Consider the following 125,002-nt stretch of genomic DNA (forward strand, 5'->3'; position numbering starts at 1 on the left):
AAAAATAGCTATAATTTCTAATTCAGAATTTTTTAAAGTAATAATTATATTAGAAAGATAATATTTGATTCTTTAATTAAAATATCAAAATAATATAATATAATCGATTTTTTTATATATTATTATAAAGATTTTATAATTCTTATTTTTTTTATAAATGAATTAGAATTATATTAGTTTAAATATATAAATATCAAATGTATTGAAAATACAGAAAGATAAAGATTTATATATAATTTAAATAAGAATTTTAGAGAAAATAGATTTTTTTTTTAGATTTATTAGAATTTGAGTTTTAATAGAAACTGGAGGTATCTTTTTAGTATTTTGAAAAAAGATAAGAAATATTTTTAGTAGAATTATTATTATAATTTATTAATTATTATTTAGTTTGTAATATATTTTGTTTAATTGGGTATTCTAATTATTAGTATTTTGTTATTTCAAATAACTAATTTTAAAAGCTTGTAGACTATTTCTAATTAAAAATATATTTTTTGATAAGAAAATAATAGGAGGATGTTCTATGGGTTAATTGAGATATTGATTAAAGTAAACTAGTTTAATTCAAGTCTTTACTATTTATATATAGTCTAAGATTATATTATATAAATCTAAATCGATAATAAGGAATGATATGTATAATTATTATTAAATATTAATTATAAAATTAAGGAATATATAATAAGTAATAGCTTTGCCTCTCATATTATTATAGCTTTTGATTTTAATAATAATATTAAATGATAAAATATAAGATTTAAATATAGGAAATAATAATGAAAAGAGTATCTTATTAATAAAAGCATAATTATTTGCTTTAGAATTTATAAAAGATTAAATATTATAGGAATATTTGTTCTTTAAGAATATATAAGGTAGATTTATAAAATCATTTTTTATTAGATTTATTAAATCAAGGAATCTTATATTCCAAATTATATTTAAACAGGAACTTCAATCTAAGCACTTTGATTTAAATATTGATTCTCTATATTTATAGCGAAATCAATAGTTTTTACTTAGACCTCTAGGTTTAGATTCTTTTTAGTATCTTTTTTAGTATTATAAAAATCTTCAATTTCTTTAATCTCCTGGATTTCTATTATAGCGTTAAAATTGCCTATATAAGGAGTAGTATTGTGATTAACTTCTATAATAAAGGATATAGAATTATAGGTAAAGCTATTTCCTGGAGCTAAGGTATTATTTAGCTTAAAGATTCCTGTATAACCAATAGGAGTATGGGGAGTAAATTAAGAATAAATCTGAGTAGATGGAATTGTGTTAATATATATTTAAATTGTATTTTTAAATATATTTTATGTAAAGATAATAGTATTAGCTTTTTTAATTAATATTTTCTTATTTAGCTAATAGTAATTACATTCTCAAATAGTAACCTTAAGCTTATCGATTTCTATAAATTTATTGATTAGTTTTTTGATAGTATTATAGTTTTTAATATATAAATCAATTGTTTATTAAAGAAAATCGAATATCTTTTTTTTCAAATTATAGAAAAAAGTCTTATTATCTGTAATTTCTATTTAAATAACAAACAATTGGAATTTTCAATATTATATTACAAAATTGTCTCTCTAAGTACTATTAAATATAACCTAATATTTATACTCAATTTATATATAATCAATCTTTATAAGATTTTTATATATTACTATAAATTTATTAATCAATTAGAGTTCTATTAAGCGGGGGACCTAAATATATAAGGAGTATAGATATTCTTAAACTTCCTTTTTTATCTAATCTACTATATAAAATCAATATTACAATTCCATAGCAAGTGATATTACATATAGCTTTAATTACTCTGTAATTAATAATTACTATAAGCTTATTTTTGGTTTTATATTATCTTTAAATTTAAATAAAAAGTTAATAAGCTTCAGAATATATAATCTTTTTATAAAAATAGTATTAAAACAAAAATGAGATATTCAATAAGATAGCAAATTGTAATTAAATACAATTATTAGTAAATAGAAATTACCCTCAAAAAAAAAAAAAGATTATTACGAAAACTAACTTTATAAATAAATCTTTTTCTTATTTTTCTTTTTTTCGAAAATAAGAGATATTCTTTTAATAAAAGTAATAGGAATATTAGAAATCCGAATTTTGCGATTTTTGAGGGAATCTATATAATATTATTATTACTATATAAATAGATAAAATAAATAAATAATATTAAAATTATATTATAGTAATATTAATTAAAACCTTGTAATTTCATTTTATAATATTTTTATTATTAGTATTTACTCTTTATAATTTTGAAAAACTAATTCTAAATTGTTATTTTTAAGAATTAATATTTTAATCAAAAAATCAGTTTTATATTCTTTGTTTTTTCTATATCTATTTATATTTATATCAGAATTGTAAGAAATATTATTATTATTCTTTTGAGATTAATTATTATTGGATATAGAAGTTTGATTAATAGATAAATAATATAAGTCTTTTGAAATAAATAGATTATAATTCGAGTCGAATAATATAAAAGATATAATAGTAATATTTATAACTTTATATATTTAAAGGAATATCTTTATTAAATCTTAATTGAAATAAATCTTTTTTTTATAAATAATATTAATATATAATTTATTCAAAAAGATATTATAATTATAAAGTATTATTTGAATAGTTATTAAATAATTATGCGATTATATAGTGAATTGTAGATAATGTAATATTTTGTTTTAAAAGAATTGTAAAAGCAGGATATAATTTATCCTTAGAATCTATAATTACAGAATCGAAAGCAAAGTGCTCATAGAGCGCTCCTATATACTAGTTATATACACGTGATTAGACACGTGCGCAAGTGCGCATGTGAGCGATCGTAATTGCGATTGGGTGCGATCCGTGACAATATTGAATTTGAATATTAATCTTTTGTTAAAATAATATATTAAAAGTTTTTTATTTAATAAATATTCCCTCTTAATACAATTAAGTTTTTTTTGTATATCAATACTTACTTAATACCTTATCTGCTATCCGAAATATATAAATCTCTGTATTTAAAAATGTATTTTTATAAGCTAATCTCTTTATACCTTTAACTAAAGCTAATATAATCTCAAATATAAATATAGGGAAATTTGATTGATAATAAGTTATTCGAGATTTAACTAATATTGATTGAAAAAGAACTTCAATTAAATTATAAGAGATTTGAGAGATTTATTAATTTAGATTAAAAAAGAGGGAAATAAATATACAAATTCGAATATCTAATTTCGAAAATATAATTTCAGAATTAAATGAGATTAAATCTATTCTTTGAAATTTTGATTTTATATTCTAAAAAATAATTGATTTTTTATATATAATTTTAAAAACTATAAAGAATTCAATTTTCAAAATATGATTAATATATACCTTAATAAATCCATTAATTTGATTATTATATAAACATTTCAGATTATTAAAACAGTCTATATCAAATAATTAAATTAAATGGTTTAAATGTAGTAGTAGATTTAAGTATATAATATTATTCTCTTTGTAATATACTTAAAAAGCTTTTGATTTATAACTTTCATACCCATCTAATACTAATATTCGATATCTGTTCTGTTTTCAATTCTTAATATGCTTATCAAAGTATTTCAATTATTCTAAATCTGTTTTATTATTTGTTTATCTATTAAATATAAGTTTAATAGTTCAATCTATAAGAAAATCAATTTCAATATATCAATTAAAAAAATGAATTTATCCTTGAATTATTAGAAATAGGGGTATAATTTTATTTTTCCTATTACTATATATAATTATTATAGCCCATTTTTTATTACTTAATTATATTACCTTGCTTCTATTATTTCATTTAGTATTAATTATAATCATTCCAGAATATATTATACCTATTATAAAACTTATTTCATCGAAATTATAAAAATCGTTATTCAAAATACTATATTTTATTTATATATTTATAATCAATTAAAATTATTTTTTAATAAATTTAAAATCTTTACAAAAAACCCTTTGAAAATTATAAATATAATTAAAATATATTTTTAATTTAATTCGATATTTTACAAATCGATATATTTAGAGTTTCCTAATATATTTTATACTTTTCAATTCAAAAATATAATTTGCTATATCTTTTATATTTCCTAATTTAAATAAAAAATCTTTCAAATTTATATTAAAAATATATTAAATAATTATTTTCTTTTTTAATTCTATAATGTTATAATAATTCACCTGAATTTCTATATAAAATGATAAATTATTTATTTTGTATTAAAGAATTATATAAAGAATATTATAAAGTTTAAAAACTTTTCGAATATTTAGTTTTTTATTTTTATAAATAACTTTGATAATAAAAAAGATTCAGGTTTCTTAATTAGTTAATTTCATAATAATTAATTGATAAATTGTATATAGAAGTTGAAAATATGAATTAAGGGAAAAGTGGCCTACTCGATGATATAGCCCACTCGATAATAAACCACATTATAACAAGACAACCCTCAATGATTTGATATTCATATTGATATTCATCCTCATCCTCATCCTCATCCTCATCCTCATCCTCATCCTCATCCTCAAATACCCATCTATCTACTCATCCTTCTACCCACCTAGATATCTATACACTCATTCATCTCCCTATCTTCTCTTTACTCAAAGTAATATGTTTAAGCAGCTTTATTCCCTCCCCTCTCCATTGATCCATCTCATCTCACCTTGCAATTTCCTTTTCTTCTCCCCTTTCTGTTTTTCCTCTCTCTCCTCTCTTTCCTCTCTTTCCTCTCTTTCCTCTCTTTCCTCTCTTTCCTCTCTTTCCTCTCTTTCCTCTCTTTCCTCTCTTCCCTCTCTTCCCTCTTCTTTTTTTCTCCTCTTCCCAAATCCCCAAATCCCCGAATCCCTAAAATTTTTCAATATTCTGCTGAACTCTAGAAACCTATATTTGTTATCCAAATATCCAAATATCCAAATATCCAAATACAATACCTGAACACTCCAACACTTCAACTTCTACACTCACTCACTCATCCACTACTCGAGTACATCAGCATCAATATTATATACATATACATATACATATGCCTCTATCTCTCCCTCTCCCCCCCTCCCATATTCCCATCACATATCCCCATTACAAATTCACAAAATCCCAGATCTCCATCACAAGCCTACAAGCCCACAAGCCCACAAGCCCACAAGCACAAACCTTACTTTTCCATCTATCTTCAACATAATCAATATCACCATCATCTTCATCATCTTCATGTTTCTCGAGACGTGATAGATAGATGGGGATGGAAGTAGACTTTGATTGGTTTTTGAGAAGGTGAAAGTGCATCTGAATTTAGATGTAAACATGAACATGAGCGTGGGCGTGAACCGAGTAGCTAGCTACCCTAGGTAGGTATACATTGGGCTTGAAGTGAATGGTGATGGGTGATGGTACACATGACATCATCCCAAGAAATATTCACCATGTACGTAGAGGATTCTTGTGTTCTCGTGGTCTTGCGTTCATGTGTCCATATATTCATAGATGTTGAGTTGGATTAAGAAAAAGTTGAATATCAATCAAGAACAAAAAGACCATCTAGGAGTATTCAAGGTAGATTGGCAATAACATGGACGATAAACCAAAGACAAATTTCACAATGCAATTAGACAAGATATTTATGTTCATGTAATATTTTTATTTCCCAAAGCAATGAAATGCAATGTTACTAAGTACAGCGCCCGTTTGCGATACCCACTTCCCCTAACCATCATCATTACGATCATCAGTTAAACCATTGAACCCATCACCCCAATAGTATTTCCATCAATGTATTAGAAATCCCATATCAATAAGCTAGCTCCTTGCATGTTGTAAAGTGAAGTGAAGAAAGAAATTAATCCATTCATTCCTTCATTTACAAAGCAGCAGCAAAGATGGCGGCACCACCGAAGAGAGCAGCAGCTCCCATAGCACCAGTTTGAATAGCAGCTCCACCAGTAGAAGTAGAGGTGACAGTTGCACCAGCAGAGTTGGTGGTGGTAACAACTGAACCAGCAGAGGTAGCACGGCTACTGGCAGAAGAGGACAAAGAGGAAGTCTTGGAGCTCAAGCTGGATGCAAGAGAGCTGGAGACAGATGCGAGAGAAGAGGAAGCAGAGGAGGCGGCCGAGCCAGTGAGAGTTGCTGCGGAAGATTGAGCAGCCGAGAGAGAAGATTCAGCTGAAGCTTGAGCAGAGTTGATGGAAGATTCGGCAGAGGATACGACGGAGGAGAGAGAAGAGGAAACGGAAGAGAGAGTAGATGAGAGACCAGATGCGAGGGAAGCGGAGGACTCAGAAACGGAAGAGGCGGAAGAGGCAGATGTCACGGCTGCACTCGATGCGGAATCAGTGGCGGAGCTGAGAAGAGTTCCAGCACTGGCGGTAGCCTCGGAGAGAATAGATTCAACAGAGGATTGACCCTGCGATGTTATGTTAGTATCTCTGTACATGTGTATATTGTCGATTTGATCTATAGATCCATCGATCTATATCCAAAGATGAAAGTCAAAACATACCATAACGGCACCGGCCAAAGCCAAAACGACAATGTTCTTGAATTGCATATTTGCGGTTGATTGAATTAAACTTGTTTGTTTTTGAAGAGGTATTGGGTATGTAATGAAGAAAGTAATAAAAGACTTTTTGGGTATCGAGTTGAAGTGAAGAGTGGTGAGAGTGTGTGTAAGAAAGAGATTTAGATGTAAAGAAGAAGAAGAAGAAAAGTTCCATCAACAAACAGGAAGCCGAATTCTTATATAGCCCGTCCGCCAACAGCACAAACGACCTTTCCATGTATGTATACCAAGGTCTTCTACCTAGGTAGGTAGGCACCTCCACTAGGTCATACTAGCCTCATCATTACTTCCAACCTTGGAAGTTAATAATAAGTGGCTTAGGCGCTCCACTTTTCCAGCTTTCTGGTCGTTTTGTATTATTTTTGATTGGTTCGTGGAATTCCATGGAGGAGGAATTAGGAATTAGGTACGTGCTAGGTATGATTTAACATTCTTAACATTCACGTCATTGCCGTGCCAGACTAACTTTTGTGGGTATTGACTAATCTCCTAGTTTCATGGCAAAGGCAAAGGCAGAGCAGAGGCGAAAGAGAGTACAAGTAATAGAGCTACCTGTAGGGTCAAGGTAAAGAATTCTATCGAACCAACATGAAAGAATTGAGTGAAAGGATGAAAAGGTTTCGTTGAACGCTTTCCGTTTGTTTGGTTTGTTCTACTTCGTAGTACCTAGGTTGGTTGTACTTGAGATGTGAAGCTAGTATGATTGGAGTATAATTGAAGTATAATTTGTATAAAATTTGCATAGCCCATAGTTTATATAATCAAAGCACGCTGTTCCATTTCTTTGTCTTCTACCTACCTAGGTAGACACTAATTAGTATTTACCTGAACAGAGAGCGCGTAAAGATACGTCCCCTTCGTTATACTTTACCACGCCATCCTCCCAGACCCATAGCGTGATTTGGTCGAAAAGCTATTTTGGTTTTTGTAGAGACGGAGAGAGTAGTGTGCAGCAGTAGTATCTGAGTACGTACTATAATAGTGAAAGGAAAGATGCACTGAGCACGAGCATGTGTACCTGCTCTACTACACACAATAGGAAATTGAGTGTTGACAATTGGTTGCATACATACCTAGGTATACAAAATCATCACATCACATACATACCTACAGTGAAAACAAAACAAATCAAATCATAGCATAACATCGATACGAAGGAACACCGACCTACCCATCATCCATCCACTATTCACGTGTTATGACAACATAGATGTTTCCAATAGACAGTCGAGACAGTCGAGACAGTCCAAACGGACAAATATGATGAAATAAATCACTGAGACAACCCGCTTGGTCCAATTCCTCTGACATCCATCGTCATATCATATCATATCATCACATCACATCACATCACAACATACGGTGATGACATAAACATAAACATCATAACCCAGCGCACATATAGGTAGGGAGCCCGTCCCAGCCCATTCACCTCCCAACCCCCAAAATGCGATGTTCACGTGAATCGAGAAAAGTAATTTGCCATCTTTTATGCTGGAATCCGGATGGAGTGTCTCGCTTTGGAATGTCCTAGTCACCATGTACCTACTCTGTAAGAAGTAGTCAATACCCTAGTAAACATGTTGTGAACTTGTGATTGTACACGGTGCTAGAGAAAAAGAGTCCGGGGAGTCCGACGGTACGAGGTTAGTAGATGCATATATATACGGAGTATATGGTTCTAGACAATTGACAATTAAGTGGTGTTTATAACTGGCTCTTCTATTCTAAATCTGGAGCATCTAGACATCTGAGCATAAATTAGTTTTTTTTTCTTCCTTTCATTGCCTTGTCTTGCCTTTCATAAATATTATAAACTTCCAGTAAAGAGTCCGAGAAATAGTTAACTAGTAGCTATACCCATCATCTAAATACACATATATACATACATATTATGCAAACCCTCCACAACAAAACAGCACAACAACACCAAATCCAAATCCAAATCCAAATCCTCAAGAAGTAAGCAACGCAACGCAACGCAACACAGCAAAGCTCGGCAAGCTGCCGTTATACCGAAAAGCACGCTTTCCACACTCCCTTCCCGGCGAAATCAACAAATCAAACCCCAGTATTCCCTCTCGTTTTATGTAACGAGATGGCATCCCTACTGCACATCATTTCTTGGCGCAGTTTGAAGGTTGTTGTTGAGCCTGCATTTGCATGGATGTTCAGTTGTGAGTTGTAACCTTGCTTGTGCTATCGCCTATTAGGTATGTATGGATTATTTATGGATTATATTATATCAAATCATATCAAATCATGTCATATCACATCTGCTATTTCCATCTTCCCTTTGCTAGTAAAGCAGAAGAAGAAAGATCAATCTCAAAATCCTCGATACATATCTCCTAAAATCCCCCCTCCTTCAAAAATCAAATCAAATATCAACATTACAGTGTACATTACCCCAAACAAAACCACCAACCAAACCAAACACCCAAAGTCAACTTAAACTTAAACTTTTGAGTACCCTCCCTCCCGAAGCTCCCCTCCCTCCCGAGCTCCCCTCCCCTCCCCTCCCCCCAGTCCATCCAACCGCGATCCCCGATCCCCGATCCCCGCACTTGGCATCTACCCTAGCTTCCCTTTTCTTTCCTTTCCTTTGCTTCCCAGCCACAGACAGCCCAGACTCCAAGGATTTTAATTCCCTCTCACCTCTCCTCTCATTCGCCCAAATCAAAAATCATAAATCATAAATCAAAAACCTAAATCATCCATCCATCCACTCATTCTCCACCATAGCGTCATCATAGTTCTTGGTACCTTTTTTTCATTATTCATTATTCATTATTCATTATTCATTATTCATTATTCATTATTCATTATTCATTATTCATTATTCATTATTCATTATTCATTATTCATTATTCATTATTCATTAGGTAGGTACGGTATCCATTCATTTCACAACTACCTACCTACCTACCTACCTACCTCGGTATGTATTATTACTATTACTATTTTTTTTACTACCCACCCAGGTAAATATTCTTACAAAAACCACAACCACAGTTATAAAAATCATCATTACCATAATCTCACCTGACCTGATCTGATCCGATATGATCCATACGAAAACAAGAACAAGAACCTTGAAATCCATCCTCAAAATTCACTCCCAACTTGATTCTCCCGACTCGAGAAAACAAAAGCATCAGCATCAGCATCAGCATCAGCATCAATCAACATTGGCATGCCATGGATTGGCACCGGCACTTAAATATCCGTTTAGCCGTCTTTTCCATCCTCATCCCCAAGCCCCAGCCACAGTCTCAGCCACAGCCGCGAATCTCAAACGCCACCCACCTGCCCAGACGGGTGCCCACCACCCACTTGAATAGGTAGGAACAGGAGGGACATTCAAGAACACCCAAATCACTCGAGCAAACCCTTGAAGAAGAGAGAAACATACAACCAAGTAGGTACTTTGAAAACATTCATGTTCAAATATTCAAGTATTAGATCATAAGCTCAGTATATCGTAGAATTAAATCCATAAAAATGGTAAATCTTGATGAATTCAAAAGCTTTTCAATAGCTTTACTTATTTATATGTGAATGTAAATTCAAAGGTATGGATAATCTATCTAATTTGATATCGAATAGTGAAAAGAGTCTTCATATTTGATGTCCCGCTCTTTTCGTCCTGCTGTGCTGGAGTAATCTTAGGGTCGAGTGTATTCCTGATCTGTCAGATCCTCGGCAACTAGATGGTTGCTAGAGGTAGGTACATTCTATTGCCACCTGCGTCTTGGTAATGATCTAAGTAGCCGATGCCTGATGCGAATCCTTTCTTCCAAGATCAAATCGGGGAAAGTAATCCAAGAAAAGTTACATGAACATGTAACCAATTACTTAAGAGTTCATCGCCACCAAACGCTTGGTGGTTTCAACCCGTTTCAATCAAGTCCTCGAGAATCGAGAATATTCCATCATTGAATGTCTGTGAGACCATTGCAAATGACGCTCCGCTGGCCCTCCGGGAGCCACTGCCGTGGAGGCAGACTATTGAGGTACAATGTAAATAATGTTCATTCAGTTATTGGTTTGATATGGAGCAATTCCCTTCTTAATCTCATATACTATCTCTGCCGCTTCATCTGCACTTTTGGCTTCAAAATCATATCGTTTTTCTTCTCGTGATTTGTATACCACAAGCTGTATTAATATTGTTCATTAGTTTCAGATTTGAGGGTAGAGACGCTAGATTCTGTATAACATACCTTGAAATTGGTCGGGTGTCTTCGTGTTACTTTACAACCAACCACATTACTAAAATGCACCGTGGTTGTTTTACCTTGTCCTTCAAACATCGTCTTTCCTGTGGATGCTGGAAGAATATGTAGATATTCTCCATCAATCGCAATCACTCTTTCATTCATTCCTACAAATCTCATTGGTTGTTTTCGCCATACTATATACCTTCGATAGTTGGCACTTCCAAGTTCATCTTGCTTGACACTCTCCATGAGAGGATGTGGTACTAACATTTGAGTTCCCTTGCGAGCTTTGCGAGGATCGGGTCGATCTACCATTAATGAATTGGGTGTACTACTTGATGGTGAACCAGTCATCGTTAATGGTCCATCCGTAGCAAAACGTCGCCGATACAAATCTAGTTCTGATGAATTACCAATTGATCCTACTGTGCGATCAAGATAAACAACAGTCCCAGATCCGGTAAGTTTTAGAACGTGTCCTGCTTTGTCCAGTTGTCTCTTCTTACAAACCGTATCGAGGACATCAGCCAAGTAAGTATCGGTTGTGACTTCCAGAGCGACCATTTGCCCAGGTGTAGCATTTATCGAATGAATGTGAATGCTCAAGATCTTTTTTGTACCACCACCTCGAGAAGTAGGTTGAGTAAGAGCTGTTCCAATTGTAGGTGCATCTGCTAACGTGGAATTCTTTCGTAATGCAGTCATGGTTGTAAGAAGAGGATTTTGATAAGGTTGTGTACCAAGAGGAAATGAAGTATTAGCTTTGGGTGTATTGATAGGAGTAAAATCTTCTTCCGTTTCAGATGAGGCAACCGCCTCTTGTTTGAATTGAGGTGTAAGCCTCTGATTCTCCTCAAACTGTTCATCGGTAGCTTCAACCAAAGCAAACTCGTCAAAAGTTTTGGAATTTGATCTCGCTCTTGGTCCAGCTTTATTGTTGGCAAACGTAAATGATGTAACTGGCTTGAGACGATCAAGAGGTGGGAAGTCGGTGTCCACTTCCCCATCATCGACCATCCTTAAGATCCATCGATTGACATTCAATTTCTCAGGGGCTATGGTAGGTTCCAATTTTTCCTCAAAATACCTCCATAGACTCAACCCGATCAAATCAGTAATGACCACTGGTCGATTATGTGATTCATCTTCATGAACAGTTCTTCGAATCAAAACCTCGTAGGGCTTCTTTGTTGAAGTAGCAAATGGCGCCAATATACGGATATTGATAGGGTTTGGATCACCTTGTCCAGAGAGAGATGCAAAATTTTCAAATGGCATATTAGCTTTCGTTCGCTTAGCCGTAATCATTGCTGTCAACAAACTCTTGGGTTGTATCATACTAATTGGACGAGGAGGTGGTAGGGCTTGAAGTATTGGAGGGGCTGGCTTGGATCTTTTCGTTGGTGATCGTATAAGATCTCGAGGTATAGTATTACCGATATGTTCTGGAGCTGCAGTTATCGGTCCATCGACACTATCTAATATGGATGCACTGTCGATACTACCACCAAATGTGGAAGACATATCTGATCCCGAGTCTTCTTCTTCCTCCTCCTCTTCTAAGAGATCACTGACTTGTCTCTTCACACCCACATCAGGATCCGACGGACGTGTTCGAACCGTTCTGCCGGCTCTCGCAGCATTTCTGTTTGATTCTCTCTGTCTTTGGAAAGCAGATGCATCAAACTCATTATCAGATGACATTTCACTACTCGTAACAGTATCTCTTCTTGCTCTTTCCTTCACAACTTCCACAGCAGACTGAGAACCCCTTCTTATGCCAGGTCCTGGAGTGCGTGAAGGAGAACTCGCAGTAGTAGATTGTCGAAGATTGGATCCACGAATAGGAGAAGAACCAGAACGATTTCGTATAGGCATTTTAGAGAATTTGATTTGTTGTGCTGCCCTTTGATCTCCATCATCATCACTATCATCACTCAAATCACTGCTATCTTCCTCCTCCATTTGTTCTCGTCTGCGCCTCCTTTTGGTAGCGATTCCAGGCCCAACAGTATCCCCTGCCCCTCCTGTGAGCAAACCTCCTTCATCGACTTCATCTTCAAGACCTGAAGGTGCCAGACCAGCTGATCTAGGTGGTGCTTGGAAATATTCCGATGCGATGGCGGTGGGTATTGGTGGGGAATGAGTTCGTTTTATATTTGCGGCATTCGTGCGCCATCCAGCAGCTTTGAATCCGGGAGTGTTTAGGAATCCATCGTTGATTGTTATGAGCCTTTCACCAACACCATCCGCGATTGTGTTTAAATAATTTGATCTCAATTGATAAGAGACGAGACTGTGTAACGCGTTAGTTAGATTAAGGAAGTGGGATGGTTGGGAATTTAGAAATCTTACTCTTCCACTTGAATGACCGACATAGTAGAAAAATAATGTAAACAATGTATAGAAACGATCACCGGCTCGTAAGTACGAAAGAATGGTAAGAAGGGTTAGAAGGTGTGATTGCTCAAGTCATTATCAAGCTTCCATAATTGAATTCAACATGGTGGATGAAGTTGAGATACTATCAGTGTTCAGCCTTACAGTATCTGGGGTACACTAAAATTGACGCCTGTGTGATTTTCATCAGGCTGTAATGACAGCCTTTTCCTCAACTGTCACAAATCACAAACTCCAAACCGTTACAATCAAAATCATCAAAAAACACCGCAACAATGGGACTGGTAGATTATTCAGACTCGGAAGATTCAGACTCTCCAGAAGTTACTGCCCCAAAGCCATCAACATCAACATCAACATCTGCAACTGGTAAATCTACATTCCAAAAAGTTGTCGATAGATCAAATCCTGGCAAGATTCGAGTTTCATTACCACAAGCATCTTTGAAAGATGATACGAAAACCGATGAGCCTCCAACGAAGCGCGCAAAGACAGGTGGTGGAGCTTTCAGCGGATTTAATTCATTCTTGCCAGCTCCAAAGAGGACAGAACAATCTACGAGTGCGACGTTAGGTGGTGGAAATGGGGCGCGAAAGAGTGGTTTGGGAGCTGGAGTTAGTTTGAAGACTGGTGCAGCTCCTGCTTTTAGTAGAGAAGCGGAACCGGTACAGGAGAGAGAATACACAACGGGAGAGCCTGCTGAAGAGGAAGAGGGAGCTAGTGGATCTGGATTGAATTTACCTCCTCCAAGCTCCTTGGTCGATGAACAGAAACCAGCAGATGAAGTCAAATTGGTCGGGAAACCATTAATGTTCAGACCATTATCCGTCGCGAGGAAGCCAGCAAAAAAGAAGCTCCAGAAGCCAAATTCAAATGCATCTACGCCTTCCACTTCTACTTCAACACCACAAATTAGCACGCCAGCCACTCCACAGAATACCGGGAAGGTAGCGCCAAAACCAAAAGTATCCTTATTCTCTCTAGAAGTAGAAACAGTCAACACTCCAAACACCACTTCAAACGGAGAATACACACCACTGCTCTACCAACCCACCCCTTCCAAAGAGCCTATATACGAAGAGTACACCCCAACAACCAATCACACCCTCCCCTTCGCTCCCACGCCCCCAGTAAATAACCACAATACCGAATCCCTCTCCTCTATAGCCGACACTCTCCATCTCTCCGCCGCCGAACGTCGCCAACTCTTCGGTCGTCAAAAAGGTGGTGGCTCCGGTTCACAGGCTGCAACAAAAATCATAAATTTCAACACAGATCAAGAATACGCACATAATGAAGAACTCCGCGCAGCAGGCGAACAAGTTGTTCATAATCCTGTCAGAGCAATCGCGCCTGGTAAACATAGTTTGAAACAGTTGGTTGGAGCGGCGCAGAGTCAGAGGGAAGCATTGGAGGAGAGTTTTGCGACGGGTAGGAATAATAGAAAGGAAGCGGGGAGTAAATATGGATGGTAGATCTGGGGTCTGGACACTAGATTGGTTACTAATGATGAGGAAGAAAGAAGAAGAAGAAGAGAAGAAGGTGGAATGGAAATATGAAATGAGAAATGAGAAATAATTCGATACCCATATACAGTATTCTCAAAACGTGGTTCATGATTTGTAATGTTGCACTGATATATCGGACAAATCTCAAACCTTCTCTCATGTTCTCACTCATCTCGCTGGTAAATATCATAGCAGTGCAACGATAAGCGAGGAGACCCCCTTACATTACTGGAAGATGGGTATCAACTTGCTATCACTTTGAACTAATCGAATTATCTATTGAATATCTTGCAAAGCAGAAGCTGCCAAGACTCTCGACGATAGTAACGATATTCTCATATTGACGAAATCATTGACAGAGTAGTTGCGTAGCTATGGAGATAGGGGAGGGTATGTGAAACTCAGATGGAGCGCGCTGGTGGAGTTTGAGAGTCGGGAGGGGAATGCTAATATAGAATCTATGGTGAGAATAGGATGAGAATTTTATTCTATTGTGTTCTATTGTATTGTATTGTGATTCATGTGTTATGAATATATACTATATAGCAAAGTTAGAGGGACAGAAAGAGAGAGAGGTACATGTACATAATGAAGAGAGGAAGTAAATTGTAGTTAAGAATCGCAGTGTAGGTATGTAGAATCATATAATTAATATATATATATATATAAAGATGTACTAAATGTATATACAAATTCTATCATTTTCCCGTCCATTCATCCTAACACCTATCCCCGATTTAATAATAATAAAAACCCTCCAAACCTTTCCCGATCACAGCTCTTGTTCTCGGGAAATATATACGCCATAAGCCGAAGCTGGAACCCTTAACCCAAATATATATGAACGCTACACAAAATTTCAACAATCCACTTGAATAAGAGTGAGTCTCCTCTCTCCTCTCATCAAATGCTCCCACTCCCCTCTAGTCCCCGGACTCACATCCTCCAAGCGATTCGGGGTTCTATCACCCCTCAAGAACGGTCCCCGATCTTCTCTCTCTCCATTTCCGCTCTCCCTCTCCCAAACAGGACTTTCCCCATCTCTCCCCTTCGCGCTCTCACCCACCTCTACCAAATCCTCTTCCTCAGCACTAAAAGTCGTCTTCACCGAAAGCGACTTCCTCACTTCATCATTAAAAATCGCCTTTTCTCCTGCACTCCCCCCATAAACCTTCTTGTACCCTTCCTCAACATCACACAACGCACTCAGCGAAATCCCCAACCACTCATACCCTCTCATCACCTCACTTCTCCCGAGCTTTCCCCCCCGCACCAAAACCACGCGTCGCAACTCATCAATCGCAATACTCATATCTTCTGCAGAGAGACTGCGCGAGTAAGTATGCAGCGCGCATTTAAAGGAATACAGATTATCGAGCGAGTAGAGCGATAATCCCGGTGCGGTGAACACGACGCGATTTTGAGCCAGCGAGCGACGAATGAGATCTTGGGTTGCGGGATCGGAGATGGGGGAGGAGAGGGAAGAGGAGGAGAGCCAGTCGGATCCGATGGAGGGAAATTTCCTTTCGGCCCGGGAGATGGTGGAGCGGAGGATGCGTTCGGCGCGGGGAGTGAGACGGGTGGAATGCATGAGCGTGATGCCGTAGCGGTTGGGGGTATCGGGGGATATCCATTCTGCGGGTGGAGAAGACGGAGTGGAAGGAGGAGAAATGGATGCGCGGATGTGGTGGGTCATGGTATCTTTGGGGGAAGAAGGAAGGCCGGAGTATTTTGTGCGGGAGAGATAGATGGTCGAGGTGGAGAGGGTAGATGCTGTTGTGGAGTTTGAGCGCTCCGAAAGAGAATTCGAGAAGATCGTGCTGGTTGGGCTTGAAGAACGAGAACTAACTGGAGAGGCTCCTCGACGTGAGAGTGAAATGTTGCGAGCGTGAGATGCGAGTGGAGCGCTATTGTAAAGGAGTGTTGATGGAGATGTAGTGTGAGAATAGGAACCGGGTGCGGTTGTAGTCCTGGAAATAGCGGGACTTTGAATTTGATTATCTTTTTTGACGACGATCAATGATAAGTGAAGTCTCTTTCGTACCAAGCGTTTGGATACGTAATCGAGAGCTTCGAGTAATTCTGATGGTAGTTGCATTGGTTGGAGCAACGATGTACCCGCTTCCAACGGAGAGGATATCTTATGCTTTGAGATAGGCATATTGATGACAATGAACAGATCTTGCAATGAATAGATGTTATCGAGAGACTTTTAATCGTCTATCTTGATATCCAATGCAAAAAGCTGAAGCCGATGGGAGAGCTACTTAACTCAAGGGAGCAGTCAAGAGATATATAAACTTCAAAACTTCCAAAACCAAGAAGACGCCAATGCCCAAAATAAACTCTCCGATGCATGATACCCGCATAGCGGAGAGACAAGCATGTAGCCTTAGCATGTAACTAACATGGTATATAGGGCATATAACGCAAGATACTGATAGATCGTCGAGCTTTGACTACATTCTGCTCTATGATCACTTAACCGATTTCCCTACTACGTGCACGTCCCTGCTATATGCACGATCTTGATCACCCATTTTGAATCACTTTAAAAATTAATAACAATTCCAATTTATAAGATAAAGAGCTAGCAATTTAATTGATAAATGACAAGATATAATACTATCTAAAAACATAATAAAATCTTCAGATTTTGAATTTCGATGGAACTCGTAGTGCTCGCCCTCTACTAGATCGCAATATGACCTCCTCCTCCTTCTCCTTCGAATTATTAGCCTCTACAGCATCAGAGAGCTCTATAGTCTTTGTTGATGTTAGATCTATAGTAGAAGAAGCTTTGGGGAACTTTTTATCTCTTTTGATTGGAGATTTCGTTGATTTTAGAGTCTTTTTAACCTCCTCTTTCGCATCACGTGCAATCTGACGATCAACCTCCCTCTGCAATACTCTCTCTTTCGTCTCAATCTCCTTCCGTTCCTTCTCAGCTTTCTTTTCAGCTTTTATTTGAAGCTTAGCTTCCTTCTCTTGCTCCTCTTTAAGTGCTTTATCTTCTTGATACGCTCTAGCTTTAATAATAGCAGAGGGTGACCATAAAAACGCACCATTCCCCTCCTCTCCAATGAGATTTAAACGCTTTGAACGAGCTCTTTTCCTTTTTTCAAGCTTTAGAGCCTCTTCTAAACCTTTAGATCTATGCCCCTGTATAGAAGCTTCAGCTCCTAATGTAGTTGCAGCCTTAAAAAGCTTTAAAGTGATCTCATGGGTGGGAGCGCGACGAAATTCTAATTTCATTCTACGCATCGCTTTTGACGTATACGGTGTAGCAAGAGCATCCCTGCGAGTTTTAAATGATGTAGGTGGCGTAGAAGGAGCTTCCGGAGCAATACAGTCGATCGTAAGACTCCTATTCATAGGATATATGCCCGTTTTTTCGAAGGATCGTAAGATATTATGCCTCGTACAAGTGAGCTCCCAAGCCTTTTTAAATATGCCCCAAAACATGCGCTTTGTCATACCAACAATTCCCCCGCTATTGTGCATCAAATCATTCAATAATGTACTGTAATTCGTTGAAAGGGCACCGAAGGTTCCAACGTCGAGAGGCTGTAGTCGATGTGTAGAATGAGGGGGGAGAATTAAGACAATAATCTTTAATTCATCGCATTTTGAAAGGAATTCCATATTGACATGACTAGAGTGACCATCGACAATAAGTAGACGATATCTTCCACCTGCTTTTCGACGTGTAGCAGGGTCGAATACGTTTATAAGCCAATATAGGCCAAAAGCATTCGACGACCACCCATTGCTTGAGGCTCCAAAATAGGCTTTATCCTTCTCCCCTACATCCTGAACCCATGTATTTTGTAGATCCCCTGAGTCTCCTTTATAAATAAGAGCGGGAGGGAGAGCTGTCCCATCAGCACATATAGCTGCCAGTAGAGTAATAAACTCTCTTGATCCATCTTGCCTAGCTTTTGTCACTCTGCCTCTATTATAGGCGCTAGCACTCATTATCCTCTTCATAGTCCTCCCCATACCGATCATAAAGCCCTTCTCGTCCCAATTGTATATATCTCTCGGCCGTATATCGTATTTTATGGTCACTTTTATCAACTAAATTAAAAAAAGAGGGGTATTAGCAAGAGCGTTTTAGGTAATAAAGATCAACAACAATAGAAAATAGCTCAAACCAGATCATAAAAGTAATCAAATATAGCAACATTATCGGCTTTCACACGCAAATTATCAATGCAACGGAGATACCGACTTTTAAGACGTGTTGAATGCCTCTTGACAAAATTGCTAGTCCAGTTCTTTCCCACCTCTCTGCCTAGGATCTCTTCTGCAAGGTTTCTGACTATGCGGCTTGTAGGAGGGATAGATCTCTGTGTCAGCTTGTTGATTTGATCAATTAAAACCTCCTCCTGATCACTAGAAAGCGCTTGTTTCGTATCGGAGAGGAACTGTTTTCTCGAGGTGGTTTTACCTCTATGCCGCCGGGAGAGCGTGGATCGATCAATTTTGAAGAAATTAGCTGTCTGGGTGTATTTAGGAGCTTGAACCCCTTTCAAATGATCTAATGCAAGCTCTATACGAGCCTCTAAAGGCATATCATCGATGTTTGAAGCCATAATGTTGATATTTCCAAAGTCGTGCACGTAGTAGGGACGTGCACATAGTGGGGAAATCGGTTAGTACGATATCAATAGTATCATCCAGGGGAAAATTGTTTCTCTCTAGTGAGAATGGTGTGTGCAATCTGCAAGACATTTTTGTATACATGATATGATTGGTTAGAAGAGTATTCTAAAATAAAACATTGCATTCATTTGATTCTAACCGACGGGGTGAGTTTATTTTGGGAGTTACAGATTACTATGTAACATACTCAGCTCGATAAACCCACACCATTTTATGCGGTACAAATTCTAAAAGATTGGTACGTAGCAACACCAAGCGACAGTTTTATCAATTTCTCCAAGATGTGATGAACTCCCAGGCGCCTAACACCCCCTGAATCCCCGTCACACACCGATATCCATATCCAATCCGTGCAATCCCTAACGCACTTCAAGTTTATTTTTGGATGTGACGAACTGTCAAATATAGAAACAAATTACCCCGCACCACCCACTTCTGGCGTTTATCTTTGTGGTGATCAGTCGATCAAATATTACAAACAAGATTTGTCTTTGAATTACATGCAAACCCTATTCTCCTCTTCAACATAGATTCGAATAGAGAACTTTCCGATATCACATCTCGAAACCTTGCATATCGCCTATTGAAAATCACATATTTCTATTTACATTTTGTACTTTTGGATATTTCAACACTCGTCTACTCGGATCTATGCGCCTATTTCTCGCATATTTAGATTTCCCCCATTGATATGCATAAGGCTATCATGCCGGCCCAGATGTTAATTTTAGGTCTTCTTAAGCTTTTACGATATAGGTCCACTAGACCTTCAGATCCCTGTGTCTTGATACCCGTTTGCCAGGATTCTCCATAAGACGTCATTTTACACAAGTATTTTAGACTATCAAAGCCATTCATCACACTTCACTTCATATCCAAAGTTCAAATCATCATGGACCAAAGCGAACAAATCTCCCCGTCTAAAATCCAACCCTTGGAACTTCGGGTAAACGTGAACTACGTTATCACAACTATTGAAGTTGGAGTTTCCAACACTCTCATCTCGAGTCAGTAAATATCTATACATCTACATAAACATCCAACTGAATTATCTAACTTCCTATAGCCAAGTCAGTACATCATCGCAGACATCAATCTCAGTGCTTCTGAACAAAACACTACCCATACAAATCTCCATGCGCCCACATCTCCCCCTTCTCTCATCCTCAAGCCCTAATTTTCTTCTCCGTACAGAAGATTCATTCTCCCTCCTCGAATGTGTCTTCCTCTCCTTCTTGCATCCCGAGCTTTCCCCCATGCCTCCCACTCTCGTAGTCTCTCTCTTCTTTCTATTCTCATTGATCCCCAACCTAAACATACCAAGTTTGAAATGTCAAACCTCCAGCTTCACAATACAATATACAGTAATAACCCTATATAGCATTATTCCATATATTAATACCTTAAATGTCAAAAGTGCTAATTGAGGTCTAATATATGCTATTTCAGATTGTTTTGATTTTCAAAATATTACGATTCTGGTCTCAATTTGAAAAGTATTAGTTTAATTCAAATTTATAAAGATATTGATATTCTGATTTCAGATTTAAAAATAATATTAGTTTAAATATAATACAAAATTTGGATTTTCTATTTAAACAAACTTTGTTTTACTTTATATTCCTTATTTTTATTAATATATCTTTTAGATATTCTTTTTTCTTTTTAATTTTAATATAAAAAAAATAAGAAAAATAAGAAAATAAAATATTAAAAAAAAGGAAAAGAAAGATATTTATAAATTTAAAAAATTAAAAAAGAAATTTTAAATTATATTACAATTAGAATATAACTTTTGGGATTAAAATGATATATAGTTTTTGAGATTAAAATAATATATGATTTTTAAAATCAAAATATTATATATTTTTGAAATCAGAATATCAATTTTTTTATTTAAATCAAATTGAGATTAGAATAACAACATTACTAAAAAAAAATCGAGACTGAAATATCAAAAATACTAATTGAAATCATTTTGGTTATATTTCTAACATTTGAGGTATCAATACATGGAATAATGCTATATAAGGTTATTACCGTACAATATATCCCCTTCCTTACTTCTCCCTCCTACTCCGCTTTCCCAAAACTCACACTTCCATCTACCCAAACTTCCACTCTCGAATTCCGATTCCTCCATGTACCAGAACCATAAATGCACATCCACGACCAACCCAGCACCCTCACACAACCCCTGCTCCCTCAATCAACCACTCACCCAGCAAATATACCCTCTCCATTCTTTTCGCATCTTCTTCAATTTGTATACCACTCTATATTTTCTCTCTTCTCTATATCCATCTCCATCTCCATCTCCATCTCCATCTCCAATCCTTTCATAAACATCATACCCATCTTTCTCCATAACTCCTCCTATCCTTTTCCTATCATCTTCTAACCCTCTCAAATTCCACCCAAACTCCAGCAGTAGCACATACCAAATACACCAACCCACACAATACCTAAGCAGTATATTCCCAAACCCCGCTTAGCTGCTCATATCATATAGCTACTCAATTAATAAACTCTCACATTCATATTCACTTTCACATTTGCTTTCACATCAACCCACGCTTATATGCTTATCCTCTCTCTCTCTCTCTCTCTCTCTCTCTCTCTCCCTCCCCTTATTCTCGCTTCCACATTCTTTCTGCCTCCCTCACCCTCATCCTCATCCTCGTACTTTATTCATCCATCCATCCCCTTTTCCCCCTCCACTTCCCTTCCCTTCCCCCTAACCCTCTATCTCCGTCCCTCCCAATTCCCAGCTCTGAATCTCGTCTCAAACATAAATTTATCGCCCTCCCCCCAACCCATTCCATCCACCGGAAGAAAGCGAGGAGGATAAAAGAACACAACCTGAGTCTTCACCACCACTACCACCATCACACGACCACATCTCCACATCTCCCCCCCCCTAAAATCCACACACTCATTTCCCGCTCGCCAACACCTCCTCCTCTTCAAATATTTTCACACCCATCAAGAAATAGATATTCAATTGCACTACCCACTCATTGATTTCCAGATCATTTTACACACACATACCTTCTTTTGATTCCCAGCATTCGAATCTTATATCTCACTCGAGTTTAAGCTACGAGCTCTCACTGTCTCGCTAAATTCCGAATATTGAACCGCTCGCGCAATCATCGCTCACTTCACCCCACCCAATCATTCTAGCTCACAGTACAACTCGCATACAACACACACACACACACACACAAAGCCCCAGAAGAATACAATATCCTATTCTCACTAATACGAATCGGATTTATGATCCTTCCTTTTTTCTCCTCCCCTTCCCCCGCGCCTTCACTTCCCTTCGAACACATAACTGATATCTTAAGTTCCATCATTCACACCATACACACCCGTTTTGGTTTCATTGCATTCCATACAACGGGGCATGAACATCGTCGTAAAACCCATTCATCCATGCATATTGATAACCATACCTCTTTCTTGAACATGAATGACATCACGTTCAGAGTGCCAAAAAACTAATCGATGAAAATCCCACGTCTGTTCCATCGTACGATACCGACCATACCAACACCTTACCGCCACCCATCACCAAAGAGCTGTGAACAAGCCAGAGTAAACCACCTAATATTCCAATCCAATGCCTGTGAAACAAAAAGAGATGATGTGACGTAAGGTTATCTTGCCCGTACTGTAATATATGTGCAGAAGAATAGCTTAAACTGCAAAGTACAAAAGAAATATAGCCTTCTTGAACAAGTAGCCTAGCCCCGAGACTCCGAGTTGAAACTTTTGTTTAAAAATCGACGAATAGGTGACCAAATCTAATATTCATTAGTTAAGTTTGAAGAAGGTCAAGAGATTCACTTACTCATCGGGCCCACCTTGACCATATATCTCCGTTTCTTCAGGGTACTTATCAAATTGGCTGGCGTCTCCAACTCCAGCCTTGACAGGAGGCACATAAGGTGCATCGATATCCTTTTTGGACAGCCTTTCCCAAGTTACTTCAGCGAACCATTGATGATTTTTGACATCCTCAGAACCACCATGTAAGTTACCAAGACGCTTGGTGAGATCTGCTGTGATCAATCTTTGCAATAAGTCCTGTGCATCTGGGTGAATATAGGGAGGATACTTGACCCTCCCTTTAAGAATATTCTCATAGATTTTCATGGGAGAGCCACCATCCCAAAATGGTGTAAAACCACAAAGCATTTCGAAAATTAATATACCAAGGGACCACCTGATTCATATTAGTTGGATGATACAACCTTCTAGGACAAGATGGTTCAATTGAGCGCAGCGAAGACGGGGGTTTGGGGGCTTGGCCCCATAAAAGGAAACATATAATGAGAATGATCTGATGGATGACGCTCCGCTGGGCCACTGCCGTGGAGGCCTTTTCGCTTCGCTCTAGGGAGAAGTAATGTGGATTAGGGATGTTGAGGCTAAAACTTACCAATCTACGGATTTATTATAACCCTTACTCGAGACTACTTCTGGTGCTAAGTAATCTGGGGTACCACACAATGTCCATGTAATATCTGGGACTTTCTTTGCAAATCCAAAGTCAGTGATCTTGAGATGTCCGTGTCTATCAAGTAGTAAATTCTCTGGTTTCAAATCTCGATAAATGATATGTTTTGAATGGAGGTATTCTAAAGCCAATGTAACTTCAGCAGCATAGAATTTGGCTACTGGATTGGGAAATCGCTAGAATTGAATGATTAGTGTCTTTCACGGAGTCAGTGTCATCGAACTTACTTGTGACTTTCGCAGTAAAGAGAATAGTTCACCCCCCTCTACAAAATCCATCACCATGTATAAATTCTTCGAGTCTTGAAAAGTACCCCATAGAGTGATGAGGAATGGATGCTTGACTTCTTGCAACATCTTTCTCTCATCATTGGTATGTTCGACCTGCTTCATCTTGTGCACCTGCGCCTTCTTTAATACTTTGACGGCATAGTATCGCTGATTGTGCTTTGACCGAACTAGATGAACTCGTCCAAAACTTCCAGTGCCCAATGTGCGCTGAATATCAAAATCTGTCAAAGAATATTTGCCCTTGGTTTGTCTAATCTGTGGCTGCTGTTGTGGTTGCTGCGATTGTCGCTGTGAGGAGTCCATCGGAAGTGTGCTGGTGTTAGCAGCTACAGGATGTAGTGAAGGTTGTGAAGAAGCTGGTGGGGTTGGATATGACTGGCTCGCGCCGTCATGCTGTGGTGGATGAATCAAGTTGCTAATACTGGGAGAGTTTTGACGGTGCTGCTGTTGATCGGAATGGATTTGCGCAGATTGCTGCTGGGGAGTTATTCCGTGTGTCATTGAGGCTTTTTTGCCCACGGCAGTCGGTTGGTCGTCTGTTGTGCGAGAGGTTGTAGTTTGGAGAACCTCGTGCTCGTGGGATTGGGGTAAAGTCGATTGGGTCGAGACGGAAGCTATCGAATTATCGAAGCCTCTTGATGATGTGGGGGTTGTCGGACTGGTTGTGGCTTGACTGGATGTTGGAGAGGTTATAGCCGGAGACTCCTTCGTCCGTTTCTTCTTCAGAAAACCGAGTGTCGGCATAGAATGAAAATGGTAGGTTGCTGGATGTCGAGTTTGATAGATCGACAATCAGCAGAAAGCAGGGCCGCGGGTGTGTAGGCCGAATGCAGGATGATATGTAAGGTAGATGGGTAGGTGGTAGGTGGTAAGGTTACCCCAAGAGCAGTCTTGACAGACAAGCCTAATTGGGGAAAATCAAAGGGTGTATGTTGTTTAATTACCGGGTACCTAGAAAGGAAGGGAGGAAGATGTGTTATAAATTAACAATTTTTAGTTTCTTTTCTCGATTCTCTTGGAGTCTTCGTGAGCGAAAGGAAGGAGTTGCAAGTTGCTCGTCTTTTTGAGTAGCTAAGCTTCGTAGGATGCGGATCGTTGTAGTTGTAAATATGAACTGTGTCCGTTGCGACAAAGAGCACCAATTGATTGGAATGATACAATATTAGAGTGAATTAAGGGTTGGAAAATATCGGTATGAGTGGGATAATTATACCAAAAGGAATTCAATTGAGAATATTGAGGTTTAATGATAATGATACATGAATTAATAAGAATTGATGTATTTTGAGGGGGAGGGGAGGGGGGAAGATTGATTTGGGATTTGGAGGAGGTTGGTGGGTTGTGTTGGGTTGGGGTATTGTAGGTAGGAGGTAGTAAGTAGTGGGTAGTAGTGGGTAGTAATGGGTGTGATGTGTGTGATAATGTAAGAAGATGGTCGTGATGATTACGGAGTGGTGGTGGTGGTGGTGGTGGTGGTGGTGGTGGTGGTGGTGATGGTGGGAAAGGCAGTAATGGCGATAGTGAGAGTGATAGGCACAGAATGAATAATGATAATAATGTGAGGGGAAATTGCCAATATGGAATTGAATTCCGACAGTTGGTTAGAAGTTACCTAGGAGGAGGAGGAGGAGGAGGAGGAGGAGGGAGGTTGGAATATGACCACCACCATTGACCATTAACAAGTAAAGGTAAGGTAAAGGTAAAGAAATATAGAGAGAGGTAGAGTAATTATTCTACAAACGTTTAACTCTCTCTCGCTCCTAGAACCATCTCAATAAAGTCTTTCCGCTCAGTTCAATTTCTCTTGTTGATATCAATGTTAACTTGATTGCGTACCATTAGCCGATGCTCGATGATGATATCTGAGTCCTCTCTCTGTCTTCTGTGCACTCGGTGTATGGCGTTAGCTTTGGTGGGGTTGATATTTGGTTCATCATTTGACGATTTGATGGATCGGATCATGGATAATGGATGATGGTTCGCTCACTTCTTTGGGAAGGAAGAGGAGAAGATCAACCAGAAATATACTGCAGCGGGCAAGATACAAAGATTATGCCTTTCATACTGTCTGCTCCCACCGTCTTGATATTAAAGAAGACGAAGCCAAGTTTTTCAATCTGAATGGTTTGTTTGATGGCGCTTTATTCTTTCTTTCAGTTCCAGTCCTTCAATGCCTTGACGGTAAATATACCTGCTAGGTCAGTATCTCGTATCTGCTATCTCTCAATGCTTAAAGTTACCCAAGGTTACACTTCTCAATTCGTTTATCGTAAAGTACAATCAAGAGATGATACCTACGACGTGATAAGATACTGAGAAAGAAAGAGTTGATCTTGCTACGATGTTGACTGTATACTAGGTAGGCAAGGCAGGTAGTGAGTGATTACTTCCATCTACTTTGACATTCCCTGATATCAGAAGTCCTAGATGCTTATTATTGCTATTGACCAAACTACCTGATATCTCGAAGTCCTCCCATTCTATCAAAGGATTGATTCTGCACCAAGTACTAGCTAGCTAGCTAGCTACCAATGTAGATATGTATGTAGTATGTGCCTACCAAGTAAGATCTTACTTGCTCTCACAATGTAAATCATGCAACCAATGAAAATGCGGGGATATCAGGATCCTCCGTCTTGACCTTACAGATCTCACATCATGAATAAAAATTCAAAATCGTTCAAACAAAGGAAGTGTACACGTGAGGGAGATGGGAGATCTTGATTCATCTTGTATTTCTTGTCCATCATCATCATTATTCGTCAGCCAGCTTCATCACTTACCAAACACGCCCTACTTCACCAAGTAAACTCTGCTCTCAGTCTCTATTTGAGTAAAGTCTATCCTCTATCGCAATATCCAGTACCAAATCAGTAAGTCAATGTTTCAGATGAAAGGTCAATTATAATGTATTCGCGTCACAGTGATTACCCAGGTAAATATACATACCTGTCTAGCTATAACTGAGTGCAAATATATGCCGTCATATAACATGTAACATCGAGATAGATGTATTTTCAATCTCTAACCCTATTTTAGTATCAGATTGATACCTCTATATGATGAGAACTATCTCGAGGCTCATTGCATATACTCCATCTCTATTTTGTTGATTCGCCTAGATCCCGTGGAGATGGGGCCCAGTCCCAAAACCTATGCAATGCAATGTGGTATTCCGACTACCCCTCATGTTCTTCCCAAACTCCATGCTATCTATGCTTTGATAATCCCGAGTCCCATTAATATCTATCTCCGTTCAAGATTGACCACTCATTCTGCTCTCCGACCACAGCCCATCGATTATTTGAAAGACTGCGGTAACAGCTTGCATTACCCCTTCATCAACATCTTGTCCTCCCAACTTCTGTTGGATCTTGTCGGGATGCCACCGAACTCTTTCTACCTTCAAGGTCTTCGTAAGCTGTAATTCGGTAGGTTCCCCAGAGGTTGGTGCGTATAAGAAAAATCTTCTGATGTCCTCCTTTTTGACATCTTTTTTACTTCCACTTTCGACTGGCCAAGGTATGGATGCAACTGCAACTTTCGAAGAATTCTTCCCAAGATCCTCCCATTTCTTAATGTAGTTATTCCATTTTTCAGTCCAAACTTTCTTGGATCTCCTCTCCTGGCCTCTCTTCAAACTCTCCTCAACCTTTCTTTGCAATCGTTCAGCATCTCTCTCATCTCTCCTACCTTCTTGAGCCAACCGTTCTCGTTCTTTTTTGGCTGCTTCGCGTCGAGCCTTTTCCTCTATTAAATGTTGATGGGTCTTCTCATACATTTTACCTCTAACATATGCCGTATATTCTTCGTCAGTCATTTGTTCTAACTCGCCAGTAGGGCCTTGCTTGACGTCGGGATATGTATGAATGGGTTGCCCATAAACTCCCTCCCAATACTGTGCAGCTTCATCGTCAGCCATCGCATCAAATAGACTTTCCCTGAATGCAACATCTGGGTCGAGGTACTGATTGGAAGAGGTATTGGGGAGGTGCGTGTCATCGTAGAGGGATGGATCATCATTCGTGACGGATTGCCTGCTTCGTTTTGAGCGATGATGATGGCGGTGGCGCCTTTCTTCGCTATGGCTCCCTGATGGTTGATCCTCCCTATGCTTCCTCTTGAATCGAAATTTACTTGGATGAGAGTCGGTCATATCTTCATTGGAGTTTAGTTGAATTTATGCGTTGAGGCAGTAAACTGATAAGTTTTGATTGTATAGTTGAAATATGAACAACCTCACAACTAAAATGAGCGTACTTGGATATGTGGTTGTATATACAACATCGCATCCTACGGTTTTGTCATCTTATTGAATGCCGCTAAAGTTCTTATCGATTGCTAGAGTGGATCATTAGCGTGATTGTCGCCTTATGGCATTTAATAGCTATGGAAAGCGCGACCCATACCACACATTGTAATCCTGACATAACAAAATACCACTTCTTCAACATTCTTCTACTATTCCACCTTAAAATACATAATGGGATTAAATAATGGTTTCAACGTTTTTGGTGATGATGACTCGGATGAGGATACAAATGACAATGCTCCATTGTCAAAACCCTCGAAACTTTCGAAATCCTCGACCTCGAAACCCTTGAAATCTTCAAAAAAGCCGCCTATAAGTATGTTTGGCGACCTCTCGAGTTCGCTCACATCCAAGAAACATGCCGAGACTGCAGAGGAACTTGATGCGAATATATACGATTACGATGCAGTTTACGACTCCTTAAAGCCAAAGAAGAAGGTAGTCAATGAGGAGGAAGAACGGAAGCCGAAGTATATGAGCAATCTTATTGCAGCAGCTGCAGTACGAAAGCGCGATTCTACGATTGCCGAGGAGAAAAAACTTGCAAGAGAAAGAGAAGCTGAAGGAGATGAATTTGCAGATAAGGAGAAATTTGTCACATCAGCATATAAGAAACAACAAGAAGAGAATCGCCGCATAGAAGAAGAAGAACGGTTGAGAGAGGAGGAAGAGCAAAGAAAGAATAAAGGCACGGGAATGACCAGTTTCTACAAAAACATGCTTGAGAAGGGGGAACAGAAACATGCTGAAATAGTAAAGGCTGCCGAGGAAAGGATCAAACAAGGCCCACAAGAAGATGTGACGGAGGATGAAAAAACGAAGACTGATGCAGATATAGCACGGGAAATCAACGAGAAAAAGGGAGGCAATATTGCAATCAATGACGAAGGTCAAGTTGTTGACAAGAGAGAATTACTCAAGGGTGGATTGAACATAATACCTAAAGCGAAACCAGCACCTAATCCAAATTCATCGAGAAGTGGAAGCTCAATGCCCGATCACAAGAAAGGCAATACATTTGTAGGAAGTGGAGGTGGAAAACAAGCTATGCGCGAACGACAATCACGAATGATGGAAGCACAATTAGAACAGGCTACCAAAAGAGCCTTGGAGGAAGAGGAAGAAGAGAAGCAGAAAGTAGAGAGAGCTTCCAAGAGTCGAAAGACCGAAGGCGATATTATGAGTGCCAAGGAAAGATATCTTGCAAGAAAGAGGGAGGCGGAAGAAGCAAAGAAGAAAGCATCTCAATAGAAGCATAATATATAATACCCAAATAGGATTCAGATCAAATCACATCTCAGGGCCAAAAATATCTTCATTTCATTTATAGTGGTGTTGTTTCCAATTCCTTGCATTTTATGCCCTCCGATTCCGAGACGTGGTGACCCATTCATAATGTACAAGAGTATAATACACTCCATCATAAAAGCGTTCCATACAAAATCACGGCTCATTGTTGTGATATCTCGCTCCAGCATGCTCTAGCACCTCATCACTTCTTCGTCGGATAACCCCCTCTCGCTCAATAATATCACTCCTTCCTGTGATAACCTTTTCTCTTTCCTAACATCCTTCACCCTTCCTCAACCCCTCTTCTAGAATCCCAGCTCAAAACAAAATCTAGAACATACCCCCCGTCGCCCCTCCACTAGTCGACTCTCGTTGCAATCTCGCAATATATTGTTTGCTCACAGTGTTCCATGCTTGCATGTATTTTTCCATACACTGGGTGAAGCAAGTGGTTTCGCCGCTGCTGAGAGAGGCGCCAGGTTTGGGTACGCATTTCTCGAAGCAGTGTTCGTTTACTTTCTAGGTGGACGGTTAATATATGGAATGGAAGGGACTAGAAGAAGGAGTAGAAGGAAAACTAGAGGAATGAGAAAAGAGAAAGGTTACCTCGATCAATTGTCTAGCATTGGTCATAGCAGCTTCCTGACGAACTTGATTCATCACAGCAGCTTTTGGGTCCGAGGAGGCGAATGCATTGTTAAGAGAATCCATGATTGCGTTTATATGTGTATGTGTAGATTTTTATGTAGAAATTGGCGCTTTAAGGGGATTGAACCTCAAATTGTATATGAGGAAGAGGTTTGGATTTTCGTTGTTGAATTTTAAACTTAATATCTAGAACCTCAATTTTTTAATCGATCTCAAACCATGACGATGGACCATCAAATTCACAACTCGGCCTTAGGCAAGTACCGACTAGTAGCTATCATCCCTGGTTGAGAGTCTACAGGGTATACAGCGTCTATATCCACTACCAGTCCGTACTGTAGAACTAATTTCCAGGGCCACAAGCACCCCAAACACCCGTCACGGACGCTACAGCAGTCTCCCCAATCACTGACAGGCTCAAGACAGGCCCCAGGTATTCTCACAATTCAAAATAACAGGGATCTCAGCTTAACCTTGAAATCCCCGACGCCAAATTGTTCACAGACACAGACACAGATAGGAAACCTTAAGGCCAGCTAACAATTTAATCTGACGGCCTCGGGATTCGATTTACGATACTTCGTAGTCCCTGAACCTATTTCCTTTCTCAACATCCTATTCTGATTCTTCCGGCAGAAGGTTCCTTCTTTTTCTCCATCTACTTTACCTTACTCTTTTTCGTTCCTCCGTCCAGTTGAAGAATTGTTTGAAATCGGGTGAAAGTACAAGCCTTGAAGAATACTTGTGGATAGGGACAGATTGTACAGGACGCAATGTGGTTCCCCAAATCATTGTCGGCGCTATGGCTGGCTTCTTGTGTCATTGCAGCTGGAGATACGCAGACTACGAAGCTGAGTGAGGACGGAATTAGGAGTATACCAGTATGTTTGCTCGATGATTGAATTACTATTGAGGGGAGAGTTGACTGACTTGTTGGAATAGCTTCGAACACATTCGCTGAATCAGGTCAGTAGTTGAATAAGAGGCGCATTATATAGATCTGGGGACTTTGCTGATTTGGATTTGGATTAGCCATATTTGGATTCGGATATGCAAAGTAGATGGTTCGATTTCGGCGGAAATACTATTGTGAGAGCAGACAAGTATGCATGCGCTCTGAGTTCAGGACAAGTTGCTGGGGATAGATGGGCTGATGTGGAGTGTACAGGTACATACGATTGACATATGATCATCCATCTTCTTCAGGATGGCTTTTCTCAAGAGTCCCACTAACGGCCACAAACTGGGAGGTATGGATAAAATTCGCCTACATTCTTCTCAATGCAATCTAACCACAACTCATCTGCAGATCGAAGTCGAATTTAAGGTCCATGGTCAAGGCAACCTCCACGGTGATGGTTTCGCCATGTGGCTCACCAAACAACGCGGAATTCAAGGCGACGTCTTCGGCTCCGTTGACAAATTCGAAGGTCTTGGAATCTTCTTCGACACCTACAAGAACAATCGTCCCGGAACCGTCTTTCCTTATGTAATGGCCATGGTCGGCGATGGCAACACTGCCTATGACAAGAGTAACGATGGCAAAGATCAAGAATATATGGGCTGTTCCGCACGGGGTCTCCGCAATGCAAATGTCCCAACTAAAGCCAAACTCACCTATTTCCAAGACAAATCTCTCAAACTCGAGCTCCAATACAAGAAGGAAGATCAATGGGAACTCTGCTTTGAAACTTTTGAACCACCTACTATTCCATCCGTAGCCTATCTTGGATTTTCTGCCGAAACTGGTGAATTGAGCGATAACCACGATATCATCAGCGTCAACACAAATAATTTGTACGATACCAACACTCACAAGAATAAGTACAAAGATTCGCACCCTAAGCCTGAAAATGGAAATAGTAGGTCTCAAAAAGGACAGGGTATTTTGAACAGAAAGAAGAAGCCTGCCGGAAGCTGGAGTTGGTTCTTTGTTAAGTGTATCATTGGACTCGTTGTTCTGGGTGGTGGTTATGTCGGATATACGGCTTGGAGAACTTCGCAAAGGAGGAGCCATCGATTTTAGATGATGGAGAATGAAGGCCATGGTACTTGAGTATTCAAATCTGACCGAATTTGAATTACAAAGTTGGAAAGTGAGCGAAATGAACACAAGAACACGAAAAAACAGTGGACAAGGAACGAGAATTGAAACCCAAATTCACATGCAAATAAGATAAAGATCAATCTCTTTACTTACTCCTTCTATTGGTGGATTGATACCGAGAGGAAAAGTCGAGAACAACCAGGGGTTTCAAATAGTTTACGTAGTATACCAAAGAAAGCAAGACAGAAAATCAATAACAGTGTGGGAAATGCAAGGGAATGAAAAGATTCTAACGATCGGGGTCTCAAAATAATGTGATCTGTGATGTATGATCCGTAAAACGAAATGTTTAATATAGCTTGGTGAGTGTACTGTGCCTACCCAACAGGAGATGGGCGGGCTACTTAGGGGGTTGATTGTAAGCGAGAATATTCAGGGGGATGTTAACTTAGATACTAATAATCCAACGATGTACGAGTAGAAGATGCTTGATGCTAGATAGGTAGGTAACTCGGTCATAGGAATCGGGGATCCCCGTTGAAGGATACAAAAATGAAATACCTCGATGCTTGAAATTGGCAAGAGCTCTTGTGAATTCATCAACAAAAACTACTTCGCGAGCTATATCTATCGTATCTATGATTCTATAAACCTAATTGAGCGCATCTCCTCAAATAGATCTTAGAGAACAAAAATTACATGACCAGATGTTTACTGATTCGCCTATGAATCTAAGCAAGAAGATTAGTCACCAGAAGGGACGACATTCTAGTGATGAGACTCCTCCCCCTTCGGAAGTATGAGAATCTATGCACTCACCACCCATGTAAAATTCACGTAAACCTTCCTCACACCAGTCATATCACATAGAGAAGAAGGATCCATATCTACTTAGCTACAGAATCATTGAGTGTATTCCTACTAACCAAGTCTGACTCTAAGCGTACCCAATATTTCTAACCGTTCGCTCACTAATTTCAAACCCGAGAGTTTGGAAATAAAAATACATCGAATCTCGCAACTAAAGATCTAATATCCATCGAAGCCCACCAAAGACACACAACAAACCCCCCAAATACCCTCCAAAGTAAGACCCAATCCCATGGTATGCTAATATCATATCAAAACGCCTATCATCTATTCATAATGCGTACTCATCTGGTTTTCCATTCCCATCCCCCCACTTCCTTAGTGAGAGGTAAGAGCGTTACTCATACCCATTAACGCCATGCCCACAAATGCAAAAGAAATGCACAAGCTTCTATTATGATTCAGACCCAGGCACTCCGCGAAAAGATGCAATGCGACGCTAGCCATAATGCCCCCCGTGATACCAAACATGCATCCATAAGCCACAATATTAGGCGCATGACCTTCCCGTCCGGCAATTGAAAACCATGCGGCTGCGATTGCGGCACCTGCTGGCTGTGACACACCTCCGAGGAAGGAACTCCAAAAGATAGCCCGTGGTCGGCTACCAAGTGCTAGGTACAATGGCAGAGCCATTGCAAATCCTTCGGTGATGTTATGAACAAGTAAAGCTAAAAAGACAGAAACTCCAAGTTCGGGGTTTGCATGGTTTGTAGCAAACGTAATAAAACCTTCGGGTAATTTATGTAATCCAATAGCTATGCTTGTTTGAAGACCAATATCCATAAATACATTTTCGGGAACATGGTGATGATGTTGTTGAGCTTCAATGTCAGAGTCATGACAACTGGGAATTTCTATTTCGGAAATAGCCCTGCGTAATTGCGCTGAATTTTCTGGAGCCTCTTCTTCTTCCTCTTCTGGTAATGTGAAAGATTGAGATCGGGCTGATAAGGTGCCTGTGGGAGTTCGCGCCGAACAAGGAATCTTCGTACTCATGGGGGTTTTTAAGCATTCTCGTCCACAAAGATCGGAATACCCAAAACATGGTCCACTCTCATCACAATTGGCCTTCCTATCCTTTACAAAAGACATCACTCTGTCATGAACTACCATGAGGGATGGTCGCCTGGTAAGATTATGGGATTGGCGGCGATTGCTTGGCTGAGAATCTTTATTTGGTGGTGTAAGACCTTCTATTAAAGGCTTTCCATTCTCTCCGACGTGTGAAGCGAGAAGTGGTGTAGATTCCGACATCGCACTGTTTCCTTGATTGACTGCTGCATGAGAATTCGATTTTGATAGCGAAAGATGATTATCATGGTGGCCATCAAAGCCATCGAAGGTTTGGTGATTATGGCTGTGGCTGTGGTCGTGGTCGTGGTCGTGATGCGTTGCATCTTGATTATGAGAATGATCGCAGTGTGAGACATGCGAGGGGATAAATTGATGCATGAGCCTCGAAACAATTTGTATGCCAATAAATCCTGCAGCGAAACAAGCCAAAAGATTCCATGCAGCAGCTTGAGCTGTATAACCGCCCTCCATTAGATATTTTTTCGATGATGGGAGCATACTATACAACGAAGAGAATATCTATCAAAAGAAATGTATAGTTAGTTAACAAGTAGGCAAATGGCTGAAAGATATAACCTACCATTACACCAAAACTCAAACTTAGAGATGCAGCTAGGAAAGCATTGTTATCTTGTATCCTGAAATTCTTCTTGCTGGGGATATATCTAATCAATAGATCTATGCATATTATGCAACTACCAATAACACATGCTAAAAACTGTCGTTAGAGTTGATCAAACAACGGTCCATGGACCATGGAGTATTATACTGACCTATTCCACTGATAATAGCCATAATCCACCCTCTCATATCATTATTCAACGAGTCTGCCTCCATACTGACGGTTTGTGATGCCAACTTTATAATGATATATTCTTGCTTCCTCAAACACTCTCTCCGTCTGCGGGGTTGATATACAAGTAGTAACTCAAAAATATATCCAATACAAGGTGGCACAAGGTCGAACTAGGTCAAACCTGACTGTATGGGTTGTCGCAGGTTATCCCTGATGTTTTTGCAGAAGATGGTATTGAAGGGGGTATTGTTGCATGTGTTGTCGCAGTGGCATTAATGTAGATCGAAGTGATGTAGCTATGAATGTCCAACTGATTCGCAGTACAGTTCACAGGTAGACCCGAAAAAGTCTCGGAAGGAGTAAGAAGAGTATATTAGGGTTTTAGGTGAATCTGAGACTGGCGAAGCAAACAATCTTTGAAGGAGATAACAAAGTAATGAATGGTGTAAGACAGTGAAAGGGCGAAAGAGTTAGAGGAAGACGAACAGGATATTCAGAGGTTTTCGCGGCTATAGGAATTGAATTATCTTATGTCATAGGTAACTAACTGCAATGACAAGATTGATAAGAATGAACACACGATGAAGGAATATTATTAAGCTACTTTACCTAGTAGGAAGAATAATAAAATTACCTAGCAAGACCTTGATGGCTTGCTTGGTGCAAGAAGACAACAAGGAAAGTCAGGAAAGACCCGAATTCAGAATTCTCCAAAAGGTTAAATCATAAATCATGTAAATCATAGATGCATTCATTCATCCACTCTTTTTGATTGGTCAATAGTCTTAAATTCATAATAAATCCCGAGTGTTTAATTCGTCATTGAGAAAAAAGAAAATATAGACAAGGCGGAGTCTTTACCCAGGTCTGAACCTTAACTCGATCCTTTTAACCATCAAGGTTCTCAAATTGATCCCGCCACACCGCTAGCCTTGACAACAGGTTCCACGTGCAGCTCTCGAGATTATTCATCACTGTGACATCGACGTTGATTGGCCATGATGTCTATCGAGTAATTGCTTTTACTTTGTTTTGTTGTTCGAGTCAAGATCATTTGATTGTTTATATATGTTGTTCAGATAAGACAACATCAAGAAGGAGCCGCAGTAGCGTAGATGCATGTACAGGTGGAAAATGCCACTTACGTTATCTTGATTGTGTGTCTACCTAGTAGCTTTCTCCTTTGCTGTTGAACACTCCCTCGAGACTCTATAGTGTTCACGTCAACATAAACGAGAACCCCTTCAAAATTTCATCCAAATTTATAGTAGAATACTCATTAAGACTACTGTTTGGTATATCAGATTTTGCAATAGTTTGAAGGCATGTATATTAATGTTGGTCACCGTCGGCTATTTGATTTCTATTCCAAAAATAACCAGTGTACTCCTCCATTCCATTCAGCCTGGATGTCTAAGATCGTTTGGAAGCATAGTACTTCACTACCTAATTCTAATTTGAAGAGTGCCACAGCTATTCTTTTCGGACTCACATAATCGAAATGCATTGCTCAGCATCCTTCGAGATCAGTTGTCGATTCTCTGAGTTAGGTGAGATATCTTGAGCGCTTTACACGACTATTCTCGAAGGACTTTTGTATAAGAATGGAATTAGTTGTAAATTTGAGAAGTCTACCATTTGTATAAGGGTTTAATGCTCTGGAGAACTCGATTCTTTTAATGTGTTCCTATACAATCTCAGTATGATAAATGTCTAGATCTAATATCTTAGTTTAAACAAGACATCAGGGTATCTTAGGCGAGGTCCTCAGGGGGGAAGGTGGGCCTTTAGCATCCAATTATTAGTATTCTCATCCGAAGACTACCATCTGAATGATTGATCAAGTTACTCATCTACGTAGAGTTCCCGTCCTAAACTATCATCCAAATAAGTATGAAACGTGTCATCGAAATGACTCGACATAAATCGCAAATTCCTGAGTGATGTGACTTTGATATCGTAGTGTTTCAGTGACTCAACATGGATCGTACAGTCATGGTGATGTGATTTTGATATCGTAGTGACTCGAGAACATTCCCAAATGACGCATCTGAAGGCTTCAACCTGTCTCCAGAGGTGCTCAATTGGATCCAGTTCCCCCTATTTGGACATGCTCCCTTCGTTAACAAACACCATCAAAATCTACAACTAATGCGATATCTACTTTTCGGATCATTCGACTCCAAATCACACAAACTATTCTCATTAATCAACCTACCTCAAAGAACCTACCTACCTTAAATAGCCAAACTACCATCAACAGTCAGCCTGCCTTAAACAACCAGCCTGCCTTAAAACCCATCTTCTTTAAACAGTCAACCTACCTTGAACAATCAATGTGCCTTAGATGATGATCTTAACTTAAACAATTAACCTATTCTAAACAACAATCTTCCTTTCAAAATCAGCTCGGAGAGCAGTCAACTCCATGCAAAAGGAAGATAGAGAAAAGTTGGTGATCAACGTACCAACTTTTTCTATCATTGTTTCTCACTAACCCATGCCCCTGGGGCAGCCGTCTTCATCTTGCACTACAATATACGACAGGAAGCTGCGGAGGCTGGTGATTTAAGCAAGAAAGGATTTGATCGACCAGAAACAATACCTCTTAGGTGTGTGTGGTATATGCTCGGTTGTCTTTGACCAACATCATTTTTCAGCATTTTAAATGCTAAATACTCAAGAGATACTAATGACTTGAACGATAGATTATCAGTTCAAAGAACCATTAAGACTTCAACCCAAGGATTCAGAGAGCCTCTTCCATACTCGCACTCCCTGGCGAAGGCGCTGTTAACACTCCAGGCTTGGGAGCGCAAGTCATGAGATTTCTCAGTCTTTTGTTCAATAAATCTAACCTGAATAATTTCAGAACTTAGCCAGTTTGGCCGTCATTTCACAAAGAGTATAGTGAAAACTCACTCAATGTGGAGGGATCACCAGTAGGTGTACGGACTGACGGGATACTACAAGAATGGACTTAAAAATATCTCTTGATATGGCTATTGGTACATCTTAGAAATTGTTTGAATGTTTCATTAGAGATTGAACAATCGAAACATAAAGTTTTATATAAAGCAATTAAAGATTGAATTTGTTGAAAATTTCGAAAGTTGAGAGGTGTCTCGTCAGACCATGCATCCACTGGTGAACTATCTGTTGGTAAAAAGAGTGATCCTAGCCCTACAAACCCGACATTCGAAGAACATGGAGTTTCAGTCATCTTAGAGCTGACCATAAATTGTATATTCGAAAGTATGGCTTGGAAAAGTCTCAGAGACTATTGTACATTATCAATTTCTTAACTCGTTGTTTTTAGCATAATATGCTTTGCTTGAAGGAGTAAAGAGGATAGACTAAGAAAATTGCATGGCTTTCCATAAACATTAGCTTACACTGCTTATTCGTAAGAGAAAATCTGATCGGGATTGACCACTAACGATGCCCTTCAATAATCTAATTGTTCTATCCCAACTCAGAGGATGAAAAGTCTAAGTAGTATCATATCTGGAAAAGTATTCAAGTGCTTATTTCATACTATCAACTATTGTAAATTTATTATTGAAATACAGCGTGATTGTTGCAGATCTAACCCTCGGAAAAACTCTGGGCTTCCGAGACAGTTTTCCGAGACACGTCAGGAAAGTTCAACTGACATCAACACGAAACCTCGTTCTAAAAAAGAAAAAAGCTCACGCGGAAATATCGACATCGTGATCATAGACTCACATTGATCACCCCCAACCCCAAAATAAATCCCATAAATAATCTCCCTCTCCCATTCGGTACGAGCTCTCGTCAAGCTCGATTCTCTCTGTCATGTCCAAAACTACCTTCGCAATTATAGCAGGCGTTTCTGCAGCCACTGGCGCCGGTATAACCGCCGCCATGTATTCCACACGATCTGAAAAGAAAATCCAAGCAGCTGCAAGCTCAACAGCAGTCACAGCATCCTCTACTTCTTCCGCGCATTCACCAGTGCCTCTACCAGTTGGTCAATCCATAATCAAGGACGTCATAGCACCAGTCGACCCCGCAGGTCTTTTCCAATACGGATTTCCAGGACCCGTCGCAGATCTAGCGACGAGAAATGCGCTGATATCTTCATTCGATCGAAGACTTCGAAATCCTTCTTGGGTTGCAGAACATATAACTCCCGCCTCACTTGCAACTCAAAACGGCGATCGCAAACATTCCTATTTCGTCGAAGACCCCTCTGTCCCTGAAAAATTCCGCGGCAAATTGAAGGACTACGCTCGTTCTGGTTACGATCGCGGACACCAAGTACCTGCCGCCGACGCAAAATGGAGTCAAGAAGCCATGAACGATACCTTCTTCCTCACAAACATGTGTCCGCAAGTAGGAGAAGGATTCAACCGCGATTACTGGGCGCATTTTGAGGATTTTTGTCGCAGACTTACGACTCGATACCCTAGTGTGAGAATCGTTACTGGACCTTTGTATTTACCGAAGCGCGATCCAGCGGATGGAAAATGGAGGGTTACTTATGAGGTTATTGGAAATCCACCAAATATTGCTGTACCGACACATTTCTACAAGGTTATCTTTGCGGAAGATGGTACTACAGCAGGCCCAGTAGCAGTTGGTGCATTTGTGTTGCCTAATGCGAGGATACCGAATGAGAAGCCGTTGACGGATTTTGAGGTACCTGTTGAGATGGTGGAGAGGGCTAGTGGGTTGGAATTTATGACGAAGTTGCCAGCTCAGAGGAGAAAGAGATTGTGTGATGACATGATGTGCGCGTTAGTTATAAAAGATTATTCGGATAGACAGAAGGCATTTGCAAAGGATAGTGCACCAAGGAGGACGAGTCCAAGACACACTTCTTAGATTGGGCATGTAATGGGCGGAGATTTGCAGCATATATACAGCATCGGCGAGCATTTCTGGTGGGATTGCATAGCATGGCGTTTGCTTTTTCTAAAGATAGTTTTTTTTTTTGGAATTCGTGTTGCTATTCATATACCATAACATTAATACCCTACAATTGCATCACCAAGCAGATTCAAACTTTGACAAGAAACACATCTCCTGGTTCTATGGGTGCACATATGTGAATAAGACAATTCAAAAATTATCAATGTGACTACATTACAATTCGCCCAAACGCCCCATGCTTCATTTCGCCCGAAAATGCTATATTCTGGTATACAGTCCGAGTTTCACTCCCCAGATATCAAATACTCACTATCGTGCTTGTCTAAATTTTCCCTGCCTTTGCATCGCTTGTAAACTTTCTTCTTGGCTTGGCAACGGTCCCCGCTTTCTAATTCCAGCACTACCACCTGATAAATCTGTACTATCTAAGCCAGGTATTGGCATACCAGGAGGAGGTGGAGGAACAACGAAGCCAGGTGGGAGTTGAAAGTTTGGTGGGAGCATCGGCGGTGGGGGTGGCATGCCCGGTGCCCCTGGAGGTGGCAAACCAGCCTTCATCATAATTGCTAAGGTATTGGCATCTATATTTCCAGGTAAAGGTGGAGGTGGCATATTACCTCCGCTGAGCATAGGTGGAGGTGGAGGCGGAGGAACACGATTCATACCAGGGATAATTCCCATACCAGGTAATGGTAGACCAGGTATTCCTGTGGCAAAACCGGGTACCTTTGCAGGCATTTTCTGATCGACTAATCCTTCCATTTCGTCTTCAGCTTCTTGATCTTCTTCCTCTTGACGTTGGCGTCGCCCGCCGCGACGATCATAGGTTCCTTGCGCCTCGGCAGCTGAGTCACCAATATGATAGCGGTCTTTGAATGTATCTGTGTCACCGGGACGTACACGTGTCCAGAATCGAGTGATTCGATCATTGGAACCTGATGCTAAGATGTGACCGAGAGGATGCCAATCAAGTGACCAGATAGCAAATTCATGAGCGTAGGTTAATTTATGAGCTGGATAGATGGTTTGAGCCGGTGTAGTAGTGGGGTCCGGACTATCGTAAGGGGCTATGGAAGGTTCCGTTCCAGCAGGATTGTTTGGTTCATCTAGGAGGTAGTGGAAAAGAGATCCATCAGCACCGCCAGTGCTCAAAAGTGAAGGGTGAATTGGATGCCATGCCAGGGTAGAGATGTCTTTATCATGCCCTTTGAGCAAACATACATCGCGCATCATTCGCAAGTCGAATACTCGTGCGGTTTGGTCTCGAGCTGAAGTGGCTAAGCAGTGGCCTCGTACTGGTTCAAAAACCGTTTTTGTGATTGTGTTCTTATGTCCATGGAGAGTCGTCAGACATCGGCCACTGCGCGGATCCCATAACTTGACAAGATGATCTTTTGATCCAGAAACAAGTAATCCCTTAGTCGGATGCCAGTCAACACTTTTCGCGTCCCATCCATGCCCAGAGAGAATAGACTCCTCAACACCGCCAGCAAAATCGAAAATCTTTAGCTTAGAGTCATCCGAGGCCGTGACAAACTTTGAGTCGTTTGGACTAAATGCAAGATCTCTTATAGGGTCGTCATGTCCTTGAATGACTTTGACGTTGTTGAAATTCGGTTGCCAGTATTTGATCACTCCATCATGATCAGCTGATATCAACCAGTCATCACTATGAGAATAAGACAAAGCGCGAATAGCAACATCATGTGCTTGCATAATTGTCTCGAAGTTGAAACCTGCGCCATTCCATAGAGTAAATTCTCCACTACTGGAGGCTGTGAGTAATCGTCGACCTTCTGGTGTCCATCTTACCACATTCACAGGGTGCTTGATTTTATTAAGTGACGAATGTAAATGCCTCCCTGGAACCGAATCTGCTGCATTATGAATTCTTGCCAGCGGTGGTAACATCTATGAGTGATTAGAACAAAAGGGTCAAAATTACCTATGCGACTAGTTTAAGAATACTCACATCTATCATGTAACTTGGACTGGGTCTTTCCATCTCACCTTGGTAACCGCCTTTATACCTTGGCTGACGGTTCCGCATCCAGTGAACCATAGTAGAGCTATAATCCGTGACAGGGCCTATATAGAGTTAGTAAATCAAGACATTCCAAGAAACGAGAAGATATAGATGAGCTTCCCAGCCTGCCTCAATCGACAATTAAAAAATTTCAAATATTGTACTTACGACGGCCTCTCCCTCTCACGAAGTCCCTTTCACCACCCCCCTCTTCCTGTCCTCCATCATCTCTTCTTCCTCTTCCTCTTCCTTCCCTTTCTCGATCCCGTCCACCTCCATACTCTCGAGGTTCGTATGCCATTTTTATCAGTGCATCATTTCCTTCAATAATATTTGATCAAACGACTACTTTCTTCTTCGGCGAGGTCCGTTGAGTTTGATTCGGGATCATGTGTTTGGAACTTGCGAGGACTACGTGAATAAAGAAAGCCAAGTCAAAGAGGTCATGCTTTCAGAAAATGGTCGCGACTTTGACACTTGATGAACAAGGATTCGCAATGGCACGGAACGGAACAACGATTTATCGACGAGTGTGATTAGTAATCATATTGATAACCTCTGCTCGAGCTCTGGTGCCTCCACATGGGCGATAAGGGCGATAAGGGCAAGGCTCATGAGAAAGGATAATTTGGTGTGAAATTGCATGCGTGCATACCTACCTAGTACTTGGAATGCCCTTGCCATTCTTGACGTCTTGTGCTTCACTCTCTCTAGATCCGTCCAAATCTTCGAAGACTGTATTTGCTATTATTCATACTTGAGTTCAATTTGAGGATCTTGATAAATACTCAATTTTCGACCGTCCTACACTTTTGTAAGACCGCTACCAGTACTCGTATATCAATTAAGTTTGCGCCGCTACTCGACGGTTCTTGGGTCCATCATCACTTATTCTCAGCCAATAATTGACCTCGGGAGGGGTTTGGCCAGTGAGGAATTCACTTTCATTACGGCTACAATAATTGTCTACGGTAAATATTCGAACACCTTTTCTTTCATTACACTCCCGTTGATCAATTGATTCTCCTATTTTCACAGCTTCAAATATTATTCAAGTTATCGGGTAATTGCGCATATTGCTTGTTCACCCTTGTGCTTTCTCCTTGGTATCTCCCCTCGTTCTCGTGGAACATTGTTTATCAATCATTCCAGAGACACGTTCATTACTCGGTACATGTTCAGATACTAGCAGCTCGAATTTCAATACGGCTCTATGCGATCTTCGCAATGATGACCTCTGAAAATGCCACAGCAACTGGTACGGAGAGTGTGGCAGATATTTCTCCAACAACCATCAGGCGATCTACACTTTCACATGTCAATGGTGCACACGGAAAGAAGAGAGCCAACATCAGCGTCGCGGATTTCCCAAAACCTCTCACACAACAGCATACATCCGATTCACTTCGAAAATACACACAAAAGAAGTATAGACACGTCGCTGCTGTTCATTCTAAACCTCGAACATCATGTCTTAGCCATGAAAGCGATGCGGCCCCTAGCTTTCTTGGATTTAGAAATTTGATGGTGCTTGTTTTACTAATCTCAAATCTGCGATTGATGTTGGAAAATATTCGAAAGGTATATTTCCTCCCAGTCATGTATTTCTCGATTGAAAGAAGAATTGGGTGCTTAAGAGGGGAAAGAGGGGTCACGGAGTTCTGTCTGAATACCTCGTTCCTCTGCATTTTCTGACAACGCCGATGTTATGATCTTTAGCTTAGCTTTCCTATTCAAACCCTGGCTTCATCGAATGTAGCTAACAATTCTTAATAGTATGGAGTTTTGATATGTTTAAGATGTCACGATTATCGCAGACAAGATCTCATTCTAGGTGCTGCTCTTTACTTTATAGTTCCATGCCATCTTTTTGTCGCCTACGTTGTCGAACTCGCCGCCGCGCAACAGGCAAAAGCATCACTAAAGGGAAGCAAAAAGAGAGCTGGAACGGCGACGCCAGGTGGTAGCTATATTGCTACCCAGGCCGAACATGAGAAGTTCCATTCAACTTGGAAAGTAATAGCTTGGATACATGGACTGAACATAACGCTCTGTTTGCTCATCACATCCATAATCGTCTACTTCTTCATACATCATCCCCTTATAGGCACAATAACCGAGGCACACGCAATCATTGTCTGGTTGAAAACGTATAGTTATGCATTCACCTGCCGCGATCTTCGACATGCTTATCTCCACCCCTCTAGTAAAGAGGAAGATGCATTGCCAGAAATATACAACAAATGTCCCTACCCACAGAATATCACGCTGAATAACTTGACATACTTTTGGTGGGTTCCAACATTGGTTTATCAACCCGTATATCCTCGGACAAACAAGATTAGATGGGTTTTTGTAGGTAAGAGGTTGGCAGAAGTTTTTGGTCTGAGTATTTTCATATGGGTTGCTAGCGCACAATATGCAGCCCCTGTCCTGCAGAACTCCTTAGACAAGATGGCATCTCTAGATCTTCCATCCATCCTCGAACGATTGATGAAGTTGTCTACGATATCTCTGGTCATATGGCTAGCAGGATTCTTCGCATTATTCCAATCTTTTTTGAACGTTCTTGCAGAGGTCACAACATTTGGGGATAGGAACTTCTACGATGATTGGTGGAACTCGTCCAGCGTGGGAACATATTGGAGAACTTGGAACAAGCCTGTTTATCAATTCATGAAACGACATGTTTTCTCACCTCTCGTAGGCAGAGGCTGGAGTCCATACTCAGCGAGTGTTGCGGTATTTACATTCTCCGCTATTCTCCATGAAATAATGGTCGGCGTACCGACACATAACATGATTGGTAGGTTCACAGGGTGATTTTATGCTGTCGTCTGCTAACAATCTTTAGGCGTTGCATTCATTGGCATGATGGCACAGCTACCACTCATTGCTATCACGACCCCATTAGAGAAAATGAACGGCATAAATGGCAAGATTATCGGAAACTGTATCTTTTGGGTATCTTTCACCCTGGTTGGACAACCCCTTGCTGCATTACTTTACTTCTTCGCGTGGCAAGCTAAATACGGGAGTGTTAGCAAGCAGGTCAAATAATGGCAGTCTACATCACAGACATTTTGGCCGTTTTAACAGCGCCTTACTTCAGTCTTTAAAAACAAGTAGTATGAATTTCTATGAGCTTGGCGGCTCCCAGCATGTGTAACTGCTACACTTACTCTTTCTGCCGCAATTAGACACAAAAATAGAGAAGCCACAATGCCTGGCTATCATTAATATGGTACAGAACTTTTATCCCAAAATACTCGTGGTGAACAAACATTCCCTTTGAAGTATCCAGTCGATGCAAGCCATAGAAATCATTCAAATGTTCCCTTACAAGATCAGTGGATTCGCCCACTTTCCATCATCTCTGGGCGCGATCGGCGAGTTACGCAAAATACAGGAATCCCTCCAAATTTTGATATACTACCATCCCATACGTTTCCGAGCATACAACCGATTGTTCATATCCAATATGAACATGAATAAATTTCAAGATTTGCATGCATTACACTGTAAATCTAGATGAAAGGGATTCCCACCCATGAGACCTGCCTATACTGCACATACTCATCCCCAAAGAACTTAATCAACAAAGCCTCTTCCCCTTTAATTCTCCTATTGAAGAACATCCACAGAACTAGCGTATATCCCCAGAAACAATAGAAATTTCCCAAAACCATTTGTGTACCCAATCCCCACCAAAAGAATCCAAAATACGAGGGATGGCGCAACCATGCATATAAACCAGTTGTAACAAGTGTATGAGAACGCGATCGAGTGAACTGAACAATGTGGTTGAAACTCCTACCAGCCTGTACCATGGCTACGGATCGAATCGTTTGGCCTAGGATTATGAGGATGAGACCGAGAACGAGAATCAAGTTTTGGGATCGGGAACTGAACAAGGATACGGAAGGGGGAAATTGTAGACCAAAGATGCGGTATGAAGATCCATGGGGGAAAAATGTATTGGTGATGAGAAATTCGGTAACGGCGGCGCTGTGCGCAATGTTGTATGCAGAACCGTTGCCACTGAAGAGGAAGGAGGAGATAGATGCTTCCGGAGTATTGTATCTCGCCGTGGTCCAAAACTCGAGGAAATGGAAGATTGCGAGAGAGGAGATGAAGAAGGGAATGCGCCAGAATATCGAATTGGTGACGAAGAAAAGGTATAAGGTAGCGAACATAGAAATCGCAAGGACAATACCAACGAGGAAAGATCGCAATGCGATTCCAGACAGAGATTTAGGTTGACCGGGAAAGAATTGCTTCTCGAATTGAGTGATGGCTTCGTCGATGCTGGGTATCTCTGCGAATTGTTCTCGATTGGGCCCGACTCGCGCTCGAGGGGCAACGCCGCCGTTCTGTATTACATCCCATGGACGTCGACGAGTTGCGCCGGGTGTGCTCGCTGTACTCTTTAATTGTTCGGGTGAGCTATGCGCTGACGCTGATCCACGAATGGCATTAGTAGTATCATCTGTAGACATGATTATGATAGCAATAATCCCAAAGATACTGGTCGCAAACAATCAAATGAGTGCAATGGAAGCTTGAAGTTTGAAGCTTGATGCTTGGTGGTTAATCCAATACTTTTCAGGCTGGGTTAAGTAATATATATGAGCACGGAGATCCAGTATCGATAGCTAAACAGAAACGAAATTACGAAAAATTATAAGAAATGGGGACAATCAAATACGATTCCCTTTATTCGTACATAACCTTTTTAACTGTTTCTTCATATTGTCCTTGGTGAAGAATGAGATGAGATTTCGAGGGGTTTGTTACCTTTTTCTTGAAGGTTCTTGGAAACCTCGATATTCATTGGTACTTCCTAGTCGGTTTAACAAATAAGCATGTGACAACATTCCATACAACAAAGTCTCACTAAATACCTAGGCAGGTATCCTGACCGCTCAAATAGCTCTATAGATAGATATTTCTCAAATACAATCTACCTATCTAGCTAGTAGATTGTATCCATTAAACATTCAGTAAAGAATTAGATGCTTGAGTTATATATACCTACCTACTTACTATCCACTATGCTTTGTATACTACTAAGTAAGTATATATAACATAATTTATTAGCATATAGATCATATCAGCATGTAGACCACTTTCATCTTAATTCATACTTTCAAATATAAATTATTCATCAACTATTATATCAATTGATTAAGATTATTAAGAATCTAAAAATCTAGAATCTATTATATTATTTTAATAAATTTTTGGATTATAATCTGGTTTTCTATATTTATTATAATATCTATTAAAAGATATTTCCTTATTAGGATTCCCCCTATTTTGATATTTATTATATTGAATCTAAATATTAATCTTTTATTAAAATAATATATTAAAAGTCTTTTATTTAATAAATACTTTTCCTTAATATAATTGAGCTTTTTCTATATATTGATATTTATTTAATATCTTATTTATTTTTCAAAATATATAAACCTTTATATTTAAAAGTATATTCTTATAAACTAATTTTTTTATATTTTTAACTAAAATTAATATAATCTCAAATAAAGGTATAAAGAAACTTAATTAATAATAACTTATTCAAGATTTGACTAATATTAATTAAGAAAAAGCTTCAATTGGATTATAAGGAATTTGAAAGATTTATTGATCTAAATCGAAAAAGAGAAAAGTAAATATACAAATTCGAATATCTAATTTCAAAAGTATAATTTCAAAATTAAATAATATTAAATCTATTTTTTGAAATTCTAATTTTATATTCTAAAAAGTAATTGATTTTTCATATACAATTTTAAAAGCAATAAAGAATTCAATTTTCGAAATATAATTAATATATACCTTAATAAATCTATTAATTTAAACATTATATAAATATTTCAGATTACTAAAATAATCTATATCAAATAATTGAATTAAATAACTTGAATACAATAATAAATATATATATTTAATATCATTTTCTTTATAATAGTTTTGAGATAATATTTACTTATAACTTTTATATCCATTTAATATTAATATTTGATATTTACTCTTTTTTTGATTTTTAATATATTTATCAAAATATTTCAGTTATTCTAAATCTATTTTATTATTTGTTTATTTATTAAATATGAATTTAATAATTTATTTTATAAAAAAATTATTTTTGATATATTAAGTAAAGAAATAAATCTATTCTTAAATTATTAAAAATAAAGGAATAATTTTATTCTCTTTATTTCTATATACTATTATTATAATTTATTTCTAATTATTTAATTATACTAATTTATTTCTACTATATTTCTCAATATTAATAACAACTATAATTATATTTATAATTTCTATTATAAAGTCTATTTTATTGAAATTATAGAAATCTCTATTTAAAATATTATATTTTGTTTATATATTTGCAATCAATTGAAATCAGTTTTTAATAAACTTAGAATCTTTATAAAAAACTTTTTGAAAATTGTAAATATAATTAAAATATATCTTTAATTCAATTCAATATTTTATAAATCAATATACTTAAAGTTTTCTAATATATTTTATGTTTCTTAATTCAAAAATATAATTTATTATATCTTCTATATTCTTAATTTTAAATAAAAATCCTTTCAAATCTATATTGAATATATATTCAATAATAATATTCTCTTTTAATTTTAAAAGATTATAAGATTTATATCAATATTCTATATAAAGAATAAAATAATTAATTCTATATTATAATATTATATACAAAATATTATATATTTTAATAATCTTTTGAATATTTAGTTTTCTGTTTTTTTGAATAGCTTCGATAGTAAGGAGTATATAAGCTTCTTGATTATTCAAATTCATTATAAATTGTTAATAAAACATATATTAAAAGAAAAAAGTATAAATTGAGATGAAAGTAGCCCATATGCTGATATGGCCCACATGCTGATAAATTACATTATAAACTCCCTAAGTTAAGCTCAATGCCACCTACCAGTAGGTATCTACTTGAGTATCCATTTCCCCTTCCCTATGAAATAGCTAAGCCCTTTCTTTCAGCCACCCCCACCACGATCTCGTATCTTCCGAGGACCGAATCCCGTAAGTAGATCAGAAAGGTATTCCGCATACGACCTCGGGAAGTGCTAGAAACGCTTTCCAACTGTCAGGCAAAGTGGAGCTCTTGGTTTAGCTCGGCAGTAAGAAAGCTAAGACGTGACATGTTCACTTAAGATCCAGTTTTGACAGATTTCATCTCTGACCCAAACATTCCATCAATTGAATATCATTTGACTACCTATTAACACTACACTTCCACATCATAATCTAATCATGGAGGCCATTGACCATGTTGAAAATGAAACTAAGATGATGAATGGGGAGCTCTATTATGCATTCGTACCGAACCTCACTGAAAAGCGAAATAGGTAAGAGACAAACAGGAATACACCCATCAGATACTCCATTGAACAGAGTCACTTCCCCGATTACAGCTGATAATTGATCTCCTATAAGATGTCATTGGGCTTGCAAAAGATTCAACGATGCCGCTGATGCCCCAAGACGAAAGCTGGCAGAGATGTGGAGAGAGTAAGCATTCATTTCTACCTGAGTGGCAGTACGAAGACTAACAATACCAGCATCATCAATGACAAGACTCCTCTTCCTCCAGTGGGAGCCACAGATGAGGAAGACTTCGTAATCCTAAGAGATGAACCATATATTGATGGCCCAATCAATGTAGACTATGGAATCAATCTGAGGTAGGCCTCAAACTGCGAAACCGCATTCTGAGAAAGTACTAATCCTCCACAGGATTGGCAAAGGAGTCTACATCAACTTTAACTGCGTATTTCTCGATACCTGTCTGATCACGATAGGAGCTCGTACTCTAATTGGGCCAGGTTGTTCGTTCTATGCTGCCACGCATCCATTAGATCCTTTCCTTCGCAATGGTGTTAATGGCCCGGAGCTTGGGGCACCCATAACAATTGGAGAAGACTGCGTACGTACTTCTGACAATGTTTGACGCGATATCGATATTATTCATCAGCTCAATCCCTGTGTACTACCGATAGGTATCATCGATGCTAACGTTTTCCCAGTGGTTCGGAGGCGGTGTTACAGTTTGCCCTGGAGTAACCATCGGTCGAGGTTGTACCATGGGTGCTGGGAGTGTCGTGACGAAAGATGTTCCCGATTTTCATGTCGTAGCTGGTAATCCAGCGAAAATCATCAAAAAGATCGAGCCGAAAGAACCAGATCCAAATCTCAAGTCCTGATTGCTCAGAGGGGGATAGAGCTCCAACTCATATTAATTTCATCTTCCAAAAGATGCATGCATCATCAATATATTTGATGCCTCATAGACCACCCTGTATTGCGAAAGAAGATATAATCAAGACTAAAACATTGATCAATGCCCATATGAACGGAATCCACGTTGACATCTGAAAATAACCTGCATTGTAAATGGCACCGAGTCTAGGAGTGACAGAATTAGCAACAAAAAAAAGGAAGCTCCTACGTAAATTGCGAGACGATACCCACATCAAACCAACTAGACTTCCCGCCAGCAAGGCTTCAATTCCAGCTATTAAAGCGTACACCAGTGGTATAATCCAAGCATATTGCCAGGCGTTTTTCCCCTTTCCTAGTTGCATTGCAACAGCCCAGGCAGCTACAGCAATGTGCGTGATTCCGTACACAATGAGTGTCCATAGTAAAGTGTATCGCCAAATGTCATGAGCATAGTATAGGTAGTTTGGGACTCCAGGTTTGGGATGGAGAGGCCAATAGAGTGATGGAAATGGCGGCGTGGAGTAGTCAAGAGGTGCCGGGTTATCGATCCGAGTGCTGCGAACTTCAATTAGCATAACTATTCCTCTTAATGTCGTACTGCGACTCACTTCAAAAGGGACATAATTTATTGGGGCGAAAAGCCCATCGTAAGGAAATGGAATGTATGGAAGCTGTAGTCGTTTAACGCGATGCGACGGTGCAGTGTAACTCTAGAAATTATACTTTACATTTTAGCCTTGTGAACCCTTCAGTGCGCAACACAAGGCTGAATTGATATACCTCGGCTGTTGAGCTCCATTCCATCGTTAACACATCAGCCATCACATATCACCCTTAATATCTAAATATTATATCTCAATACGAGCATCACAATGATTTGAAGTCCTGCCAAAATAAATAGGGTAGTTTAAGATGCCGGCAGATAGACTTCTTACGACTGTGTTACGCGCATACCAAGGCGTGCCTGACCCAGCCCAAACTGACAGAATCCTTGGGACAACTACCTCTCTACTTACCACTCTTACGAATCCTTTGAACGTTAGTCTTCTAACATCACATCTCCTTACCGCGCCTGCTATATGGAACAATACCGATGGTCTACGAATTTGCCTCCGAATCATCAGTGTCTTCAATACTGCTGCCATCACGGTGTGCAAAAACGAAGTAGAAAGTCGTAACGAGCATCCACCGTACGATGCATACCAACCTCGGAAAGGAGGCGGGATTGGTTCTGATGATTGGGCTCGATCAGTGATCAAGGGTGCAGATGAAAGGTCGCCAAGATGGCAGCATCTTCTCGTAATCGCTGGCGTGTTACTAGGCATGGAAAATGGAGGAAGGCATGGGCTCTCTAGCGGTCTTAGGAGTACACTCGAGCGAGCATTAGTAACGGCGGCAAACTTAGCACTGGAGAATCCAATGAGAGACGGGATTCTTGCTGCAGAATCCATCGTGTTAGCTCTCAATCACGCATTTCCCCTGTTATCGGACGGAGTGCGTGCGGGTCTGAATTATGATAGTTTAGTCATGATAATGGTACGGTCGGTGACTGCATTGGAGGGCTATCAGGACGGTATTTTCTTGCAATACATTGATGCGGATGTCAAACAAGTCCCGGGAGATAAGTTCGATTGGTCGTCCAAATCCTCCTCTTTTATACAACTACAAAAGCAGGCATCAAGCCCGATACTGTCGTCCATGGGGCCACTTTCGAGGCTTATCGCACATGCAATCGAAAATATGACCAACCCTCTACTCGCAATAGAAATTCGAGAGCATCTTCTTTCCTTCTCGGGCAGACTTCTAGAAGGCTGGAAGAGGAACAAGTTATCGGAAATTGATCCATCTGAGGAGGCGGCTTTTCTAACTCCCGAAACCCTCCAAATGACCACACCAGTCTTATGGCAGGTATTGAAGAGCGCTATGTTTGCTACCGTTGTCATTCTGCAAGGTCTTATGGGAAGAACTATGCTTGACCCTATCCTTTCGACAAGACGCCTTGCCCCGATAGGAGCTTCGGAAACCCTTATCATTCTTGGGAACATTCACTTTATTTCGTCTCGACTTGGCTCGAATTCTTTTTCCGCATATGTGTTCGTTAATTTGTCTTCTATCGACATCCTATCTAATTATCCTCTCGAATCAAGAGAGCTTCTCAAAGCTATATACCCCACGCAAGCTGGCGAGATTCCAAATAACCCTTTGCAGCGCAATCATGATCTATTTTATCTTAATACTTGCGAGCACTTGACAGATATTCTTAGTCCGCCTGACAACGAAAGTTTAATCATTAGTGTGGCAGCCCCTTATCTCAATCCAACAGCTCATCCTGGGTTCTTGGAAATCTTTGAGGCTGCTCACAGCGCTGTTCTTGCAGTACTCTCAGCCCCTCAAAACACAAAATTGACCGCTAGATTCATACCAACTTACGTTGATGCTCTCTTTAATTCCTTTCCGAACAACCTGTCGCCTAGACAATTCCGTTACGCATTTAAGTCTTTAATACACATTACTACTCCGCCTACACCACTGTCGACCGCGGAGCCAATGTTAGCCGAGACCCTTCTAGAAATGCTCCATCACCGTGCAACCCATGCGCCTACATCGTCACTACCACAATCTGTATATATGAGAGACACCGCCAGCCAACAAGATAGTCAGACGCCTCTCTCTGAACAGGCATACCTTATGCTGACACTACTTGATGCATTACCCAATCTTCCCCTCGATACTCTACAAGCATGGTTACCAATATCAGCTGACCTTTTGAATTCCATCGAAGATAATTACATGAGAGAACGATGCAAAGCAAGATTCTGGGAAGTCTTAGAGAGTGGAGAGATGGACGTTGAGAGGAGCGCTTTATGTGTCGGATGGTGGAGTACACGGGGCGGTAGAGACCAGATACTATTTGGGAGGGAAACTCAAGATGTTGGGCCATACATGAGTGGAGGTTTGGGAGAGATTAGAAGTAGATTGTGATAATGTTGGGTGTGGCAGTCAAAAAGCTGATGATGTGATGAAGATATATGAGGTGATAGTTATATTAATGGAACGGCAGCAAAGAGCGAAATTGAATGACAATAATTTTGAGACGGAAGAGAATAAAATGGATCAATCCACTGCTTCCATCACTTTGGACTTGATTTGTTGGCCTTATCAATGTTTAGAATTACTTTCCACGTTCAGACATCAACACATCTAACTTTATTTCAAATATAGCTGTTAATGCCCATACTACTTCTAACCTTGATGCCAATGAAATGAAGGGGCTTAGCCGAGCATCCCCTCAAGTACACTTATTTAAAATCGCGCCAACTTCTCGACTACTTTGTACTCATCTGACAAGGTAATACGTTTCAACATTTCAAACATCCCTCTTTTAAACAAGTCAACTATCTGATATCTTGTTGCTCCATTCATGAAATCTACCATCCAATCAAGTATCCTGTAAATCACACCACATGTAAATTCCACGCTCAAAGAACTACGACAAGATTGATGACGTATGCATGCAGCATTCTCTTCATGCACGGTAGATCACATCTTACATAAAATATGTGAATGAATGCACTTATGCATGCACAATAACGGTGGTGATGCATTTTCTTGGGTAATATATTGCGTCAAGATGCAGGGCTTTGTGTGATCAAATTGATTCTCCAAAAAAGCCCCTGAAACTTGGTACAGGAAAACGATCACTGTCGAATGACAATAAGCCGTGTCAAGTAAAATGCAAGTACTATTCAAATATGCGATTGGAAAATGAAGATGCGCGAAAAGTAAATAATCATTAATTCATATCTGCTAAAATTAAACAAGCAAACTATCATACAAGACAATATACCAATTTATCCATTCCCTCCTGATTCATCATTGCAGACCAAGAATTAGTAATCATCACTTCCAGCCGCGGCACGCTTAGCCTCGCCCTTCTCGACCAAATTCTCCTTGTGAAGCGCGTGTCCAGCTTTCTCCATGATCTTGCCCATGGTGGAATCACCAGTCTTTCCAGTGTTAGAGCTTGAGGTGTTATCATAATCGCGCGAGCCAGTGTTGTCAGAGGAACCGTAGGCATTACCGGAGCGGGTCTTGTTGGAATCATATGAGTCGGTGTTTCCACTGATGCCGCTGGATGTATTCTCACCATATCCGGTGCGAGAGGAGTCGAGAGTAGAGGTAGGGTTGTCGCCATATCCAGAGGAGGTGTTGTCTCCATAGCCTGATTTCGAAGCGCTATCTCCGTAGCCAGTAGAGGTCTTATCACCGAATCCAGAAGAGGTATTGTCTCCATAGCCTGATCTTGAACTATCCAAACCAGTTGACTCGTCTCCTCCATATCCAGAACGAGAAGTAGAAGAGTTTCCAAGACCTGAAGAGGTGTTGTCTCCATAACCTGAGGAAGCTCCACCAATTCCCGAATCTTTAAAACCAGACGAAGTGTTATCATCGTAGCCAGAGCGGGAGGTTGAAGTATTTCCAAAGCCAGAAGAGGCATTGTCACCTAATCCTGAAGTTCGTTCACTTCTACCAGTTCCGAAGTTATTGGTGTCATCGCCGAGATCTCCTCCATACTTAGAGTTGCTTGAGCCAAACTCGTTGTCTCTCAGTCCTCCCTATATCATATCAGCAATAGTCGAAAAAGATACTGTAAGTGTAACTAACAGAGTTTCCGGTGTTGAAACCGCGGCTTTCTTGAGTAGAAGATCCTCCATATGCTCCAGAATCCTGATCGTCAAATGTGCCGGTGCCTCCAACGCCTCGGGCGCTGGTGTTATTGCCGCGGCTCTCATTCCCGAAACCGCCTGTGGTATTTGCGAACGAATCATCTGCGCTAGAAGGGGCACCGCGGCGGCCAGTGGTGTCGTTGGAATCGTCGTTGTTGTATGTAGACATGATTAAATTGCTTTGTTTTTGTTGCCGAATTTTTATGTAGAAGCTAGTTGTGAGGTTGAATGTTTGTTTGATACGTAGAAAATGGGAAGATATTAGAGGGCTACTTATAACATTTCGTCGATGAGCTAATATGTCATGAGATGATCAAATCGAAAGGTAGTCCCGGTCTTGAAGGATGCCTACTAGGGTACCCTCAAAGAAAGACCCTGTGAGAGCTTGGAAGAGTTGGCATACATGACAGACGTCAACTGGAATGGTAAAACAAGGATAGATTGTTCCAAAAGCCACGTGCTTTCACCCGAATGCAGCAATGGCAGTACCAAGAAAACAAGATCGGTAGTTTTGAGAAACCGTTTTCACTCTAGTAGACTATATCGTGATCTGACTTTACATCTCTCTACCCACGTCGGAGTGAAAGAACACTAGGAGAATGCATCATCATTGTCGAACCGGATCAAAACAGGTTACGTCTGTGGCGGTGCTGGTAATAAAAGCGAAGAACTTGGTCTGACCAATGAATAGTTTGGAACAACAACATGTGTGGAATGAGAATGTAAAAGATGCGGGGTAGAATCCACTTAGTCAGCCACAAATCATCAATATGTCACTTAAAAACAAGCTTTTCTGCTGGCTGTATCCGTAACTAGTGAGATGCAATCACATCCATGAATTCGTTCAAAAGGACCAACGGAAGAAAGGGTCTTCCCAGTCATGACTTGAGTACGAATCAAAGAGGAGGCTGATCAAGATCCAATTTCATTCATGTACTGGGGCAATACTGCTAGAACATCCGACCATACTCCATGCAACCATGACGCCAAATCCCTTCGCCCTCTATACTACATATCCGAGTCTCGTCCGGAAGAATTAATTTCCAAATTGTACCCCTACATTGTGATGCACAATGACTCCATCATCTCACATATTTGCTACAACATGTTAGTCTTATTTGATTGATTGCTACCATTGCCGCTGGGTTGAGATTCAAACATCCAAACATACCTCATAAACTTCTTATGGAAATCGGAACGTAGCAGGTCCTAAGATTTGGGTCAGTATCCTGTGAAGGTAATTTCATGACTGGTACAACATACATTGACGAATTCTTTTTTGCCTTTATCTTCGGTTCCACGAGCTTGATTTTTGAAAATGACATCATCGTCCCATCTAGTAATCTTGAGTTAGCAGATACCGCATGCGAAACTTGTTCACACCTAACATACCGCCTTTTAACGTTGAAGTCAGATTTGGCATTCAACAATGGATTGCCAAGAGCGATATCATGCTCTCGCTCCGCTTCTTCAGCCGCTAGTCTTTCTCGTTCCTATTAGAGCATCATAATTAGTGGTAAATTTGGCAGCTTTGAAAAGCTTAATCTGACCTCTTGTTCTCGTTTCTCGGCACGCTCGCGCTTAATCTTTTCAAGTTCCCGTTGAAGCTCCGCAGTCTCATCTTCGTCGTCATCGCTAACATCATGTAAGCCTTTTTTCAAGAGGGTTGTAAATATTCGGCGAACCTGTCATCATCACTACTATCACTCCCTCCAGCATCGTCAGAGTCGGCATCTATATCTCGAGTTTCTTCTAGAATGCGCCGCCTCTTTGCTTCTGTATCTTCATCGTCCTCCACAGAGCCATTCTCGAGTTGTCTTTTGGATGTGTTTGTAGAGGACTGTACATCTTCGATTACAGCGTTCGATCCTCCATTCTTTTTAGCGAAATGTGCTGCTTCTGCTTGTAATAATTCTGCTCGAAGGTCTCTGACTGCGGCTGCCGCATCTCCTCCCTGTCCTGGCTTTCTATAACTCAATTAACCCCAAATTTCCCAAACAAAAATAACAAGGGTTTGTACCGGAATTTCAGTTGTGTGTGAGCTGGAAGTAATCTTTGATGGTAGGCTGGGCCTCGTTGTGCTTCTTTTCCCACTGCCTATTTTCCATGAGAAACATTGTCTACAATTCGCAATGGAATTTCACTTACTGGGTCGAAGGTAGGTCTATGTGCTAGAAGGTTCGTTAGTGATTCCCAAGTAAAAATAACAATTTTGTCAAAAAGGGCTTACCGGTAGTCATATTGTTTGCTGTGGAAAATGTAAATCAATGTTTGATAAAAGATAAGGTGAAGGCCAGACGCGATAGACCACCTACATTTGAAGATGCCAAATAAGGCTGCGCTAGTCTGATCAAAGCTCACCGCCTTACAGTTTCTGGCAAAAAGAAATCTTGGGGAATAATGTAATCCGTGCAACCATTCAGCGTGTATTTTCACGTCAATAAGTAATTCGAGATGCCTCGAGAAGTTGAGCCTTCTATCAATGAAAAGCAGTTCTTTTCGAAGGCTCTCAAAGAAAATTTGAGAATTGATGGAAGAAGCTTTGATCAATTTCGAGCTCTAGAGTTAGAGTTTGGAGATGAATATGGTGTTGCAGATGTGAGGTTAGGAAAGACAAGGTAAGAGATGCGATTACAGGAGATGCATATTCAAAGCATCTTTGAAAAATCTGCTTTGAAAGCGATCTTTTCAACGGTCATTAGTAGGGCTGATAATTCTCTAGGGTGCTCGTCAATATCACAGCTGAAGTAACAAGTCCATTCCCGGACCGTCCCTTCGATGGCATCTTCACCATCACAACGGAGCTTTCACCTATGGCCTCACCCGCTTTCGAAACCAACCGTCCAACCGAACAAGAAGTATTGCTCTCTCGCCTTCTCGAGAAAACTTTGCGACGTTCTGCAGCCCTCGATACCGAATCTCTTTGTCTCATCGCTGGTCAGAAATGTTGGTCAGTTCGAGCAGATGTTCACATTCTGTCACAAGACGGAAATCTCATTGATGCGTCCTGTATTGCTATAATAGCTGCATTACAACACTTTAGAAAACCAGATACAAGTACGGAAGGGGAAACGGTGACTGTCTACACTCTAGCAGAGCGAGAACCTGTGCCTTTGAGTCTTTTACATTTCCCACTCTGTGTGACATTTTCATTTTATGGAAAGGGTCAAGAACAGACTAGATTGGTTGATACGACGTTAATGGAGGAACATTTAAGAGAGGGTAGTTGCACGATCAGTATGAATCGTCACGGGGAAGTTTGTCAAATTGCCAAGCTTGGTGGTATAGTAGTCGATGCCGTGGAATTGTTACAATGTACGAATATTGCGCTAGAGAAGGTCAAGGATATATCTGCATATATCACAAAGAGGTTGCAAGAAGATTCGAAGAAACGAGATAAAGGAGGACTCATGGCTGAGCTTAAAGCAGATAATTCAAGATGATGAAGATAAAGATTATGTCTAATATGTACGGCAGACTCTATGATGATCTCTTCTTCGACTCAACCTCCCAAACAGGCCTGTAAAACAGGCATTGACCTCAGATGCTATTGCTCTATGAATTACACCAGGGTATTGGATATTCAAACTCCCCAAAATCAGATCAAGACGCCACCCAATTGATGCATATTCCTATTCCCGACGCTAAAACGCAATACAACAGTAAAATCAATTATGCCCATCTCTTTCTTCCAATTCTCGCATGTACTTGACAAAGGTCTTCTTGTGGGTCTGTGTATGGTCAGGTCGCTTGCACGCTAAGTGTGTGGAGGTTGGATAACTCTTACCAATCCGGCATAACGGCCATCTTTCAGTACACAAACATATCTCAAGCCGAGTTTCACGAAACATTCGTAGACCAAATCCATTGGGGAACGAATATCTAAAGCTACCGGTGCCTGTTTTGGTTCTTTGTCAGCAGTGGATTTGAGGATGAACAGAGGTTGAATTTTGCTTACAGGATCAATGTAAGGCGTGAAGTCAGTAGGATCAACATGCTCTTCTTCATCCGAGTCATCATAGTTGCTGATGGTCGCCATGAGGCACAAGGTACCTGGCTCATTATCAAGATTATCGAGAGCGAATTCTAGATCGGGGGCCGGTATTAGACCGACAAGAACATCGTCTCTAATGATTGGCAATCCACCATCAACCTCCCCGGCCTGATGCAAAAGCTCTAACTTCTGGCGCAGGCTGCTAGCAGGTATCATGGGGGAGACTGAGATGTCAATAACTCTTTCTCTCCGAACACGGGGCACAATATCTGCAAGATCGGAGGTAAATATCGGCTTATGCTTGTTATTAAGAAATGGGTAAGCGTTGAGGTTGGTCAATAAATCCTGGAAAAGTCAGTCTTTCCTCCGTACACTTATCATTGAATGATCTTACGTATATGCTCAGAGGTTCCATGAAATCTGCTGTCCATTTTGAGACCAAAACAGCGAGGGAAAATGGTAAAACATAATCGAGACTGCCCGTCAATTCAAAGAGAATAACTGCCAAAGTCACGGATAATCTGGTTACTCCACACATTGTAGAACCGGCAGCAATGAGAGCATAAACACCGGGAGTGATACAAGATGTTCCGCTCTCATGAGCAGCGCAACTTTCAAATATAGAAGCATGGGGGAATTGCAACACAAGCCATTGCACCAAATGACCGACGATCCTGCCGAGTAGGCCGCCTACAACCATCGATGGAACATATATACCTGCAGGAACTTTCTGTGGCATTGTATTAGTGGATAGCCATGTGCTCGCTTACGAATAAGTTGTGCAGAAGGTGTAACAGTTGAACTTACGATGCCAAACGTAATAATCGTCAATAGACCTTTAATGAAAAATGCAATAGTTAGCTGTCCAATGATGGGAAATATCTCATCAATGCTACTGGGACAAAGGCCCATGCTATCTGATTTATCAGTATCGCAAGGACTAGCCAAGTTGAACAACAATTTAGCTACTGGGATCTTCGTATACGGATTCCAATAGGAGACGAGACCCGTTAGTAGAGCAACAAGCATGACCTCAAAAAGAGGCCACTTCTTTATAATCTCAATCTTCCTGAAAGACTGTGCCCAGGACCTAGATGCCTTGATGAATGTTGCGCCTGTTATGCCACCGAGTACGCCGACCATGATGAAAGCGGCGAGTTCAAAAAAATTCCAGTCCGTCAAGTAGCGAACTTCGAACATAACAATCTTGTTGGTGCCATAAGGATTGAGAAATTTTAGCGTCAGTGCAGCTGTTATGCAGCAGAAGAAGGTTCGAAATAATGTTTTAGCTGGGAAAAAGTACGCCACTTCTTCCAAAGAGAAAAGAACACCGCCAATGGGGGCACCAAAAGCTACCGCAACGCCTGCAGCCGCGGCCGCAGACAATACTTCTCTGCGTTTTCCGTCATTGTCATCGTATTTGGAGAATAAGCGGCATGCGATATTGCCCACACAAGTTGCAATGTGTACAAAAGGGCCCTCCTTTCCCAAACTTAGCCCAGATGCTACACTCAATATCAGAGCGAGTGTTTTGACGAGTAGAGTCTTAAAGCCAAGAAATCCATGCAAAACAAAACCGCTAAGAATTACGCGAACTTCAGCCACTCCACTGCCGGCGGCCGAATAGTAGATCATCGGAGCATTCGTCTCGGATCCCAGCGTGTTCTTCGGGCTGGTGTTACCATCGACTGGCGCCTGGGAGTCATGTCGACTAAGAGCACCAAGGTTTTCATCCAACGTAGATAGTTGATATGTTGATGGTACGACCGTTTTGGTGGTCAAGGTCAAAAGACATGCTGCTGTTGCAAACGCGACTACAAGTAAAACGTAAATAAAGAACTCCGTTAACTCCTCACTGAAAAATGGTATTTCGACATAATTGGACCAAGATTTCCAAGTATCACATTTGTCTCCGTCAGGGCAACATCTCTGTCAATAGTCAGTTTACTTGTTCTCCCGTGATTCAAAGCAGAAAACATATCGCGTTAATGTCGCCGAATCTGACTTGTAAGCTGTGGTGGACAAGTTCAAACGTCATATCCAATAATCAAGGGAGTCGATGAAAATTGCACAAACCTTTTCACTCATGAAAAATCCATCATGACAATAACCATCTTTCCAGTCATAAATAGGAGTCTCCGAGACGTCAACGGTATATGCTATTGTAGCTGTCACGAATCCAACTAGGGCACTCAGTATCCAACCTTGTGTGCCATCAAAAAACGCCTTGATTCGACCTCGAAAATCTTTCCTACTTCGGAGTCCCTTCACTCGGTATGCATCTGCAATACTGTCATGAACCCAATCTGTTGAAGTAAATTGATCATACCAAACTCTATCGTCTGTGGTCGACATGTTTTTGGATTCTCGCATCTGGTCCTTGGGTCCATGTCTTTCTGAAGTTAATGCAGTGACTAAACGCTGGCCCCAAGATCCGGCACGGCTATGATGCCGACTACCTCTTAAACTACCTGTTAATTATATACAATTAGCCCCATGCTCAGTACTATGGGAGAAAGCTGAAGCTTGATAAACAGTGGTAAGACGGAAGACTTGCCAGAGAAACTATGATGACTTGGTAGATATGGGCGGTTGATCTCCGCGGCGCCACCGAGACGTATACGAGAACGCCCGGCACTTTGTAGTAGAGGAGTTCGCTCGTCGGAAAGATTACTTGTTGATCTTTGAAGAGTTCTCATGGCTGTAGGTGAAGGTGGAGCTGACGAGTCCCTCGATTCAGGTGGAACATTCGACGACATTGTAAAGTCGACGCCAATGTGGCTCTTGCTAGAAGGTTTCATATCGGAAATGTCTCGGTGTGTCACCTAACACATCTCATGAAGATAGACGTTCTGGAATGACGACACGGTACACAACGGCAGGAATCTGAAAGCTCGCATGCAAGAGCGGGAGATACGATATGCAACTGCGAAAGAAGGGCAAGAGGCAATGATAAATAAGAAGCTGAAGATGTACAGAAGATCGCTTCTCAATATTATCACCCGCAACACTATTTGACGAAGACTGGAAATTTTCTTGGGATTCAAGTAGGAAGTTGGAGTGTTGGCGTTGGAAGTGGCTTTGACTTTTAGAGATCGGGAATTGGAGCAAATGCGGAATCAAGAAGCATCAAATGAAATGTGGAGGAGAAACAAGGGTCTTCGAGGCTAGTTGAACCCTGGAATTTATTGTTTGGAAGTTTGGAATTGATATTAATATTGAGCGGTCGGACTTTCCTGCTGCAGTTTGCTTTTGATGTAATAATGTCGTAATATTCAATGATCAAATCGGTGTAGGTGCGATGTGCAAGAATAGAAACTCCTGGGCCAAAAGTCTGACGGGAAACAATGAACACAAGCAAGCAAACATGAAAAGATGAGAAGATCAATGTCAAAGACGCATTCTGATGGTTAATTGCGGAACCAAGAGGCAGAAGTGGGAGTTGGAGTTTGAAGTTTGGAATAATTATGGGAAATGATACGGTTAATGCGCTTAAGATAGCTTTTGCAATGCAGGCTCGAGGCAGGGCAGGATAGCCTCGATAAGGCTCGATAAGCTTCATGAAAATGAGAAGGTGCCTCGGTGCTACCTAGTAATCGTACTAGGTACCAACTAGGTAAATACTTTATTAGGTAATACAGCTTTCTTGGAAGCCGTCTTGAAAGTCACAAGTGCTGTGAAACATACGAGTGAGTGCATGAGTGCATTCATTCCTTATGATCTACAATTTATATTCCGCAAGCCATAAAGCAAGTTGATGATAACCTCTCTTCGGGATCTAGCCAATCAGCATGATGAGTTATAAAACATTCAATACTTACAATGACTCGTGAACTACCGATACTTACGAGATGGATCATAGTAGGTAGCAGATGGCAGTAACATCAGCATCGGTCGGCATCAGCATCAAAAAGGAAGTGTCACTCATGACATCGGAAAAGTAGAGGATATTCGATTTGGGTGTGCATACCATTCCGTCCGCACCGAGACACCCAATAGTCGATAGCTAGCTGAGAGGGCCTACTGGGTCGTCAGTATGACTTTCTGGAAAATCCATACTCCATGAGATACGATTGATGAAAGAGCTAACCTGTGGGGATGAAATCTACAGGGTAACATGATAGCTGAGCGTACAAAGTAGGCAATCTCGCAATACAACTCCCGCGAATATCGCGTCAAAATCCATGAGCCCATCATCCATCATCCATCATCCATCCCATCCCGTCCCACTAGTAATTCAGAGAGCTACAAAGTACTACCTATCTAGTACTTAAGCTCCACAAAATATCCAGAATTGTCCACTTCGTACATCGCACGCACATTACATCAATTGAGGAGAGACTACAGATCTGTCAGGGTGCATTTGAGGCTTTTAATTTCTATTGGTGTTTGTTTCGATTCTTACAACTGACTGAATACTACCTCTGTAGACAGTCCGTTTCTCAAGATTGTTTCGTGAACTGCATATCGCTTTTCGTCTTCTTCCCTGGCTTCCTATTGCTGCACTGCTGCATTACTGCATTCCCGCTATCGCGTGTTGAAACTAGCCGATGCGGCTATGAATTAATAGGGATAGAAAAAGAAACCCCTCTCACCTAAACATTAGTTAACGTCTGCCGTACGACATTTGACATGGCTTTCAAAGGGTACCCCCAATTTATTCTATTGGGCGATTCCATTGTTCAATTCTCAAGTCATCTGCGGGATGGCTTTTCCTTTACTGCGGGTCTTGAAGAACGTGAGTTCACTGCTCCAAACTAGAACCATCTGGTCACTCATTAACCCATTTTTAGACTGCTCTAGGCGGCTCCAGATAATAAACCATGGGTTGAGCGGGTATAATACCGATAATGCTCTTGAGATTCATCAGCACCTCGTCCCAGATCCAACCACTGCAAAGGTTCCCTATCTGGTACGTCAAAAACTGCCATGTAGGACTCGTTCCTTGATAGATACTCCCCTTCAAGCCTCGTCGTTATTGGTGCGAGGCTATCCTTAGGCCATTTCTCTGTATACTAATAGAATGTGCTGTAAGCTCGTCCTGTTCGGTGCGAATGATGCATGTCTACCGGATGGTCCCACGGGTCAACATGTTCCATTGGAAAATTACAAGAAAAACATTGAGATCCTGCTCAAAAATTGGAGTTCCATAGCACAACGCCCCACGATTTTACTAGTTACACCACCGCCTATCAACGAAGTTCAGCTTGAGGAACAAGACCTCCAGAAGGGGTATTCTTCTCTCACGCGGTCACAGGATAACACAGCCAAATATGCAGCTGCAGTTAGAGAAATCGCCGATGGATGGAAAGATCAAAACGTGGTATTGGTCGATCTATGGAAGGCTATTTTGATTAAAGCAGTAGAGTTGAGTCCAGATAATACTGGCAGCCTAGAAACTATTGGCACCAAACGTGCTGGGGATGATAAGGCTATGAGGGCACTTCTCACCGACGGTCTTCATCTTTCTAGTGACGGATACAGAGTATTCTTGAACGAAGTCATACCATTGGTTGGAAAAGAGTGGAAAGAAGAGCCCTTGGATAGCCCCAGCTGGGTATTTCCACACGTAAGTATACCGTTTGTGTTCTCTTCTAGCTCCTAGATGTGTTCTCTAGGAGGCTATATAACATTCCCTCAAGATATAGTGTTGATAAGGCTAACAATATGATAACAGTGGACAGTAGCTCCTAAATTCAGTCATTAAACGGAATGCATGCATGACAATAGTGTATAGAAAGGTGTGTAGGCGGTCTTCTCTATGACAGAATATACATGCAAGGAAGACTTCTAGATTCCTTAGATCTGATAGAGACAGCTCACCTATTTATTAAGTATAGATTGATTGAGGGAGGATTCGCTTCACGGAAAGGCGTTCAAAAAATCAAAGGAACAACGAAAGTAACTTAGCATGCCTATATTAGTCAAAAGAATTGCAGAAGCTTCAATCACGAAGTCAGCTGAGAGCCAGTATCCAGGATAATTGTTAGCCACCTACTAGGTGATTGTCGAAATTTAATCTTTGGAATGCCTTGGGTTAGAAGTCCCCATTGTGTGTAGCTCATATTGCTTGTGGAATACCTTTGTATAACATGTATTAGACTGTCAGGGCACTTAGCGCCGAAAATGCATGAATACCACTTAAGGTTAGTTATCCTTGTGATTTTATAGGGTTACCGCAACCAAATTAAAGGACCCTACCAGCTACGCTACCGCCAGAGCGATTAATGACATCCTTTGATCCAAACCCGAATCACACTCAACAACTTGTTATTGATTGATAATTTGACCTCCTAATACACAACATACAATATACCAACTTCATAATAATCAGCTTTGATACTACCTACTACTTTTCTAAACATTTTCAAAAGGCAAACTCAAATCGATTTACTGCACATCTAGTATTTACTTTACCCCCACTGCGATCCCAATCTTCCTCAAAGAGCAAAGCAACGACATACAACAAGCAAACGACAAATTATCTGCGAAAAGGCAAACAATAAACGTAATTGCTGGGAAGCTCTTCGATCTCCTTCAGTTCAACCTATACGACACCATCTTGCGAATCAAACAATAATCCCAGGAAGCACAGACTTGCAACGAAGCAAACCACCATTACATTCCTCATTTGATACTTGCACGACTCTCAAAGAACAGCTAGACACGACAATATTCAAAGAACCTTCGTCCACATTTCAGAGCCAATTCCGTTCCAAAACAAAATCTGCGAGATCAGGTATTCATCGATCATATAGGCAGGAGGGTGTCTCAAATATCAAATCGTCGGCCGATGCCGTGGGGGAGGCTCACAAAGAGCGGTTGTGTACTTCGTTGGCATTAAGCACAAGATACAAGAGCTGAAATTTCCTCCAAATTTCCACAGTTGGCCAGGTGCTAAACATTTCGTGATATTCCTCGGTTGGATTGGAACAATCTCTCTCATCAGACGATAAATTACGAGCGTCTGGGGATAATTGCACGGCATTGTTGCGGTGGCCCTCATTGGTCGATTTCCTTTAAAATTACTCCCATGCCATCAAGTGTGAGACTTGAAAACACAACTTCCCTGGGGGTTACAAGGAAAGGATTGGAATGGATTCACAGTTCCCGGCTTCACGAGAAGAACTATATCATGTTCAAATGGACGTGAAGCATGTACAAGCCGTACAAATCAACCATTCCGACCGCCTCATGAGACTGGAGAAGCGCCAAGCGGACGATGCCGCTCTCAAATCTGTTTGGGGTACAAATTCGCCATTTCCTGGTGTTTTGAGCGGTACTCCTCAACAAGGTATGTGCTAGACTTGATCCTCACAAGGCGGGTTAAAATACTAACATACTGAATTATAGGCCCTGTTCACAACTCTCCCACGGATGTTTTCGATGACTTTGATGACGAAGAAGAGCATAATTTACTTGGGAGTCTCCATCTAGACAACGACGAGGAGCCAGTGCGTAGAGGTACTTCGAGAGCTAACAGTGTACGCTTCGACGTGAGCGCTCTACAGGGGTCACATTGGGCACAAGCATCAAGGGCGTCAGGAGAGTTTGGTCCCGCTCGCCCGACTAGTGGATTTGGCAGTCATCCTATGACTGAGCGTTCCTCATCGCATAAGTCAGACGGAAGGCATAGCTCTGCTGGTCACTCTGTCCACTCCACCCATTCTGTTCCCTCTGGACGTACAAGCAGCCTAGGCTTGGATACCAATTTTATGATCGGGAACCCGGACGATGATTCACCCTTGGAAATACCGGACCCTCCTCCAGGTCTGTTTATTCTGGGCTCAGTACCTTCAATCATCAGATGCTGGCTTACGGTCAACTTTTCTCACAGTGCACTCCTATATGCCGATATTTGTACAGGTTCACAAAAATCGATCCTTGACTATTCGCTTGTAAAAGAGCTTGGCCTAATAAATCAAATGCAAAAGGATCCAACAAATGGACGTTACGTTATCAGACTCCCTGTGTATCTTCCGGAAGCAATTATAACACAATCGTTTTCTAGAGTCAATAGTCCCGGCCCTCATTTACCGACTCTCACAGCAGATTTCGAGGTAATTGGCATGAATCAACGACCCTTTACCGATCTTAAAAGATCAATACGTGTATTTATTGGTAGTGATACTCTACGTGCGCACAACGCGGATATACTCTTCTCGCAAAACCTCATGACACTCTTCGGCGATGATCGTAATAAACTGTCTGTGCCATTCGTGCGACCGGAAGATGAACTTCTCTTCAAGAATTTGTGCACCGCAAATATCCTACCTGAAAGAAATGAACTCAAAGCAACGGCTCTTCCTTTTACACCCAGTGAACAGCGATCCAAGATTGAACCTACGAACGCAGGTGATGTAGTTGATGGGTCACGTGCTGATCATGTCAAGCCCACAGACAAAGATGACCAATCTGAAAGTGTTACAAACCCACAAACTAGCTCTGCCGCCACGTCTTCATCGCCTGTTCACAGTACTCCCCCCATATCGGAAGCTGAGATTTATACGAAGAGAAGTGGTAATACTTCAGACTCGGAAAATTTACACAAATCGGACCAGGGCGTGGCAGATGCAAACAAAGTCGAGTCCACGAATGCAGCTGATGCGCTCAAACGTGAAACTTCTATAGGGACTTGGGGTTCATGGCGGCAAGGCAGTACACCACTGAATGCTGATCACAATAGTGATTCTACGAGTGGGTATCAAAGAGCAGTTCGCGGAGGTCGAAGTATGAAGGTGCTAAAACCATCAAAATCCATTTCGTCTCCGACAAATCTAGCTGCTAGTCGTTCATCGTCTGGGGCGAGAACAGGTGTATCTTACGAACCGGCACCTGCAAGATCAATGGCTGATCTCAAACGCAAGGATCAACCCAATGGGACTGATAAATCACAGCTTCGTTGGGAACCAAAGAGAGTAAGTTCAGAGGATCAGAAGAGTGCTAAAGTGATCACAACCATTCCGCGATCCTCAAATCCAGTAGGCGGTGCTTCAGCTTTCGCATGGATGAACTCCAGCAAGCCGAAGGTTTCTGTCGCCCCCACAGACTCCTGATGTGTAATTAAATAGGCACGTGTTGCGAGCAAAATGATGCGAAACAATTGTTATGTACTTGACTACTTAGTGCTCAGATAATCAAATTTAAATTATATCACATCTTAAATTATTGATGCTATGTTTGCAATCTCTCGAAACCCCTTTCACATCTTACTGAGAAGAGTACTCATGACATCCTTTGTACTCGCTGAAGATTCCTTCACCAGAGTAGCAATTGCTTTGAACCTACGAAAAGAGGCATCAATAAAAATCCAATAATCACATCACAGGCCGAGGAACAGGTCATATCACTTACTCGGGAATACTAGAGGAGTTAGCTTGGCTTCATTTATAATATATTACAAAGAAACAAAAAAGGTGCATACCTAGCATCACCCATAATCTCATACATGATCGACTCCGAGGTTGTCACAATAGCACCAGCAGCCCTCAGCCGATCAAGAGCTATAGGTATTTCTTGCGGGTTGCAGCTACTCACTCCGTCGGCTAATACATATACCTATGCGAGTTGTTAGGTCCCCTGTGTTGTGATCACCAAGTGCACTCACTTTGTGCCCATTGGCTAGCAAATCCAACGTCGTTTGTGTAACACAGATGTGCGATTCAATGCCTACGATAATCACTTCGGCTGGGGTAGCAGAATGGAAATGTCGAGAAATCGATGGAATCCACTGGGTTGGAATCATGAGTTAGTCACCAACGATATCTTTTCACGTCATGGAAGGACGATATCGACGCAAAAGCTCACAATGCAAGGTCCATATATGATTATTGTAGAATTCACATACCATGCTAAAAGCCGTTTTATCTGCATGCTCAACGGCATTGGGGATGCTAAGCTCAGCGCACGTTTCACCTAGTCGTGCGCGATTCTGTGTGGTAGCATAGATGGGAATATGAAGTATATCACTTGCTTTGATCAACTTTTGAGTTGTCGCGATGCTGAGGTGAGAAGTGAGTGATAGGATCTATAGATTAGGGAATCTGGATGAACGCACACTTTCTCATATTCCCATATCGCTTTTCGAAACTTTTCTTGGATGTCGCAAATACTTTTGGAAAGGGGGGGTTAGTGGAGGGATTCAAAGGGAGTGGGGATCAAGAGTGATTGGAGAATAGGGAACAAACAAGAGGGCAGGTCTGGCTGAGTTGCGTAAGTATTGGGTAGCTAGAAGTGAGGGACGGAACTTACTCAGACGTTTTCCTACATGTTCTATCATCTTTGCAATGTGAAGGATTTGTTTACTTGTTGGAGTGTTATTGCGTTTTCTGGGGTAAGTGGGGTATGTAAGCCGAGGATGTGGAGCTAAGGGAACGAAGCGCGATTGGCACTTCGTCCCGGATCAAGGGGCTTTTAGTGTGGCTCTGAGAAAGTCAGGTGCACAGGGCTTTAGATCTACGGGAACACAGTCTTATGATTTTTTTAAAGAGAATATTACCACACAAAGGTTTCAACTCTCGCTCTTTCAAGCCACCGCAAATCATTCTGAGAGTTTGCCTTTTGTATAACATAAAGTTCATCAATCAGCGCTGGAACAAATGTGCCTGGACCTCTCACATCATCTCGAACAGCTGCAACCTCGGCTGCAATCTCGTAGTGAAGCAATGCCGAAAGAACAGCGAGAAGCTTATCTCCACGACTGACTGCCAACATTGCTGAGATGATAGTACCCAAAACACAACCACTTCCCGTGATTCTGCCCAAGATTTCATGTCCATTGGATATTGCAAAGGTACGTACTCCGTCGCTCAAAAGATCAACCGCCCCGGTCATGAGTACTACATTGCGCTCCCTCAATGCTAAATCACGTACGATTGTAGCTTTCTCCGCAAGACTCGATGTACTTGAGCCGCTGTCAACGCCTCGTTGCTGAATAAGTGATCCGAATACAGTCTTGATTTCTCCCTCGTTTCCTTTGATGACATCGAAGTAACCATTTGCTAAAAGTGATTTAACTGCTGACCGCCTTACAGCAGTAGCTCCGCAGCCCACTGGATCGAGCACAATTGGTCCTCCTGCGTTATTGTATGCTCTTAGAGCCTTTGAGTAATTCTGTATACCTTCCGGGGTGACCGTTCCCATGTTAATAACCAAACCTCCTCCAAGTTTCGCAAGATCTGCCGCTTCCTCTCCATAATTTGCCATGATAGGGCTGGCACCAATTGCGAGAGCCACATTAGCAGCAAAGTTTTGAACCACGAGATTTGTCATGTTATGAGATAGAGGCGTCTGCTTAGCAACATCTCCTATAATACCTGGAACCTGTAACAAAACTTCGCGAAGGTCTTTTATTTTTTGATCATGCGGCAAGTGTGCTAGAGCAAACGGAGCCGGGGTCCGTATAAGTTCTGCAAGCTCGCGGGCAGCCTTTTCAGCATCTTGGGCTGCTATGATTGCACTGACGATGGCCACCCCGTCAAGCTGCTTGCCCTCTGATGCCGACTGATACAGGACACGCTGTAGATTTGAGGAATTGATGCCACCTATTGCTACGGTTCGCACTTGGCTTCCTGACTGTTCCAAAGAATGCAGAACTTCCTTCGTGCCTGCGGTTCCAATAATATCCTTGGTGTTGGTTTTCCTATTTCGAAATCCATCAGAATACTTTTCATTGATTTAAGCAAATAGATTAGGTATGAAGATTGAATTGAGATTCTGTTCCCATTAAACAAGGTTACGCATTGTAAATCTATGCTGGCACAAAGGTACCACTCGATCTCTTATAGCTCTCGAATCTAAAACTCAAGGTCGTATTGCCGTGCTGTTCTTACGTTGGTGTGGCAAACATTGTGCCAATTCCTAGATAATCTGCACCATCTTTAGATGCTGTCAAAGCTTCTTGGACATTGGCCACTGTTACTCCGATAATTGCATCCTTGCCCAACAGTGCTCTTGCCGTCTTCAGATCTGGATCAAAGTTAGAGACATGAGGAATCAATGGCATTATCACTTTATTCGTGACAGAGGATCTAACCCATATCATCCTGACCAATGTGGACACCTTCACAGGCAACTGCAAGAGCAACATCGATTCGATCATTGATCAAAAGTGGAACATTGTACTTTTGTGTGACAGCATGTAACTTCCTCGCAGTATCAACCAGGGCCGCTGTATCGCTGTATTTGTCTCGATATTGCACAATCGTGACACCACCACGGACTGCAGCATCCACCACATCAACAAGAATTCTATCACCAAGTATAGTAGGTGTAGAATCTGTCACAAGGTAAAGAGAGTAATCAACATTTTTTTGATCCATTTTGGGAGAATAGAGTCAGGAATGAATAAGTACGAAGTTAGGGATAGGGATAGGGATATCAGTACCCAGGAAGGAAGGAATAACAGGAAGAAGGAAGGAAGAAGATCTTTGGTTGGCTAAAAATGGAAATGAATACTACTGGGTAGATGTGAAGCATAGGTATCAATGAATCATATGCTTAGATGCGGCACGTGTAGGTAGTTCTTCCTCCATATAATTTCTGAGTAATTCTTAAGTACGAACAATTGAAGTTGGCTTTGAGATCATCAATTTGTAAAATTCTATAAGTTATATATATATTTGATGAATGCAAATGTCATGATATTTACTACATATAGCAAGTTTAACAAATAATTCATAATTCATGAGTCACAATTAATTTTACATTGATACTCACCTAGTCAGGATTACTTTGCTGTAACTGTATTATTGTATTCCTCCTTCCTAGCTCCATTTTTTTTCTCTAGTTGACAAGGGCTTACCATTTCCACCATCGATATCCGAAGCCTTTTATTTGGAAATTCTTTCAAACTTTCTTTTCCCCTCCACAACCTTCCTCTTTCTTTGCCTTCTACCAAACAAACGCAACACAACAAACAATAATTCCATCAACAATACAATAAATAACAGTTTTGTATTGGAGATTCTTTCGGTAGAATAAATTCTATTTAAAAAGGTCCAGCCTTCTACGGTCCCATCTATCCCAGAATCGTCGGATTCAAACAAATCCCATACCTCGCAAATCTAGGTTGTTCAAGAATACGTTAAGCAATCACTTTTGCTTTCCGCTCTTGTACTTTTCGGATATCCAATCTTCGGACTTCAAATCTCTACAGGTTGCATCTTTTAGTATCTGATAGATACTCCATCTTTGCCAACAAGGATTTTCTTCCCTTGAATTCTTCACCCAAAGCTTTCAGCACGTACAGCGATACATTTGCGTTATATGTATCTCACACCCAACGCCAACGACCTCAGACATCAGCCGCCCCTCGAGCTGCAACCATTTCGCATACCGCGGAAACCTTGTAGTTCATACTTCAGTAGCAACGGCTAAGCATCATCCTCTACGATTCGAATGTTCCCGTAACCACCAACCAAATTTAACCAACCTCAACCGACTTTGCCATTTCAACAAGTTCAACTTTTCTGCATGTTATATTTCAGATTATCGCATTATCTAAACAATACCTGCACGCCTTTAACTTCACGAAAATACACAATTCAACTCAACACTACCTATTAGCAATCATGGCTACCGTCAATATCCGCCGCGATGTCAAGGACAACTTCTACAGATACAAGATGGAGAAGATCCAGTCTAAAATTGAAGGAAAGGGTAACGGCATCAAAACCGTCATCGTCAATCTCACCAGCATCGCCAACTCATTGGCCCGCCCAGGGGCATATGTCATCAAATATTTCGGCTTCGAACTCGGGGCTCAAACCAATACCAACCCTGCCGATGATCGTTGGATCATCAATGGTGCTCATGAAGCAAGCAAATTGCAGGATTACCTGGATGGTTTCATCAATAAGTTTGTGCTCTGCAAAGAGTGCAAGAACCCTGAAACCGAAGTAATCTTCAAAGATGGGAACATCGTCTTGGATTGTAAGGCATGCGGCAAGCGTTCGATGGTCGACCCTAGACTTAAGTTGAGCGGCTTCATCCTGAAGACTCAGCCAAAGAAGGGCAAGAAAGACAAAGCAGAAAAGAAGGCAGCTCGCAAAGCCAAAGCAGACAAGGGCGAAGCCAAGGACAACGAAAATGCTAGTGGTAGCGAGAACGCATCTGAAAACGGATCCAATGACAACAATGGCGCCGGTGACCTGGCACTCGATGCTCCAAGCGACGATGAGCTTGTTCGTCAAGCAGAAGAACTTCAACAATCTACTGAAGTCAAAGATGACGACTGGGCAGTAGACATGTCCCCAGAAGCTGTTAAGGCCCGTCAGCAACAGCTCCCTGACGATCTTAAGCAAAAGCTCGTCTTAGGTGGCGGTGGTGGGGACGAGGATGATGATGAAGAAGGTGGCGGAAACTCTACCTACGATCAACTTGCAAACTGGATTGAAGAGCAGACCGCAGAGAAAGGTGACGTCAGTAAGGTAGATGATCTTCAAATTTATCTTAAGGCGAAAGAGCTTGGAATCGAGGCGAAGCACCGCACTCTCGTCATTCTTGCTCTTACACTCTTCGATGACAACATTGTGAAGCAGATTCCAAAGCGAGTAGGCATGCTTAAAAATGTAAGCTTGCGTACACATATCCTGATTATCTCCCCCTAATACTAATCTTTTTGTAGATGGTCACCTCTGAGAAACATGAAAAATCTCTCCTCGGTGGAATTGAAAGATTTATTGGCCTCCGCGGTCAAAAAAACTCCGAATTCTACGAGAAGACATCAAATATCCTCATGGTCCTATATGATCAAGAACTCCTCAGCGAAGAGGTCATCACTAAGTGGGGTACTAAAGCCAGCAAGAAATATACCAATGACCTTGCTGTGAGCAAGAAAGTTCGCAAGTCAGCAGAAGGGTTCTTAAAATGGTTGGCAGAGGCTGAGAGCGATGACGAGGACTCCGAGTAAAAGGCAAGGCGTGTCTTGATTAAGCCCGCACGAAGTGTTTTATTTTATTTCTGAAGTTTTGTCTTAAATAGTATCATTGTTAGGCCTTTATGCCATCTAAAGTATCACGGGTTTATGTTCAAGCATGAATACATTCCATAGATCTTTTCTTTTTATCGGCTGCTATTGTCTTCAAATTTGCTTGGCATCACTTAAAAGTCCCAGTCACTGCTAATAACCAAATATATTCCACTCTTCACCAAGTGTCCATGAGATCTTTCTGTGAGAAAATGCAAGACATTGTAATTGCGACTGTGAGTAAGTTTTGTGACAATCATTACATTACATTAAAATATGATGAGAGGTCTAGGGGACTGAAACACGTACCCATCAAGCGAAGGTATTTGCATTTCACGACTCAAACCAGACTGTAATACTAACCAGACTGCATCAGCATTCACGGCTGACAACACATCACGAACGTCGCTTCTATCCGGTATGATTCTTGCCAGAAGATACAAAACATCATCGAATGCGTCATCGTTCACCCCGGTGCATTCCACTATGGCCATCAAAAGCTTCACTACACTATCCCACATCTGTGCAGCCTGTGAGTGTATTCCACGACCACCAGATCCAGTCTTCTCCACCAACATATTATCCCTGGTCTGCCTAGCCAATACAATCAAGCGGGGCCACTGCGCAGCAATTCTCGTGTTGAGAAAATTTCCAGCACTTCTGCAGATAGCTGCGATGGAGTCTGCAGCTGCGATGGCAACATGTGATTCCTTATCATATAATCGATCTATGACTACAGGCCATATATCATTAACAAGAGGCAAGAAGTTTTCCTCGTCGCTTTGTAGAGCAGCAGAGGATGTGCGTATCAATCCGAGCAATCGCGTACGTAATGTCGGGGATGGATTTGTCAGATAGTGCTGACAGAGGCGGATAATGCTCTCGATCATGGTATAGGTTTTTGTAACGGGAATCTTTTCTTTTTCGACATTGTTATCTTCCTTGCTTTCACCAACCTCGGCCATGTCGTCCAATAATGCAGAGGCGCTTTTCCACGGCTCTCGTGGGAACCCATCAGATCCGATATTCTCTTGCTTCTTGAGTCGTTCCTGCTGCTTTTCGATTGCCTGAACAATACTGTCAACTGTAATGGTACGAGTTCCACGTTGGATGACATCAACATGTGGTGCGCCGCGTAATCGCAAATGGCCAGAATGTGAGCCCGTCTCCACAATCTCTCCGAGTACGGCAAATAGACCTTCTACCAATCCCTGGTAGCCATGGAAATTATCCAAAGCGGCAAATATAGAAGAAACCACATCGTCGAGATATAAAAGTAGAGATGGTCCCGTCAACCGAATCATCATTATTAGCACTTGCGGGGTCTGGGGTGATATGTCAAATGTGTTCAATCTCAACGAAATTGCGTTCACCATGTAATCAACGTTCTCCACGATAAGTTCTCGGGTGCTTGGGCATCCGCAAGCTTGTGCAAGTATGTTAAGACAGACAATTGCGCGCCCTCTTAAATCACCACTGGTCGAACCTAAAAGCTGCGACACGGGGTATAGTATATCCACGAGCTCTGCTCGAAAGTCTTCCCTCAAGCGCTTGGCCGAATTAGACACGATCTCCAGCGCGATCCCTTTCACTCGCCAGTCGAGATTATGGTCTTCACTAGACAAAACTGATATTGAGTAAGAATATAGATCATGGTTCGTGGCTTGAGAGTCGTCCGAAGCAAGGAGTGTCGATTCGAAAAACTCATTCATTTCCTCGTTTTGAGAAACAGCCATCTGTATCAATTGGGATGAGATCCAGTAGGCAGCCAAGAGACTTGGACCAGATGCTTGCCGTGCATAGTCAAGCATCTCGCTGGCCATGGTCAAGTGTGGTTGCGAATCATTCAACGACCTTAGAAATGCTACCATAGCGATTCTTGTAGCCTTTTGACTTTCTTCGGGCATCAGTATGGGAGGGAAATCCCTTAAGAGCATCTGTTCACTTGACAACGTCATCAGAGCCTGACTATTCGGGTCTGATAAAACCTCTTGCATGGCCCGAGGGTGAGAAGAGGTCTCTATAACACTGGACAGACCGTCTCGTAGCGATCTTGGAAGTGCTTCGTCAAGTATGGAAGAGCCCAGATCCAATTTGCTCAATAATTTGTATGACGCTGAAAGTTGGTGCAGTGCGGATACCTTGGCGGTCTCATCGTTCATCTGCATCACTCGTGGCAAGCTGGTTACCCAGTTATAACACGTTTTTTTTATTGACTCGCCGATGCTTGAATGAATAGTGGCCAAGTCTACAATAGAAGTTGTGCTAGCATCAAGAGGATCTTCTGCGCCGAATAATGACAAACAGGTCTCCACCAAAATAGAATTCGAATCAGCCAATGTATCATGGCATTCATCCAGTAAAACGATGCAAAATCGATTAAGTGAGACGCGTACACTATTAGAATTGTGTGTACGCAACTTTACGACGTTTGCTAGGGAGAGCTTTATCTGAGAAGTGGTGGCAGTGAGCCAGGATTTCGTAAGCATGTCATTTTCGCGCTTGCCTTCCACTTCCATCAATGTATTCCTGCTTGCCCTGATAGTACGAGTCTTGACATCACTCAATACAGTGGTTAAAACCAGTAGTAGACTTTCTAATGCCATGACAATAGTTTTCTGTGATCTTCGAAATGTTGTAGTGGGCGTAAGGCATTTCGTGAGGGCTGAGACTGTGCCTGGAAGGAAACTAGCATGAACTTGTACATCTTTGATGCAGTTCCATGCAGCTTTCAAGGCACGCAGCCCTTCTGACTGGATCTCTGTTGATGGGCCATTCGTAATTGCATCGAGTATCGATGTAATACAGTGTCCAACGGCTGGCGTGGTGGTCTCGTTAGTGATTGTAACGGATCCCTCTGGAACACGTGCCAAGTCGTCAAATAAAGCTGCAAGGGCAGCCAGAGCTTCAAAAGCGAGTTCTTCTGGGGCTTTTATTGGAGCTTGTCCCGGTACTCCTCCGATCATCAACGTCAGCAGGATCAGAAGTTGTTTGGCAAGATCTATTGCAATATGGTTTCGCCATCCTTGTTCCAGTAGTAGCCTTAAACATTTCAGAGTAAGTTCCGACAGTTTGTCCGTATACTTTTGCTTCGAACGCAAGATCTGAGATAATGGGAAGAAGACATCTAGTAACACGCTGATGGTCAGTCATTGCGTGATTCTTCGACCGAAATTCCAGAAACGTACAATCTGCCAGCTTCTCGTCGAAAGCTTCATTATCACACGTTCGCCGCAATGCGCCAAGAAGGTTTTCCGTCGAAGATATTAGAGAGTTGCTGTCGCCAGCATTCTTCAGTGCCAACTGGCTCAAGTTAACACAGTATGGTTTGAGCTGTTCCATGATGTCAGTATTGTAACAAGAGATGCAGCAACGATTTTTACCTCCTGAAATATTTCATTTCTTGTCTTAAGAACTGTTGGATCCATCTATTTCAGAAGTGTTTAAGTTCACCATCTGCAGACCAGAACATTCTTGGGGAGTTGATGCAATTGTATGAGACACGAGGCTGACAAACAGCCTTTTGTGTGCGGGGCCTTTAAAAATGTACCGAGCTCGAGCTAAGTACGTACGTAAGCACGTGATTTCGCTTGCTCGCGTGGTGAGGCTTTGAAACAGAACAGAGCATCGAGTTTGAAATGGTGGATCTAATCCACCCCCCCCCCTTTGAACTTTCGACTAATACCTTTAGATCCCCCGCTTATTCCCCTCCCCTTCCTTCTAACTCCTACACTCGCTTCCCTACTCTTTTTGACTCTTACACTCATTCCCCTCCATTCATTTCCCCTATAACTCTAAATACTAAAGTTCTAAACCCTATATTTTCTTTTTATTTATTGAAATTCAATAATAAAAGGGTTATAAAAAATATCAATTTTATTTATCACAAACAAAATAAGCATTTCATTAATTACAAATACATCATTAATATTATAATATATATAGAAAATTTGTATAGGAATTTATATTGAATTTCTTTTCGTTTCGAATATTGATTCTATTACTATAGAAAATATTGTTGATAGAAAATCGAATTCTGGTTACCCTGTGATAACAAAGTGAATATTCGAGATGAAGAAAAACTTAATATAAATCCCCATACAAATTTTTTAAATATATATTACAATATTAATAATAAATTCATTAATGACGAATAAAGTAGATCATCAATAACAAATAGAATCAACACTTTTTGCAACCCATTTATCATTGAATTTTAATAAATAAAAAGAAAATAAGGCCCTAAGAAAAGCCTTAGAGATTTCGAGATCTTTGAAGATTAGAGTTGCAGGAAAGGTGAACGAAAGAGAGCAAGTGTAGGAGCTAGGAGGAAGGGGGAACGAGTGAGAGAGTCAAAGGCATTCGCCGAATGTTCAAAGGGGGGTGTATTCACCCCCTCCTCACTTTCGATTTATTCTTCAATCAGAAGCTTTACCACTATACTATACAATACATAATGTACTATATAAACAGAAATTTTGGATAATTCTAATATATATACATACCCACATCCCATTGATTATTAATCGAATTCGACAAATGAGCTTTCAATTAACTTTCGTAATTCAATAAATTTCCCTAAGACCCTACTGATTAGAATAAGCTTCGTAAGGTACAGATTTTTAAATTAATTATATTAATTCATTGAAAACAATTCTTTCAATACATGATTGAAATCCTTAGATTTTATTGTGGTTGACGAAAGGATCACTTCGTCGACCACGGATTCTGCTACCACAGGGTTATCGCACAGATTCTCACATTGCAAACATAGAGATATTGGTTTCAGTCTATAGTTCAAATCTATAGTAGATCTTTCACATGATACATTTTATCTGAAATGTTAGTCGGCTTTTCCCTTGTGATTTTACATGTCTCATGCTTCAAATATAATTAAAAACTGATTACAATGACTATGATGCCCTTTCGCGGTCTGAGCTACTGATTGTACAATTTTTTGGTTTTTTCAAAAACATGATAATTCCCGAGGTCTGTAACATTGTTCTGCATTCACTCCGCTAGGGAGAAGTTGCATCTTTTGCATGATGGGTTTCAACTCATACGTTGACGCGGCGTCTGCAGAACTCTGCTCATTGCTGGATCCCTTCTAAACCTAACAAACCACCAGAACAAAACATCTATTCCTAGGGTCAAAATTGGGGGACAATATTAACTAATCGCCCCTTAATCCATTCGACCCTTCAAGACATGTAAGTTTAAGATGTCACTCTTCAAGATCTCTTATATTCGGGAGGGAATGAATACATTAATGTCGTATCATCTACTAATCATGATTAATCCAGTCATTCAATCACAATATAATATACACTTCCTTTCAGCTCTTGATTGTTTCATAGCCACAATCTATAAGCAAAAGATTGAGGTTAGAGAAGAATGTAAAGCTCGCAAATACCATGTGAGTCTCTTTTAAACCACATACCTACAGTTAAATGTCGGAGTCTTCCTACGTATCATCTCATTGCCCCCGCTAAAATTGACTCCCGGGAGTGGTTTATCATCTTTCACGCCGCCTACACAAGTAAATGAAAAACGACCTCAAAAACTTCTCGAAGCAAATTCCCATACGATCCATGAATACAGCTTTGATGATGAAAACATTGGAATCTGACATCGAAAGTTCATGACTCACCGAGCATATACTTACTAACCACTATTTGCTTTATCAAACATGGCGGGACTTCACTGGGGCGAGAGGCAGCGTGTTTTATATGACAAGTAGCAGCTAAAATACACCCAGAGGTCCATTAAATCTTGCTTTTCATCTCATATGTACGCATTCAACGATAGAACCATGATAGATGGGTAGTTCAATATTTTTGAATTGTGCTAGATTTATACTGATGTACATTTTTTTGTTGAGATGACTCTTTATCACTTTGGTTTTCAGATAGAAGGGATTTCCCTTGAGACTATGCATCATGGAGTAGCTGCAAGAGGTCCTTAGCGACAGACAAGAGAGGCTGGAATCCGTTTGACAGTATCAGGGAAGCAGTTATAACCGAATACTGGATTGATATTTTTTACAACTGAGAACCAGTTGCCTACTTCTCTATGTAATATTTATTGATTTTTTATACGTTTGATGCTCAGAACATTCAACCATATATTCATGCCAGAGCGGCTGGAACATAATCTCCACAGCAGAAAAGGATGATTTGAAACATTGTACACATGTCATACTGACTACAAGAATCCCGATTAAAAAATTTAATCATAATAATAATTATACTTCTACTTTTTTGATAAATACTCCTGGGCGCCAACCACGGTTAGTAGGAGCTCCAGATTATATGCCAATGGCTGTTTTTAATAGATTATTCCAAAAGTGTTGGCAAACTGAGGAGATGAATAATTTACTATAATAATATACGAGAGGAAGTAGTGCATAAATACGAGAGAGTTGATTGGACATTAGAGGATGAGACTGAAGTACAATTCACGTTAGTTCGGCTAATCGAAAAATTAATTGTGAATCGAAATTCTAGATATAATTGAAAACTCTTATTAATTATATACAATAGTAGTACTTAGCTTTAAATCGGTTCAATGCATCAATAGCCAAAACTACATTAAAAATAAAATCTACTCGAAGATAAATTAAAAATTGAATAATAATAATAAAATATTTCAAGACTCTATTTCTTTTGTATATTCGATATTTTATCTATAGTACGAGCTTTCTCTTAATTATCTATAGCTAAAACTGATAGTGAAATTGTCTATACACTTTATATTTAGATTTAATGTCTCTTAAGGCCTACATTTATCTTTATATAGTATACCTTTTTAAACGTTAAGTTCTAAAAGATCTATATCATTTAACACGACAAATTATTCTCGTATCACACAAAAGCGATTTCATTACTTTCATGCCCTAAAATGAGAAGCTAATTTATTCTTATAACTCTTAGATTCTATAATAGAAGAAAGAGAGATTCTATCAAGAGACTTCTTCTATAACAGGATACTAGATTCTGCGAAGAGAGATGAGGTGCTATATAAAAAGAATAGAATCTAATCATTTTAAATCATATTCTATGAATACACCAAAGACCTGCGAGCACCCGGACTGCTTGCTTTGTAAGAACATCGACGCCGTACCAATAGTTATAATTAAAATATATTTTGTGTTGGCATCGAGCCGACTATTATTCCGATACTAAAGAATTTGCATACACATATAGCTCTAGAAGAAGGATTTCAACGAATTAATGAAAACCCTTTTATTTATTTGTATCTATACTTAATGTTAATTATTATCTTATATTAATTCTAATGATTCTTTTTATTAAATGTTTTTAAAGGAAACTACCAACTAGTCTTCGGGAATAGTTTTAAAAGCACCAAAAGCTTTGAAAACAATAACTTCAAAGATTCACCTCAATCAAACTATAATATACCCATAATATATTATTAATATATAACTGATATTATTTGTTAAAACAATTCTGATTTTAATTATGAAGATTTAAAAAAAGGTAAAAGAAAATAATTCCTTTATAATTTGAATTCTTTGAAATATTTATAAAGTATTTTTGTAATATACTTGTAATTTTTTTTGGAATAAGAGAATTTAATATAAATAAAAATAATATTTAAAAGATGTACTGAAAAGTAAATTCTATTTTGAATAATGCCTGTAAGATGCCAGTGTTGCATATAATTTATATTATAATAACAATAATATCTTTATACTGTACTTTAGGCCATTTTCAGAATTTCAGGATTTTTATATATTTTAAGGGTTTCTTTTAGAATTCGAAAACTTTATAGAAAACTAATGGAACTTTGCATTTTCAGATTATTTTCATGATTCTCAGAATTCCTTTTGAGTTTCGAGGATTCAATAGGAAGCTTACATAATTAATTTTTTCTATAGTTTCTAAAAGTTTTTGATATTATGTAAAGAAGTGTTTCAAAATTTGTTTGTTGAAAAAATGAAATTTTTGTGTAACATTATATTATCAGCCTTTAATAATGAAAAAGGTGTAATTAATTGGATTCATTAGTTGTAATCAACGACAAATAACTGATACTATGTTGAGTAGTTTATACATTAGCAAAAGATAAAACAGTATTTTATTGAAATTGTTCTATTTAATGGGTAGATATGGATAGGCTTTATTTAGGTATTTTCCGAATCTCCAAGATTTTAGAAGTTAGTGGGAATTTGGTGGAGCTTTGTCTTTTTCAAGATTTTAGGCTTTTTTGAATCTTTTGAAATCTAAAATTTTTAGGATTCTCAGGAGTTTAAATATTATATATTCGTAAAGTACTGTTGATTCTAATTTTATATATTTTTTATATTTTCGAGAGTAAAACTTCCAAAAGGGGAAGGTAATTTTATAAAATACAAATTATCATTTTATTGAAAAGAAATCAATATGAATAAAATAATGGGAAGTATATAGTTATTTTTATAATTCTTGGAATCCCAGATTCTGGATTAGCTTTTAATATTTTTCCATTACAATAAGAGAACTAAATCTTATAAATTAAAAATGTAGATATTGCAATTAATTTATTGTGGGATTTAATAAGGCTTTGAGGATATATTAATACAATAATGATTGATTGTTGAATAGCTTTTGAAAACAAAAATTTAAAAAGAAAGGCTTCATTATAGGTATCGTTACAGGGTCAATATTAGATTGTCTATTATTCCGATACTGAAAAATTTATATAGCTTTAGAAAAAGGATTTGAATAAATTAATGAGAAGTCTCTTATTCACTCGCACCTATACTTTATACTAGTCGTCACCTTGAATTGATTCTAACAATTATTACTATAAAATTTAAAAAAGAAAGTTTATAGAAAGCTTATAAGTAAAGTCGGTTTACTATTATTAACAGACTTTCAATGAAATTAAGATTCTTTTTAAATATAAATTTACTTCGATTACAATTCAAGTTTACTTTAAAAATAATCACGTTTTATTGAATAATCGAATGAATCACTTTCACTCCAAATGAATAATTATACTATTACATCATAGAAGCTATATTACTAAAATAATTTTCATTAATGATGTATTTAGGGCTCGTTTGATTGCAAAATCCGCGCTGAATCCGCTGAAATAATCCACTCTTTATATCACCACAGATTCCATGATAACAATAATCCACTTCAAAAAGAGTGGATTATTAATCTATAGTTTATGGTTTATATATTAAATTTGTTATAAAATCTATTGAAATAAAAGGAAATAGAGTATATATATAGTATATATACAAATTAAATAGAGTAATTTGAATTTTCAATATACTGCCGCTATTTGAATAATTAAATAAGCAAATATGGGGATAGCTTTATTTAAATTTATATACAATTATAAACTCTAATTTAATATAAGCCTATAGCTTCAGGCTTTATCCATTATAATTTCAGATTTTATTTATTAAAGCTTTAGACTTTAAAACCTATAAAGATCTATAAAAAAAACAGATTATTTCAATGAATTCAACAAGGCCTACTTTTTCTAATCCTTATTTTCAATCCGCATTTTCATTTTCTTATACAAATTTATTGAAAAATATGAATTATTTAGTATTATTTTAAATTGATCTATTCTTTCCCTACTTCAAAATATATTAAATTCATTGAAATATAGATTATTCAATAGAATTCGCAATTTGATGTTCAAATATAAATTCAAAATCCGTTTTCAAAAAGTACGGAATATTCAGCGGATTCAGTGCGGATTTGTACATCCAAACTAGCCCTTACTATAATTAATATAAGCTCTTTGCAATTGATCATATACACTTGAATAGTATTTATACTATATATTTTTCCATCGATTATATCAATCTTAATTGTGAAATCAATATTAAAAATATAGACTATTTAAGTTTTTTTTAGCTTATTCAATATAATTACTATTTTATTCTTTTTTTCCTCCATTAAATTTGAATAATTTTACAAGAAAACATTAGTAATATTTCTTAATCTTATACTATACTACAATATCAACGAAGTCAAAAATTCAATATATTCAATAAGATTACCTAAATTAAGTCTTGTTAAACGAAAGTTATTATTTATATAAATAAATATAGTACTATAGTTCTCATGAACAGTAAGATTAGATACTAAACCTCCTTTTTTTTCTTTAATTTTTTTAGGTGCTTAGAATCTATTTATATAAGCTAAGAGATATAAGAGTTAATCCCCTTTCAGTTTAGGGTAATCGAATGAACTTTGGGGTGTACAATAGCAACTGATGCATTTAACTACAAATATTAGAGTTAATTGTATTCTAAAACTTGTATAAGTGGAACAAATCAAATCTGACTTTTGAACAATTGAATGATCTTAACATGTACGACAAATTACTCTTATGCCCTGACAATTCTACATGTTTTATTCTCAAGCTTTTTAAGTTCTACTATGGAATGTGTCCATTCTAGACTATATTGATTACTCTAGATTAAATTACTAAAAAAAAAGTGGATTCTCATGATTTCAGATTAGATTCTATAACATAAGCATAGACTCCAATTTTATTTTAAGTTGTATTCCATGATTATAACGTAATCTTTCGGCCGACGTTTTTGGGGATTGTTTCTGAAACGTTTATACAAACTAAAATCTATAGTTTGGAGAAAGATTTTATTAAAGTTCTAAGTTTAACAATAATTAAGTGCTCAATATATTATAGATTAGTTATAAAGTCTTATGTGACTTAAAATCGATGAATTCTTCTACTTTCAATTACAAAATATGTAGAAACACTTTAAATAAATTCGAAACTTGGATACTATTAAATGCATTCATTCGAAATTTGAATTACAAAAGAAAACTCGATCAGAGGACACTTCTGATTTTGCTCTACCTTAATTTTTTTCAATTGAACATATAGAAGTATCATTTAATAAGAGTTTATATTGTTGATTTAATGATTCTAAAACAGAACCATCTTCATTCAAACTATCGCTTTCAAATCTCTATTTATGGCACATAGAAAAAAAAAGTATTTATCAATCCTCAACAAGTTACTATAATTTTGATCCTAAGAATGTAAGGGATACAAAGATATATTAATGCACAAAGTCATTCAATATTAAAAAAGCATTTTTATATAAAATTTCGAAGATTTTTTTCTTTGAATGATTTCTGTTTGTCATTACTTAAAACAGAAATTAGAATATGTAGATGTTTCAACAAGCTAAATAGACATATTTCAAAAAAGAAGAGTTTTATTGTTTTAAAATCGAATTTTTGAAAAAATCATCAAAGTCATATAGGTACTAAAAGTATCTCTTTACAATTTCCAATCATTACATTTTATAAAATACAACAAGAAATGGAACCATATGAAGGGAAGAAAAGCTTTTTTTAATAGGACTAAATATTAAAATACAATCCGGCAGTTTGAGAAATAATCAATACTCTTAGTTTTGATATTGCAGATTCAAGATTGCCGAATTTTCTTATCTTATTATCAGTAAAAATGATAATTTCGAACAATTTCCAAAAGAAACTAATGATTTAGAGAATGATTTTAAAAGACTGAAAATCTTTTGATAATTATTAAAATAACTTAAATCTATATTCGAGTATTTATATTTCATATGTAAATCTCAAACATCTACAATGTTTTTCTTAATAGATCTGATTGAAAGAGGAGTCCTATCGTATAAACTATATTGTTTTCCTCACTATATGTTTAAAATAAAATAAAAAGCTTTTATTGAAATAGTCCCAGATAAAGACAAAAATCCCCAATCAAAACATTGGTTTTTGTGAATAACGAATTTTGAAATGAACTTTAGATCTTGGATAGATTTAAAATAATGAAAATCAAAATCTTTATCAAAATCTTCTTTCCTTTCATTTTAATATACCTATGTGAAGGATTGATAAGCTCTATTGTTACAAATCCATATACTTATATAGTGGATATAAAAAGGCTATTGATGGGAATTTGATATATTATTATATAAATGGTAAAGTATTGATTTACCTTAACAGCACAGGCAGAGATATAAAACGGTGGAAGTATTATGCTAGTGTTAATGAAGTAATATTTATATGGTGTTAGTAATTGTCGGATAGCAAGTACCTAGGTATAACTCCCTACATACAGAATCTCCAATTCCTAATCAATAAAAGTGATTGTATAATGTTGATTAATTATATAATTTTAAAAAACACTTCGTAATTTATATACTCAATAACTTTAAAATATACTATTTGATTTGAATATATAATATTCATTTTTAATGTTATATGATTCTTAATATAACAATTTTATAATGAAATTAGTTATTATAATTCTGAAAATATTGAATTATAAAAAATGATTAATTTCATTTGATTATTAATTTTCAAGATAGTTGAAATAAAAATAATAAAACTATTCTCAGACTATATAAGATTACATAATTGCTTAATATTATACAATTATTTTTATTACCTAAAAACCAGAGGTTCTGTATGTTGGGAGCTATGCTTACTACTCAACAATTATTCATATAAGATTTCAATATATTTTAAAGGCCCTTTGAATATCTAGCTATTCGAAACTTTACCTTAATAGTATAAGTGGAAGTTTTGTACTGTATTCCCACTGTATTCCCACACTACACAATACCCGATCGAAATATAATATGTGAGTTATACTTATAATCAGAGAAAGTATATATATTTCTAGTATAATAAAAGTGTTATTAAAGTATAAATAACTAATTTCTACAATCAATCTTTAAAGATCCTGAACTTATAGATTTAAGTTTTTATAATTAATTTTGATAGATTTTTAATCAATTCTTTTGAATTTTATATTATAAATTTAGAAAAATATAAAATGAAAATCAAAAACTTAGAATACAGAACAATTAGTCTTATTTTAAAGTAGATTGTAGTAAAAAAGAGTTTAAATTTAGAAATTATAATAAATGTTGATTATTGATCAAACTTGTTATTAAATCATGATTTTTTATATTAAAACTTGATTCGAAATGTAATAAACTTCATAAATTCAAAGCTGCTATATGAATATAATTTCGCAAATATATAATTAAGAATATTTAAAATATTTACAATTGAAACATCAATCCATGAATCAATACTATAGATCAAATTACAAAAGTATATGACTACTATAAATAAAAGTTTAACATTTTTATATTTTCTATATTAATAATATAAAAATAATAGTATAATAATTATATTATAATCATATTTATACTATTATATCATATCAGAATCTAAAAGTTATTTAAATATTATTATATTAACTTTTTTTTTGTTCTGAATCCCTAACTGGATATAATATTAGTATTATTTAGAAATGCAGGAGTTGTAAAATTATTACTTTATTAATATTAGTATTGTAGAAGGATTACTCCATTGATACTAATATTACAGAAATATCATTCTATTAGTACTAATGTTACTCAGGAATTCGAGTACTATAAACATACCACTCTATTAATACTAGTACTAATTGTCGGGTAGTAAGTATAATTTCCGATATATGAAATCTCTGGTTTCTAATTGAAAAAGGTATTGTTGGTTCGAGAAGGATACGGAAAGCGTAGCACCCACATATTGTAGGTTCTGTATATCTAATTGTATTGTATCTAAAGAGCTAGTTATATAGAGAAGTAGTAAGCCTTATATAGGTACTATTGAAAGAGCTAGTTTCTTTTGTATTCGCTTAATCCCTTTAATACAGTAGCCATTGTATCGAAGTCAATCCTTTGAAGTGAATACCCTTGTGCACACAGTAATTATATAATGTTAAAAGAACATTTTGTAATCTATATAATTAATAATTTCAAATTTTTATTTTATTTTCAATATTATACAATTCCTGATTCAATAGTTTTATAATAAAATTAGTTATTATAATCTTGAAAATATTTAATTATAAAGAATAATTAGTTTTATTTGATTATTAATTTTCAAAATAATTGGAATAAAAATAATGAAATTATTTTTAGATTATATAGGATTATATAATTACTTAAAATTATATCATTATTTTTGTTAATTATGAATTGAAGATTCTATATATTGAAAGCTATGCTTATTACTCGATAATTAGTTTCAATAGTTTTCATGATTACGTTTTCTTGAAAAATAGAGTTTGATTAAATTATGTTATAGATTCTCTCAGAATGACTTATCTACTCCTTTGAATTACAGTAGCTAGTACGATTATAGAGCATTTATTGATAAGTTAATAAAGTTATTAGTTCTTCTCTAACTGAATGGGTTATGCTTTATAGAAAAAGCAGAAGAAACGTAAATTTGTTTGAATCATTATTCTGTTCGAAGACTTCATTTACATTGTTATTTGATAGTATAAAAACATTGGAGTTAGAAGTTTAAAGATTTGACATAAATATAAGTTACTACTTTATTTGGAATAATGTGAGTGTTATATGAAAAGAATTTCCTTGAATATGATATGTATAATAAGAAGATAGAAGAAATTGAAAGATAGTATATGTTGTATATTGTAATCAAGTATGCTTAAACTCTCTAATAATACTCATAAGAACTAACTAATAAAACGAAGTTTATTAATCTCAAAAAAACGGAATACGATCCTTCTCTATTTATTTCGTCTAATAGTCATCGTTTTGAGGGTGTAATAAAAGGGTTTTCAATATTTAAGTCTGTGAAAGCAAATAAATTTCATGTTACAGATAGAATAGACCATCAGATTCATAGAAGTTATCTTGAGAGAATCTTTTCTACCTTGACGGGACAAGCAGGGATATGATACGATAGAAGTATGGTACTAGCACTAATGAAGTAGTATTTCTACGGTACGAGTAGTACTCGTACAGTACCCGAGCCCCTGAAGGATACTAGAACCCCTGGACGGTACTATTACTATACCCAATCAGGAAATTAGGCAAAAAAAGCCTTTTGAAAAATTATATTATAATTGATATTTGGTTGATCAATTGATATAAAAATTTATTAAAATTCTAATATGATTAGAAAATTACCTTTAAATTGTATGATATAAAGAAAAGAAGTAAAAAAATATCATATTTTATTAGATGATGATTTTATATACTTGTAGTTCGAGTTGTAGCTTTTTTTTCAGGAGTTAACATATATAACCTAAATTATTTGTATTCTAAAAATCAGTTGTTTATAGATCTACGAATAGCTGTAGGAATTGGACGAGTAGTATTTTAATTACACTATTATTACAGCAGGGGTGTATATTATATTTAAGTAGAAGTATATTTTAGATATTGTATCCTGATTATAACTTATATAATGTAGGGGTATAATGAGAATATTGCCTAGAATTCTTTATTATACTATTAAGGTATATTATAAATTGAAAATATCATGAATTAGTATATTTTAGATTGCAAAATAAACATAATGGATATTGAAAATAAATCAGATATTAGTAATAAATTAATATTTATAGGTTCCTTAACGGAATAAGCAGGGATATAATATAGTACAAATATGATATTAGTATTGACAGAATAATATTTCTATGGTATTAATAATACTAATACTAATAAAGTAGTATTTCTATGGTATTTGAAATCCTGAATGATATTCGAAATCTTAAACAATGCTAGTACACCAGTGGGTGCACAGACTCACGGGACACTTAAGAGGAAAAGCACAATTTCACATCAAAAAGAGCTGTTTTGATAATTCAATTAAAATTCAAAAAATTGATATTTGATTTTGAAATTAAGAATTATTATTTTTAAGCATAAGAATTTTATATAATAAAAATTTTATTTCAAAAATTTTTTTTTTCAAGTTTATATAATTGATTATATAATATCCTATCAAAAAATTTGATAGGAAAATATACTATTTGATTTTTAAATTCAATATTTATTTTTAAGATTCAATCTTTATATATTATATAAATCTTATATTTATAAATTATATATTTTGATCTGAATAATATTAAATAGAATTTGGAATTTTGATTGAGTTTTGAAATTGATAAATTTGAGTATGAAATTGTGCTTTTCTATCACATTGTCCTGTGAGTCTGTGCACCTACTGGTGGTACTAATGGAGTGGTATTTCTATGGTTCTCGAATCTCTATATGGTGCTAGTATTGTATTTAATTAGGAACTTGAAGAATTTTTTTATATAAAATTATATTTAAATTAATACTTAATAAACTTCATAATATGAAATATATTTTAGAGCTTTTATATTATAAAATATTATATATTATATAATATTAATAAAAAAAAGTAAAAAAATTATATTATACTAAATAGTAGTTTTATGTTGATGTAATTCGATCTGTAATATTAATTTAGGGATTAATATGTATAATTTGAATTCTTCGAATATTGTAAATTATACGTTTATGAAACTTTATTTATAATGATTTCGAATTTATAGAATTGATTACATTTCGAATAAAGTTTTAATATAATAAATAATAATATATAGAATTTAATCAGTACTCAAATTTATTTCATTTTTAAGATATAATTTTCTTTTTTTTATGTAATAATAGTATTTTCATTAAGATTCATTTTAAAAGATTATTAATTATTTCTCAACTCAAACCTAAAGATCTTTTTTTCAAGACTTTAATTATAGGTTTAATAGGGTATATTTACAGGGGTTTAAGCCTTTCATATTAGGGTCTATAGGGTTGGCTACAAGGGTTGGCTACAGAGATTAATTAGTTATACTTTGATAGTGCTTTTATTGTACCAGGGGTGTGTGTATTGTATCTAATTAGGAGTATAGTTTAGATATTATATCTCGATTGAGTATTGTATAGTGAGGGGTATTGTGGGGGTACTGTGCAGCATTCCTATTTGTTTCCTTAAGGTTTTTTGAATTAAAAAAAAACTTTCAAGGTCCATTCAATAAATAATAGTTCAGAAGATTGTGAAAGAGTGTTTGATTATTAGTTTTTAAATTTTCAACCTATCTATTTTTAGAGAATCTTATTTTGATTAAGTATTAAAAGTTTTGATGATATGATATTCTAATTCTCTATTAAAATTAATTTTAACTATTTCTAGATCATTGAATTCATTTGAATTTTTAATTGAATACTAATATCAAGATGATTGAGAATTTCTTTATAATAGTTTTTGATTATTTTAATAGTATTTAGGTAGTATAAATAAGAAATTAGATTTGATGAATTAGAATTTCTACATAAAATTTAGAACATGTATTTGATAGATTACCTTGATAGAACAAGTAAGAACATAAAACGGTAAAAATATGATACCTGTTAGTAGTACTAATCCTAAAAAAAAGTGGTAATCCTATGGTTTCGAGGTTTCGAATTCCTGAATAATATTTGAGCTTTTGAATAGTGTTAATATTAATGGAATGGTTTTATGTAGTTTTTGAATTTCTGAATAGCATTTGAATCTTTCTCATTTTGGACGAAATAAACGCCACACCGAAAAAACAGCATTAGGGCTAGTTTGAATATACAAATCTGTATTAAATCCACTGAATATTTCGTGCTTTTTGAAAGTGGATTTTGAATTTATATTTAAATATTAAATTGCGGACTTTATTGAATAATTTGTATTTCAATAGATTTAGTATATTTTGAAATAAGGAGAGAATAGATTATTCTAAAATAATATTAAATAATTCATATTTTTCAATAAATTTATATAAAAAAATGAAAATATAAATTAAAAATAAGAATTAGAAAAAACTGGTTTTATTAAATCTATTAAAATATTTTTTTTTTTTATAGATCTTTATAAATTTTAAAGTCTAAAACTTTAATATATAAAATCTGAGGTTATAATAGAAAAGCTTAAAGCTATAGATTTATTTTGAATTAAAGTTTATAATCATATATAAATTTAAATAAAATTATTTTTATATTTGTTTATTTAATTATTTAAATAATAGTAGTATATTAAAAATTCGAATTATCCTATTTAATTTATATATATATTATATATATATTTTATTTTCTTTTATTTTAATAAATTATTTAATAGACCTGATATATAAATCATAAAATTATAAATTAATAATCCACTCTTTTTAAAACAAATTATTATTATTGCAAAATTTGTAATAATACAAAAAATAAATTATTTTAGTAGATTCAACGCGGATTTTGTAATCAAACAAGTCCTTATTTTCAAAGTTATTTATTTAAATTAAAAATATATACTTCAATTTGGAATTGGAACATTTATTCAGAATATTAAAAGCTATGATATACCTTTAATTTATTTATTTCAATTCATTTTTTCGAATTATTATTCAATTGTGAAATAATAGTGTTTTAAAAAAAAATTCAATTTCGGTGGCCTTGGTGGATCGTTTTTTTCGTCCAGAGGGAGTCATTGTATATAGTGTTGAGTGTATTTGATTGTGAGTTTTAAGGAAATGAAATTTTATCAGAAATTTATTCAATCGAATATTTAATTAATTAGATCATATGAAATACGTACTGAGGCTTTTATATTATCAGAATATTATACATTCTATTGTATCAATTTTTTTCTCTCAAAAATTGTGTTTTATTCAATAAGAGTTTTATAGTTTTATGATTTGGTTTATACTATCATTTCAGGTATTAATATATACAATTCGAATTATTGAGTTCCCTTAAAATAAATATGTATAAAATAATATTCATATACTGATTTTAAGTCTAAAAAGTCTGTCACATTTCTAATAAAGGTTCAATATAATGTATATAATAAGATTATATAAACCTCGTCTAACAATCAACTTTTCTTGAATTTTTCAAATATAACTTTCAATTCTTTTAAGTAAAAACTTATTTCTTTCAAAATTATTTTCCTGGTTATTGATCACTTCGTATTTTAAATCGATGATTTTTTTCTTTGTGAATTTGAATTATAAGCCTGACAAAGACTAATTATAGAACTTATAGAAACTAATTACAAGAGTTATTTAATGATATTTTCATAATTTTTTTGTTATATTAGAGATATGCATACGATATTTAGTTGAAAATACAAGTAAGATATTTTATACTGATTGAATATTGTACAGTATAGGGATACTATGGGAATATTGTTTAAAACTCCTACCTATATTATTGAGATACATTATACAGATGGAAATCAAAATCTCTATCTGAAGCTTAGATTTTAACTTTACCTTAATAGCACAAATGGGAATTCTATACAGTACCCCTGCGGTACCCTACGCTGTACGGTATTCAATCAGGATATGGTATCTGAGTAGTACTCCTGATTGGGTATGTTATATGTATCTCTGGTATGGTTAGGGTTAAAAAAGCTATTATTATACAAAAAAGGAAAATTATATTTGAAAAATCAAATAAACTTAATTAATAATGAATTTTTATATGTTATTATTGTATATTATATCAGGGCTTTATTCGAAATATAAAAAATATAAAAATATAAAAAAAATAGAATTTTTATACAAATAAAATGTTATAAATATATATTGTAAAGTATTAGAAAGATTTAAATTATATATATTAATTCTTGTGATTACATTATATGTCGAATTATAGGGTTCTGAAATTATTATTGAATAAAATATGATTTTTTAAATTTTTTAATATTAATATTATAAGATTAATAATACAACTATTATATTGTAGTTTCAATGATATTATTATATAATAATTCAAATATTATTTTATTAAAAGCTTTTTTTTCTAGGTTTTTGATTGGGTATGGTAGAAGTATTGTATAGGATTTCGGGAATTATAAAAGTGTTACTTTATTAATATTAGTATCATTTAGAATTTCAAGGATTGTTTAGATATTCGAAAATTATAGAAATACTATTTTATTAATATTAATACCGTATTTACACCATTTTATATCCTTGCTTGTGCCGTTAAGGTAATAAATGCAAATCCAATTGATGAAATTATAGAAATGTGTAAAATTTAGTGGTATAAAAGTGACACTTACCATTTGCGGCTTTCAGTAATTCGAGAGTAATCTTTTATATGCTTATTAAATTTATTAAAAGAACATATATCAGGGCTAAATTTCTAAATGATATTTTTACTTGAATTCTTTTTCATTAACTTAATGCTTTCATATTATGATATATCACACTATGATTGTTGAATGAAAATTTATAAATAGAATGAAAAGCAACAATAGATTGCTTAGAATCGAATATGATTTAGAATTTTTTTGCACATTCATGATATTTCAATTGATAATAACCTTTAGATACTAATTTTGAAATATGGATCTTAATTTTTTTATGTTATGGATTTTTATTATCAATAGTGTGAAGCCTAGTACAAAAAATCATAGAATTTAAATATGATAGAATCTACATCATAGCAGAAGAAAATACTAAAGTTAATTTTAGTGACATAAGAGTAAACGAATCCATAACTATTAGTATCAGATTGATTTGCTAATCGATTTATTGAGTTTAATGAACATATGGATAATAAACCTTATTAAAACTGATGGCACAAATTATACGAGTTCTTAATTCGAAAATCATTTTTGTTACAATTAGTTTCATGTTTTAAATAAGATCTCAATATGTTAATACTAGAATCGTTGAATTTTTATGAATCGATAATAATTTATATTCTCATAGGTAATAATATTTTTCACCTCGTTATTCTGAATATAGCTCTTGAGTTTTAGTTGTTATTACAATTTTCATTCGAAGCAAATTGAGGAGATTTTATTTCATTGAGTTGATAAAAGAGAGTCAAATCGATTAGAAAAAATTATTACATATATCAATCAACTCATATCGATATAATGTTTGAAAACTGAAATGTCTTTGGATTTTTATTGTAAATATGTACCTAGAAGTAATCTTATGTTTTTGCTCACACTTTCTTTTCAATTTCATCATTATTTTTTTGATTGATACCTATCATTGAATAATAAAATCGAAGACTCAAATTATCACTTTTAATTGTAATCTTCAAAAGATTTGAAATTCTTGAATGATATTAATAAATTATACATAACCAAAAGACATTAAAAAGAAGTGGGGTTTTTTTTCAAGATTCATTATTATAATTCAAGTGATTTAAATGCTATCTTGAATATATTGAATATCATGAACATCATCAAACAGTGATTTCAATTCTTCCAATACAATATTAAATATAAATATTGAATTATGATCAATGCTATAATTTTATTTGATTCTTTTATATTATGCCATGAAATTAGTTTTGATTCAGTAATTATTGAAATGATTCTGGACACCAGATTTATTCTTATAATCATTCAAGTTTTTATCAATAATACTGTTTCTTTGATACTTTTTAAACGTGGACTTTTTTTTATAGCTTTTTGTAAGCAAAAACATTAACAATCTTATTGAGACTCTCTATAATTATTGTTAGTATTACTCAGAATCTAGATCCACACTTGCACTATTCAGATTTCAGAATTCTCAAATCAAGAGAATTTGTATGGCTGGATTCTATTGAAATATGAATTTTAAAGCTATCGAGGTATTCAAATCTTTGGAGCTTTTTGAGAAGGGAATCTGTGTATCAATTTTAGTAAAGCAAACGTAATGGAAACAACCAATGATAAGTCTAAGAATAACAAATACAAGAATAATAAATCTATTGTTGATAAATCTTATATTGATAAAGCTGACTCAACTAATGCTAATAATTCTAATCATCATTACAAGGCCCCTTGCAAATTTTTGAAATTTAATAAGCTCTTATAAGTCTCTTTCCGAATATCCTTCTAATATCCTCTCTATGTAATCTTTTTTTCCAAACCTTCAGTATTTAATAAATTCTAATAATTGTTTTTCTAATTGGGTTCTAAATCCCTTTTTAATGCCATTTCTGATTTTCTTTCTAGTTCCCCCAATCTAAAAGCCTCAGATTCTTTATCTCTATTATTATACTCTCCAGCTTCTAAACCTAGGTATTAGAAATGTTTATTCAACCTTTTAAAAATTCGAAAACTTTGATTCAACTTTTCAGTTCAATTCCTCAATCAGTTGCCTTTTTAGTAAACTATAGTTTACCTATGAAGCAATTCTATTATGAGAAAGCTTTCAATTCAAAAAATAATTACATCGTTCTTGGATTTTTTTATAAATCTCGTAGCTTTGACTTGTTACTATAGAATTCTGAAGATAGGGATGAAGATGCTCTTTATTTTGATATTGATCAATAAGAATATGTTCAAAATTTGTTTAAATCAAGTTGATTATAATGACAAACTCCACTATCAATATATTTACCTAAGTAATGATCTTGATGGAGAAAGCAGAGAACTATATTAAAGTAAACTCCCGAAAATGACAAAGTTTATCGAAACCATTTCGATAAGTATATTTTGAAAAAGGGAAATCATATCTATCTATAGTCTAGTTTTTTTTTCTTATGATACATCTATAAATTGAAGCAGAATTATCGAAAAGCATGATAAATGAAATCAAGATTATCGAAAGATTGTATGAGATTATCTAGTAATGTAAATTAAAAGCTAGGTAATTTGAAACAGGTTTTTGTATTTACGAATGAGACTCTTACTAAAAATATAACAATGAAGTCTAAGATTATATACACCCAAGAAGACTTTTAGTTGTTTCAATATTAGAACCAATTCAACATAAAATTCTTCTCAAGATCGAAATAAATCAAACATTTCAGAATACTTACGATCTATCTTAATAAAAAAGATTGATCATAATATGATCCAAGTCCTCAATATTTCATTAAACATGATGTATATTCTAAGTTACATATTATAAATCTATTCCTTACCTTAAGGAGACAAGTGGGAATTTTGTACTGTATCTCTATGGTACCTTACCCTGTACAATACTTAATTGGGATATGATGTTTGAGCTATATTCCTGACTGGATATAGTATGCATACTTTTGATACGATACAAGCATTATCATAGTATTATTTATTAGTCTTTACAGTTATATTTTGTAACCTTTGAAGCTAATTTTTTGAGGTTTATATTATAAGTTTAAAAAATATAAAATAAAAGTTATAAAGCTATAATGTGAGATGATTAATTGTTTTTTGAAATAGTTTTTAATCAAGAAAAAAAAGCTACAATTGGAAAAGAGGAAGAATTATTTCTAAAAAAGCTTAATAAAGTTTGATTGATAATCAACTATTATAATAATATTATTTATTATATTAATGCTTTGTTCTAAATATAATGAGTTTTGTAAATTCGAAATGATTACATGAACATAGTTTCATCAATATATAATCTATAAAATTTATAGAATTTGAATTATGAATACCAGTCTCTATAATGAAATAATAAAATAGATTACTGGGGTATATAACTATTATTAAACTAAATATACTTTATTCTATTTTATTCTTTGAGATTATAAGTTTATGATATTCTAAAAAAATTAAGCTTTTATATCTTGTTTTTATTGAACAATTGATTAAATATCAAGTTCATTATAATGTTATAAAAGACATTTCTTTCTAAATCCCTGATTGAGTACAGTAGTAGTACCATACAGGGGCTGGGGAATTGTAGAAATACCACTCCACTAGTACTAGTATTGTTCAGGAGTTCAAGTACTGTTCAGGATTTCTAGTACCATAGACAAATTACTCTATTAGTACTAGTATCGTACTTCCACCGTTCTACATCCCCGCTAGTCTCGTTGAGGTAATGATCAAATATCTTTTCTGTAATCTATATAGGTAGTCAATATATAATATACAACGTATTTTATAGATCTGAAAGCTTATCAAAATCATTTTCTGATCAAAGATCAATAGGAAGAATAGATCTTTCTTTTTTAGGAAATCAATTACACTTATTTCTATATTAGAAAATTGTGATTTTTTATTTGATACAGATTAAGTCGGGTGCCCTGTTTTCTGCCCACTCCTGTTTTGGCCCACCTTTCCACATCAAAATACAATACAATTGCATAAAATTGCAATCGATAAATACTTAAATCGTTAATCTATGGTATGTTGAAATTTGACGTATTCAACTTTTTTACAAACCAATTTCTAAAGCCTGGAAATTGTCAATTTTCAAATTTGCAGGAGGATCATATTCGAATTTGGAACTTTTATGGAATCTCTAGCAATCTTTTAACGAAAATTACTAAGAACGAGCTGTAAGATTTTACTTTAAAGTTAAATTTTACACATTGTTAAATCACTCTTATACTGCTGAAAGTGGATTTGTTCATTCTCACATTACTAACATAAGTTCAAATTCACTTTTACATTACTTAGACTCTATAACAACTAACCCCTATAATCTTTGAATCAAAATCTATAATTTTAAACCAAAATCAATAATTCATATAGTTCAAGAATTAGAATTTATACAAAATAATGAGTGCTTAGGGCTTGTTTGATTGCAAAATCCGCACTGAATCTATTGAAATAATCCGCTCTTTGTATCACCATGGATTCTGCAATAGTAACAATCCACTTCAAAAAAAGCGGATTATTGATTTATAATTTTATAATTTATATATCAAATCTATTAAATAATCTATTAAAATAAAAGAAAGTGAAATATATATATAATATATATATAAACTAAATAAAATAATTCGAATTTTTAATATACTATTATTATTTGAATAATTAAATAAATAAATAAAAGAATCGTTTTATTTAAATTTATATGTAATTATAAATTCTAATTCAAAATAAACTTATAACTTTAGGCTTTATATATTAAAGCTTTAAGATTTAAAGTTTATAAAGATCTATAAAAAGAATGGATTATTTTAATGAATTTAATAAAGCTAGTTTTTTCTAATTCTTGTTTTCAATTTGTATTTTCATTTTCCTATATAAATTTATTGAAAAATATGGATTATTTAGTATTATTTTAAAGTAATCTATTTTCTTTTTATTTCAAAATATACTAAATTTATTAAAATACAAATTATTTGATAGAATTCACAATTTAATATTCAAATATAAATTCAAAATCTGCTTTCAAAAAGTATGGAATATTCAGTGGATTCAGTGCGGATTTGTATATCCAAATTAGCCCTTATACTAAAATTTGAAATCTAAATTTGAAAGTTAAATCGTGAATTTGATCAATGAGAATTTATAATTGAAATCATCCTGACTATAAATCCTAAATTTTACATTTTCAGTTCTTATTTCTTTATATTAATAATATACCAATAATTTAATAACGTAATTTATCAGCATATAAGCCATATTAGCATATGAACCATTTTCATCTCAATTTACATTTTTAAATACAGATTATTTAATAATTATTATATCAATCAATTGAAATTATTAAAAATCTAATAATATAGGATTTATTATATTATTTTAATAAATTCTTAAATCATAATCTAATTTTTCATATTTATTATAATATTTATTAAAAATGACTTTTTAATTAGAATTCCTTTTATTTTGATATTTATTACATTAAATCTGAATATTAATTCTTTGTTAAAATAATATTTTAAAAGTCACTTATTCAATCAATATTCCTTCTTAATATAATTGAGTTTTTTTTGTATATTGATATTTATTTAATATTTTATTTGTTTATCGAAATATATAAATCTTTATATTCAAAAGTATATTCTTATAAGCTAATTTCTCTATATTCTTAATTAAAACTAATATAATTTTAAATAAAAGTATAGAAAAGCTTGATTAATAGTAACTTATTTGAAATTTAATTAATATTAATTAAAAAAAAACTTTAATTAAATTATAAGGGGTTTAGAAATCCATTAATTTAAAATAAAAAAAGGGAATAAATATATAAATTTGAATATCTAATTTCGAAAATAAATTTTTAGAATTAAATAATATTAAACTCATTTTTCGAAATTCTGATTTTATATTCCAAAAGATAGTTGATTTTTTATATATAATTTTAAAAATTATAGAGAATTCAATCTTTGAAATGAAATTAATATATACCTTAATAAACTCATTAATTTATATATTATATAAATATTTTAGATTATTAAAACAATTAATATTAAATAATTAAATTAAATAATTTGAATATAATAATAGATATACATATTTAATATTATTCTTTTTATAATAGTTCTGAAATAATATTGATTTATAATTTTTATATCTATTTAATATCAATATTCGATATTTGCTCTTTCTTTGATTCTTAATATATTCATCAAAGTATTCCAATTATTCTAAATTTATTTCATTATTTATTCATTTATTAAATATAGATTTAATAATTTATTCCATAGCAAAATCAACTTTGATATATTAATTAGAGAAATAAACCTATCCATAAATTATTAGAAATAGGGGAATAGTTTTTTTTTTTTTCATTTTCATATATTATTATTAAAATTCATTTTCGATTATCTAATTATATTAATCTATTTTTATTACATTTCTCAATATTAATAATAATTATTATTATACTTATGATTTTTATTATAAAGTTTATTTTACTAAAATTATAAAAATCTTTATCCAAAATATTATATTCCAATTATTTATTTATAATCAATTGAAATAAATTTTTAATAAATTTAAAACTTTTGTAAAAAATTCTTCAGAAACTATAAATATTAATAAAATATATTTTTAATTTAATTTGATATTTTATAAATTGATATATTTGAAGCTTTTTAACATATTTTATACTTCTTGATTCAAAAATTATAATTTGTTATATCTTTTTATATTCTTAATTTTAAATAAAAAATTTCTTGAATTTGTATTAAATATATATTCAATAATAATACTTTCGTTTAGTTTCAAATGATTATAAGATTTATATTGATATTTTGTATAAAGAATAAAACCATTAATTCTATGTTATAATATTGTATATAGAATATCATATATTTTAGTAATCTTTTGAATACTTAATTTTTTGTTTTTCGGAATAATTTTAATGATAAAAAATATATAAGCTTCTTAATTATTTGAATCTATTATAGATTATTGATAAAACGTATATTAAAAGAGAAAAGTGTAAATTAAGGTGGAAGTGGTTTATATGCTGATATAGTCTATATGCTGATAAATTACGTTATCCTTGTAGTAATATGGAAGATCAATTTCCATAGACTTTTATTTTTATCAAAATACTATATGAATTTTCAATATCAAAAGCTATTTATTGGTCTTTTTAGATGTACTGGTATTTAGGATAATAAAGTAATTAATAACTCTATTGGTCTGAACTTTTAAAACTTTATTTCAAAGTTGAAATCTATATTAGGATTTGATGTCAATGGTATCAACAGTGGGTGTTATTGAAAAGCTTCTTTTTAATTTCAAGTGATTTTCACAACAGAATCGATATTATATTTTATTAAGAATACACAATGAATGAAATCTTATCTACATAATAAATACTTTTCTAAACTTGGATTTGTTATGAATAACATTATCGTATATTCTTATCACGAAACTGTAATACAGAGAAATCGTCTAATAATATAGAATTTTTGGATCTTAATATATGAATTTGATTTAATTTTTTGAATCATCAAAGCCACGTTATATGTTTTACATCGTTTTACAAATCGTGAATTAAAATCGGGAAGGAGTTCGAATAATCGTCTTATCTTTATTGATAATAACAGATTCTAACTGTTTCTTATTATTCTTGATATTATGATCATGAATAATTTTTAAAATCCTTAGAATCATTTAGGTAATTTTATATTAATATTTACTTTGATTAAAAGCAACTTTATATTTTCCTTTTGTATTCTTTTTTTAAATAAGAATTCCAGTTCTTAGCCTTTCTTGAGTAGGTAATAAAAATATTTTATGAATATTTGCTTTCTTTATTCATCTATACATAGGTAGTCTTGATTATATCTACAGATATTTATTTCATAATATACATTTACATCTTCCGTAAAACTATAATGAAATCTTTTCAATATTATTAATTTTATTTTGATTAGTAGGAAGCAAATTATTGAAAACCGCAGTCTGGTTTTTTCAGACATATAAAATTAGTTTTTACAATTTTAAATAAATCTATATTTCAATTCATATCTATATCCTTGAGATGATTCTTAGGGTAGTTTCATATTGATTGCTACATAATGACACATATTGTTCTTGCTATTTATTAACTTAATCAGATTTCAGGTTTTCGTTCTCTTTATATAATGTACTACATACTACATAAATTAGTTTTCTATTTACGTTGAAATCGTTAATTTGGATTGTACTTTTGAGTAAGCTGTTAGAATACTTATAAATGATAGGAAGATATGATACTGAATACATTATTGACTTAATGATTAAAGAATTATAGCTAATCCACTCTTATAGTCTAATATAGGGATATTCATTTTATTTTATAATATTATAGAAAGCTTCAAGATACTATAGTGAATAAGATTAGTTATATAAACTAGAAGAATGACAAATTATCAAAGAAAGTAAAAATCTTTGAAGCGGTTCTTCTATCCCCTAGACCTCGGGCTACAACCAGCATATGTGGTCCGTGCACTGTTTACAACTATCAATAATATAATTTATAATATCAATACAGCTTGAGTCAATATAATTTTGGTCCAATTGATATAAAAATGTTGAATCCACATATTTCTCTGATTTCAAAGGAAAGAAAGAGCTTGAAACGCGATTAAAAACTTGTAATATATTCAATCCATTTTGTATAGGACTAATTATAATAATTATAAGTTGATGTGTATGAATATTGAAAAATAACGAGCTTTTGATATTATAATTATTTTTTATAACACTCTATTATGATGGGTAAAATTAATTTCTATTTGAGGATATATTTCTATATAATTGTCTATAAATAAATCAAGCTTGAAATCTATTGGAAAAAACTAATGAATTCATTAAATGATGATTTATATACGTTGCATTAAAAGAAAGATTTAAATTTTTTTTTATAAAGTATTATATTATATTTTTTCAAATAAGTAAGCAATATTTATATTAATGGATTCGTAAAAGCAAACCAAGTGATTATGTACTCTATATATTATTTATATAGCAGGATATTTTTATATTTATAGATTTATAGAACCCTTTCTAATTAATTATAAGTAATATACGAAACCTTCAATTAATTGAAATGTAGTTTTTTTAGTTGAGTAGGGGGGGAAATTATACAAAACTATTTTATTTTAGTATATAATATTAAAAGAGAAGAAAATTCAATTGGAAAAGAAATAATTAGATTGAAATAATTAAAAGCTTTCTAAGAATCTAATTAGTTCTAGGGTAAGTTTTATAATGATGATAGAATTAATATATTGAATAAATTAAATTAAAAGGAGGTGTATTCAAAGGTATATTAGTAAATAAAGGGTATAAATGTTTTGAATATAGTTGTTTTAGATGTTTTTCAATATTGGAATTTGAATTAGAATCTGAATTAGAATCTAAATAAGAATTTAATTAAGAAATTATTATTCTATTAATAAGAATAATAGAAGAATAAGGATAATAAAAATAATAAGAATATAATTTAATAATTTAAACTCGAGTGTAGCGAGGATCAGGGACTTGGGGGCTGGCCCTTATAAAGATTAAAGAAATAGGACTAAAAATTTATATATTTCAAAAGTAAGAGAAAAGGCTTCTACAAATCCACGGTCTGAAAAATTCTTTTTCCCAACGGCTGGTATTATTATAAATAAATTAAAAGATATTCTAAATTGATATATAATTATAATATATATACTATAGGTTTATTATACAATATATTAATTATATATTGAAACATGTTCTCGGATTTTATTATATTTTTTTATAGATTCTATAAAAATAAATTATATTTTATTATATTACTTTTTCTAATTATAATAAATATTATTATTTTGAAATATAAAAATAATACGATTAAACTTCGATAAACAATCATAAATTAGTTTTTTGTAGTTTTTAACTATAAAATCAATTTATTTAAATTGTTTATCCTTAATCTATATAAATATACTATTCCTAATAACAAATGTATTATTTGCTCAAAGTTTTATAATATTAATTTCGATTTCTTTATTATTAATATATAGAAAACAAAGATTATATATAAATTATTATATCTTAAGCTTTTTATAATAATGAGTATAGTATATCTTGAATTAATAGTTTTTTACTTCCAAAATATTGTATAATAATTTAATAACGAATAAAACTATATTAATTGGTAAATCTATCTTTTCTAAAGTATAAGCATAAAATGTATAATATGGATTTGATATAAATTAAATATATATCTAAATAATATTCTAAATATATACATTTATATTATTTTTTCTAATATTTAAAATTATTAAATTAGAGTATATTAATATAATTATTGAATTAATATTATTATATACTTGAATGATTATTCTTGATTTATAAAATTTAATATTTTTATTTTTATTCTTAATTTTGTTGATAAATTATAATTTAAAGATGTATATATTCAAATAAATATTTAATAATAATATAATCTAGAATATATCTTTAATTATTAATTTGTTAATTTTCTTTTTCTAAATTCTTTATATAATTGAATTCTTGAGATTAGTAATTAAACAATTAAAATATTGATTTTATATATAAACTTAAATCTGAGATATAATTATTTATAGAAAGAATATTAATATATATATTTGGTTATTTTTGAATAAATCTGAAAAGGATTTTTTAAGATTTATAATATATAAATTTAATATATCAAAAATAGGTAATCTAATTTTGCTAGCTTTTAATAAAATTATCTTATATTTATTAAGGTAATTTAGAATATAATTGATTTGATTGATTTTATTAATTCAATAATGTAATTTTACTAATATAAACTAAAATCTTATAAATTCATAAAATGAATTGGGCATATATATTTCACTATTTATATTAAATAATAAAAACAATTCTTTTTATTTATTAGAAATTATTTTATTATACTTTTTTCAAATCAAAATAATATCATTTAGTAATAAATTATAAATTGTAATTATAAAAGAAGTATTATATATATTCAAAGCTTTTTATATTTATATAGAATTATATAGCTTATAAACTTTTGTTATAATTTTAAAGATTATAACAACTTATTATTAAATAATAAATATTGAAGAATTATTTTCAATAATATAAAAAAATATATTAAAAACAAATAAAATAGATATCAAATTATTTAATTTAATAATATTATTGATAGTTTTTATAATCATTTGAGATATAGTTATTCTATTGATATTTAAATTATAAATCTTATATTAAATAATTTAATAAACTTTGTATCATAATATATAAAATAATTTAGTAATATTAATAGAATGACAAATTTCTATAAAAGTTATTTTTATTCAAATAGATATTAATATAATATACTATTAAAATTCTTTTTTGATAAAATTGATATTAATAAATATTATATAATTGAATTATTATTTAATTAATAATAGTTTTATTATTTTTAATGCTCTTAATCTTTTTTGATACTAAATATTAATTACATTTAATAATCAATTTTTAAACTATATTTATATTGATTATAATATTAAAAAACTTATTATTATTATATTATTTATTATTTACAACAAATATCTTAGCTATTAATATATAAGTATTTATAATATCATTGAGATTAGCTATTATTAAAAAATCATTAAAAATATTTATTAATATTAAGAGTGTTCTGGAAATCACCTTATAATTATTTATATTAATGAAATATTAATTAATAAAATGATTATTATTATTATTATCTCAATTAGTTTCTTATTCAATATTAATAAGGAATTGATTATATTGTTTTATAAAGCTTTTATTATTAAGATTATTATACTTGATATAATAATTTGTTTTCAACTAATCTTTTTATTTATTTATATATTTATAGTGTTTATGGTTTTCTTTTTTATTAGGCAAATAATAATTACTTTAATTTCTATTAAATAATATAAAAAAGAATTATTTATTAGCACATTTATTACGAGATTTTTGAAAAAAAGAATTTGAAGATTACAAAGATTTATTATTATAAAAATATTGATTTATAAAAAATATTTCAGTTAATAATTTTTATTTTAGAAATATCTTTTAATAAAACTTAATAATTTACTTAATTTAATTAATAAAATTCGAAATATTTAAATAAGAATTATATATTATAGAATAGTATTTTGAAATATTATTATATATAAATAAAATTTTAATATAATATAATTAAGGATTATATATAATTATAAGAATCATGTATTAAAGAAAGTATAAGTTTGTAATTATTATATCAAATTCTTTTTAAACATCTATATTTGGATTTTTTTTAATATAGATTTTAAAGATAATATTGTTCTATTTAAGAAATATATTTTATTAACATTCAGATTCTTTGAACTTATTAATTATTATTTTATATAAACCTTAATATAAATCAGGGAATTTGCTCAGATTTGCTTGATATATTCTTGAATTATTTCAAATGATATAAATACTTTGTAACAATGTTTTCTAAACATAGAGATCTTCAAATCAAAAGAATTATTAATGTCTTTATATCTGTTGTTATTCTTATAGATTTTTGAAAGATTAATAAAATATTAGCTCTAATTGTATTAATTAATACTTCAATTATTTTTATTATTTTTAAAATAATTATAATTTCTATTATTTCTATTATTTTAGTAATTATTTTGATTATTTCTATTATTATTATTATCATTAAATAGTTCTATAAAGATATTTATTAATAAAATTTTAGATTTTGATTAAATTGTATATAGAATTTGTATATTCTTAAAACTATAAAATAAGAATAGTTCTCTATATATATTAGAAAGAATAATTAGATTGTTTATAATTTTATTAAATTTCCATAAAATTTGATAATTATTGTGTGTGAACAAGGATATTCACTTCAAAGGAATGACTTCAAAGGAATGACTTCAATACAATAGCTACTGTATCAAAGGGATTAAGCGAATGCGAAAGAGACTAGCTCTTTCAGTAGTGCCTATATAAGGCCTACTACTTTCCTACATAGCTAGCTCTTTAGATAGAATACAATTAGATATACAGGACCTACGAACACGTGGGGCTACGTCTTCCGTATCCTTCTCGAACCAATATATTAAAAATATTATCTGAAAGCTTAAGAAAAGAATTAATAGAAAGTTTAATTTGAGTTTTTATATTAAATTTAATAAAAAATATTATCTGAAAGCTTAAGAAAAGAATTAATAGAAAGTTTAATTTGAGTTTTTATATTAAATTTAATAAAAAGATTGATTTATTTTGCATTACTTATTCAGTTATTTTGCAAATATAAATAATTATATTTTATTAATTTGATATTTTAGGAATCGTTTTCTCATTTAATTATAATATTTTCAATATTTATATTGAAATTTAATATATATTCTATAACATTACAGAGTTCTTTGAAAATGATATAATATTAATTTATTAGTATTCTTAATTTAGAATTATTAAATAATCTCAAAATTATATATAATTATCTTCTGAAAGAATATATTAATAATTTTCATTCTTCAATATATAATAATTCTAAATTGTAAATAATCATTAATATAATATTTAATTATAAGTTAAAGAATAAATCTTTTTGAAAGTTATTTGATTATAAAATGATTCTTCGAAAAAATAAATTTCTAGGATTTTCTTTTGAATTTTATATTTTTTAAATTCTTCTTTTCTTTCTTCTAAGGAACTTTAGTTTCTAAAAGTACAATTCTATTATAATAAAAATAAGAAGAAGTATTTTTATTTATTTTTATAAAGATTATACTTATTATCTTATAATAAATCAATACTAGTAGTAGTATTATAAACTCCTATACTTATGAATATAAGTAGATTAGATTGCTTATCAGATTATTTACAGTTAATTTCAAATAAATTTCTTTAAAATATTATATTATTCATAATAAAAATAATAAAATAAAAATAAGAGGGGTTTTTAAATTAATAAATCAAGAATTCGTAATATTATTAATTAATGTTAATTTAAAAAGGATATTGAAAATATGATATTGATATATTCTAGATTCTATATATCTAATTATATTTTATTGAAAGAACTAATTCAATAGAAAAGTAATAGATTTTATATGAATATTATTAAAAGAGCTAATCTCTTCTGCATTTGCTTAATCTCTTTGATACAATAGTTATTATATCAAAGTCATTCCTTTGAAGTGAATACCCTTGTTCACATAAGTATAATATAGAGACAAAGATTAAATTCACTAGTAGAGTTATGTCATTCTTTTAGATTTTATAAATATGAAAATAAAGTAATGTAATATAATTAATAGTTTTGTATTAGGAGGAGAAGTTATTTCATACTTTTTATTATGTTTATCGCAATAGCCTATCTGTTTTCCATTACTTTTTGAAATATAAATATCATGTACGGTATGTAATAATAGAAATATATTAATCGAACTTGAGTATTTATAAAAATCTTTTAAAAAGGAGATATCAAATATAACAACATAATATAAAGAATAGTTTTTGATTCTACTTATTTTCCAAATAACATATACTTTACAATATGAAAAGACAATATTTTGATTACAATTCAATTTGTACTTTGTAAGAGGAAGACTGTAACTAATAAGATGAAAAGAAAGCTGAAAGTTATATATTCAAAAACTAAAATAGTTGAAACAACATTAAACAATAATAAGAAGAAATAATCTTTTGTTTATATTTTCTTTGATGATTATGACTACAATATAAATATCGTTGATAGAGAGGATTCATTAAGCATATTCATGTTGAGATATTGATAATGTTATTATAAAGACTATCACATTTTAGAACAATAGTTTTTACTGATTATTCAAATGTGTTATCATTTGATTTGTTAAAAAAGTGTATTAAACTATTCTAAAATTAAATTTTTTAAATTACTAAAATTTAAGATTAGGATAAAATCAAAATTTACAAAGTGATTTTCCCTATCTGGTGGACGAGATACAAAGATAGATACTTAATTATGACTTATAATTGAATCATTTTGATGTAAAAAAGACAAAGCCGCTGAAATACACGTAGCAATTAGTCCACTAGATACCAGCTTTGATTCTATATTTGATAAATAATCAACAATCAAATAATGTTAAAATGGGTTGACGTTCTTTGTAAAATTATCTAATGTACCCAATAGTTTCATCATAGCTTTAAGATGGGAATAGATTGTAATAGCAAAAACATCAACTTCAAAATGAAGTTTCTGATCAACCTTAATCCTCTGCAATATTAACGATTTAATCTATCAGTTATAAAATTCTTTGTGAGGAATTTGTCTAGTATTATAGAATTATTAGATATATAGACACCAACCTTGACTGGTTCCATTGACAATATCATACAATGATGGAAACAACTCGTCTTCGATCATTATTAAGAAATGAATAGAGAAATCCTAGGACGTCATCAGTTTTCGATTCTATGATTAGTGAGTAGTCTGTAGACTTGGGTAGCGACTTCTGTTGGATTTTTTCATGGAATCTTTTATAGTCTGTGATTGGAAATAGCTAAGCCTTTGTTTTATGAATGGTACTAGATACCACTTTGGATTGATATACACTTATTTCAACAAAATGAAAGAGTTATAGTTAAATAGTTTTAAAAGATTCATCATGGATTGAAACTATTCATTTCAATTATTCGACCTCCTTCTGATTTGAATAAGAACTTTAAATCAATATCTTTATATACTTTGAAAAAATGATGAAATATGTTTCTTGTATTCCAAAGTTCCCATTATTGCGAAAAATTGGTATTGTCAATATCCATACCATTATTATTAACGTTTCTAATAATATAATTGATTGATGAAATCTCAATTGAAAAATTGTGTCTAAATTACCACTGTAAAAAGTATCAGTAAAGGTCCATCGAAGAAATATAAATCATATCGTATTAATATGATGTTCGAAAGTTTCTTCTCCAAGTCATCATTCGCTACGACAAATTTATTAGCTGATTGAACTACACAGCTTATAAACTTTTAAAGATAAATCTTCACTGAAATCAACTTGGAATCAATCAAAAAGAGAGAAAGTATAAAAAGATAAAAATAAGGATTCAAAGGAATGGAATTCTTTTTTTATTGAGGGGTTTTGAATAATTGAACTTGTAGATATATAATAGAGTATTCTATGAAGGGACTGAGGAAACAGAATCTTGTAGTTTAAACTCTGTGAAAAAAGGAAAAGACCTTGAAATCTTGGTAGAATGTAGGTTCAACTGAAACTTGAGAAAGAACAAGGACATTTTAACAACAGGAAGAAGGAGGTTATAGACTTGTAAGTTTCTACGGCAAGTTACCCTGTTTATGATTTTGAAAAGCACTGAATGAATCATTTGATAAAATAACTAATACTCAGCGAAACAATTGAAGATGCATCGTATATATTAAGATTGATGATGATTTCTAAAAATCTTGATTAAACTTTACACATTTCAAAACTCTGGTTTACCGATATAATATATATATATATATATTTACAAAGTTTTAAATCATCTAAATATATAGTTGAAAAGAAATATTATATCACATTTGATATATTAATCAATATATAAGTCAACTATATTTTTTAGATTCTTTATATTTCACTTAAATTTAAATTATGTATTTTTAGATGTTATTATTTGATTGAAAATTGTGCTAAGTATTATATATTGAAGAGTCTTCTTTTTAATTCTTTGATATAAGAAAGCTCTTAAAGATTGAAGCGAAAAAGTGATTTAAATTTTTTGAATTTCTATCTTTGAAATACTTGAAAAAAGCGAATTTACTTCCTCAAAAATGACAATTTTTGTCAGTTTTTCACTTTAAATTTCAATAACTTTTACAATTTTGGATTAAAATCTTCGAAAATAATGGAATTTAAAAAAATCTTCTTATTCAACTATCCCCTAGACTGCCGGCGTAGGACACCTTAAGTGGCCCGTGTACAACCGGAACCATCAAAAATTCAACAAATGATATTAAAATAAAAAACTTTTTCATTGATATTGAACCTTGAGATTTTTTAATACAATAATAATAAATATATCAAATATAGTTCTATACTTTTTTTTATTGAAAGATAATTGTAAAATGGTTTTAAAAGTATTTTTATAAACAGCTAACGATTTTCATTAAGAAACTCATTTTTAGGTAATAAAACCCTCGAATTTCTGATATTCTGATTGGTCACTAGAGCGAGGTGTCCTCTGTTGGCAGTCTGGGGGATATATTGGACTTTTAATATCAAAATATAGTAATCAATTGAATCATTAGCAATAAAAAGTAAACAAAAAATAAGCCCTTTTGTTTTCAATTTGATAACCTTGATAGCTTTGATTTTATTCAATTTAATTTCAGTTTTTTTGAAACTCTAACATAATGAAAATGTCATAATAACGTATAATAAAGATTATTAATACTTGATTTAAATAATATCTGTGGAAATTGTAAGTGGTATTCATTTTTATACTATTTAGATTTTAGCTTTTTATGATTGGAGTTTATATAGAGAGTTTATTATTGAAAATATATAATTTAGAATTAAAAATTAGAATTCATAATTTGAATTATTAAATATAGAGTTATAAACTAGATTTAAGTCGATATAAAGACTTTAAGTTTCTAATATAAGTACTAGCTTTCGAATTTCATAAGTTCTAATTTTAAAACTTCTAGATTTTAATCTGAAAACTATAGAACTTAGTTATTATAAAATCCAAATAATATCAGAATACATTCAAATCAATTTTAGTAACGTGAAAATAAATATGTATACTATCAATAGCATTAAAGTAATATTCTCTTATTTCAAATGACGTAAAATCGCTCTATTCAAATGTTTCCATAAAACTGATTATAGATTAAAAATACTTTTTATAATCATTTGATTATTTCAATTTTAAAATCTTTGATTCAAAGTATTTTTATATTCTTTAAAAAAGCATACCTAGAATATAGATTTTAAGTCTGAATATATTATCAAATAAAACCAATACTACTAGTATTACTACTGCTCTCATATTACTGAAAGTCCTAAATGTTACTTTTATACCACTAAACTTCTAGCCTATTATACCCAGAATCTATATATAGACCCTAACTTCTACTTGCAAAATCTCGTTTATCATATATAGAATCAAACTTTTATTTGAAAATTCTAACTTTGAACTATAGATTCGAATCCATTCAGTTAATATCTATATCTTCATCACGAATGCTAGACTTTAAATTATAGATCCTAACTATTAAGACTAAAATCTTAATAGCATAAAAATAATTTTAGAATAATTTTAATAGCATGAGAATAACTTTTCAAACTATTACTGGCATAAAAATAATTTACCTACCATTAATTACAATATCAATTTTATCAAAAATAAAATCTTAAACAAATTCTAATTTATCAATGAATTTAGAAATAAAAATTGATAACTCAAATAGTGTTTTTTTTAATTCTGATATATTTCAAAATGAAGGATTTCTAATATTAAAGATTTATCTAGCATTTAAATAAATGTGAAATTCCCTTCAGAGAATGTTTAATATATTCTTATATAAATATTAAGTTATTGATATATTATGTACTTAATATTATAAATCATATTAATTATTGAAAAGGTTATGAAAAGATATTCCAGATTTATATATATTTTTATTATTTTATATAAAACTTTAGCAAACCAAATTAATTATATCAAAGTTTCTAACTAATTACTTTTCATTTCAATATATTGAATAACGTAGTTTAACACCGAGTGGCCCATATCACCGAGTGGCCCACTTTCATCTCAATTTACACTTTGAAATTTATATTATTCAATAATAATTGAATCAATCAATTAAAATTATTAATAATCTAATAATCTAGGATCTATTATATTATTTTGATAGGTTTTTATATTATATTCTATTTTTCTGTATCTATTATAATATTAATTAGAAAATATTTCTTTATTAGAATTCCTTCTTTTTTAATACTTATTATATTAAATTTAAATATCAATTTTTTATTGAAATAATATATTAAGAATCTTTTATTTAATAAGTATTTCTTTTTAATATAATTAGGTTTTTTTTTATATCAATATTTCTTTAATACTTCATTTATTATTTGAAATATAATTCTTTATATTTAAAAGTGTATTCTTATAAACTAATCTTTCTATATCTTTAATTAAAGCTAGTACAATTTCGAATATAGGTGTAGAGGAGTTTGATTAATAATGAGTTATTTTAGATTTAATTAATATTGATTGAGAAAGAGTTTTGATTGAATTAGAAGGGATTTATAAAATTTATTAATTTAAATCAAAAAAGGGGAGAATAGGTGTGTGAATGTGAATATCTAATTTTGAAAATATAATTTTAGAATTAAATAGGATTAAATCTATTTTTTGAAATTTTATTTTTATATTTTAAGAGGTGATTGATTTTTTGTATATAGTTTTAAAAAATATAAAGAATTCAATTTTCGAAATATAATTAAAATATATTTTAATAAATTTATTAATTTAATTATTATATAAATATTTTAGATTATTAAAATAATCTATATTAAATAATTGAATTAAATTATTTAAATATAGTAATAAATATAAATATATAATATTATTCTTTTTATAATATATTTAAAAAGCTTTTGATTTATAACTTTTATATTTATTTAATATCAATATTCGATATTTGCTCTTTCTTCGATTCTTAATATATTTATTAAAATGTTTCAATTATTCTAAGTCTATTTTAATATTTGTTTTTTTATTAGAAATAGATTTAATAATCTAATTTATAGGAAAATCGGTTTTAGTATATTAATTAGAAAAATGAATTTATTCTTAAATTATTAGAAATAGGCGTATAGTTTCATTCTTTTTATTATTATATATAATTATTATAATCTATTTTCTATTATTTGATTATATTATCTTACTTTTATTATTTTGTTTAATATTAATTATTATTATTTCAAGATATATTATATTTATTATAAAATCTATTTTATTAAAATTATAGAAATCATAATAAAAATATAATTTGTTATATGTTTTATATTCTTTAATTTAAATAGAGATTCTTTTGAATTTATATTAACCATATATTAAATAATTACTTCTTTTTCTAATTTTATAATCTTATAATTATCAGATTGAGTTTTTATATAAAAAGATAAATCTTTTATTCTATATTAAAAAATTATATAAAAGATATTATAAAGTATAATAACTTTTCAAATATTTAGTTTTTTATTTTTATAAATAGATTTAATAACAAAGAGTATATAAGCTTCTTAATTATTCGAATTTATTATAAATTGTTGATAAAATGTATATTGAAAGAGAAAGATGTAAATTGAGGTGAAAGTGGGCTATTCGGTAATATAGGCCACTCAGTGTTAAACTACGTTATCTATATTTACTAAATTGCCTTTTATTCTTGATTTATTTAAAATTACTCAAAAAGAACAAAACTTTGATACTAGAAAACCAAAATTATTGTTTTTTAAATTTGATAATAATCAATCATCTTTCAATTAAAATTATATATTGAATTAGTATTATATTCTAAAAATAAATAAAAAGATTTTAATGTAGATTATATAATATTAAAAAGAAAGATCTCCGAATATGAAAATTCTATTTTAAGAATCTATTGATCCTCAGCTTTTTGATTTGTAATAATAAACAATGATGATAATTGATAAATAGTAAAAAATTTATTTTTTGTTATTAAATATATATGATAAAATGAAATTGAGTATTATTTAGTATAATATCAATTAAGAAATTTTCAGATTTCAAAAAACTATATTAATAAAAATGATTTTTTAATACAAAAATTATGCCTTTAATCATGAAATTAAACTTTTATTTCAATAGATAAAATATTATTTCATTTAAGAAAGAAATTTATAGTCAGTATGTTGAATATAATTTTTTATTTATTTATTATTATATTTTAATTTTGTTTTCCTTAGAAAACAAGATATAATATAAAAGATTATCATTTTATAATAGTATCAAGATTAGAAAATTATTAATTATTTTTTAGGAAAAATTAAATATTATATATGACTATTTTAGTTTTTGTATAAACGTTGGTGAATGACTTCAATTTAATGGCCACTGTATTGAACCTGAGGTAAATGCGAAAGAGACTAGCTCTTTTAGTAGTGTATATATAAGGTCTACTACTCTCTGTATATAGCTAGTTCTTTAGACAAAATACAACATAGACATTTAGGACCTACTAATACATGAGTGCTACGTCTTCCGTATCCTTCCCAAATCAACACTTTTAGTAATTCAAATCGCTATATATCTTTTGAAAATAAGATTATCATGGAATTAAATCTTTATTTGATTTAGAATCAATCATGTTGCTCTGATACTTATAAAAATGATACAATATTAAGTTTTAATTATAATATAATAAGGAATATTATTCCTTTTTCTTGAATTTGTTTTATGATTCAAAGTTTTTGAACATGAAAGCAATTTTGTTATTTTTATTTTATTCCAAAATTTTCTCATATTATTTATTTAAAATAAAAATATCTAAGCTTAGAGATCAAAAGATTCAAAAAAGTGTAAAATATTGATAAAGTTAAAAGATAATTCGATAATCTATGAAATAATTTTATTAAATACAATATATTAATCATTTTTTGAAAGAAATCTTTGAAACATTCTATATTCTATATTATAATTAGGAATAATTAAATCTTCTAATCTTACTTACATCAGTTAGTTAATAAGACAAAAGTTTAACATTTTTCATTAATTATACTTCGAAATAAAAATTATTTTAGAGAACTATCAAACTTTTCATGAATATTTGTAATATTTATCACAACTTTTAATTCTCCAAAAAAATTACATTCTAATTTAAACAGGTGACTATATTTATAATATTATTGTTGAAAATTTTTTAAGGAAATAAATGTTATAACATAGCATGATTTATATTAATGAATAAATTATATATTTTTTAGGATTTTTCAAAATATGAAAAAGAAATTAGATTTGGTTTTAATAAAATTCCCGAAATTTTATTTATATCTTATTTTAGTTCTTTTGTTAAAGTAAACTATAAGTATTTAAAAACATCTAGCTTTTTCTAGATTTTAAATAAATTCTATGTCAAATTGATAATGATAACAAAATAAATAAGAATGTTGTTATAAAAAGTGATCACATCTTTTATAATAGTTTAATAATAATACTATCTTCAAACAAAAATAGTGATTTGAAGATATTTTCTCATTTATACTAGCCGTCGGGGAAAAAGAATTTTTCAGCCTACGGATTCGTGAAAGTTTCTTTTTTCTTTTTAATTATTAGAATGATTATTGAAGCCCTACGAATTCATAGATTTCAATTCTTTTTCCCCGACGGCTAGTACTAATATAGCATATAAACTGTAAATCTAATTCTAATTCTAATTTTAATTCTATTATAATATAATATATATGGAGGCCAGCCCCCAAGCCCCCGATCCTCGCTACGCTCGATTTTAAATTATTAAATTATTAGATTATTAGATGATTAAATTATTATTCTTTTTATTCTTATTATTAGAATAATAGAAGAATAGAATAATAAATTCTTATTTAAATCCTTATTTAGTTTCTTATTTAGTTTCTTATTTAGTTTTTTATTTACTTTCTTATTTAGTTTCTTATTTAGTTTTTTATTTACTTTCTTATTTGGTTTCTTATTTACTTTCTTATTTAATTTCTTATTTAATTTCTTATTATAAACAATTATATAGATTCTAATTCAGATTCTAATATTGAAAAACGTACAAGGCAACTGTGCCTCAAACATTTATGCCCCTGCTTATAAATACATCTCCAAAAACATCTTTATAAATTCAATCAATTAATTCCACTATTATTATAGAACTTACTCCAAAACTAATTAGATTATTAGAAAGCTCTCAATTGCTTCAATCTAATTACTTCTTTTTCAATCGAATTTTCATTTCTTTTGAAGTTGTGTATTGAATTGAAGTAATTTCGTAGAGTCTACCCCCCTACTCAACTAGAAAAACTAAGCTCTAATCAACAGAAAGTTTCACATATTACTTATAACCAATCAAAAGGGATTTTATGAATTTACAAATATAAAAATAGCCTGCTATAGAGATATATGATTAAGTCAGATACTCCACTTTCAGGCCACCCCTTTTTTTGGGCCACCCTTTTACACCAAAAATCACTTTTTTAATTTATTAATATTTCTATTGATATATAATATAATCTAATAAAAATCTATATATATTTAGGTCAAGCTATTTCAATCTTATTCTAAAAATTTCAGATTTTTATGATTTTTGTGAATCGATTTCTAAGGTTTCAAAATATTGTTTTTCAATTTGTATAAAAATCATATATAAATTTGAAACTTTATAAAGTCTATAATAACTTCTAAGAAAAAATAGCTAAAGATAAATTATAAAATTTTATAATATATTTATTTTGAAAGATTCTGAAAAAATAGAAAATTCCTTATAAATAAATATTTAAAAAAATACCTCAAAATTATAGGGATTATTTATATCATTCTAGAGTTATTATATATTATATTTGTATATCTATTTATTTTTTGAATTTTCTTTAAATTTCTATATAAATTCAAATTTGGAATCTTCAAAAATATATACAATTTTCTTTCAATTATTATTATTAAAAAGTTATTAAAGATTATATAAAAGTTTTAAATTTATATATGATTTTTATATAAATTCGAAAATTGATATTTTGAAGCTTTAAATCTCAATCCAAGAAAATTCTAAAATTATAAAAATTTTGATATAAATCCAAAATGACTTAATTTTATAAATATAAATTCTTATTAAATTATATTAAATATTGATAGAGATATTGATAAACCAAAAAAGTGATTTTTGGTGCAAAAGGGTGGCTCAAAACAGGGGTGGTTCAAAAGTAGGGTGGTCGACTTATATAATACATGAAGTACATAATCAATCGGTTTGCTTCTACGAATTTATTAATTGATAATTTCATAAAAGACTATATTATTGTTTAATTTCATTTATAATATTCTGTTAATAATTTTATAGTACTCAATATGTTACATTATACAGTACTAGGGCACAGATAGTTGTCGCCTGGAATTTCCCCGGAATTTGATCTCAATCATAGTTTATTCAATTATTATTATTAAATCAATTAATTAATATTTTATATTAATTCTCTAATAATCTTTTGATCTATATATATATTCTAATAATATAAAATTCTATAGTTATAATTGTATTGTATTTTTTAGTATTTAATATATCAATTCTTTATTTTAATAAAAGTCGTTATTTTACTTTTTGTATTAATTTTCAATTTTATAAATAAATTATTATCTAATATATTCTAAGCTGTTTATAGAGTACTCTCTAGTTTCTATTCAGTATATTCTGATTGATTTTTATTTATTATAATATTCGAAAATATTTCAAAAATATATATCTTTAAATATCACTATATATACTTTATAGAATTGAGATCTAGATTATAAAAAAACCAAGAATCAATTAAAAGAATACCTTTTTTCTAGAATCAAATTAATATTTTATAAGCTCAATATATAAGAGTATTATTCTATATAAATTGATATCTTTTATTTAATTTTTTTTTAAAAAAAAGTTATTTTTTTATTCAAGATCTCGAAATAAGAATTAATATTATACTTAAACTTTTTATTTTCAAAATCCCTATTTATAATATATAACTTACTTTTTCTAATATTATTAAAGTCTTTTTATATTATAATCTTTATATTCTTATATATATTATAGGTTTGGATTATCTTCTAATCCTATTTTTGATTTAGAAAGTGGAATATCTATTTCTACTTTTTCCTTTCTTTCTGTTTTATAGAATATCTGTTTAATTAAAAGATTAGCTTTTATTCCTTTATTATTTATTTTTTAAAATTTAAATATTGAGTTAATGTGGTTCATATACGAGTGGATCATATCACTGAATGGATCACTTCATTTTACATACAAAATCTGTTTGTGTGTAATTGTGCATTTCTCTTATTTATTAATATAAAATCTCAAAGATCTGATATATAATATTTAAATCTATAAGAATTTTAAAAATCTAATTAGATTGTGAAAATTCGAATGAATATAAGAATTATTATTAAATTAACTTCTCTATAATAAAAAGCGGGACAATCTCAGTAATATAATAAGAATTTTTTGATAAAAATTTAATTTCTGAATACTGATTATTTTATTATTGTTAATAGCTTTTTCTTTCTCAAAAAATATTGATTTATTATTAAAATATGAATATTAATAAAACCTTGAATTTGGTGTGATTTTGAAGTGATCCATTCGGTGATATAATCCACTCGTATATGAACCACGTTAGCCTTTTAATAATATATTTTTCTATAAGTTCAAATCTTTTTTTAACTTTCTAATTGATATTTTCAAAATCCTTTTAATAATATCCCTTTTGATTTCAAGTTTATATATTATAATTATTTTCTAATAAATTGATTTAGATTATACTATTTTGCATTTCTTTTTATTCATATAAAACCTTCTCCTATACTTTTTAAATAAATCCTCTTTATTATTATATGATTCGTTTATTTTAATAATATATAATATTATTATATAAACAACTCCTAGAATATTTGCAATTTTCATAGAAATAATATTTGTTAAAGCTATTTCTGATATTCTATTCTTATCATATAAATTAAAATATCTCTAAGGAATATTATTATTATTAATTAATCTTAATAGAATATATATTAATAATATTGTTAATAAATCAAATTGTTAATATAAGGGGAATATATATAGAATTAGATAAATTACGCGTTTTGATCACTATCTGTGCACGGTTACTGTATATATATTCTCTTGCTACTTCGAGATCTTATTGTTGATCGAGTGCTGTTAATTTAAAAGCATTGAGAGACAATAGAATGATAGAAGGAAAAATATTGATACAACAAGGAGGATTCACACCCCTAATAAATTGATGATTATAATACAGGATCTGGTGAGGAATAGAAACTAATCTAGAAGCAATGGGAATACAAAAATCGTAAACTCAAATATTATTTCAGAGATTAGAAGAAGTGTCTCATTCTTTTGGTGATAATTATTAACGATGTAAGGTGCATGGTCTATAGAATCTTCAGAATTTGATATGTCATAATGAAATTCATTAGTTTTCAGAATTGAAAGGAAAATAATGATCAAAGAATTTTCCAGAAGAGCCATTGGAGAGATCTACAAGGGGAATTCAACATATCTTACATTTATTGAATTCATCCAATTTATTAGATTTGTCAGGTTTGTTGAGCATTAGATTCTCCAGATTTAAAACAGACTTGAATACTTCTTGTCAAAACAAAAGGTGAAGAGAGACATAATATATAGAATACTAATGAATATACGAGTTCGTAAAACACTTGAAGAGATTTATAATACTCTAGCTGCCTACCAAAATACCGATGATTAAGTCGAAACTCAGAAGCTCGAAGAATCTCCTCGAGATTCAAATACTCGATTTATGTATTATAAGAATTCTTGATAATTTAGGCAAAAAAAGTTGAAATCAAAATTTTTAAAGTATTTGTAATCAAAAATATAGATTTCCATTGAAGAAACTGATGAAAAGAAGTGATATTATTGATTTTCTATTTTTGATCTAGGTATATGATATATTATATGTACAGTAACCTCAATAAATTCGCGTGAAATTGATTGTTCGAATAAACTCAACAACTTCAATAAATAATTATTAATTATCAATTTTATGTATTCCTTTCGAAATTTGAAATTATATAGATAATCAGTTAAATTATATAATAAAAGGGGGTTCATAATATTAAAAGTTTTTTTAAATAAAGTTATCTTTAATTATATTATAAAGTAGAAATATTAATGCTTTAATTTTGATTAAATACTAATCTTTATATACTAAATATCTTTTAATGAATTTTGTATTTATATAATCAAAATCGATCAAAGTTCTTAATATTATAATATTATAATTCTAAATTCTTTGATTGATATTATATATAAATTTAAAATAGAATTTTTTGGGAATCAATTTCTACACCAAAATCGAGCAAATACTAAGTTTTTTATAAGATTTCAAATTCAAAGCTTTTTTCAATCAAAACAAAAATCAATCAAAATAATTCTATTTTTATTTTAGATATATATAATTGAGACTTGATACAATTTCTAGTTTTAATTAAATTAAAATCAAGAGATGATTTTTAATTTTATTTTGAATAAGGTGAGTTTTGGTGGAAATAGGCCTTTAGCGCAAATTTAATGCATAGTACTATAGTAATAGCTTTAAATATATATCCATAAGGCGGATTCGAGTTGTAGAATTCTAAATGTTAGGATTATTCGATACTATTTTGTATTTTTCAATAGATTGTAGAACCACTGGTGGGCGCACGGATTCGTTAGACTCCGTATAAGCAAAGCACTATTTGGTATCAAAAATCAACATTTTTAAAATTCTAATCAAAAAATGTCACAGAATTCACCGTCTTTTACAACAACACATAACTGAGTATGATACTCCTCCAAAATGCCTATCCCTATAATCATAATATAATATTTTATTCTTTAAATTTATAAACCCTAATACTTAATCATATAACTCCATTATTCAATCAGAGTATATAAGATAAATATAATCCTTACAATTATATTTTAAATTAATCTAATTTATTATCACTATACACACTTATTATATAATCAAAGTGATCAATTGACATAGCTATTGCTCCGTGATAAAAGATATTCAATATTCCTGATTCAAATATTCAACATAGATTAATTAAGTACCTATCAGGATATATTCTATTAAAAGCTAATTTAAAAACATTTGATTTCAAAATGAAAGACTACAATCTTATATTTCCTCATTCAGCCATTTTGATATGAAAAAATGAATTAAATCATTCAATCTTTATTCAATAAAATGATTATTTGAAATTCAACTTGTACAAAATCCTGATACTTTTCAATAATATATTTCAATTTTGAAAAGATTGAATGAAAATGTAATCTAAAATCGAATTATTAGAATCTATATTTTTGGTGTGGAACTGTGCTTTACTTACAGAAAGTCTTACGAATCCGTGTACCCACTAATAATCCAAAATTTCATTTGGACATATTTTATCATAATAGTTGAAATCTGGAATAAGATCGAGCATTTGATTACTAAATCCTGTATCAAATTCAATTTAATATGTAAGTTATGAATCTTTTAGTTCAATTTATTTCAGTTGAATATAACAGAATATAAATTCAATGGAAGTTTCATGAAATTAAAATATGTTAGTATTTCATATCCATGAACTTATGATCCTTTTATGGTTTTCTCTTGATATTAATAGATTCAAAATAATAATTCTGATTCAATATTGAAGAAGTTTTGTTTCAAAAATAATTCATAAGAATCTGTATTTTTACGTCATTCACTTCAAAGTTTTGTTTGATCCTCAACCTCGTTTTATATTCAATTTCAAGAAATCATATGCTTTAGGAATCAGATCTTTTGTTCAAATTATTGAACAAATAAGACAATTTACTCAACTACTATCTACTTTGAAGAGTATATTCGGATCAAAGAATTTCAATCCAGAGTTTATAGGTAGAATAATAATCTTAGGTTTTAATCTAATATATATACCTAGGTAAGAAAAGATTATATCAAAATCCTGTAACTGAGTTCAATAGTTCTAAATTTGTTGAATAATTAAATTTATATATCAAAGTTTTTGATTTTCCATCAACCTTAATGGTACAAGTGGAAATTCTGTAGGATACCCCTACAGTTACCCCTATAGTACTCCACACTATATATCCTTCCATCGGAATACAATATTTGAGTTATACTCCTGATTGGATATAATACGCGCACTTCTAATAGAAGAAAAGCATTATCAAAATACAACTAATTAATTCCCATAACTAACCCTTATGAACGCTAAAATTATAGTCTCAAACCTTTATAGCTTGCCCCTGTAAGTTCTTTAACTAAGCCCTACAAGCTCTTGAATTAGTATCTTTAAGACACATATTATAGACTTAAAAAATAAATATTAAAAGTTACAGGATTAAAATCTAAAATGATTAATCATTTTTTGGAATAGATCTCGAGTCTTGATAAAAAAACTTTGAAAAAAACAAAAAAAAAGGAAAATCACATTTAAAGAACATGATAAGGGCTCGTTTGATTACAAAATCCGTGCTGAATCCATTGAAATAATCCGCTCTTTGTACCACTACAGATTCTGTAGTAACAGCAATTCACTTCAAAAAAAGTGGATTATTAATCTATAATTTTATAATTTATATATCAAATTTATTAAATAATTTATCAAAATAAAAGGAAATAAAATATATATATAATATATATACAAATTAAATAAAATAATTCAAATTTTTAATATATTATTATTATTTGAATAACTAAATAAACAAATATACAAATAATTTCATTTGAATTTATATATAATTATAAATTCTAACTCAAAATAAACCTATAGCTTTAAACTTTATTCATTATAATTTCAGATTTTATATATTAAAGCTTTAGATTTTAAAATCTATAAAGATTTATAAAAAAAAATAGATTATTTCAATAGATTCAATAAAACCAGCTTTTTCTAATCCTTGTTTTCAATTCATATTTTTATTTTCCTATACAAATTTATTGAAAAACACGGATTATTTAGTATTATTTTAAAGTAATCTATTTTCTTTTTATTTTAAAATATAATAAATTTATTAAAATATAAATTATTTGATAAAATTTGTGATTTAATATTCAAATATAAATTCAAAATCTGTTTTCAAAAAACGAGGAATATTCAATGGATTCAGCGCGGATTTATATATTCAAACTAGCCCTAAAGCTTGATTCATAATAGAACTTTAGATTATGCTATTATTTATTATATTGGAACTTTATTCATTATATTCAAAATATTATAAAATTGAATTCATTGTATGAGTATAGTCTTATAAATATATAGTTAAAGTATTTAAAAAATGAAAATGTAAATGTTAATCTCTATAGTTATATTGTTAATCAGATATTAGGAATATAAAACTATTATTTAATAGAAACTAATTTTTCTTACATATTTTGGATTATTATGAAATTTATAACGTAACATATGGGGGACTCGGATATATAGGGAATTCGAATACTTTTTGTCTATTATTAATTTTAAATTGTAATAACTCTCATTATATATATTCAATTATTTTCCATATTTGTTCAAATTGAAAAAACTATGAAAAGTTATAATTATATTTTAGATAAAAGAATTTAAATCAATTAAGAAGATTGCAAAGCGTTTTAAAATCTTTAAATCTGTTTTAATGAATAAACTAGTTAGAAAGAAAACATATTTCCAAATCTATAAAATAATTTAAATTCGTTCAAATATAAAAGAAAATATCTTGATATAATGGATTCCATAATTTACTATTATTAAATTCCCTACTATACATTTATTAATAAAGAAAATAGTTCATGAAATTCGGTTTTGATATATTTAGATTATATTATTTTGAAATTATATTTCAATAAAATTTCCATTTATAGATTATAAATAGATTTATAAATTCTAAAAACAATATTTAAGATTTAAAATATATTATTTATATTGATTAGAATTTAATAAAACTAAAGAAACGATTCTGAAAAGTATTTAGACTTGATTTAATACATTTTGTATATATCTTATTGAATAAAAATATAAGTTAAATAATATATACAATATGATAAAAACCGGATTTGAAATTGAAAATATTGAAAGTATATATATTATAAATGATTTTATTCA

At 33.8% G+C, this 125,002-nt stretch overlaps 27 protein-coding genes across 27 annotated transcripts; 11 read left to right on the forward strand and 16 right to left on the reverse strand.

Annotated features, from left to right (window-relative positions):
* Positions 1-5,685: 5,685 nt before the first annotated feature.
* Positions 5,686-6,859, reverse strand: EAE97_011196 (uncharacterized protein). The gene is made up of 2 exons (XM_038881711.1): positions 6,573-6,859; positions 5,686-6,476 (listed from the first exon to the last, which is right to left on the reverse strand). The coding sequence occupies exons 1-2, from the start codon at positions 6,618-6,620 to the stop codon at positions 5,931-5,933; spliced, it is 594 nt and encodes a 197-aa protein (XP_038727443.1). The 5' UTR covers positions 6,621-6,859; the 3' UTR covers positions 5,686-5,930.
* A 3,467-nt stretch (positions 6,860-10,326) lies between these two features.
* On the reverse strand, positions 10,327-13,367 carry EAE97_011197 (uncharacterized protein). Its single transcript, XM_038881712.1, has 3 exons — positions 13,211-13,367; positions 10,859-13,151; positions 10,327-10,793 (listed from the first exon to the last, which is right to left on the reverse strand). Exons 1-3 carry the CDS (start codon positions 13,231-13,233, stop codon positions 10,671-10,673), a joined length of 2,439 nt encoding a protein of 812 aa, XP_038727444.1. The 5' UTR covers positions 13,234-13,367; the 3' UTR covers positions 10,327-10,670.
* A 163-nt stretch (positions 13,368-13,530) lies between these two features.
* Positions 13,531-14,730, forward strand: EAE97_011198 (uncharacterized protein; the record flags this gene model as incomplete). Its single annotated transcript, XM_038881713.1, has 1 exon — positions 13,531-14,730. The coding sequence occupies one exon, from the start codon at positions 13,531-13,533 to the stop codon at positions 14,728-14,730; it is 1,200 nt and encodes a 399-aa protein (XP_038727445.1).
* Positions 14,731-15,622: 892 nt separating this feature from the next.
* On the reverse strand, positions 15,623-16,924 carry EAE97_011199 (uncharacterized protein; the record flags this gene model as incomplete). The annotated part of the gene is made up of 1 exon (XM_038881714.1): positions 15,623-16,924. The coding sequence occupies one exon, from the start codon at positions 16,922-16,924 to the stop codon at positions 15,623-15,625; it is 1,302 nt and encodes a 433-aa protein (XP_038727446.1).
* A 5,349-nt stretch (positions 16,925-22,273) lies between these two features.
* On the reverse strand, positions 22,274-25,720 carry EAE97_011200 (uncharacterized protein). Its single transcript, XM_038881715.1, has 4 exons — positions 24,187-25,720; positions 23,882-24,135; positions 23,291-23,665; positions 22,274-23,243 (listed from the first exon to the last, which is right to left on the reverse strand). The coding sequence occupies exons 1-4, from the start codon at positions 24,991-24,993 to the stop codon at positions 23,216-23,218; spliced, it is 1,464 nt and encodes a 487-aa protein (XP_038727447.1). The 5' UTR covers positions 24,994-25,720; the 3' UTR covers positions 22,274-23,215.
* A 1,785-nt stretch (positions 25,721-27,505) lies between these two features.
* EAE97_011201 (uncharacterized protein) lies at positions 27,506-28,405 on the reverse strand (the record flags this gene model as incomplete). Its single annotated transcript, XM_038881716.1, has 1 exon — positions 27,506-28,405. One exon carries the CDS (start codon positions 28,403-28,405, stop codon positions 27,506-27,508), a length of 900 nt encoding a protein of 299 aa, XP_038727448.1.
* A 327-nt stretch (positions 28,406-28,732) lies between these two features.
* EAE97_011202 (uncharacterized protein) lies at positions 28,733-29,812 on the forward strand (the record flags this gene model as incomplete). Its single annotated transcript, XM_038881717.1, has 1 exon — positions 28,733-29,812. The coding sequence occupies one exon, from the start codon at positions 28,733-28,735 to the stop codon at positions 29,810-29,812; it is 1,080 nt and encodes a 359-aa protein (XP_038727449.1).
* Positions 29,813-30,181: 369 nt separating this feature from the next.
* Positions 30,182-30,562, reverse strand: EAE97_011203 (uncharacterized protein; the record flags this gene model as incomplete). Its single annotated transcript, XM_038881718.1, has 2 exons — positions 30,182-30,370; positions 30,458-30,562. The coding sequence occupies 2 exons, from the start codon at positions 30,560-30,562 to the stop codon at positions 30,182-30,184; spliced, it is 294 nt and encodes a 97-aa protein (XP_038727450.1).
* A 710-nt stretch (positions 30,563-31,272) lies between these two features.
* EAE97_011204 (uncharacterized protein) lies at positions 31,273-32,525 on the forward strand (the record flags this gene model as incomplete). Its single annotated transcript, XM_038881719.1, has 5 exons — positions 31,273-31,380; positions 31,442-31,465; positions 31,532-31,602; positions 31,668-31,749; positions 31,809-32,525. 5 exons carry the CDS (start codon positions 31,273-31,275, stop codon positions 32,523-32,525), a joined length of 1,002 nt encoding a protein of 333 aa, XP_038727451.1.
* A 1,209-nt stretch (positions 32,526-33,734) lies between these two features.
* EAE97_011205 (uncharacterized protein) lies at positions 33,735-35,330 on the reverse strand (the record flags this gene model as incomplete). Its single annotated transcript, XM_038881720.1, has 3 exons — positions 33,735-35,012; positions 35,074-35,204; positions 35,267-35,330. 3 exons carry the CDS (start codon positions 35,328-35,330, stop codon positions 33,735-33,737), a joined length of 1,473 nt encoding a protein of 490 aa, XP_038727452.1.
* A 3,778-nt stretch (positions 35,331-39,108) lies between these two features.
* Positions 39,109-40,140, forward strand: EAE97_011206 (uncharacterized protein; the record flags this gene model as incomplete). Its single annotated transcript, XM_038881721.1, has 1 exon — positions 39,109-40,140. One exon carries the CDS (start codon positions 39,109-39,111, stop codon positions 40,138-40,140), a length of 1,032 nt encoding a protein of 343 aa, XP_038727453.1.
* Positions 40,141-40,497: 357 nt separating this feature from the next.
* Positions 40,498-42,515, reverse strand: EAE97_011207 (uncharacterized protein; the record flags this gene model as incomplete). Its single annotated transcript, XM_038881722.1, has 3 exons — positions 40,498-42,099; positions 42,161-42,276; positions 42,383-42,515. 3 exons carry the CDS (start codon positions 42,513-42,515, stop codon positions 40,498-40,500), a joined length of 1,851 nt encoding a protein of 616 aa, XP_038727454.1.
* Positions 42,516-42,599: 84 nt separating this feature from the next.
* Positions 42,600-45,436, forward strand: EAE97_011208 (uncharacterized protein). Its single transcript, XM_038881723.1, has 4 exons — positions 42,600-43,185; positions 43,253-43,795; positions 43,991-45,020; positions 45,069-45,436. Exons 2-4 carry the CDS (start codon positions 43,442-43,444, stop codon positions 45,272-45,274), a joined length of 1,590 nt encoding a protein of 529 aa, XP_038727455.1. The 5' UTR covers positions 42,600-43,185; positions 43,253-43,441; the 3' UTR covers positions 45,275-45,436.
* Positions 45,437-45,741: 305 nt separating this feature from the next.
* EAE97_011209 (uncharacterized protein) lies at positions 45,742-46,713 on the reverse strand (the record flags this gene model as incomplete). The annotated part of the gene is made up of 1 exon (XM_038881724.1): positions 45,742-46,713. The coding sequence occupies one exon, from the start codon at positions 46,711-46,713 to the stop codon at positions 45,742-45,744; it is 972 nt and encodes a 323-aa protein (XP_038727456.1).
* Positions 46,714-49,525: 2,812 nt separating this feature from the next.
* EAE97_011210 (uncharacterized protein) lies at positions 49,526-50,475 on the forward strand (the record flags this gene model as incomplete). The annotated part of the gene is made up of 5 exons (XM_038881725.1): positions 49,526-49,620; positions 49,709-49,783; positions 49,834-49,956; positions 50,009-50,198; positions 50,299-50,475. The coding sequence occupies 5 exons, from the start codon at positions 49,526-49,528 to the stop codon at positions 50,473-50,475; spliced, it is 660 nt and encodes a 219-aa protein (XP_038727457.1).
* An 81-nt stretch (positions 50,476-50,556) lies between these two features.
* On the reverse strand, positions 50,557-51,116 carry EAE97_011211 (uncharacterized protein; the record flags this gene model as incomplete). The annotated part of the gene is made up of 3 exons (XM_038881726.1): positions 50,557-50,677; positions 50,744-51,049; positions 51,103-51,116. 3 exons carry the CDS (start codon positions 51,114-51,116, stop codon positions 50,557-50,559), a joined length of 441 nt encoding a protein of 146 aa, XP_038727458.1.
* Positions 51,117-51,406: 290 nt separating this feature from the next.
* On the forward strand, positions 51,407-53,476 carry EAE97_011212 (uncharacterized protein; the record flags this gene model as incomplete). Its single annotated transcript, XM_038881727.1, has 1 exon — positions 51,407-53,476. The coding sequence occupies one exon, from the start codon at positions 51,407-51,409 to the stop codon at positions 53,474-53,476; it is 2,070 nt and encodes a 689-aa protein (XP_038727459.1).
* Positions 53,477-54,384: 908 nt separating this feature from the next.
* Positions 54,385-55,390, reverse strand: EAE97_011213 (uncharacterized protein; the record flags this gene model as incomplete). The annotated part of the gene is made up of 2 exons (XM_038881728.1): positions 54,385-55,110; positions 55,160-55,390. The coding sequence occupies 2 exons, from the start codon at positions 55,388-55,390 to the stop codon at positions 54,385-54,387; spliced, it is 957 nt and encodes a 318-aa protein (XP_038727460.1).
* A 913-nt stretch (positions 55,391-56,303) lies between these two features.
* On the reverse strand, positions 56,304-57,461 carry EAE97_011214 (uncharacterized protein; the record flags this gene model as incomplete). Its single annotated transcript, XM_038881729.1, has 9 exons — positions 56,304-56,319; positions 56,393-56,430; positions 56,485-56,557; positions 56,614-56,714; positions 56,772-56,856; positions 56,907-57,188; positions 57,242-57,318; positions 57,370-57,392; positions 57,452-57,461. The coding sequence occupies 9 exons, from the start codon at positions 57,459-57,461 to the stop codon at positions 56,304-56,306; spliced, it is 705 nt and encodes a 234-aa protein (XP_038727461.1).
* A 109-nt stretch (positions 57,462-57,570) lies between these two features.
* On the forward strand, positions 57,571-58,664 carry EAE97_011215 (uncharacterized protein; the record flags this gene model as incomplete). The annotated part of the gene is made up of 2 exons (XM_038881730.1): positions 57,571-57,839; positions 57,944-58,664. Exons 1-2 carry the CDS (start codon positions 57,676-57,678, stop codon positions 58,662-58,664), a joined length of 885 nt encoding a protein of 294 aa, XP_038727462.1. The 5' UTR covers positions 57,571-57,675.
* Positions 58,665-58,889: 225 nt separating this feature from the next.
* EAE97_011216 (uncharacterized protein) lies at positions 58,890-62,016 on the reverse strand (the record flags this gene model as incomplete). The annotated part of the gene is made up of 7 exons (XM_038881731.1): positions 58,890-58,952; positions 59,009-59,119; positions 59,180-59,560; positions 59,610-59,945; positions 60,023-61,144; positions 61,292-61,682; positions 61,769-62,016. The coding sequence occupies 7 exons, from the start codon at positions 62,014-62,016 to the stop codon at positions 58,890-58,892; spliced, it is 2,652 nt and encodes an 883-aa protein (XP_038727463.1).
* A 1,333-nt stretch (positions 62,017-63,349) lies between these two features.
* On the forward strand, positions 63,350-65,334 carry EAE97_011217 (uncharacterized protein). The gene is made up of 4 exons (XM_038881732.1): positions 63,350-63,953; positions 64,009-64,127; positions 64,251-64,784; positions 64,893-65,334. The coding sequence occupies exons 1-4, from the start codon at positions 63,848-63,850 to the stop codon at positions 64,920-64,922; spliced, it is 789 nt and encodes a 262-aa protein (XP_038727464.1). The 5' UTR covers positions 63,350-63,847; the 3' UTR covers positions 64,923-65,334.
* Positions 65,335-65,460: 126 nt separating this feature from the next.
* On the forward strand, positions 65,461-68,499 carry EAE97_011218 (uncharacterized protein). Its single transcript, XM_038881733.1, has 2 exons — positions 65,461-66,509; positions 66,569-68,499. The coding sequence occupies exons 1-2, from the start codon at positions 66,311-66,313 to the stop codon at positions 68,269-68,271; spliced, it is 1,902 nt and encodes a 633-aa protein (XP_038727465.1). The 5' UTR covers positions 65,461-66,310; the 3' UTR covers positions 68,272-68,499.
* Positions 68,418-69,494, reverse strand: EAE97_011219 (uncharacterized protein; the record flags this gene model as incomplete). The annotated part of the gene is made up of 8 exons (XM_038881734.1): positions 68,418-68,499; positions 68,570-68,578; positions 68,640-68,773; positions 68,823-68,945; positions 69,063-69,216; positions 69,273-69,326; positions 69,403-69,418; positions 69,467-69,494. The coding sequence occupies 8 exons, from the start codon at positions 69,492-69,494 to the stop codon at positions 68,418-68,420; spliced, it is 600 nt and encodes a 199-aa protein (XP_038727466.1).
* Positions 69,495-69,709: 215 nt separating this feature from the next.
* EAE97_011220 (uncharacterized protein) lies at positions 69,710-71,535 on the reverse strand (the record flags this gene model as incomplete). The annotated part of the gene is made up of 3 exons (XM_038881735.1): positions 69,710-70,856; positions 71,047-71,182; positions 71,250-71,535. The coding sequence occupies 3 exons, from the start codon at positions 71,533-71,535 to the stop codon at positions 69,710-69,712; spliced, it is 1,569 nt and encodes a 522-aa protein (XP_038727467.1).
* Positions 71,536-72,786: 1,251 nt separating this feature from the next.
* EAE97_011221 (uncharacterized protein) lies at positions 72,787-74,126 on the forward strand (the record flags this gene model as incomplete). Its single annotated transcript, XM_038881736.1, has 2 exons — positions 72,787-73,785; positions 73,842-74,126. 2 exons carry the CDS (start codon positions 72,787-72,789, stop codon positions 74,124-74,126), a joined length of 1,284 nt encoding a protein of 427 aa, XP_038727468.1.
* A 326-nt stretch (positions 74,127-74,452) lies between these two features.
* Positions 74,453-77,611, reverse strand: EAE97_011222 (uncharacterized protein; the record flags this gene model as incomplete). The annotated part of the gene is made up of 3 exons (XM_038881737.1): positions 74,453-77,310; positions 77,372-77,516; positions 77,567-77,611. The coding sequence occupies 3 exons, from the start codon at positions 77,609-77,611 to the stop codon at positions 74,453-74,455; spliced, it is 3,048 nt and encodes a 1,015-aa protein (XP_038727469.1).
* Between the last annotated feature and the right edge of the window lie 47,391 nt (positions 77,612-125,002).

Source organism: Botrytis byssoidea (assembly GCF_014898295.1).
Source record: "Botrytis byssoidea strain MUCL 94 chromosome Unknown BBYS_034, whole genome shotgun sequence".
Lineage (NCBI taxonomy): Eukaryota > Fungi > Ascomycota > Leotiomycetes > Helotiales > Sclerotiniaceae > Botrytis > Botrytis byssoidea.

Excerpts from the sequence above, each read along its gene's own strand:
- EAE97_011196 (XM_038881711.1), bottom strand. The coding sequence starts at position 6,620 with ATGCAATTCAAGAACATTGTCGTTTTGGCTTTGGCCGGTGCCGTTATG. Across the intron at positions 6,477-6,572 it reads CTTTGGCCGGTGCCGTTATG|GGTCAATCCTCTGTTGAATC; the intron begins GTATGTTTTGAC and ends ATAACATCGCAG.
- EAE97_011197 (XM_038881712.1), bottom strand. The coding sequence starts at position 13,233 with ATGTCGGTCATTCAAGTGGAAGA. Across the intron at positions 13,152-13,210 it reads TCGGTCATTCAAGTGGAAGA|TCTCGTCTCTTATCAATTGA; the intron begins GTAAGATTTCTA and ends CGCGTTACACAG. Across the intron at positions 10,794-10,858 it reads GACACCCGACCAATTTCAAG|CTTGTGGTATACAAATCACG; the intron begins GTATGTTATACA and ends ATATTAATACAG.
- EAE97_011200 (XM_038881715.1), bottom strand. The coding sequence starts at position 24,993 with ATGCCGACACTCGGTTTTCTGAAGAAGAAACGGACGAAGGAGTCTCCG. Across the intron at positions 24,136-24,186 it reads CTTTACTGCGAAAGTCACAA|CGATTTCCCAATCCAGTAGC; the intron begins GTAAGTTCGATG and ends ATTCAATTCTAG. Across the intron at positions 23,244-23,290 it reads GGTCAAGGTGGGCCCGATGA|ATTTGGTCACCTATTCGTCG; the intron begins GTAAGTGAATCT and ends AATGAATATTAG.
- EAE97_011208 (XM_038881723.1), top strand. The coding sequence starts at position 43,442 with ATGATGACCTCTGAAAATGCCACAGCAACTGGTACGGAGAGTGTGGCA. Across the intron at positions 43,796-43,990 it reads TGTTGGAAAATATTCGAAAG|TATGGAGTTTTGATATGTTT; the intron begins GTATATTTCCTC and ends AATTCTTAATAG. Across the intron at positions 45,021-45,068 it reads ACCGACACATAACATGATTG|GCGTTGCATTCATTGGCATG; the intron begins GTAGGTTCACAG and ends AACAATCTTTAG.
- EAE97_011217 (XM_038881732.1), top strand. The coding sequence starts at position 63,848 with ATGGCTTTCAAAGGGTACCCCCAATTTATTCTATTGGGCGATTCCATT. Across the intron at positions 64,128-64,250 it reads CTGCAAAGGTTCCCTATCTG|CTCGTCCTGTTCGGTGCGAA; the intron begins GTACGTCAAAAA and ends ATGTGCTGTAAG. Across the intron at positions 64,785-64,892 it reads CCAGCTGGGTATTTCCACAC|TGGACAGTAGCTCCTAAATT; the intron begins GTAAGTATACCG and ends ATATGATAACAG.
- EAE97_011218 (XM_038881733.1), top strand. The coding sequence starts at position 66,311 with ATGGATTCACAGTTCCCGGCTTCACGAGAAGAACTATATCATGTTCAA. Across the intron at positions 66,510-66,568 it reads GAGCGGTACTCCTCAACAAG|GCCCTGTTCACAACTCTCCC; the intron begins GTATGTGCTAGA and ends ACTGAATTATAG.